Raw genomic sequence first — 120065 nt, forward strand, 5'->3', positions numbered from 1 at the left:
GTAGTCAGAGTGTGTACAGCAAACAAGGATATTATAGTCACATACTACGCATTCAGTTCCCAACTGTCTTTATTACTTGTGACACCTTCTTACAAGTGTCCTTCTATCCTTTCATGCCTTCACCTTGGCCTTCACTCGGAAGTTTTCAGCCATCGAGTCACGCCAGTGTTGTGAGATGACAGGAGGACGCGGGCAGGGAAGAACCGTCCATTCAGGTAAGTCTCGTACATTGTTCACAACGTCTTTGAAGACGACCAACACACTTAATACACAGGGGCTAATAGTTTCAGTGTGACCTTTTCCATAGATTATAGAGGGGAAGAATCTATGCCTTTTCCTTCTCCGCAAATAATGTTGCTTTCCGTAAAACAAAGAAAAACGGTAAGTTCACAAAACATGAAAAATTTTCTAAGTCAGAAGTGCGTCCAAAAAAAAAATTCGCCCGGGGCGATCTGTCACGCTGCAAGTGGTCCCCCGCCGCAAGTGGTCCGGCCGGACCAACTACCGCGCCTCAAGTAGTCCGGCCGGACCATGTAAAGTTGCTGCCGATGGTCCACCCTGCTGCAGATGGTCCCCCCAAAGAAATCTTCACTATCAGCTTCCCAGTCAGTGCTAGCTCAACGTCTTGATCAAAACGCACTGCCCTCCACGGAATACGAGTCCTGAAGCAGTGAAGCGAATTTGAGTAATGCATGACCTATTCTTAAACAAATAATTCTGAACATTGCATTGTTTTGCATTTGCACGTGGTTCTTAATTTGTATAACGCCTTGTGGGCACCAATGTCCCTTTTGATCCCCCTTTCAAAAATACTGACAAAACATACATACTCTAATAGAGCAGTCAGTCAAATCATGGTCAAATAGAACAGTCACCACTATGACATAGCTTATGGTGTCATGTAGTCATCCACATACAGTTGTCAACAGTATGTGACAGGATAACACTAAGATGCATCTCCAGAAGAGGCTACAAATAAAGCTTTTGGGAATCTTCACCACTTCGGAGTAACTTGTAATACTCAATTTACCATCTCCACTCTCCAGAGGCCATGACACACCACCCGAACAGTTGGCTATAGTTTTCCCAGTTCTATAATAAAACATGAATTAATCTCTATACTGTAATTTAGGCTGGAATATGGGTTAGACAGCTGTTCTACCAATGGTGATAATCATTAATTTACTTGGATATAGGCTTGGACAGTGATCAGGAACTACCAGCTGACAACCCTTGTACTTTTCATTTTTTATGCCCATGTATAGTAGATGTTCCAAAACACCCCGCCCCCTTTAATGTAACTCTTTAAGTATATGTAATGTGTTTTTTATAAGCAATGTAATACGGTAAGTATAATTTTTTGATTTTTAATGGCCGGTAGCCTTGAGCTAGCAGACCATCAGTGCTGTACCCTAAAGATTTTATTAATTGTACATCTCTTATTCTATACTTGTATGCAGTAGCTATACTGTAAAGTAATAATCAATCAATCAAGCTGCATGTTTCACGCCTCATACGCAGCTTCAATAGTTATAGACAATAATTTTTTGAACATGTCAATATGTACTAAAATGTCAGTTTCGTCGAAAATGCTATATACAGGCAGGCTATAGCTGAAGAGTTCTATTCTAGTCTTAGTGTGTAAACCGTACACTCTTCATTAATGATACTAGAACTGCATGCAGTTTGGCGACCTTAAGTGGTTCTTACAAGCCAATAAGTTAGTAAACTTAGAGTGTGACACGTAATAGTTTAACTGAATCACCACACACAATGGTTTTATTGTTCTATACTGGCCATACCATATATCTTATTTACTTGGTTAAAAACTGCAACATTTATTACCTCAGTTTCAAAAATCATTGTAGTGGCTATTCAAACTTGACCACCTCTTGATGTTCTAAAACAATGTTTAAATTTTGAACACCGTAGGCTGGATTTTGAGCACTGCTCAAAAGCATAATAGGCTATTTTCAAAGCATAATTGTATGAAAATTTACCCATATATATGTGTGAACTTGAAGCATCAGTGTTATGACCAGACCACCCTCACTGTTGGCCAGTGCTATGATATAGGTTAGAATGACTACCAATCAAGTTAAATAATTGCCAAATCTGAAAGATTCACTTGATGTCCATGCAACTATATAAGTTACTGTATATTTCATCATTTTACACCGGGTCGTGGGTGTCACATAGTTATATAGAAAAGGTTTCACCATGTTCACAACAACACTTCACAAAAGCACTGATACACAATTCATCACGAAGATTGTACAGACCACTCAAAGTTGCAGGACTCAAAAAGAGTATACATGCAATATAAAATAACTATTTAAGTGTGAGTAAGTTAGTTATTGATCACATGATCTTTACAAACAATTATTGTTGACAACAATATCTGGTATCTCTGATCTATTACTTGATATTATGACATTCTCTTCTTGTGCATTATGCTCCTTGACTGTGCAGGATATGGTCAGTAGCTGTAAAGAGCTCAAGTACTTTAATTATAGATGGTGAAATTGCAGTTCCAGTTTACAACTGCAACATAGCTATTGATTCAGATGGAACTGATCTTCCTGGAGACTTAATGACTACAATATAAGCTCATCGTGGACTGCATTATAGTGTTGTGCATGATATCAGTGAAGGCATATATTACTGCACTTGTATGAAAATCCAGCTCCCAATTTAATCATGCCTCATGTCAACGACATAAGATTACCTTTCCAAGAACCTATTAAAATTGCATTTACGTGATGTGTATTATACTTTTCATCATCATTTAGATAGCACTATAGCTATAATGCATTGATGTGGGTACATTATATGCTCAGGCATCACAGCCGATAACCTCCAGTAGCCTCTTGCTCTGCCAGTGGATTGTGCCAGTCAACTTCAATACTATGAACACTAATAGTTAGCTACTAATAATAGTAAAACTAATAATAGTATCAGCTAACGTTTTGGTGCTATGTCATTTTATCTTGTCGGCATTAAGCTGCAAGTTTAATTGTACAGTGGAACCTCTCTATTAAGGACATTGTGAGACCTAGAATTTTTGGCCACTTTTTGCTGTAATATAGAGGTTTTCCTTTTTCAGAGGTAAAATGTATTGACCAGATCAGTTAGGGCCAAAATTTTTGTCCTTATTATGGAGGTTTACTCTATTGTGTCCTTAATTCAGGGAGTTTATTAAGAGAGGTTCCACTGTATGTACTAGCTAGCTATAGTGTTTTTACCCTAATGTTTACAGAAGCTGATCCAGGGTTTATCAAAGGGGGTGAACCAGTATATGGAGTAGGGATCTGTGCCCCCCAGAAGCTAAAGCTTTTTGCAGGACAAAACATCTTGAATGGTTTAGATCATATTGCTTTTATGTGGACTACACTAATCAAGAGTTGTATAGAGTGACAATCATGCCAGCAGATTGTTATTATAGACCTAAAGAATGGCATACACTGCAAGATCGCATGCATTTCATTTGCAAGATATCCTTAGCAGGCTAAATGTACCAATGCAACTGTATAGATTTTAGGTGACTATTCTATTAGAGTATTGACTGACTGCTCTATTAGAGTATCTCGATCTTGTATAACACGTACGTATACTAGTAATTATAAGGCCACCTCGGAGGCCGCAATGGAACGGGAAGCTAGGTCGGCACAGTGGGGCACTTTGTACCTAGCCCTACGGCCTTCTCAAAGATCTCTATGATCGAGTATATGATAAAGCCAGTGGGGGACCACTTATGGCAGAGGGGGACCAACTGTGGCGGCGTAAGTTGTCCGGGGGGGACAAGTTGCAGTGCTGCAAGTAGTCCGGGGGGACCAAGTGTGGTTGCTGCAACTGGTCCGGGGGGACCGATTTTGGGGGGACCGGTTGTAGCATGACAGATCACGTATACAATACTACAAGCAACTGCCATTTTTGCACTAAAGATGGTTTATTGATGCAGAAGAGGACTCAATGACTCATGCAAGTAGTCTCCCCTCCTTTAAAACACGAGATGATGTTATTATTACAAAAGATCGAGATACTCTAATAGAGCAGTCAGCTGGCCACTCTATAGAACAGTCTCATATTCTGTCTCTTAACTGCCCGGCGCTGACTGCCAGTAGCTTGTTAATGTATTTTTAATAACAAGGTAAAGTCTTAGTGCTTTCAAATTAAAAAAAAAATCTTGCTGGGTGGGAATCATGCTCCCAGAATGCATGTCACCCATATCATTGTCTTCCCTTTTGTAGCTGTATATGCTTTACTCCATGTATGACCTTCATTGCTATAAGTTTACCCAGACTCTTTGACTTGCTACACTGATTTTATTCTACCGAGTTATTGTTACTCTTGTTGTGTAGACAGTTGCTAGCTGAGATCCAGACGGTGCGTGCACTTGCACAGTTAGGTATTGCATGTCAGTTTATAAATTCAATAAATATTTGGAGTTTGTACAGCTAGAAATTTTCTTTGTGAGTTGAAATAAAAGTTTCTTAAATTATCAGACTGATTTTGATTGATTTGATTTATAAATTACCCTCTGGGTCTCTGACAATTGGCAATTACCATCCTTCCTTGCCAGAGCAGCATACGATACAGACAAAATTAATGAACATAGCTAGCTAACAAGTACAAAACTTAACACATGCATGACAAAAAAATATATACGTGGATACAAAATTACAAATGCAACAATCAAATTATAAAAATGACTGAACAAACAGACACAACAGAGATTGGTCTGAAGTTGCCAGGATTGCCCAAAGCACCATGCACCTTTATGAACTGGAGTATATGTGAGCACTTCCTGTCTGAAGGAACAATTCCACAAAAGAACGTTAACAGTATAAGGTAGCCAATGGAGCAGCAGTGGGGGATCCAGGATGGGGCATTTGGGGCAAATGCCCCCCCCCCCCCCCCCCTTCAAGAAATTGCATACAAGATCGATATACTCTAATAGAGCAGTCAATTACTCTAATAAAGCAGTCACAATGTTCATGAGGCAGTGTAGCTTACCTATGAAGCTACAAATAGGATTTTATTTTACATAACAGACGTGATATAGTAGGTAAGGATAACTAGCTATTATTGTTGTGACCTTTTTTTTTTTTTTTTTTTGGTCTTCAACTGGTTTTCAGCAAGTTTTTTTGGTCTTCAACTGTTTTTCAGAAAGGTGCCCCCCTCTTTCAAAACTCTGGATCCGCCCCTGAGCAGCCTATCTCTTTCAGGAACCTAAGACAAGCCATCTGCATGGACCTGTGGACTTCCTAGGATCCAGAGAGATCAGATGAGAGAGGACCAAAGATTCAGAAATCTCGCGGCAAAAGTGAATGGATTAGTGTCACATGAAGTCAGGGGCGTAGCCAGGATTATTTTGAAGGGGGTTCGGATTTAAAGTAACTGGAATGTATTAAGGGGAAGGCCTGGGTGCTTCCCCTAGACCACGATGTTTGAACGAAAATAATGCATACACAAAAATTTAATGTAGCTACCCTTAGGCAGTAACATTAAAAGGTGTTTGTGCATCTAACTAGCTAAAACCTACATACTGCTGTTTATGCAGCTTATAGAAACTATAAACCTATTGTAAAACTCACTTCCAGACTATGGGGTGCCATTTGTCTCAAACTGAAAACCCCAAAAATTGAGATCTAAACTAAATATCGTCGATATTTACTAAACATCGACGACATTTGCTAAATATCGACGACATTTAGCTAAACATCGACGACATTTGCTAAATATCGACGACATTTAGCTAAACATCGACGACATTATTTTGCTAAATATCGACGACTTATGCTAAACATCGATGATATTTACTAAACATCGACGATATTTACTAAACATCGACGACATTTACTAAACATCGACGACATTTACTAAACATTGATGACATTTGCTAAACATCGACGATATTTAACAATTCACCTGCTTTTGCGTTTTAATTTTCTGCGAATCCTTCAGTATAATAATATTATAGGCGCTTATGCTTGTAAATACTAATTGCTGATTAGCTGCTTGTGACTGTAGATGAACCATCTGTGGTGCTATGCGTGACTCATTAGGCTTGTTTTCATTCGGATAAGTCCATGACCTTTAATGGAAATAATTGCTGCGCGTTTATTAAGATCAATGTTGCTGTCATTGGCGACGAGAGGAACTGATCTCATCTGTAACTAAGGATGTGAGGTATGAAGTTACCTTTTCAGTTGTAAATGTGACAATTTGTAAACTGCAAATTGTCACATTGATCATTGCAATTTGTGTTTCATCCCTGGGTGCCAATACTCTCAGTGACAGCATTATTGAATATAATGCTGTCCGCTGTCACTGAGAGTATAATTCGGCTGAGTATAATTATTTAGTTGCATGAATCAAGTAGTGTTTTATTTAGTTGTTTATTAATACTTTACAGGACTGTAATGCACCTATCAATGTAATTCCCGACTACCACTGATACGGGCTAAGGGTAGGGGATGGTGGGGGAATTGATCGCTACATTTCTCCGACATAGTGGGGATCTATCTTCACTAAAGAAATTCACTCAGACAGCACTGAAAGCTGTGTGCTTTCAGGTTAATTAGGAAGGAGTGTCTCGGGTGCTAGCTACTACGTTCGTACTAGAATCCACTCGAACTAACTCATCACTAGACCAATGCCACACAACCGTACAAATCCCCTCCTAGCCCCAGTATTCCCGGGGGTTACAAGTCTGATCTTTCAGGCAGGCCTGTGTCAACTAATTGATGTACCGACCCACAAGCAAGGAAACATTCTAGATCTACTTCTTACTAATTTAGAGGATAAAATCGAAGATTTACAAGTACATCCTGACCCTCATTTACATTCCGATCACCACAATATCACTTTTTCAGTCAACACCAGTATGAATGGTCTATCAAAATTTGCCCCTTACTTTACATTCAACTTTTTAAAAGGAGACTATCAAGGTCTTTGTGATCACATGCTTCATTCAGATTTCATGCCCTGCTATCTAACTCAGGACAGTGAGCACATATGGCATATCATTGAACAGAAATTATTTGAAGGTATGCAATTGTTTATTCCTCAGTACAAGGTCCATTCTAACCAAGACCCAATATGGTATAACTCTGAGATAAGGCATTGTATCAATCATCTAAGAACACTTCGTCGTAGGTACAAACGCCATCCCACTCATCATGTCTCAAGCATCATTGCTTCTACTGAAGACACTCTCATGGGCAAAATTAAGGCAGCTAAACAGAGCTTTGAATCACACCTCATCAATTCCTATGCTTCATCTAATAACAACAAGATATTTAAGTATCTTAAATCTATCACTAAATCCAACAAAATTCCTTCAGTCATGAACCTTGACTCACTGAATGCTAATACTGATTCCAGTAAAGCTAACTTATTTAATCAACACTTTCATTCTATTTTTCACAACTCAACCTCACTCCCCAACATTGAAGATCTTCCTACGATGCATGACTCTTTACATTCAATTACTATTACCATTTCAGAAGTCTATGAAGCCTTAATTTCACTAGATGTTGAAAAATCTGCTGGAATCGATAACATCTCTCCCAGAGTATTGCAAAGTTGCGCTACAGCGATATGTGAACCACTCCATCATTTATTTTCACAATCATTACGTCATGCTACATTACCATCATGTTGGAAAATTCATAAAATCGTGCCTATCTTTAAAGCAGGTGACGCCAACAGTGTTAAGAACTATCGTCCTATTTCATTGTTATCCATTGTATCAAAAGTTCTTGAAAGGTTAATCTTCAGTAAGATCATTACTCACATCAACAAATCCATTAGTCCATCTCAGTTTGGCTTCACAAAGGGTTGTTCCACACTTCAACAGATGTTAATTCTAACTGACTTCATCACTAACACTTCTTTGCAAACTGATGTTATCTACCTTGACATCAGCAAGGCCTTTGACACAGTATCACACGTGATTTTACTTCAAAAGCTATGGTCAATTGGAATAACAGGCCCATTATGGTCCTGGTTCAAGATCTACCTGACTATCCGTTATCAAAGAGTCTCTATTAATAATGTCTACTCTGACTTGTTACCAGTAGTTTCAGGTGTTCCACAGGGGAGCATCCTCGGTCCGTTATTGTTTCTAGTATATATCAATGATATGTCTGCATATATCCATCAATGCCAGCTTCTAAAGTTTGCAGACGATGCCAAATGTTTTAATCACATTAAATCGGTTTCTGACAAGGAAGACCTTCAAGATAACATTACTGCTCTTTTCGCCTGGTCACAGGACAATGACTTAAATTTCAATATAAAGAAATTTATTCACTTATCATTCAAACGCAAATTCCACACAACATACTCAATGTCTGATTCCATTATACCTCATGTAGATTCTCACAAGGATCTTGGCGTGATACTATCTGAAGACCTGAGCTGGGAGAAACATCATAAAACCATCATTGCCCGTGCTTACAGAACACTTGGTCTAATTCGACGGACATTTGTCTGCAATCATTCACCTACTACCTTGGTTAGATTGTACGTATCCTTGGTAAGATCGCAATTACTTTACTGTACTCAGATCTGGCGACCACATTTGATGAAAGACATTGTTAACCTTGAGAGAATCCAACGCCGAGCCACTAAACACATCCTTAATGACTACACCAGCTGCTACAAAGATCGTCTAATTAACCTGAAACTCCTTCCCCTCATATACATATTTGAACTGCAGGACATACTGTTTGCTATCAAGTCACTAAAGTCACCAACCTACCAGTTCAACATCAACAACTTTATCAGTTTCAACTCTTCTACTACTAGGGCTGGAGCAAGCAATAAACTCTTGATACCTCAACACCTTAACAACACAGCTCGACATTCTTATTTCCATCGGTTACCATCTTTGTGGAATGCCATGCCAATAATGGATATAAACACATCATATTCCACTCTCAAATCTAAGCTTAAATCATTCCTATGGAATCACTTTCTAACGAATTTTGACGAGAGCAACAACTGTACCTTTCACTTCCTTTGTCCTTGCAGAACCTGTCATCAATCCAGACCTCCAGTCACAAACTTCAAACATTTATAATTAATCAACATAACATTGTATAATTGTAGATAATTTTGTATTTAGGCAGGCTGATGGTGCAAGTTACCATCAGACCTTTGGTGTCACTTTTCACCATAAAGCATTAAATAAATAAATAAATAAATAAAAGTCGAGACTTGGTCGTGGTTTGCATTGCCAGTACGTCCCCAGTAGGTGGGGAATTGTAATTTTCAGTGATGCAAATCTCCACCTTCCCCCACCTCAGCCTGTATTAGTGGTAGTCGGGGATTGCATTGACAGGTGCATAACAGATCAGTACACAAAATTAAACTAGTAAAATAGCTTGTTGTAATATTTATATGAATCTCAGCAGGCCACAATTTGAGTGCTCTTGTCAGACTGGTACTTTTTATTTAGTCAAATTTCCCAACCAAACAATATAATATGGACTTGCCTGCAAAGATGAAATTCTGAAATCATTTCAACTTGTCGACTAGCTACACACAAGGGTAGTTCTAGAAATTTGCTGCCTGGTCTCCCAATTCAAAGGTAGAGCAACTTGTTAAGCTTGATTGTCAGTTGTGCATTATTGGTTGCATGCTTTTAATTCACCCTCAAGGAATTTTAATATTGGTAACTTAGATCAAGATACTCTAGTAGAGCAGTCAATACTAAATTACTCTGATAGAATCATCAACATTATAGAGAGGCAACAAGGATAATTGAAGAATTTTATTTGCTAGAGTCATCCATGCAATTTATTTTATAGCAGGTACAGTGGAACCTCTCTTATCCAGGTAGTCTGGTATACTGTCCTTATCTCAGAAATATCCGTAACTGGTAAAGTTAACTGTTCTGCAATGTTACTATTGCTACTATACATTTTAGTGGGCAGAAGGGGAAGTCACTACAGAGCATTCGTGATCACTCCTCTGGGTTGTAAATTTTTTTATCACCTAGCAACCAAGTGGTAGTTAGAATCAACAAGCCACCTAACATGTAAACATCTTATTGTCAATAGACTACAGGCCACATGCTTGTGACTAATTTGGACTGTCTGGGCCTGGATAAAAGAGGTCCAAATAAGGGAGATTTCAAAGTTATTTCACAGGTCCCTTAGTCCTGTAGAGGAATGTGTGAGTCAGAGGCTGTACAGTTGAATTACAAAGTGCAAAATGAATAAATGATTCCAGTTTGTGTCAATGAACGCCTATCTACTGTATCAGTGTGAAAAGTTTAAAGTGAATGAGAATTTTTAATTAATACTTGGAAAGTACTGCTTCTACCTTTTGCTACCCTGTCAGTACTCAGCAGCAGGCTGCTACAATTTTCAAAGTCAATGGCAATAAATCATCACAGTTTTTTCCCAGTTTTAAGAGTAAACAATTTTCAAACATGAGACATATTGTGTGTAAAATCAACAGCTGTAATTTCAAACAGCTATAGTGCATTTTTTTACATCTGTACAGCAAACTGAAAAACACACATGTGCTTTGTATGATGTCACTAAAGTCTAGCCTCACTATATTATGTTTTTTTTGTTTTCTTTCCTTTTTAGTTGTCTCCTGGTATACACTCACAAACTTGATGTGGACATTCTGACAAATCACAAAAGAAACCCAAAACAGTACATTTCTGAGCTCTGATTGTGGATCATCCATAGCGAGTTGATGAGCAACTGCATACTAGGTAGACCTACATACGAAGCAAATACAGTGGAGTAGAATCTTACACTGACACTGCACCATTTAGTAATATGCTTAATTCTTTGTTCCACTACTTGAGAAACTTTGGCAATGGTGAAATTGATTGTCACCAAAGATCTGCTGTAGTGATTTCAATGGTTGCATACTTCATACTATTTTAATTAATAAAAGATTAAACATGTTAATGTTTAATATCAGTACAAAATACATAAGTACTGTACACATGTGTAACTCAGTAGTTTCCAAGCACAGATAAGATGTGCTTTATTACAAAAGGCCATCTAAGAATAGATGTAGGGGTGCTCGAACAATTTCTTTTTACTGTGTAGTAACTACAATAGGAAGGTACTGCTATAAGCTACAGGTGCACTTGTATTTTATAAACGCTAATATCTTTTAAAAATTAATGTGCTTGTGCCAATTATGTTGGCATGATTGTATATTAACAGGCTAGCAAAAGCATCAAGTATTATGCCAGCATATAATACAAGATTTTAAAGCAATGTGAATGTAAGAAATACGTGCAGCAAAACATGAACACACTATGCATAATGCTGCATTTGATATCAAATGTACAGTACTCTTATTTTTACAGTTTTTAGCTGATTTGATATTTGATATACTCTAATAGAGCAGTCACAAAATATATTCTAATAAAACTGTCAGCTCTCAAGCACATTATTTAATTGCATGTGATGGGGCATTTAGAATGTAACAATATCCTCTCAACCAGTCAGTTTGGCTTCCACCAAAAACATTCTGCTGATCTTCAACTACTATTAACTGTCCATGACTTAGCATCCAGTTTAAATGACAAAGCACAAACTGATTACATACTGCTGGATTTCAGCAAGGCATTCGACAAGGTTTCCCATAAACTCTTACTGTTAAAGTTAAGGTACTATGGAATTACCAGAGAGACAATTAACTGTATTTGGTCTTTTTTAACCAACCATAAATAGTAAGTTTTTTGTGATGGTTCTATTTCAGAAGCTGTCAACGTTACCAGTGGAGTACCTCAGTGCTCTGTATTGGGCCCCTTACTGTTCTTGTTTTTATAAATGATTTTCCCAGCTGTATTAAATCTACTTGTCGCCTAATTTGCAGATGACTGTCTGTTGTATCGTATTAAGACATGTACAGATAGGTATCTTTGGAATAAGAAGGTCAATAGCTAGCTAGCATTCACAGTACATTAGTCATCTTGCATACCGTACGCAAGGAAATTTTGACAATAGAAAAATTTAACAAAATTGACGAATCAATTAAATTCATCAAACTTAAGTTCGTCAAATGTCTTTAAAAATACAGGTTTTGTCTACAATTTTTTGATTTCGTCAACATTTTATTCATCAAATCTGCTGAAATGTGAATTCATCAAATTTTTCTTGTGTCAAAATTTCCTTGCGTATGGTACAGCAGTGTAGGTAAAGTATACGAAGTGATGCATACACATTTTTAAAATGCTGTATTGATGTCCATATGAAGATAGGCTTGTGTATATATAAGACTGATTTTGTCACAAATATTTATTATAGTATGATAATAGTACATCACTGCACTAACAGGAAACAAATCTAGGTTGGCATATAAAAGTGTAAAAACAAAATACAAGAATGGGGTATGGTATCAATGAGACAGCAACTCATTTGCAGCCATATACATATAGTGCATTTTTGAGCTAGGTTTTGAAAATATGTTAGGTGGTTATTCACATGGGACAGTCAAGCCCATGAAACAACTAATTTAAATTGCCACGTAATAACACTACATGTAAATGGGTAGTGTCAAGACCAGTATAAACCAAGATTTGAACTGTACTAGATCCCTTCTTCTCCCTACCCAATTGGTCTGGCCACACAAGGCAACCCAACATACACCACGCATGCACAAATTAAAGTATGTAGCTGTCATTGTACACAAATCCTGTATGCTATAGAGTCTCTAGACCCTCGTTCACGTGAGAGTCTGCCTCTAGCGATCTGCCAGACTGAGTTCTGTCACTAGAGCATTGAAAAGCGAAAAACGTGCAGTGTACATGCTGTCACATTTACAGCTTTAGAGGCTAACCCCATACTTCGTATCCTCACAGATGAGTTCCTTCCTCTCAGTCCAACTCATCGCCAACACAGCAACATTGACCTTAATAGATGCGCAGCATTAAAGGAGGTACGAATGCCTAATGAGTCACGTAGTACCACAGATGATTCATGTACAGTCGAAAGCAGCTAATCAGCAACTCGATCAGCAATTATTAGTATTGTACGCGCCTATAATATTATTATAGTAAAGGATCTGCAGAAAATTAAAACGCGAAAGCAGCTGAGTTGCTGAATATCGTCGATGTTTAGCAAATGTCGTTGATGTTTAGTAAATGTCATCGATGTTTAGTAAATGTCATCGATGTTTAGCAAATATCGTCGATGTTTAGGCCAATGAAACTTGATTACCAGTTTCTCGCTCAGATTTTTGAAAATTTGATGCGGGCGGGCGGTTATTATTCATTATTTTTCCAAAAGCACAACACACATCCAAACATGAAGATTTCTGCCAAAAAACAGTGAGATCTACACTGATTATTCTTGCATTAAATAGCTAAAGTACACTACTAATCTATAACAAGTGATTTTCCATTAGAGTATAGCTGATTGCTCTATTAGAGTAAAAGTGACTGTTCTATTAGAGTATTTCGATCTGAAATACCAATAATGAAATTCCATGCGGGTGTATCAAAAGCATGCGGGCGATGACGCGAAACTGCTAATCAAGTTTCATTGGCCTTAGTAAATGCCGTCGATATTTAGCTAAATGTCGTCGATGTTTAGTAAATATCGACGATATTTGGTTTAGATCTCAATTTTTGGGTTTTTGAGACAAATGGCACCCCATACCAGACAGCATACTGACACTGAGTCAACTTCAATTTCCTAGCACACGGAGGCCCTCCACACTCGAGTTCCTTAGTTGGCAATACTTCTTTCCAGCTATATACATTATTCTCGGCCGGTCCTCCTGTTGATTTCAGACTTGGCTTGTACTCCAATATGTTCGAGACATCACGTGACCACAACATGTAATAAATAAACAAACAATTCATCAGGTAAATATACATCAACAAGACACAAACCTGACACATGTATAACACGACCACTCAAGTTTAGCAGCTGCTGCCTTAAGCTTGTAACATGTCTCAACCAATCACTGAACAGTCCTACGCCATTAATCACGTGCGCAAGTGATCACGTGATGCAATAGATATGATTTGCAGGGTTCAGCATTAATGTGATATGACCCTCAAGAGTAGTACAGAGGAGCGCCAGTTGGAAAGTAGCTACTGGAGAGCTCCAGGGCTGTAAGATTTGGTGTGATTCTTAATTTAAAAAAAATTCTGCTTCTGAAAGGGGGGTTCGTCCGAACCATCCGAACCCCCCCTGCCTACGCCCTTGGAAGTAGCAGGTATTGCAAAGTTGTCAGCTAGCAGATTGATGTGATGAAGTGACACATCACTGCTACAGTTTTGAAATGTTTATTAAGAGAGTCTGAAGTAAATGAATCATTCAATGCTGCATTTATGCATGGTATGTTATTAACGCATGACTACATATAAGAAGCTTTTTGTGGACAATTCTTGCTCTGCAACACTGATGACTGAAAATGATCTATCTTGGCTTGGTGTAGCTACCATGACTTTGAGGACAAATTTCCATTCCTATACCATCTAATAATTATATTATCTAAAAGAGATTTCTGATAGTTACATTCTTGGTCCTTTTCTTAAATAAAATAACATGTATCATTAATTGTCTATATATACATTGGCCATATCTCTGGAATGCTTCAAGGTATCAAGTTAATATTTAACACAAGATATAGATAAATATTCAGTGCCTTATATTTTAGCTACAAAAGAGAAAAATTGACCATAGAGCCAAATTGAAAAAGGATGCATGCACCTAAAAAATCATGAGTAGTGAATACTGTGGCAAATAGTGAACTTCACTACAATTCTTAGTGATGCTCACTATTTGCCATGGTAGCTATTCACTACTACTCATTTTTAATGTTTGGCCCGGTTTTCCAAAGTTGGGTCACATTAATGATGTCAATTCATCAGGATGGATTTCATGAAGAATAAGATGTTGCCAGGCAAATGTATTAAATACAGTATGGCCATGCACCATTAAGTCAGTGGAACAAGGCATAGCATGAGAAAGACAACAGTGAGTCTGACAATACTAATGGATTGTACTTATAGAATATAGTGTTCACATCGGCATGCATCACTTCAGGGACTGTGCATGGGGACAGAACTCAAAATGAGAATTTTTCCCAGGATAAATTTTGGTTTAGTAGAACAATTAGCTCCTGCTAGCTAAGTAGCAAAGCAGGTCAAAGAGTCTTATAGCAATGAAAGTCACACAGGTGGAGCAGGTCAAAGAGTCTTATAGCAATGAAAGTCACACATGGAGTTTGAAGCATATACAGCTACAAAATGCAAACAGTGATGGGTGACTTTCTGGGAGCATGATTCCCACCCAGCATAATTTTTTTTTTAAGTTGCTCTAAGACTATACTTTTAGACTAGTTATTACAAATAAATTAACAAGCTACTGGTAGCCAAGAGACAGAATATAATATTATGAGACTGTTCTATAAGAGTGGCTGACTGCTCTATTAGAGTATCTCGAAATTTTGGAAAAGTATTACAATTCCCTAGCTTATAGCTAGTTCGTATATCTCATGTCTGGAAGGAAGGGAGACTACTTGCATGAGTCCTCTTCTGCATCAATAAACCATCTTTAGTGCAAAAATGACAGTTGCTTGTAGTATTGTGTACGTGATCTCCCAGCTCCCGGTTTTACCATAGATACTAGAATACATAATGGGTTGGAAACGCAATACATTTTACGGTTATGGGCTCGATACGATCACGTGATGACATTTACGGGGCACAGCAGCATTTTCAATAGGCACAATACATTTTTGTCGAATTTTCCCAGAGTTTTCTCGAAAACAGGTGGCTTGTTCAATTCGTTCATACTTTTTTTAGCACTCTCGAAGGTATGAACTTTTCTTTAGTATAGCATGTATCGCTAGACTAGTTTTCACAAAGCCAGGAAAACCCCCACAGCCACTACCGTCATGTAGCCATTCTTTCGCTTCGCTTACGGAAAGTAACTGCTGTACAGTGCTAAAAATAATTATTTTGTATTCATTACTATGTGGCGAAACTGTTCAGCACTTCTAAAACTTCGTATGTAATACGTCCTATGCACTAAAACCCCCACACTAGTTTTTGAACACAAATTTCACGTTCCTTCCTTCACACCATCGGTTGTACGAAACGACTAACCTTCAGTCACAAACCAACAAATAGCTGAATCCTTTAGCAATGATTTAACGCTTTATAAAACCTGTAATAGTAGTCTCAGTGTTAAGAACAACTGCAGTTTGTAACGTTGCCATAAACGGACCCGACACTCACACAACTTTAAACTTATTCTAGTACCTTACCAACCAAGATGTATATAAATATTCCTTCCTCCCAAGAACTGTACCAGAATGGAATAGATTAGATGCTGAGATTATTGAGACTGACTGTGTTGAAGAATTTAAGCAAAAATTAGCCCCTTTTATGTATATAGTTAAGTAACTTATCGTAATTGTATATATTTTTCGAGATATTTTTATAGTTTATTATTGTAATTGTACATATGTATATAATTAAGTAACTTGTCGTAATTGTACATACTTATATAGTTAGGCCACTACAATGAGATAACTTGTTTCTCATCAACTTCTCATAGAGTAACACATGCGGGCGGGCGGGTTATCTCATTATCTCATTATTGCACAAGCCATAGCATATTTGTACAAAACCAGTATAATAATCCTTTATTTTAGGCTATTGGCAGGATGCACACCAAGCACTGGTGTACACTGAGGGTAAAATTCCAAGTGCACATAAACTTCAACTTCAGTAACAAAGCATTCAAGTCCTTTACAAAAGTTCCACCAGTCTTGGAGTCATGTACCATGCAGCAGCAGTGTTAGCACATGTAGGCTGGTCAGTCTTATTAGGGGGAGGGGCTGTGTAAGCTTGTGGCAGAAGTAGCAACACTAAAGCTACTATGTCTCTTAGATATGATGGCCCTGCACATAGGGCATGCAGGTCACGATACCAATGCTAGTGTATGGTCTAATGTACACTGTATAGCACTCACTGTTGATGCCTTGGTGGTTGTTGATGCTCCAGAAAGCTCTCTAATCAACACAGAAGTAAAAAACACTCATAAATGGTGTCTGTATCTCAATGGGATTGCAGTTTTTCATGGAAATAGTGCTTTTCTACATGATAAACCCACTACCACAACACTCAAAAAAGCCATGCTGCCATCTTGTGCAATAATGAGTGCGCATGGGCAAAAGAAAATTTTGGTGCGGGCGGTTGATGAGAAACAAGTAATCTCATTGTAGTGGCCTTAAGTAACTAATTGAAATTGTACACATGTAATTGCACATCAGCATTATACCCCTGGAGGGTCCTGCTGATTAACAATAAATAAATAAATCACGTGACCATATCGAGCCCATAACCCATTATTCTTTTTTTTAACCCGGGCTAGTATCTATGGTTTTACCAAGAAATGTCCCGCTCCCGCTCCCCCTCCCCTCCCGGTTTTATCAATATATACCGCCTCAGCGAACTCCAGTTTAGTATTGCGACTATTGAGGGTCACGTGAAATACCAAAGAAAAGAATGCAATTACGAGCAATATATTTAAGTAGCGTGTCCAACTTCCTCTGAACTTGTAGTATCATGTTACTGTAAAGGGACCACGTGAAATATTCGTCACGTGTTATGTACAAGGTCCTTAACGACAGCACCAACGAGAATGAGGTAAAGTAATAGAGGGTCATTTTGTGTCTGTGTTCATCATATATCACAGGTATTTGATCATAATCGTTATCTGGATTTGCCTTGATATTGTCAATACTGAGCGTGTTGAGACACTTGATGAAGAATTAAAGGATCTTCAATCAGGCTCAGTGCTATCGTTAAATGATTCGGTATTGTACAACGTGACTGAATTCCACTATATCGCTAATCGAGCCAATGTAACTATAAATGGACCCGCCATTATTACGTGTGTAGAAGGGGTGGGGCTAGTGTTCATCAACATCACTAGACTCACTCTTAATGACGTTATCATCCAAGAGTGTGGACTGACTGGTGATAATCTGACCATTGTCGATAATATAATTCACAGTGAGGTTGCGGACACATCCTACCAGTTTAGATCAGGGATTAAAGTTGCAGTTTTTGTAATAGGATCCACTGACTTAACACTTCACAATGTTACAGTGACTAAAACACAAGGAATTGGTATGGTATGTATTAATGTTCTCGGTATGGTTACATTTAGTGACGTGATGTTCCAGAGTAATAGACCTGCTAGCATGGATGAATGTTACAAGTGCCTCTTTCCATTTGTATATGATGTTGATCAATGTTTATTTAACCCGTTATCAGTCAGTGGTTCCTTGTTACTATTGTATGCAAACACCCATGATGGATATCCTAGACGTGATACTAATGTAACTATTACTCACGGTACTTTTGTTGACAATCTTTCATGTTCTTTGGCTAATCTAGTAAATAATATAGCAGCGTTATTCCCTTCACTGTCTCAAGCACATCGCAATGCATCCGCTTCTGCTGGTATCAAAATTGTACTATCTCAGAATCAGGATAATTATCGTGTGAATGCCCATATTGCTTCTTCATTGTTTAAAAATGATCTAGACATTATTGGGTCTGCTGTAAGCATTGAGATATTTCACGACGCGTTTTCAAGTAATGTGTCAATTGAAAACAGTACTTTTTCAGAAAATGGTATGATTTTTGAAAATGGTTTGGATTTTCAGAATGTTTCAACATTTGGGGGCAGCATCAGTTTATTTAACAATATCCAGCCATTTGAGCCTGAGCCTCTTCGACCCGAAACAAAGCACTTTCTACATATAAAGGACTGTTATTTTAATGGCAACACTGCTACAAATGGTGGTGCAGTTTTTATTGGAAATGCTCTACCAACCAATTTTCGTGCTTACATATCAGGGTGTCATTTTGAAAACAACTCAGGAGTATTTGGCAATTGTATTTTCATTGACAGCCTCTTTCAAGGCAATTCTGTTATGATGACATTAGAAGAAAGCTCTTTTACTAATAATTTTGTGCTAGCAAATTTTTCTTTTGATAATTCTGCTGAAGGCTCTTTCGGTGCTATATATTTAGATGAGGTGAATACTAAGATCAGTAATGCTGTGTTTAAAAACAACACTGGTTCAGCAATCAATCTTATTTCATCAATACTAATACTAAAGGGTGATGTGATATTTCAGTCCAACAAAGCATTTGAAGGAGGTGCTTTGTATTTTCAGCCTGGTTCCTCACTTGTTGCATCTAATAACTCTAACATTACGTTTGTCAATAACCGAGCTCTCTTTTCAGGTGGAGCCATTCAGTTCAGTTTTAATCATGGTCCACAGTGCTTAGTTTACTTTGATACATTTGATCCTTATTGCTTGTTAACAAAAACTTGCTACTCTGATGACATGAATGTCTCAATTTCATTCATCAACAACAGTGCAGTTTTAGGATCTGCAATATATGGACAGGTTTTTAGGTGTCCCTGGTTGTTTCAAGCAGGATTGAATATGGATTATGATATCCTTAAGTTTATTGATGAAAATTTTAATGATACGCTGATTTTTAATCCTAACATCGTGGAAGATAATACTGTCTCCTCTGGTAGTAGCAAAATTAATACAAATATTTCCAACTTATCTGTGCAACCAGGCCAGATTGCCACACTACCGATGAATTCAACTGATGTTTATGGTAGAAGTACTGTTGGTGTTATTAGTGCTACTTCATTTTCACAAGATTTTTTTGTAAATGACAATCTTTCAGCTTTCATAGGGAGTTCGGGATTTCAGTTACTGCAGAAAGGGTTTACAACTCCCACTGCCATTCGACTTAATGGTTCACAAAATGCTACAGGTGATTTTATAGTCTATTCATCTTTTTCTAGAGCACAAGTTACCCTTTCAGTAAAGTTTAATGAATGTCCTCCCTTTGGCTTCATTTACAATGACACTTATCATGCATGTGTGTGCGACCCAGTATTAGAGAGTCATGGTGTAACTTGTAACTACACTGATATCCAGCTGAATAAACCCAAGAATAAGTGGATAGGGAGAGTAAATGATGAATCGGTATTAATGACGTGTATACATAATTACTGCACTGATAATAGGTCTGCCAGTCCATTGGATTTAGATGATCAGTGTTCTGAAAATCGTGGTGGGGTGTTGTGTGGTGGATGCCGAGAAGGTTACTATGCTACAACTGACTTTGCTGGCTGTCACAGTAGTAAGAGGTGTAATGGATTTCCAAATGTATTTGTCTGGCTCCTATTTGTAATGATGTTTGGACTGTGGGTAGTAATATCAACAGCTTTGCTACATCTTTATGTGTCGGATGGTTTTCTGTATGGATTGATCTTTTATTTTAATATTCTGTATATATTTAGAAACTCCTTCTTTCGTGAGTCTCAAAGCCTAATACATTATGTATCAGCAAGCAATTCCCCTTCTTTAGTTGACGTCTGTTTGTTTGAAGGAATGTCATTTCTAGTTGCTAGTGCATTACAATTTGTTCTACCATTATACATTTTCTTGTTGATGGGAATAACAACAATTATAGTAAGAAGGTGCAGTTGTGTGAACAGAAGATTCACATTTTCCTTCACTAAGCTATTTAGTACACTTTTGTACATCACATACAGTTGGTTGCTAAATGCTAGTTTTACAATTTTGGTGTCCATAAGGATAAAAACTTCATCAGAAACTTATGTTCGCTGGAGGATTGATCCTAATGTTCATTACTTTCAAGGCTGGCACGGTGCTTTAGGAGCTCTGTCAATTGTGACTTTACTGATATTGCTGCTGATAGCTCTGATATTATTATTTCCTGGAGTGGCGTATCGATTTAAATGGGTACAAAGGATGAAACCATTATTAGATGCTTTTCAAGCTCCATTTAAACTACGTTATTACTTTTGGATTGGCTTGCTGCTGCTCATCAGAATCGTCATGGTGATCATTGTCAGTATTGTAGCTGAACGCTACCAGCTCTACTGTGCTGGACTGATTATTGTTGTGTTGCTCTATGCTCATACAGTATTCCTGCCATATAAGAAATGCAAGAATTCTTGGGATTTAAGGAATTATTTAGACAGCCTTTTCTATTTGCTTTTGCTAGTACACATAATAGAAGCATCATCAACTGACACATTAGTGGTATCTACATTTTGCTACTTTTCTTCATTTGCAGCTTATATTAGCATTGTAATTTACCACATTGTTAATCGCTTTCCAAGGCTAAAAAATTTGCTGTTAACAGTGTTCAGGAGACTCTATAATAAGGAAGAAGTCACTGCTGATGTTAAATATGTCTCTAACATAAATGATGGTGACACAAATGATGATGGTAAGGGAACTAATGAATTCTACAGGTCAATAAGGACAGATTATCCCGATGTGCTAACCAGCAGTGTCAACTTTGATCAAGAGATTCCAGAGGCCACAAACTATGTTGAACTAAGAGAGTCTTTACTGGAAAATGATTACTCATAGATATATAGTGTTACATGCTTACTGCATACAAATATTGTTGTTCACTAATAGCAAAGAGTATACTATTGCCATAGATATTATAGTACCATAATATCTATGCTATTGCTAATAGCTATTGAATTTATAATGCCAAGCTTTATGTTTTTGCAGTGTTCTATTGTTATTCTTTTTACTGTCCATAGCTACGTTGGGTTTTGTGACAAATCATGAAAATACAGTGGAAATTTAGCTACAAATTATGCGCATTTTTAATATGGTCACGTGCATCTCAGAACTGGTAGTGTGACGTCATAAATTACTACTGTCGAGGTCGTGCTTTATAGCTTAAAGGTTAGTTTGTATTGTGTACTGGTATTGTGTATAGATTACGTACTCGAGAGATTATCAGCGATCCGTGCTTCTTTTTTCAGGTAGGAAGACGTACGTGACATCATTTCATAAAACAATGAGACTTCAGTCGAGCCTTCATCACCTGATATCACGATCAGTATTAATACTTTGTGCAACAGTGTTTGCAAGTGACGGTTTTTCTAAAAATGATTGTGTAAACAGCAGCACCAACTTAAGCCACAAACTGTCTAATCTTACAGACAACTCGATCTTGTGCTTCAACGACAGCTCATTGTATACCTTGGAGAACTCTAGTTTTGTCGCCAACCTGACAAATGTGAGTATTAAAGGGGTAGCATCTAAACCAGCTGTCATTAACTGTAGTCAGGGGGCGGGGCTTGTATTTTATAACATGACCAATCTCACAATAGAACACGTGATCATCCAGCATTGTGGATCAGTGGTAGATGATGACCACCCAATAGACTTGATCATTCCAAATACAGATTACCACTTCCATAATATAACCATCGGTGTTCTTGTTGCATTGTCTCATGATGTGACATTTCGGATGGTTAGCATCACTAAAACAGTTGGAATTGGCATGGTATGTGTTAATGCTGTTGGATATGTTACATTAAGTAACATGATGTTCAGTGACAATGGACCATCTAGCATTGAAGAATGTGAGATGTGTCTCTTCCCATATAAAAGCAACGTAAACTGTATTTATGACCCCAATTCCATCAGTGGTGCACTACTACTTCTGTACATTGACTCCAATAATGATATTGATACATATGTGAATGTCACTGGTGCAACCTTCGTTGACAATTTCTCATGCTCTCTGGCAGCCCTATCTAGCGCCCAACTTGATTATCATGCCAATGATGGCATCCTTTCCATGACTGGTGGTTTGGGAATAATGATGACTCAAAGTGAATATTCTGTCAATGCTGAAATAACCTCGTCCATGTTTAAGAATAACACAGGCCTTGTCGGATCTGGTCTTAATATTGAAATATTTGAGAGTGCCCTTGTTTGTAGGGTAATGATTGATAACTGTATTTTTGCTGACAATGGACATCTTAAATGGACAACTGGAATACCCAGCTACGGTGGTGCATTTAGCATGATTCCTTACCTGGCATCAACAACTCATGCAGTCAATGCTAACCATTCTCTCAACATTTCATATTCTGTGTTTAAAAATAACTTTGCAACAATTGGGGGAGCAATTTTTATTCCAAACACACATGCAAGGTTTAGTGAGCTGGCTAATCTGTTGACTACTATTACAAAGTGTAGCTTTTTAGATAATCACGGAGTTCTGGGTCATGTAATATATACTAATGGCTTGGACTTTTCCTTAAGTTTGCATTCTGTTATCATAGAACACTCTGTCTTCCATGGCAATGTAGTAGAAGACTTATACGACAGTTTATCTAGCCCACAGTCATTTGGTGTGATATATTTCTCCCAAATCAATGCTGTTGTCTCCAACAGTAAATTTGTTAACAATGTAGGTAGTGCAATCAATCTTGTTTACTCAACTTTGTTATTAAAAGAGAACGTCACTTTTCAGGACAACAGGGCAATCAGTGGCGGTGGTATATATCTGCAATATTACTCCAATCTTGTGTTTCTTAATGATTCTCAAGTAAAATTCATGAACAACAGTGCTTCGCTTGTAGGAGGGGCCATCTATTATGAATACAAATTCAACCCAGCAGGTAACATTTTCACTAACTGTTTCATGTACTTCAACTCACTCGACCCGTACTGTGTGCTAAAGGGCACATGTTATTCTACAGAAATGAACATCACAATCAGCTTCATTGACAATATTGCAGAATATGGATCAGCAATATACGGGTCTGGTCTTTACTGTCCATGGCTATTACAACAAACCAGACAAAACTATTCAACAATAGATGTACCAGAAGCACTAAGCCAGAACTTTAGTGAAGTGTTGCAATTTTCTCCTAATGTGACTCATGATTATGTCATTGCAACAACTAGTAAAACCATACAGGCTAACATTACTGAAGTGAACATAATGCCAGGTCAAATAACAACAGTGTATTTAAATGCAACTGATCATTATGGGAGGCATGCTGTCGATACAGTGGCAACCAATCTGTTTTCACGTCAGTTTAAAGTAATAAGAAAATTTTCATCCACAGTGTCACAATCGGGATATCAGCTAATTCAGGGTGTATCCCTCACCGCCACTGACATTCAGATAAATGGTACAGAAAACAAAAACACCACATTAGTAATTTACTCACTAACTTCTTCTGCACAAAAACGAATCCCAGTGTACATCTCAAGCTGTGTCTTTGGTTTCACATACAGTGTAACTCACCATGCATGTCTATGTGATCAATACTTAGAAGACAATGGTGTAAAGTGCGACTACTATACTGGACACTTGATTAAACCTAAACACCACTGGATTGGAGTGCTAGATAATAAAACTGTTGTCTTGCCATGTGTGTATGACTATTGTTCAGGTAACAGATCTGTGAGCTCCAAGGACTTTGATGGACAATGTAGAGACAATCGTGGTGGTACATTATGTGGAGGGTGCAAACCAGGTTATGGTGCTAAAACTGGACACACCGGATGTGAAAAATGTGATGGTATAGATCATCTATTGATATTTATACTGTTTCTTCTTTTCACAGGAATATGGATTTTCTTTGTGACCTCGTTCCTACGTATCTATGTTTCTGATGGCCATTCTTACCCCATATACTTTTATGTGAATATTTTGTTTTTGTTCAGAAATGCCATCTTTCCAACTTTTTATGAACACCTACGACCAAAAGAATACTTTTATGCTATCTTGAATATACGTGGAGTATATAGCTTTTGTGTTCACAGTAATATTGGACCTTTAGCTCTGGCTGGTTTGGATTTTACATTTCCTTTGTATTTACTGTTAATTGTTATCTTCATAACTTTGTATGCCAGACTACGAGGTCCTTACAACAGAAGATTTGGACATTCTACAACAAAAGTATTTGCTACTGTACTTTACATATGTTTCTCTCTATTGCTGGATTACAGTTTTTCAATACTGAGCTTTGTGATAATATCAACTCCTTTGGGTAAACAAGTTCGCTGGCGGTTGGACCCAAATGTGCACTACTTTAAAGGATGGCACGGTGTTCTGGGTGGAGTATCTCTGTTCATAATGTTAATGTTGTTCACTGTAGCAATTGTACTGCTGTTTCCTAGACAAGCTTATCGCTTTAAAAAAGTACAAAGGTTAAAGCCATTAATAGACGCCTTTCAGGCACCATTCAAGCTCAAATACTCTTTTTGGATTGGGCTGCAGCTTGTTCTCCGAGTGTGTCTCCACATTATCGCGTTTACAGTACCTGTTGAGTACCAACTATATGTTGCTGGTACTATTCTGTGTACATTACTGTATGTGCAGACATTGTGCTCACCTTACAAAGATGACAAGATAAACGCTTTGGACAATTTTTTCCTGGTCATGCTTATAGTGCAGTTCATTGAATCTCTGGCTACCACGAAAATAGCAGTAGTTGTCACCACCTGTGAAGTTGTTTTTGCCATCTTGTACTTTCTGTTTGTGGCAATACACGTTGTCCGACGATTCCCTGTAATTAAACAATACACATTACTTGCTTGGAATAAACTGAGAGGTTTGTTTAGCTATAAAAGTACTCGTGGCCAATACACTGAAATAGATAGCTTTGTTGAGGATAAAAATGAGTCGGTTACTCCAACGGAACCGTTTGTTACCTCCATAAGAACAGACTATGCTTCAGTACCAAGTACCACAATACCTGATATTCCATCAGAAGCTATCAATTACTCACAACTGCGAGAACCTATATTGGAACTAGACGATGGTAACTGATGGTATCCACCTATTTTTGTGTTGTGTTCTTAGTTTGTACATTAATACATTGTGTGTTTATTTACAATTAAAACATATTGTCAGACACTTGTTTTCTCTTGCTGCGTTCTTTTCTAACTTTTCCACTGCCTCCTTGTGGAGGTGGTTTGTGTCTCATTTTTTGTTTCTTTGTGAGAGTTTTCTTTACTTGCTTTCTCACAACTGACAGGTCAGGTACCACAGCTTTCTTCACTACTATACTTGACGGTTGAGTGGTATCTCTGTGAGGTCGGTATAGATGATTTTGGGGACCAAATTGTTCCATCTCATCTGATACAGAGTCACTATCAGTTTCTACATCTGAAGTAGGCTGTGTGGTATCAATAGGTTCTGGGTTACCAAATAGATTTTTTGTTAGTTCAGTTTTGTCACCAGCAATGCTATGATCAATGTCAGAATCTTGATCTAAAGCAGGATCTTGATCTAGGTCAGAATCTTGATCTAAACTAGGATTTTGATTAAGGTGAGCATCTTGATCCACTACTGGTTCGGAGTCACTATCACTCGCATCACAAGTGTGGAACTGTACAAACAACAAGTATAAGGCCATCATAATTAAACTGGTTTTCAATCCAAAGGTACAGAAACACATGCAAACAATTATACACTCAGTACATGACTATTCAAGTATCCCAATCTTGACAGGTGCAAGGGCAATGCACCCTATGAAGTAGCGCTAGTGCTGAAGTGATTATTCAGATATTCAACTATGACATCATTAACACACTATTTGAATATTTGTTAGCACAGTAGTAAGCTGCGATCAGATGGATGAAGCCAACCTTTAGGAGGTTGTGAACAAAGTGACATAAAAACTTCATTGTAGAGATAGAAATAGGTCACATACTTTACCTTACTGCCCAAAAAAAAACTTACTTCCCACTTAATGAATAATCGGTCATTTTGTTCACAACTATCACATATAGTAAAATTTGCCATTGTTTCAGAACTACTATGAAGCAAAAGTGGTGGGGTTCCCCAATCCCCTAAATTGTTTTGCTGTGTTTATGTACACAGTCAATGCATTTATCTCTCACTAAAAATAGTGTGCTCATGTGATCCACATGAAATCAATAATTGATGTTTAGCAAGTCTACCAAAAATCAATGCAATCAGTGAAAACATGTAGCTGCCAGTACTGGATACTTTAATAGAGCAGTAACATAAAATTACTTGCATAAAACTAAATTTTGTTCACTGTAAAACCAAAATTTTAATCATGAAATTTTTTTGCATGAAAATAAAGTGAATTACGGTGTTTGTACTGACCTCCTTCTGTAGATCTTGCTCCATGTCTTTGGTGAACCCACTGGCGAACACTTCAATGTCCAATGATGCTATCTTCCTAAATAATGCACATATCAACACATACATATGATGGGATACTAATGAGATACTTTATTTCATCAAATGTTGGACATGATGCTCCAATAAAGTCAAACCGTCTCTTGAAAAAGTCTCTAACACATTGTACATCATGATCAAAGTACCTAAATTACGAATCAGAACATAACTACAAGCCACTACTCTGACAGCTCACGATTTAGCATTATAGTGTGACGTTGAGACCATCTGAGGGAAGTCTATTAGAGTCACCTGATCCTTCTCATTCAGGATAATATTAAACTCATTGAAGTCACAATGTATCAGGCCATGGTTAGCCAAATGTACTACTAACTCCATCAGACTAGAGTAGAGTAGTGAAGGATCTGCAACACTTTTAACCTGACACCTAACACAAATGTGATAATATTGTGAGTGACCGACCATGTCACTCACAGTGGATAACCATCAATGAGCTCCATGATAACACAGTGACGATTGAAGTCCACCGGCTTAGGAACAGGAAAGCCTCTATCTCTTAGAACCTTGAGTAAAAAAAAAAACTTGATTAGTTTTCAGCAACTAGTATATTGATACAGCAAACCTTCACTTACATAGTAACCTTTCGACCACTCCAATTGGCAATTATGTCTCTGGTTCTATGAAGTTCAGGTTTAGGTGGAAATACAACATTGCAACAATGAGATGACTGCTCAATTAGAGTAAGTTGTTTGACTGTTCTATTGGAGTATATTACATATTTCTTACAGTTATTTACTAATACAGGACAACTCACAACACCCAGAATACTTTATGAAATTTTGGAATGCTGGCTACTTGTCATGTACTTCTAAACTGCAGTTTAGAATAGAGATGTGAGCAGTGGACCAGAAACATAATAACCAGTTAGAGTTAGTCTCGCCCGCCAGCCAGCCAATATTTTCTCTTGTTGGCAAGAGTTAAGTCAAAGTGGGATTAACAAGACCACTTGCCTTGTCAAACATAGCAAAGAGCAGTAAGGTGTAACTTCATGACAACTTCATTCAGTTGCCACGTCAAATATACCCAAAAATAACATTATTGGCACCACTGGTAGGCCTCTAAAATGAATCTCTGCTTTTGAGCAGCGCCCACTGGTGTATAAGTTCCTTAGAGGGATATACAACCCTCACAGCCAAGATACTCAACTACATGGGATGTTGAAATAATGGTCATATTCTGGGCAACAATGAGGCCTTGCCCCTGAAGCTGTAAAGCCAGAAGCTTACATTACCAATGGCCTTAGTAGAATTCATGAGCTCTAAATATTGGATCTGAGGCTTCACTGTACCTTCATAAACGCAAATTCTTTGGTAGCAGCAAGTCGTGAAAGGTATAGCCAAGATGTGTGTTTCCTATGTTGATGGTAGTCTCTTTTCTGCTTCAGTCGACGAAATGAAGTCCTTCCTAACCTAGAGGTGCACACACACACACGCAGTTCAGTGAAACAAACAATATCACATTTGTATTACCGATGTAATTTTAATGCAAACTGGCATCCTGAGGCATCAGCAACAATGTATAAATCTGTTTAAAGAGATGATAAATTCATGCCTCACTGTGGACATCTAGTACCTGATTCTTTCCCAACTCCAATCTGATTGCCTACAGAACATATCACATCACGATCAGCAAAACACTTCAATGCCAAGTAATCATATCCAGTGAAGGTCAGCCTGTAGCCTTCAGCTGTAGATATAATATTACATCAGCATATTTCGTGATCCATACACACCCTTGTGATGTTCATAACATAAGAGGTTGTGCTTTACTAAGTTTCTGAGTATCTTGTGTGATCCACCATGCTTTAGACCGGCTATTGACGCCACCAAGCTAGCTGGAACTATGTCATGGTTTTTCATACCAACCTCCACCTATCACGTGATCTTGAAACACACGTGACTTTACCAATCAGTTCAACTCACAGCGGTCAATACGCGGAAGTCTTCTCGTGACAAATAGCGCAACAGAGCGACATTTAGCTTTCCCATTCTGGTGAAGTTTTACCTATACCACACCCTCGTCACACAGTATACGGAATCACATAAAATTCCGCATTCGTTAGTTCACCTTAGCGTTTGTTTATTTCTGACTTCCGTATTCTAGGTTTTTTTTTTAACACCGTACCCTAATGAACAGGTATTAAGATGTGAATTAGATCGATGGCTTTTACGCTAAGAAGAAGGCTGCTCAGCTGTCCCCTACGAGCGATTTTTCTCCTTGTGATCGTCTCACTGACGCTAGCCAGCACATATTTCTCAGCAGCAAAAGATCCTAATATAGAACCTAAGAATTACAGAGTTGAAATAAGTTACAGGAGCAGACGGCTACTGAATATTGTCAATAATACAGATTTGGAAAACCGTACAAATGGAACAACAAGTAAAGACAGAGAATTCCCTAATGATATATTTTCACTGGAGCAGAAGAGACGTGGTGCTGTTGTTCTACACATAGTGGGTGTCCTGTACATGTTTGTAGCACTGGCAATAGTTTGTGATGAGTTCTTTATACCGGCACTAGAAATTGTTGCTCAACGACTCAAACTGTCGAACGATGTTGCAGGGGCCACATTCATGGCTGCTGGTGGGAGTGCTCCAGAATTTTTCACATCTGTGGCTGGTGTGTTCTTTGCCAAGGATGCTGTAGGGTTTGGTACAATTGTTGGGTCAGCAGTTTTCAATATCTTATTTGTCATATCAATGTGCTCCCTGCTGGCAAAAGGAGTTCTTGCATTGACTTGGTGGCCATTGTTCCGTGATGCTGTCTTCTATTCCATAGCACTTTCAATTTTGATTGTCTTTTACCGTGATGGTAAAATAGAGTGGTATGAATCACTTGTTCTATTTGTACTCTACATCATTTATGCCTTTTTTATGGGGTTCAATTCCAAGATAGAATTCTTTGTTAAAGATAAGTTGAGCTACGTGAAGTTACCTTGCTGCAGGATCAAAGCTGCAGTACAACAAATTACTAACCAGTCAATGGTTGTTGACAATGACAGTACTGATCAAGGAGCTCGAAGTGAATTAATAGAGCTGGAACAATATTTCATAGAAAGTAAACCTTCCTCCATTGTAGCAGACAAGGAAAATATGGTAAGGTGTTTACAATTACTTAATCAAACTATTGTATTGGCAGGTGTGAATTTCTATCATTTAATTTGCATAATTTGGTTAACCATAGTGATAATTGTGGTATTGTGAGCACTTGACCACCTGCATATTAATCAATGTGTGTACATTCTTTTTGTTAGTTGTTGATGAATGGCCACACCAATTTTGACAACCATCCCCTGGCTCCCCAGCACACACCTAGACCTTACAGAAAAATGTCATCCAATTTCTCTGTGGACATCAATGGAGATGTACATGAGAATCATTCTAGAGACTTACTCAGTCCATCCTACAATAGGAATAGGATGGACTCACCTTATTATAATGAAGATCAGTTGTCTAATACAGATTCTGGTATTAGAAGTAATTCTTTCTATGAAAAGACATCCATACCGGATTCTGCAATAGTCGGTGTGTGTGATTGTGAGGAACGGGAATCCAGCCCTGAGTCTGGAATACGGTTGGTGCCTCCAAGACATGAACGTGTGAACAGTGTGAGAAATTCTGCCAATTCCACCACTAGTTCTCACCATCCACTAATGAACTCTCTTTCTAGCTCTAGTCTCCATCAAGCTCGCAAAGTTTCAACTCCATCCGGTGCAAATCCAGTTATGATATCTTCACTAAGTCAAGACTGTAGCAGTGGTGTTGCCGCTGCTAATCGTAACCATCGTTTATCTGTACCCTGCTATCCATCATCTTCCCGTCGGAATTCAACATGGGAAGCTCCATCATCTTCTTCACAAATTATCAGCAATTCAACTGTAATTATCGTGACTCACTCTCGCAGTGAAACAAGTACTCACTCTGGGAAGAGTACTAGAACAAATTCAAAGTCACAGCTAATGTCTGATAGTAGCCCACAGATCATATCAGTGCAGCCAATTAAAACAGACAATGAAGACCAAGATGACAGCGCTGATAATAGTAATAATAATAAGGACGACGATGATGATGAAGATATTGGGTTTAGTGGTGAGACAAGATTTGTGAACATCATTTGGCCTAAAGGCTGTAAGAGACGTATTGCCTACTTCTTATTGTTTCCACTGATCGTACTCCTCTACTTCACTTTACCTGATGTCAACAAACCAGTGAGTAGGCAAAATGTATCAATAGCGTGGGTGATATTTAGGAGATCATTTATGTATCCACAATAACGTCTTTTTCTTTTGTAGTTTTGGAAACTTTTCTTTCCTTGGACATTTATTGGCAGTATTGGTTGGATCATGGTGTTCTCCTACTTGATGGTGTGGTGGTCTACTGAAATTGGTGACACATTTTCCATATCACCAGCTGTAAGTTTGAGCATCTATCTCACTAAACTGTTGTTACCAGCCATGTTTTTTTAGATTATGGGGTTAACATTTCTAGCTGCTGGCACAAGCATCCCTGATCTAATCAGTAGTGTTATTGTAGCTAGAAAAGGCCTTGGTGATATGGCTCTGTCAAGCTCTATTGGCAGTAATATGTTTGACGTGACTGTCGGGTAAGCCTACACACAGCCATAACAACTTCCTTATGTTGTTTTGCTCTTACAGCTTGCCTATTCCCTGGCTTCTCTACAGTGCCATAAACGGTGGGGAAGCTGTGGACGTTGCCAGCAGTGGTCTGTTCTGTTCCATCGTCTTACTGGTGTTGATGTTGTGCGTAACCATCGTATCTATCGCTGTATTGAGGTGGCAGCTTAATAAAATACTTGGAGTTGAATTTCTAATTTGTTATTGTGTATTTCTAACCCTAAGTCTCTTACTGGAGTTGGATAAAATCGACTGTCCAGCTGGCAATTAAAATCACTTTTAAGACCCACCAAATCACTTTAATTTATTGTACATATGATGTATGGCAGTCAGTCATTTATTTAGTTATACAATTATTGCAGTTTGTATGTTGTAAAAAAATTCTCAGTTCTTGTTAAAATGAATCAGCGACTTCTGCTGGGTTTCCCATAACCACTGCAAAGTGGTTGGCAGGTTCTTCAGCTTTGTGTGAGTTAAGTTTGGTAGTTGCAGTGACTTCATATTCACGACCAAATGGTGTCCTGTTTTGGCACAAAATGTTGAGTAATAATACACAAATAGTAGATCACTAACTTGTGGCCAAATTCTTCTAGAGCTGCTAAGTGCTGGTTAGTCTTACAGTGGTTAACAAATAATTTCTTGTTCACCTAACAAACAATGAAGGAATAACCACACACAAAAATCACTGATGAAACAGGATATGTCAACAAGGTGAACAGTTATTTTCGTGAGAATGACACATTATATAAATCATGTTAGCTAATTGCCATGTAGTTTGTAGCAATCTTGCATGACCAGATTGCTTTTCTCTTTGTGATTTGGTAAGAGAAATTCTCCCTACCCAATAACAAAGGGAAAACACAGTCTGGCTATGCGAGACTATGTAATATAACTCACAGGAACTGGCTCTCCTTCTGTTTCCAATCTTTCATTAGGGTCAAAACAGAGAAACCTCCTGTTGGGAAACAGTTACTATTTCATATGAAACACATTCACAGGTTTACCATGCCACATCGTAGGTTATGGTGTCCATTAGTAAGACTTCCTGTTGTCGAGAATGTTTGGCACACTTCATGAATGTTGCTGTGGCACTGTGCAAGTAGAGTCCACCACCTACACCATCAGCTAAAGTGGATAATGTTACCTTCTCCCCATATCTGACCACATCACCAACATTAACTTGTTTATCATAACTACACAGGAAGACATTAATTAAAGTCTTAAAAGCTGTCTGAAACACTACGGACCTGTTAACAACAAATATATTTCTAGTACAAGGTACTAGTGACTGTGAAGAAGCTACTGGTGATGATGGTTGAAGGCATGTTGCTTCATGAGCAGCAAAGGTGGACATGTATGCTGACACAAGTGATTTGGTGGGTACATGATGGATGCACACTTTATCACCAAATCGTAGGTTGCCATCTGGAGAATCAGGCAGTGGCAAAGGCTTTAATATGGTCTGAAGCAGGTTGTGTGTCTTCTGAACCATCAGTTCTCCATTATCTTTCTTTGCAAGGAAATCCTTTACAATGTCCTAAAAGATTTGCAGTGTTACTCTAATTAATACACACCAGATTCTATTCTTTTAGACCAAATAGTGATTTTAATACGTTCTATACCTCTTCAAGGGCAATGTCTTCATTCCAATTTCCCACCCGAACAGAAGGATTGTATGTACGAACGCTCATCTGCTAGTTATAATCGTTAACTTCGTTCGTGTTACTCGTTGTGTTGTTATTTTAGGTTGCCTTAGCAACTAATTTGTGTGCGCGAAAATGTCAGAATCATCATTGAAGAAGGCTGCAGCAGAAAGCACAGGACAAAGGCTAGTTAAGAAAAGGATTGTTAGTTCTACAGCAGCTACAAGAACCAAGCCACTACCTAAGCCCGCTAGTTTAATAGAACTCGAAGAAGTTGACAGGAGCTCCGCTAAAGATAGCTCAAAGTCTGCAACTGTCCACAAATTGGAGAGAGAAGTACAGGTAATGTTGAACTAGCTAGATACTCAACTGAATGCGTATTGTACTAGGAACTAAGAAAGGAGAACGCTTCTTTAAAGAAAGAGCTGACAGAAGTCCGGTACGTGACCCAGTCTGCTGTACGTTCTATTAGAGTATTTTGATGGAATTTCAGAGCAATTTATGATCAGCTTGTACTAGAGCAGCCATCAGAATGTTTTAACGAGAGAAGAGTCCTCATGCTTAAATCTCAAATCATACAATTGGAAAGACAAGTATGTGAGATATATGCGGATAACAGATAAATGCTTACATTTCAGCTTTTACTGTTTACACATTCCCTTGAGAGTCGTTCTACAAGCTTGTTAGAGGCTAATAATAAATTAGACAACTTAATTGAGGAGTTGCAGTAAGCTTTAGTGTTGTCATTTCCAGTGATCAAACTTCACTTTTTGTAGGAGAAAAGCATCAACCCTCAAATTGAACATGACAAAAGAAGACATTACACATCAGCTAGACCTGCTAAATGATTTGAAGAAAACACTCAACAGACCCACACAGGTGATACAGATTTTTTTTTTTTTTTTTTTAGTTTCTCTCTTTACTTGTTTTCATGGGATTGATAGTTATCAGTGGATAAGTTAGCCCAGCCATTAATGTTTTTGAACTCTTTTGTAAACCCTCGTGTTGAAGATGGTGGCCAGCACACACTGTTAGATATTTGCTGTGGGAAGATGGACCTAATCAATCTACGACAAGTGGTAAGTAAGTGTAGCACTAGAAAATAATCTTCCTATTGTGGTCCAGTTTCACGAAACACTCTATTAGAACATACACTTATGAAACATTTGTTTCTGTAGGCTCGGCTGGAATCAAAACTAGCACATCTCTATCAGAACTTAGTGGGACTACAATCATCAATTAATGTGTTACTACACTGTCATGGCGTAGATGTGGTAGCTGATGAGAGTAAGACACACATGATGGAAAGACTTTATCTAGCTAAATCAGACCTCCAGCAATGTTGTTGTGACTTATTACAGCTCTCACTGCTGATGCCATCTGCTCCATGGGTAAGCACTGAATAAACAAGAAGAAAGATTTGTTTTTTCTGCTCAACTTTAGCCTAGTTTAAAGAGTTCACAAGATGAATTTGGGTTTACCGTTGACTCCATTATCACAAGCCTTCCACCATTTGTTAGGGACAAGAAGGAGGTGAACAGCCGTTGGTAAATAGATAATTATAAATAGTTTTTACTACAGGGAAGAGATGTGATACATGGTGCTGTTAAGGCATTCACTTATGCTAATAATATGTTACAGTCTAAAGTAAGCAATGCTAGTTGGTTGGAGTGTCAACTACAACAAATACTGTTGCAGTGTAATTCTCTCACTAAAGAGCTATCTTTTTATGAATCTGTTTATAAGCTACAAATTGACCATATCAGCTCATTCTATCAGTCAGTAATGTGAGTGAATGCCTATTCTTTACTAAACTGTAAATGTATCCCTTGTAGTACTGCATATGACAAGTTTGCTGAAGAAGTGCGTCAATGTATTTCCAAACCACTTAATGGTAAGTAAACAATAATACTGCTTTAATTTAGTGGTGTTTACATTTTCTATTACATAGCCATCTTAGTGGCTTATGATGAGTTAAGCCAATTTGCTACTGATGAGGCACTACGGCATTTACTATCTGTATTTCATGAACATCATGACAAGGTGAAGAGTAATGGTTCACCATCTTACTAAATTTCAGTCTTTACTGCCATCAGCTGAGAGAAGTTGTAAGTCAGTTAGATGGTCATAAAAGCCAAGGTATTAGCCATAAGTGGTACATTAATGTGTCAATAGTAAATTTGGTTGTGTTGTTAGGTGTGGAAGTATTAACACAATTTGGTAAAAGTTTCTTTGATGCATTGATCACACTGGAGCAACAACACTCAGGAAGAAAATAATCAATGTATACAGAAAGCAGTCTTTCAAAAATGTATATATATTTATTTTTGAAGCAACCTGACTATGAAATACTCTAATAGAATACACATTGTTTCTTTCTTAATTGTGTTGACTACATCAAGCAGGTTTGTACTGCATGGAATATATGGGGTAAATCTATCCATCCATTTCTACTGACACTTTGCATGTATGGTACTTCCATGCATACATACAAGTTCCATTTACTGAGCAGTTGTCATCATATTTGGTGTACTGGTCTTGCCTGCATCCTCACCAGGTGGTGGTAAGAAGTGCTAAAGTCCTACCTTTACAGGTGGGCTTTTTAGTCTGGCTGATTCTTTGTTGAATGAACACCACTATCTTCACCCACCAGGTAGGTTTTCATTTCCTCCTTCTGGATGAGGCATGCATAGCTAAACTGACTGACATCTCTGACAGTGAGGCATCTTAGTAATGTTTCTCTCTCTGCAGCTGCATTTCTAATCAGTCTCTTTGCCATGTCAAAGTTACAAGTTTGCTAGAAGTCTCATGTCCACAAGTCAAAGGTGCCAATTGTGCCTTCATTTATAGCCTGTAACCTTTCTCTTGTCTGCAAAGTGAGGAGATACGCTGGCAGTTACATTGTGCATGTCTCTGCTACATTCACAGAAAATTTTCATACTGGTATAGCTCATTCCATATAACTAGGCACTTTAGACATAATAGATTCCAACATTTCTATAATATCTGATGTTCACAATATTATTATTATTATGACTCTTGATAATACAATCAGTTCCTGGTAAATTGTTTTCCATGACATATAGACATATATAGTACAAGAGGAACATGGGAACTATAGGTGGGTTAGAGACCCTTTATATTTACAGATCAAGATACTCTTGAACTGTCATATACTCTAATAAAACAGTCAAGAGTATAGTATAATTATAACCTTCAATAAACATTTTCAACAAAATTGCCACCAAATTTGATCTTGGAAGAATTCTGTTTGAAAAGTATAGCCTAAACCTTATACAACTAATTCTGTCTCAGCTCAGTAGGAACTCTTGGTAACAGTGTATGCATTAGTGCTTCCAGTGTTGAAAATTTCAGTCAGCTAAGATGCAATATTATACTTCTATTGCTTTAGCAGGGGTGGATCTAGGATTTTGCTGGGGGGACACTGGTAGAAGTGACTGCACACAAAGCACAAAATGTGAAACATGAGCTTTCTAAGGTCTGAGGCCAATCCCCAGTTCAACACTGGAAGTACGTGAATGCTATATATAAATGTAATACTCTACTGAGCAAACTACTATTAGAATCACTCTTATTATAGCTCAGCATCAGAAGAAGAGAGTACAACACACTATTATTGCTTATTTTATACTAACAGTCACAAAGGTTAAGGTTACAATGTCAGGCTGGAAATAACAGGTTTACAATAACAGATACAAGTTTATTACAACGATTTAAAATTCAGGCTATTACATATATATACATAGTAATTTAATTCAATTTGTGTCACGGATATGATTTCAGGGAGAAATATACATGCATATATGGTGCCTATGTAGTGCATAACAACAAATAGTCTGCTAGTTAACCCTGCATGATCCCAACCAGAGTAACCTTCAGTGCTGCAAACTATTTCTTTTGGCCATAATTAAAGAACTTCATACTTGACTTCATGCATATCAGTTACTTCTTATTTAATACGCTACTGAGCTAAAACATATGAAAATACACTTGAGTCAACTGCTAACAAGTAGAGTACTCTTGGTAGCTAGCTAGCTACTACAAAATTTAATACAAAATGTCAGTCAGTGAGTAGCTATGATACAAATAGCTAGAATAGAGAATTTCATTATAAAAGAATATTTCACGAAATAACTAGAGGCATACCAGCACATTCGGATCACAGGATCAGTACAGCAGCACTTACTCAGCAATCGTGTGACTGGGCTATGGCAGCAGGAAGCACTCTTGGCAAGTTCCTCCTTGATTCAAACTGGCAAATGGAAGTGCCTCGTATATTTCAGGTTTTAAAGCCTTCGCAGAGTGTACTTGTCGCGGGCTGTGGCGGTGGATACGATATCACAAGTGGGCTACCCTTGTACTTTAACTTGACGAAACAAGGGAAACAGGTACACCTCGCAAACTTGTCCTTCTCTGATATAGATGGTCTCACTAGCACATTTTACTGCTCCAATTGTGTAAAGGTGGATTCCCATCTGAAGATAAAACGTCAAAATCCATCATATTTCCCTGAATATTACCTGAGTCGGTGGTTCAAGGAAAAATGGAATGAAGAAGTACCGATTTATGCCTTTGCTAGAGAAATTGGAGTGAAGGAGCTGACAAAGGCATACAACAAGATCGTTGCTGAGCACAAGATTGATGCAATAGTTTTGGTAGATGGTGGTACGGACAGTGTAACATTTGGTAATGAGCAGTTAATGGGTACCCCAGCAGAGGACCATTGTAGCATGGCTGCTGTACACGGTGCTAGCAATGTTCCAGTCAAACTCTTGGCATGCCTAGGATTTGGGGTGGATTCATTTCATGGTGTATCTCATGGTCTTTTCCTAGAGAATACTGCCAAATTGGAGCAGACAGGTGGGTATCTTGGATGCTTTTCTATATCCAAGAGTTCTCCTGAGTGCAAGTTGTACATGGAGGCTTACAATGCAATTGCAGCTAACATGCAAGCATCTATTGTCTGCACATCCATCATCAGTGCCCTACAGGGTCACTTTGGTGATCACCATACCACTAGAAGGACTGGCTCCTCTGAGCTATTCATCAATCCACTGATGGGCATTTATTGGACTTATCAGCTTGACAAAGTAATGGAACAGATTCCCTATACACCTAAACTAGCTGATACCAAATCAATGAATGACGTTGGTAAAACTATTGCAGACCACCACTCCAAACAAGAACACCGAAAACGGATTCAACTACCAATGTAGAGTTTTTACAATTGCAAAACTAAATATGTAATATATGCGTAATATTTTTCTACTATTAGAAATGAAAATATGGAAGGTCACAAATCATGCTTGTTTCTTCCCCTTCAGTGCTTCATAGTAAGAATGACTCCAATACCAGACGATGAAAGGTATACCGATAGTTGGGCTGGCCATCAATGCAAATGCTAACCAATCAACCTGTTAAAAAAAAATAGGCACATCAATCAATCAATTGACATATACAAGGTAACTTACCACATGTGAAACATGCTCTCTTGAAAACTCATTGTACTTGAGTACTCGAATATATCCTGGAGCACTAGTATAGCCCACCTGATGTTATAATAGACAGCTTCATAAGAGAACGAGCAAAAAGCAAGGACGCTACTCACATAATTGGACTCTTCATCAGAATACTTCACTTGAGCATAAGACATGTTATAGATATTAGAAAACTTGGGTCTTACAATGACAGTGTGAGTAACATTGTTGTTACTGGTGGTAGTTAAGAAATACACACATTATACACTGACCAATACTTGTATAGTGAAGGATACGCAGGAATCTTGTCCCAAGTGACAGACAACAGGCCATTAACTATCTCAAAGTCTCCTTCATAGAATGAATCGTCCCTCAATGATACTGACTGTGCTGTGCTATAAGAAAATAGAAATGGTTACCTTCACTTAAGCACTAGTAGTGCTGGATATATGGAAGGGATCTGTTTACAAATCATTACAATGGTAGACATTACCAGACACCAGTCATTGAGCCACATAAGAAAGCAAACTACACATGATTAAGAAAAATGTCTAGTTAATATTTAATAGGAGCAGTCTTACACAAGCATAAGAGATTGGGACACTGAGTGTCAAGTGCTGACAACACAATAATTCCTGGTGGTATAAAGTACTGTGGTAAATTTGGTACCATCAATGGTTTAATATACAGAAGTTCATCAATGTGACACACATGATTAGTGTACATAAATTATCCAGCAACTTTTAACTGCCACCATCACACATGGGTCATTGGAGCATTCTACTGGCTGACATCATCACTGAACAGAACTACTGTATAGCTAGAAAGTTTGGCGGGAGGAAACAATTGCTGTGATAAGATTTGTGAGAAAAAAGTTTGGCAAATTTGTTAGTAAGTAGTTAACATTGGACAAATGATTTCGCAGATTTTAGTTTGGCAAAACACTGCTCACTCACCAAATTTGCCAAACCCTGTGGGTATACAGTATTGTTAACTAGTAGTATCAGGGAATGCTGGGACTGAAGCTAAATACAGAGTAATCTCTGCTTGTGCTATCAGCAAACAGCAGTGTCAGGGCCTGTAATGTTTCTAGAGGGCCTATGTTTCTAAATACTGGGAGTGAAACACTATTCCAACAGTCCTTTGAATGCTTTCGCTGCTTTATTGGCTCGGTGTGGTTCAAACTTGGCAAGCACGTCAAACACAGTTCCACAAATCCTAAAACAGTACATTCTTACCTTGACCCAATATTGTAGATGGAGTACACAACTGTTAAGTCTTTCTCTTCTACCAGAAATTCGTTGAGGATGATCTTGGAAGCGAGTAGTTTGGCGTTCCCTTGCGCTTGGTGAAACAAGAATACGCTCAGCAATAGAATAAATAACTGTAACTAGAATAAGACGATCATCGCAAGTTATGTCAACGCAAATGCTCACCTTGAAGACAATGGCCATTTCTTCAACAAGTGCTTCTAATTGTTTAATTCTAACCACGTGGTCAAGGGATTTGCTGTCTCGTGCTTCGCGTCCGGTATACGCGCAGTCGCGCAAGCGCCAATACAAAACCGAAAGTTGGTGATATTTCCCGAGATATTTCCTTGATATTTCGGACCATGGCTACTCCAGACGTTCCTGAAGATCGTACTGTGCTCCTTAAGAAATGTAGTGAACTGAAGGAAGCGCTAAGATTCGAGAAGAGTCGCTTAGCGGACACTCACTGTAAGTTGAAACTAGTTTATACAGTTTCTCACAGCTAGCCACTAGTATCAGAAGCTGCTGCTGACGTTGAAGAAATAGTCATGGATTGTCCACTGGTAGCTATGAAGCAGCGAAAATTGCTTAAAGGCCACCGTCGAAAAGTGTTACATTTTGATTGGTGTCCAGATAGTCGCCATTTACTCAGTGGAGCACAGGTAGGTCAGTTGTAATCACCACATAACACATATTGTGCTGGTTTCTAGGATTCGTTTGCTTACGTGTGGGATGGCTTTATGAGTCAGAAGGTTTGTATGGATGAGTGATATATTTGTGACATAATAATAATAATATACCCTTCGGACACCATTTATCTGAAGGGCTGTTGTTCTATCCATGTTTGCATTAATATGTGACTGCCAAGACTTTGACGGTAGGATAGCTCCAAGGTAATAATGGCACCTATGAATTCTTCAGATTCTAGTAGTAACCTGCAAACTAAGTTGTAACTGTGCACATTTGAAATCATTGGAAATGTCCACAGGTGTCTGCATGTACTTATTCTCAATTACCAGCCTTCATACGTGTGTATTAGATGGCATAATGCCTTTAGTGTTTTGCTGTTGCTGAACATGTGTATGACTTTAACTTATGGTTGCAAATGTAGTCTACATTGTGCTCCAATGTTATAGCACTGTGGTAACCTCACAAGTGTTGCATTTATCCCATATCCTGGTGGTGGTAGTCAGATTATAATTGAGATTCCATATGTTAGTTAGTAAATGTACCATCAGACACATAATGTATTGATTGAGTTGGGTGACATAAAGACCGTAAACAAAGAAGAAGTGTATGCGTTGTTGAACTAGTAGTAGGAGCTAGTCAGCATGGTAAACCTTGTCCCGTTTTAGTAGTAGACATTTTTGTACATTGCAGCACACTTTGAAGGATTTATTGTGATGCACTATAGGTGCGTTTGCTCCATCTGGAGATTAACAACCATCCAGCCTCTCCTGAAATGCCGGGTAGTGTAAAAGAAGTTGGCCTGCCAGCACTAATGGATGGTGTTGACCAAATGTCTGTCAGCGGGTTGTTGTGGTTTGGTAGCAGTATTGGGTACATGGACAGTAGTGCAGGGTACCATGGCTGAGACTTCCTAACTGGGGCTATTAGAAGAATTATTGACCCCTCTTCTCAGACCTTTTTGAAACCTTGTTGATCAGGACAAATAGTGGAAAGGCTCCACCTGGTCCATGTTATCTGTACAGAATCTAAGGCAAAGTGCGCCATGACCACAACTGAGTAGCTAGACTGTTCAGCTGGGGGGAATAAGTCCTGGCTAACTGTTGGTTGTCTAACTTCAGGTGATGTGGGTGCTGTCCTTGTTCCGAGAGAGAGCCCTTACCACAAACATAGTAGCAATCAGTTCGAGGCAGTTATTGTGAGACAACCTCTCCACGGGGGCCATAGTCCCCCCTGTACAGACATCTTTGCACACTGCACCCTACCCCAGTAGAGAAGCATCAGATTATAATGAGATGGCCTAAAACCTCAATAGTGCGGCCATAGAGGAAAGTGGCCTCATTATTGAGGTTTTCAACAAGCAATAGTTAGTTGCTGTAACATTTGATCATTTTGAACTATATATACTGTAGCTAAACATAATAGCTACTTAAGTTGATCGTACATATGTAGATCAGGACTTTATTGTCCTGCACTGCATGCACATGGGTTAGTAGAGTTGTACCTTGGTGAAAAGTACATAGCATAACGGTGTCAAAAATTGAATAAATAAGATGGTTTAAGAACTGAGCATATAATGCAGTGCAGTTTTGGTGGCTAAATTACACTAAGTATGCTATATTGTGTTAAAATTAAAATACTCTAATAGAACAGTCACTTATAGCAAATCAAGACATGGTAGTGTGTCGTGCGGCCCAAGAAGCCAGCGCGCAACACCTGTGAGTATATTGACAGGAAGAACGAAAATGCAATTTTCGCACCTCCGTAGCTCTGTGCTGCCTTGATGAAACAAGACGATTTTTGCTGTGGACACGCCCACCAACTTCAGTACTCCACATACCAAATTTGAGCAAAATCGCTTCAAGCGTTCCCGAGATATGCGACTTCAAAAATTGACTTAGTTTCTTAGTTTTTTTCTTATTTTTCTTCCTCTTACAAAAACTGCTATAAAACGTGAACGCCTTATCTGATTGCCTTGAAATTTGGTACACAGAAGGGGGGGGGGGGTAGGGGTATAAAGGCACATCTCGGTACCAACTTTGGCTGGAATACGATAAACAGGCAGAGTTATTAGCAATTATTCACAAAAAATAATACCAATATGTTGTCACACATACAGGGTAAACCGCTTATGGGAAGGAGCTGAAAATCAGCGGGTGAATAGGTTAACTATTGAACCTCAAACCTTTTGTGGTTTGAAAGAAATCGAGCTAAAAACCAGGAAGATACAACGAAAAAACCAACAGTGTGTAACAATTATGCAATTGAGATTAGCTAATAAAAAACAACTACTTGCCAGGCCTACCAGAAAAACCGTTTGGGGTAATGCTTTGAAAATCGCTGTACAGATGGAGTAATCATCTTAGAAAGGCTCTTCAATTGTGTAGAAGAATCAGACTTAAAGCCACGGAATTATAACACGAAATCCAACTTGATGTAGCAAGTACGAGATCGAGATACTCTAATAGAGCAGTCATCCTAATAGAGCAGTCACCCTGAAGAGAATCCAAGAGATCAGCTAGATACAAGTAACCTGTATAAAGATCAGCTACAAACAAATCACCCTGTAGAGAGTTCAGCTACAAACAATTCACCCTGTACAGAGATCAAGTTTTACCTTATAGAGAGTTCAGCTACAAACAAATCACCCTGTAGAAAAGATAAGTTAGAAGAAGTCACCTTGTAGAAAGTTCAGTTACAAAGAAACCACCATGTAGGGAGTTTAGCTAAACTAGTGACCCTGTAGAGACATCAGCTAGAAGAAGTTACCTTGTAGAGAGTTCAGCTACAAAGAAACCATCATGTAGAGAAACAAGTGACGCTGAAGAAGTTACCTTGTAGAGAGTTCAGCTGCAAACAAATCACCCTGTAGAGAGATCAGCTGGAAGAAGTCACCTTTTAGAGAGTTCCCATTAACCTACCATCACAGCCATTTCTTGGCCACCATCTTGGATTTCTTTTTTCACCATAACCTTTTTGAGGGCTGCACTCTTTTTTACAGCTTGGCTGTTTTAGATTAGATTATTATTCTGTGAGATTTGCTGCATATGTTTTTTCTCTATTACTGCATATATGGTACAACAGTTGGTACAGTAGCTCTAAGATTAAAGAAAAATATGCAACTAATAAAAGGAAAATAGTCCCATATCTGGTTGTACATGTGGGTCCATCCTTATGAGCTGTTCCTTTACCTAGTTTGCAAGCCTCACACATTGGAGATGGCTTTCAGGGAGTTGGTTAATATGGCCTCCTTTCTGCATCCAACAGCACCGACTGAAATGGTGTTTGAAGAAGACTACTGGTAGCTTCCATGTTCCTGGAAGTTTCAGTTTCACACATCTTTAATAGGCATGATTTAGGGCTTGAAAGTACTAGAATAGTTACATGGTTCTATGTACTATGTGTTTATAGAAAAAGCAAATTACATAACTGAAATGTGATTAACTGTTACCATAATCTTGTGTTTCAGAAATTTCAACTTCAACTACAAGAAGACACATGGGTCACTACTTGTGCATATGCTCCATCAGAAACTGTAATAGCATTAGGGTAAGTCCCTACATAATGGGTTGGTGATGATAAGCATTTACTTTAGGGGTATGCACAGTAAGTGTGTAGTGTATCGTGTTGACAGTCAGGACACAATAAAAGCAACACAAACAAGACACACAGTTGCAACACACAATGGTTTTATCACATCGTGCGCTTTCTTAAAGTCAGATCAGCAGGTAAGCCTTTGATTTCATTACATTTTTTGTAATATTTATTTTCGTGCAGTTATTGACTGCAAGTTCTGACAAAACATGTGCTCTTTGGGATGTCGAGAGATTAGAGCCAGTCTTGGTGTTTAAAGGGCACACCAAGAATGTGCTTGAATTAGATACTTGCCCTAAGGATACATTCAATCTGTTTGCATCAGCGGTATGTTATAGTAGGAAGTGTAGGGTGTGTGTGGTATGGTAATTTATGTTAAAGAGTTGTGATCACACTGCTCGGATATGGGATATACGTACTGGCAAATGTGTGGTGAAATTTGATGGACATGACAGTGACGTCAATGCTGTACGCTTTTATCCCACCAGTGAGTCAATTGGTACAGCATCCAATGATGGAACGGTGAGTTTTGAGTCAACTGGAATCTGTTAACTAACACTTGTCTGTCTATCTGCCTGTAGTGTCGCTTATTTGACCTAAGAGCTGATCAAGAAATTAGTATATATACCACTGCAAGTATATTATTTGGTGCATCATCTTTAGATTTCTCAAAGAGTGGTGAGTGTAGTACACTTTCACACCATTAAATGTTTTAGCACATGTTGTTAAAGGGAGAGTGTTATTTGCTGGATATAACGACCACACTCTGAGAGCCTGGGACACACTTAAGGTAGCAGTCAAAAACTACACATGTATAGTGAGTGACATCAGTTATCTTTCTAGGAAACTCAACTGGCTGTGTGGATTGGCCATCAAGATAGGCTTTCACATGTTCAAGTATCTCCAGATGGCATGGCTTTGTGTACAAGCAGTTGGGATGGGACACTAGCTGTGAGTTAACATTGTCACCACTATTATATTATTTCCATTACAGATATGGGCGTGATGTGGAAATTAATTCAGCTAACACAGTTCACATAGTTTATTTTTTCATTTCATATATTTTCTGAAGTTGTAAATATAATTTTTGTGTATGGACATAATTTATTTTTGTGTACGTTTTTGTATTTGTGTGTAACACGTACTATAAAATAATGCACAGTCTGGATTGTTGGCTGCTACTCCTGCTGGTTGCTGGGGATGAAGTAGTGGCTGGTGATGTAGCAATACGCTGTTGATTAGAACTGGAGCTGTTGGTTCTTGTGACATTTTTTGCAGCAGCATTTTTGTTTTTACGTGCCTCATGTTCCTGTCTGGCAGTAGGACTGATGGCCAGGCTGCCCTCCTGCACGACTTGGGGCACACGTGGTGTTAATAGTCTTCTGCGATAAGGTGTTCTGGGTGGACGACCTGATGTTCTCTGCTTAGAAGAAGTTCTGTGTTGTTGGGATGCATGTCTGCTGAAGATACTTGCTCCAAGTTCATCATTACCACTATCAGAGTCAGTCTGTTCATTAGAATCTGTAGAAAATACTTTGTAATTATCATCTGTGTAAGTATTCATATAATCATTCAACAATTGTTGTTCATAGTCCTCATTGTATGCCTCAAGTCTTGAGGAAGATGATGGCATCTGTTTGGCTGTGCTATGTCTGGTAGGAGCAGTGCTAGGTGGTGTAGGAGTGTTCTTGGAAAAAGCTGGAGTATTTCTGGCAGCAGCAGGGGTATAAGCAGTTGAGTTTGTATGAGATTTTCCATCTGTGCTAGTGCCGTACTGTAGTGATCTAATAGTCTGCTGAAGTTCCAAGTGAGATTGTACAGATTTTGTGTTACCATCAGCCACAGTAATGACTCTCGGTGGAGGCGTGGTCTGAGGGGTTGTGAGAGGTGGTAGTTGACGTTTCCTCTCCACATACATTGGCACCTGTGCAGATCTGAGACGACTGGAACCATTTCTCAAACTGGACCCATCAGGGCTGTCGTAGCTGCTCTCTACAACATTAGGAAGGATGGGTCTTGCTACTTGTAATCCAGTAGAATCAATGCCACCACTGCTTAAGCTCTTAGACATGTCAGTTGTTGGAGACAGTAAGTGGCTAGAATGGTCCATGGCAGAAGTTGGTCTGGTAGGATCACTCATACTGTGGTCCCTGTGTAGTGTCCGTTTACCATGATGGGATCCAACTGACTCTGCCAAGGCATTTTGAAATGCTATCATTTGCTGTTGTTCTGCTTCCACTACATTAGAAATTTCTTCCATTATTCTCTCTCTGGCGAGTCCCGTATCATATTTAATGTGTCTAAGTACACCAAGTGCATTATGATAATTTTCTTTTGCTATAGAGAACTTTTTCATTTGATAGTAAACAGAGCCCATTCCCTCTAGTGCTTGCAGTTGTAAGATATAATCCTCTATCAGCGTAGCCTTTTCAAGGGCACTGGTAAATGTCTCAATTGCTTTGGTGTAATCTTTTAATTGGGCATGTGCCACACCAAGGTTGCATAAAGATTTCACTTGAGCCTGGTAGTTTTCTAGTTGACCTAAACAATCAAAAACATCCTCTAAAAAAATTATTATCCACTTATTTGCAACATTCTTTAATCAACAAATCATAACAACGACTATTACCATGGATAGTTGATGCCTCTGTGTGGTAAACTATGGCATCTGCATACAAGCCCTTCTCGTTGTAAACAACTCCCATGTTCTGTAGTATAGTCCCCTCAAGCTGTTGTGACTGACAACTGCTCTTTACCAGTGGTAAAGCACGTTCAAAACTGGCTAGGGCTTCTTCGTAGAGCCCGAGGGCAGTATACACCAAGCCAAATTGAGCATACAGTTGACCTACAGAAAGAATGAAGAACAAAATGTATTATTCGCTATAGTAGTGACAATGATGCCTTACACCTTGTGTTCTAGGGTTGGTGCTTCTTAAGCACATCATCTTGGCAGTACACAATGTCTGCCGACACTCAGTGATCTTATTCCCTAATAAATAGGCCACCACAAGTTCACCATAAGCTAATGCTTCACCATCACAGTTCCCCAGATCATGGTACAGTTTCTGACTGCCTATCCATGCATCAATTTCTTTGTCTCTGTCTCCCAAATGTCGATAGCACTTGGCAAGATTAGTGCAAGCTTCACTAGCATACTCTTTGAGATTGTAGTCCAAGTATAGCTCCAGGCTGGTTCTAAAGTATGATACGGCTTTACTGAAGTCCTTCAGTTCCTGAGCAGCTATACCGGCATTGAAGTACACATCGGCGTGAATTGCCGCGGCCTCCTTGTCTAATTCCTTTCCCAATGTGTGAACGATGTCAATTGCTCTTTCTAACAACTGCAAGCCTTCTTTGCACCTCCCCAAAGACACCATACATGCGCCTGCGTTCAGCAGACACGTGTAATTCGTGTCGCGGTCGTCATCTCGCTCTGACTCTTCAACTGCGGACACGTAGTGTTCCAAAGCTTTATCATAATTACCTTTCTCTAATTGTTCCTGGGCAGCTTGATTTAGCCGCTGTACTACAGCAGACGTCGTAGAGTTTTCACCAGATCCCATTATAGTTTTCCATCACTTTGACCGATTTCGTTTACCGGTACTAACTACCTTGGAAACATACCGGGCGTTATATAGAATATACTGTACAATCGATAACATGAGCAGAAAGCAGTCACCCAGCGACTTCCTTAAGCAGATCATAGGAAGACCTGTGGTTGTTAAACTCAACTCTGGTGTCGATTATAGAGGTAAAAATTATTAAGTGTATGTTTGGCCTGCATGCAACTATCTGGACGTTCTATTAAATGCTTCCCCAGGTGTACTAGCATGCTTAGATGGATATATGAATATTGCTTTAGAACAGACTGAAGAGTATGTAAATGGACAGGTGAAACCAAGATATTACCTTTAATTTTAAAATGAAGTTATCTTTTCACAGTTGAAGAACAAGTACGGTGATGCATTCATAAGAGGCAATAATGGTACGTTGGTTGGATTTGCTATAAGCCACATTAACATTGTGTTATTTAATTGCAGTTCTCTACATCAGTACAGTGAGAAGACGATAGCAAGTCATCATTACTGAATAGTACATATACACATTGTGTACAATAATTTTGTATTGTGATGTCACGTTCTTGGATCAGACATAATCTCCACTGATTTCACTAGGCCGTTACCAATCACTTGAAAGTCAGTCAATATTGAATCAAGATCAACCACAACCTGTAACATGTACATCAAATAGACCTCACACACAGCTACGTAGTACTCACCTTTCTTTTAGCTGGTTTTCTACAATTAGCCTGGGATACCTATATGTACATATGAGATGAACAAGATTAAAATAATGGAGAAGTAGCCAGCCTCTCCATTATGTACTCTTGCTGATAGATGGTACCTTAAAGGAATGGGGTAAACATATGTTTGGTCTCCATACGACAGCAATGTAGTCTCCGCCATATTGATCGTAGAAGAATAAAGCAAATTCAGAGAAACTATTCTGTCAAGTTACCCATAATGTGTAAACCAGGAAAGGACACAAAGGCACTACCAACCTCTAGTTCCTTTAGGTATAACTTGACAGGATCAAAGTCAACTACAGGTAACTTGAGCATTTTTCTACTCATCACAGTGGAGTGACCATCCATGGTGGAGTCCACACTGCATTGAGTCTGGACTACATGTTTCTTGTGTAGATGAATCAGCACATGATAGTCTTGTAAAGGAGGTCGAAATATTTGCTAGGGAGACAAACATGTCAGCAGATACAGTGGGTGGTTGTACACACTTTGTAGTCAATTTCTGACTGGCTAGCCTGATCAAGTTGTGATGAAAGAAGCTGGTATCCCTCCTCTGATAGCTGTCTTATTCTAGCCTGTATCACTACTGGAGGGGATGAAAACATGGCTGCCAAATCCATTTGATCTACAAAGAGTTAAGCAGTTAGCAAACCTAACATCAAATGCTTCACTAACTGTCTTCTTCATGTGGTAACAGATTCTGGACAATATCATTGACCTTACTCCACTCAAACTTGCTCATCTTGCACAGGAAGCGCAGCAACACTGCCGAGGGAGAGCTACAAAGAATCATGTGAAGATAACATGTACTATTGTACATTTTCTAACCCAGGTGGTGACAAAGGAGCAGGAGATTGGAAGAGATCGGAAACGATCAACTCAATCACCTCCTCCCTAACATGACTGGAAAACAGTTGAGAGCACATCCATCGTTTACACAGCCGAGCTCCAATACTGAATGCTGGAAATTCTTGATGAATGCTGCAGAACCAAAGTTGTATGTACAATATAGTTGCTCATGTCATACCCTAATAAACATGAGCTAAGAGTTGGGAGTACAATTAGATCCCTCTCCATTTCTAAGCTGGCTTGCTTCTGTTGCTTTGTCTTCTGTGTTGCAGCATTCTTTCTGAGAGCTACCTCCCAGGGGTGAACAATTTTTACTCTAAACAGAAACCCCTCCTATGTACAGGAAAATAGAATTAACAGGTACATGTAGGTAAACTACCTTCAGCACATCCAAATAGCGGAAGGTGGGTGAGCACAATAGTGAATGGTCTTTGCTCAACAATTCTGACATCTTGACATAAAAGGCAGCCTTGATCTGCTGAATTGCTTTTACCTCATCTGGCCACTTGCCACTGGACTCCAACTGACATACCACTGCATTGTGATGTAAGTAGACTTAAGAGTTAGTAGGTCACAAACCTGATAATGCTTGGACGTAAGGTGGAGTGGCATGATCAAAATTAGGATACAAGCATTGTGATTGGCTGTCTTCTCTGGGGGAAACCACAGTAAGATGGGATCGGAATCGACCACTCCATGGTACAGGAGGGAACACCTTAAGGAGATGACATACAACACAGGATGACAGAACACATTGTACCTCAGTGTGCCGGAACACTGGACTGGTCCCAACAACGGACACCACTGCCAAAGGTAGTTGGTTCAAGCCACGCAGCTGTTTGTTGAGATCTTCAAACACCCTTGATACATCCTGAGATGTTTCCTCTCCAGTAGAAAATACTCCAATATCACTATTCTTGTTGTACTGTGGCAATGATATCACTTGATCAAGTTGACTCATTGTAGATGTCACATGGGAGCTGTCCACCTTGAAGTGCCTTGACAAAGATAACAACTCAAAAACATCAACTAGTATGTTCTGAAAACCTGCGAAGTAAGTGTTGGATGATTCTCTGAATGATCCCACGACGGTCAGCAGTACACGAGCTCTCCCAAACTACTGCTTCATTGATGGAAGTATCTTGGAAACGACGTAATTCAGACAGCTCTCCCCAAAATGATCGGAATGTTGAAGCCTAAACACCAATACAATATTTCAAGAGTAATTGAAGCACTGCATACCTCAGGGCTGTCTGCAGGTGGTCCAAGTTCTAACTCTGAATATGCTCTCTCAGTCAATAGCATAGCAAGAGTGACCGGGCCAACATCAGGGTCAGGAGGAGTCTTTGATATAAGCCACTAGTGAAGAAACATCACAGTTTCCCTACAATATGTACAGACATACCTCTTTACTAGGTTGAAGTTTGATAGCAACATTGGTAGCCCTGCTACCCAGGCCCTTTCTCAAGATAACACACATTTTTCTCAGGACAGCTGGAACAATGGAAACAGCCAAATCACAACGTGCAGCTTCCTCCTTCTGAGGATTCAGCGACTCATTTAGAACACTGGCTGGGTAAACACTATACGTACAGTCATCACACATATCATGTAGCTAATTACTAACTGGAAAAGTGTATCGAAGGCTTGAATAAAGGGTACAGGAGTCATAAACAAAGTCTCAAAACTTTCTGTACACTCTTTCTCTAAGAGTTTAAGTGCTACACTAGCTTCACGTTTTACTTGATGATAAGTAGTAGACAACATGTCCCCACACAAGTTGTAGTAACCTGAAGAGTCAACAAATACCACATCAAATGCTTCATGAAACTTCTCCAATGGCACCTAGAAATGCACACAATCACACACTAAACAATTAGCATAGAATACATACATCACTCTGTGTAGAAAGGGTAATCCCCTGGACTGTCCAGTCATTAGAAGCTGTGATCCATGCAAGTATAACTAACAATGTCTTGAGGAAGTGCTTACCTACCCAAGTGTTCTAAAGTGATGCGAAGTATTTGGTAACTTGTCATGAGTTTGTGGACTTTCCGATTATGAAGCAAGTAGACAATCAGCATACTAACCATAAATCCATTGAAACAGCCATAACCCTGTAACGTAGGTTTGTACTATTATAAGAGTCAATAGCAGATTAGGTATACTTTAAGTAATTCTCTCTGACGTAGCCACACTTTAAATAACATCACTGCATCCGTAAATGCTTCACAATCTTGAGAGGCTGTGTACATGTCATGCAAGTGATGTTGGTAATTGCCCATGTCCCGTAGTAGAGCATTATTGTAATGTGGAGTAGCTGGATTATCTGTGAACACCACATAACATATATATATATATGTGTGGTGGTAGAGTCTTTAAAATAACAACTACCTTGTCCATCTCCAGCCGAGGTGTCCCTGACATTGTTTCTGTCAGGACCTAACTTGCTGACCTTGAACACACCATCTGGTATACAGGGGTACAACTGGACAACATATTTAGAGACTTGGCCATTCAATATAGGATTTAGACGTATTATAGGAAGCAACGGGTCTGAATTCATGTAAGAAAACCTCAAATGAGTCAATAGTTGTTTTTCCTTCTTCAGTACAGCAGCAATGTGACACAAGTACAGAGCTCTTTTGTGAAAGTACCGGTAATTCAAATGATCCTTTGCTTGCAAGCACTCCTTATAAACAACATAGACATATAAGATACAGGTCACATTTAACATACTTACTTGTGGTATCTCCACTGCAACATCAACATTCAGTTCCGGCTTAGTGAGGTTCTGTAGTAAGTAGCTGCCCACCACCTTCACAGATTGTGGAGGGGCAAAATGATATTTTCCTTTTATGTTCGGACTGCACTTCAACTTCAGTGGATACTTCACTGGCTTTGGTACACTGGACACTCCATCACATAACTGAAAATAAGTCACTAAATAACGTTATGCAACTTTAAACTGATTCTCTTTAGTTGAGAATATATATTTAAAACGAATGCTCATAATGGTGCTTACATCCACTGGCTCAGTTGAAGGTATTGAAATAAGAACTGATCTCAATGCATGCAGGAATGCATCCATTGATGGTTTTTTCTTTGGCCTCACTTCAGCCAGCAGTTCAGTGACCTACCCAAGAGAGAAACACACAAGTCATCATGCCTAGCCAACTAGAGTTTCAATTTGGCCAATCAAGAGTTCTGCAAGGGATATGGCTATACGACCCAAAGATTGATGCATCACTATAATATAATATACCTGCAGCTTCAACAAGTTAGATTTGAACAGCATTTCTGTCTCCTTTAAATTCTGCAACTCCTCAAAAGTGGGTGGCTTGTACAAGCTCACTTTGGATGCCACATGTACAGTCTTTGGAGGTGTGGCTTGGTCTGACACTTCCTTCTCATCCACATCACATGCAGTAAGCCCATTGGGCTCCTCAGCTGGTGTGAGATCAGTCTGTGTTTGCCTCTTAGCTGCAGGTTCTTTTACCTGCAGCAAAATAATTTCAACACTTACTATAAAACATTTCATGATTACTGGAGATGACGCCTCTGAAATCTTTCGTTTCTTAACTTTAGGCATCGCTTCACAGCTCAATAATATTATTATTCTAAATAATGCTACTTATATATGACCACGTGGAAAATTTTTCTTTCTTTTTATCCAGACATCACGTGTGGTTCACTGAATCATGAAGTTGTTTGTCGTAGCAGCGCTTGCAATATTGACTGTCCTGGCTAGTGCAGATGACAGCGATGTGTTAGAATTCAACGAGGGTAATTTTGACACCGAAATAGCCAAACATGACATTATTCTGGTGGAATTCTTTGCTCCTTGGTACGTATTTTAAGACACATGGCGCTTGTATTTGTAATCCTACATTCTTTAATCAGGTGTGGACACTGTAAGAAATTGGCACCTGAGTATGAAAAGGCTGCTACTGAGTTGAAGAATGCTATGCCACCAGTGCCACTTGCGAAGGTCTTTAGTTACCCCTGTAAATGTTGAATCCATTAAAAATATTTGCTGTAACAGGTTGATTGTACTGCAAACTCTGCTGTCTGTTCAAAATTTGGGGTGTCCGGTTACCCTACACTGAAGATATTCAGAGGGGGAGAGCTAAGTGCTGACTATAGTGGCCCCAGGGAAGCAGGCAAGCAATGCAGAATATTCTAATATTTTTAGTATTAAATTTGTCATGCTGCAGGTGGCATTGTGAAATACATGAGCAAGCAAGCTGGACCCAGTGCTCAAGGTATCAGTCTATATAAAATAGAATGGAAATATGGCATGATCTTTTAGAGGTTAAAACTGTGGAGGCATTAGAGGCAATCAACAGCGGCACAGAACACACTATAGTTGGTAAGATTACATGTAATTTAGTGGTCTGAAATAGTGTGTATATCCCTTCAGGCTTTTTTGCTAGTGAAGACAGTGAGTTGAAAAAGGCATTCCTTTCTACGGCTGGTTCTCTCCGAGATTCCTTCAAGTTCATGCATACCAGCACTCCTGAAGTACTAGAGAAATATGGACACAAAGAGTAAGCTATCAGCTCAAGTGATTGTGGGTATCATCAGAATGAAGCTTGTCTCCTCTCAAGTTACCGTATATCACACTATACTGTATATTAGGAGGTTTGGGTTTTTCTGGCCAAAAATATCACCCAAGAACCAGCTTCACAATACCAGCAGTATTGGTTAGGTGTAACCAAGCCCAAAGTGCCTTCAGTATGATCCCAATAGATTGCTACAAAATTATGAAAATTTCTGCCTGCCTGCCGGACAAGTGTAATTTGATAATGGCTAAGGCTGCTGCAGGCTTGATATTTTCACTGTTTGACGTTGCTTCAGCCCGGTAGATGCCTTTTACATATTCCAGTACGTACAATGCACACATCATGGACTTACCTTTATCCTCCTTTGTGTCCCATTCCTTTTTGCTGACAGCCAAAGGTGCTGATACCCAGTAGCTCGATGGCTTTCATACAGTTGTAATGGGAATAGTCTGTATTTTTTGTGGTGACTGGATTGCAGAGGTGCTTCTACTATTCTTCGTTTGTAACACTGTGAAACAGGTTGAAAGTGAAACATATAAGCCACTTCACTTTCAAGTAAGTAATTGATAGTTGGGACATGTGTTCAGTCGAAAACGTTACCTCTGACACCATCCTTTCTTTTGATGTGGTATACACAGGTTCACCAATCATAGTAATGTTATAAAAAAGTAAACAAACAAGTATAAGAGAAATTTGATTAGGGATCAAAAAACGTAGGGAAGCAATGGAGGTTGCCTACACCTGCAGATATACCAGTGAGTATTAAACCCTGAAGTAGGGATTAGTATATCTGCAGGTATAGGCAACCTCCCTTGTTTCCCTTATTAAACCAGGCGCACACCCACATTTTCGGCTGTGGGTGCACGCCTGGTTTACTGAAGTTGTTTTCATAAAAGTGTGTGTGTGTGTACCCATCTACCTATGTTTGTACACACCCACGTGAGCAAAATGTTAAATAATGGTAAAAGCAGCTTTTAAGTAAGAAGTAAAAGCGAAATGAAGTCTGTATTAAACTTCTGCACAGGTGAATTTTGCTCTGAGGTGGTTTCTTTTCGGCGGACTGAAATATGGGTGTGGCGACTTTCCTCAGACTTTGTTAACTGCCTTCCCTTTGAGGTTTTCAGGCGTTTAACAATGAAAAACAACGGTGCAGGCCTCGTACACTACCAGGAATGGCCTATCACTTCGAGTTGAAAGGGGGCGTGTATCCCTTACGTACACAAACAAAAATGAAGAGCAGCTTTGAAGCTTTGTCCAGAGAATTTGTGGGAAAAAACACAATAGTCAAACTATAAAACAGTTTAGAAGATACTTCTGTGCATAATAGGTTCAAGCGCTTCCTTTGCAGTGCATAGCAACGTACCATATAAGCATAAATTTTGGCGAGCAGAATATTTGGCGTTTGCTTAATAATTTGTATTTGGCGAGAGTTTAATTTGACGAAATGCAACGTGGAGTCCCTCGTGCAAGCCTGCGTAGTAGCATACTGTATAGCTGGCTTCTCGTTTACAAACATGTATGTACGTTTACTTCGTTGGCCCGCATACTGGAGAGAGTTTCGTGTGAGACGGAGAATCCATGACAGTGTAGCAAAAGGAAACAAAGTGATTGGGAAAATTCTCCATGTCAAGTAGCTATAGTTACGATCTCCGCTGCGTGTCGAGGTGTATCTTCCTTGAGCGGTATCTTTGTTTGGCCAAATAGTATAGGACCTCCTTAATCTGTGATATTTACACAGACAATCGTAGAATTGTTTGATTAACCACAGGCTGACCTCCAGTATACATCGATCTAGATACACTGACCACCTTGCTTCTCACTGATCTTTTGCCGGTTCAACCGGTTTAAATATTAGAAACACTAATGATGAGATTTTAATTTGGCGATTTTGTAAGCGTCCGCCAATTTTAATTCCATGCCAAAATTTCTGCTCATATGGTAATTGAACGAATTACGAAAATAAGAGCTATATGTATGAAATATATTCATTTTGGAGATTTTATGTTTGCGGTATTACTTTCTACCGATGTAATACTGGCACATTCATTAAAACTTGACTGAAACCTTAAGTGGGTCATAAGGCATTAGGATGTGCTATAACATTCTTTATTGGGCTTGCATTGTCTCTCTCCTTGACTACTGTAACTAAATTCCCATTACCTTGTACCATACAATGTCAGTGGTCAATCGTTTATCCATTTTATATAAGTGCCATGTGAAAATGAACCACCTGTATATAATGTCTCTATATCTGCTGGTAAAACACCAAAACAAGGAAAATTATCTGAACCCATAGTGGTACAATTAACTCCATACCATAACTTTTTTGTATGGTTAAAAAGAATTCAATGTATTAACCCTTAAACCCACAAAGAACTTTTGGGAAATGCATGTTATACACAATTTGGGCATGCATGGCAACACTAGGTGGGGTAACTTAATTCTTATAGCCTTCAACTACACATTGATCAAAAGTCTGTTCACTGGGCTACTTGGAGAAGGTTAAATGAACACTGTAACCAAGAGTTAATGATAGAGGAGAGTGTCTAACACAATACAAAGCCTCTACAAATGATTTGGAGGGATTCAAAGGGATTCTCTCAGATGTGGTAACAAGTGCACATTGGCAGAAAAAAGAAATGTGATGATTAAAACAATCTTCACATATAGAATATACTAAAAATCACAAATATTTACAGAGGAATCCCTCCAATTCATTTGTAGTGGCTCTGTATTGAGTTAGACACTCTCTCTCCTCTCCACTATTATGAGTGGGTTGTGGATCATTTAATAAAGGTATGTAAAGAGTTTGCATGTTTCCTTACCGAAAAATTACTTATACAGCTAGTTTTGGCCTCACCGTTTAGTGTTAGGATAAAACCAAGAGTTCATAATATAAGTAAGGGAGAGAGTATCCAGCTTCCAATATTTCCTGTACAAAATCACTGTTAAGCTCAGTCAAGTTTACCTTTGATCAAATTAACACTTCTTCTGATAGAGAACTGTTGATTGGTGCTTATTGGTGTTGATAGGGTCAAGTCTTTATTCTGTGAACAGGCTTAATGTGTTACTTGAATCAGTGATTTTCCTGGATGTATTCCAGTTAGATACTCTCTCCCTTACTTACTTGTATTATGAGCTCTTGATAAAATCCTAAACGTTACTCCTTGTCACATCCCAAGTAGATCAAATGAAGTAAATTGCGTGGCCATAGGATGGACACTTCAAAAGTTACAGCGCTTTGTGCAAGGCACTCGTATTTACTAGTTTAAATCCAGTTTTCTGGACTATGGGTTTGGTTAAGTGTCCGGGTGCATGCAGTTAGCACATCTGCCATCCTTTGTGTTTATTATGCGAATCTCACTTAACAGCCACCTCTTAATTTGAGACCAGTGTCAAACAGATCTCAAACGTAACTAATGTGTACTTCAGTGGTCCAGAAGGGATCCATTGATGAGGTGCTAACTTGTTTCTGTTTTATTACTGTCAACTTTTCTATTGAGGAATATCATGTAACTTGTAACATACAGAAACTGTTGTATACCAAAGTGTCTAATTAGATGCTTGTCCATCTAACATGCCTTGTCATTAGCTGGAACTTTTGAGAATGTGTCAAGTGATATCCGATAATTTCATTTTCCTCATCTTACTACATTGAGTGGTACCACAGAACTGTTATGTTGTGTATGAGTGGTGGAAATGAAAAGTGAATTTAATAACATCTCCAAAGTGTGTTATTCTTTGTATCCATGGTAACCACATAATATTCACCAATCAACAACTATTCGTTTAATTATCACCAGAATGTTTACTAGAATCTGTCTTTGAGGTTGACTTTAACATAACTGCCAAAGCCTGCTATGTAAATATTTTCCATTTTAGCAGACTGACAGCTAGCAGACTAACAGGAAAGATGATTTCAGTTGCATAAATGAAACCTCCCCAGATTGAAACATGCTAATTTTTTTCTATGCCTTCCCTACCTCCATTAGTAATACCAAGTTTTATTGTGTGGTGAACTCCAGTGCTGAACGGTATTAGATGGTTTGATACTGTCTTGGCACTGTGATAAAACTATTGTGTATGCACTACAGTACACGCCTTGACTTGTGCATCAATGGTGTCTACACATGAATAAAGGTATAGATATTGCTGTGTCCATACTCAGAATTGTCACATGAATCATATCACATGTAACATACTTGACTAGGTATGTTACGGTGTATGGTTGAATATTTCAGTTTTAGTCATGTAGAAAAATTACATGTTTTGACAGTCACTTTCTATTCACTTCCTTAGTACTGAGAATGTAATTGTTTTAAATTCTCTCTCTATCAAGCAATGTGGTCATATTCCAACCTGGTAAACTCCAAACGAAACTAGAAGATGTACAGAAAGTTTATGAAGGGGAAGCAAAGTCTGCAAAGATCACAAGTTTTATCAAGGAGAACTTGTAAGATGGCAAATATGTGTGTGCACACATTGGTGTTACGACCTGTTCAATAGTATGGGGCTAGCTGGACTTCGTACTATGGACAACATGGCCTTCTTTGATGCTAAAAAGCCACTTGTGGTCGTCTACTATGAAGTAGATTATGAAAGAAATCCTAAAGGTGAATCTCACTTACCAATGAATTGTCATTACTTCTCTGTTTTCTCATGTTAGGATCTAACTATTGGAGAAATAGGTTTGAAATGTCAATCAAAAACAAGATTTTTTTAGTGATATTGTCGTGTCTGTAGGGTCATAAAAGTGGCCAAAGAGTTTGTGGGACAACTTTCATTTTCCGTTTCCAACAAGGGAGAGTTTAGTCACGAAATCAGTGAATTTGGTCCTGGATCTGATGCAGAGGTGTTTGCTGGTGCATTCAGCACTGATGGCAAGAAATATTCTTACGGCGAGAAGAAGTTCAGGTGACTCTACATCCTGTGTGTAGTCTGTGTAGTCTATGTACACCTGAAAGTGATTTCAATTGCTTCTGTCTGTGTATGTAGTCGTCACACTACCATACAACGCCAGTCCATACTTAGTGTATACAGTTACTCAACTAGGTGTTCAGTATTATTGGTGGGGCTATTGCCAGACCAGTAGAGTAGTAGGTGTAGTACTGTATGTGTGTGGCGAGCACAGTATTATTAACTAGCCATATAGAGTTTCATCACTAGGATATACATCCTCTGTGGGTATACACACTCAGTGGGTTTCATATGACTGCTTGTGTTACTTTGATGTAGTGTGGATGGCTTGAAGGAATTTGCTACACAATTTCTGAACGGTGAACTAACCCCATATGTGAAGTCGGAGCCTGTTCCAGAGGATAATGATGGGCCTGTGAAGGTAAAACACTGTCGCTGTATGGTTCTGTAGTAGAGGTACTTATAAGATGTGACCAGTAGAGGTACTTATAAGATGTGACCTAACTTTAGAGGATTTAGAAGCCTCTAATGAAGCTCATGTGTTGTGAACTAAAACAGGATATCATTTTTATGGTGATATATTCTGTTCCCACTTTATCCTATCTTTAGATCATTGTTGGGTCAAACTTTGATGAGATAGTAAATGATCCTACTAAGGATGTCTTGTTGGAGTTCTATGCTCCCTGGTGTGGACATTGTAAGGCACTGGCTCCCAAGTATGACCAGCTGGGAGAGAAACTGAAGGACGACCCCAACATTGTAATAGCCAAGATTGATGCCACAGCCAATGATTACCCATCAATCTATCAAGTCAGAGGGTTAGTGGGCAGTCACACTGCATGTATAAAATGTAATGTGTGTTAATAAAGACATTTATTTTAACCCAACTTTGATCACAGCTTCAAAGATAATGAGGTAATTGTGTCAAAGCATTGAAGCAAAAACTATTCCTATGTTGCAAAACACAAACACCAAAGTTTCCCACAATTGCAAGCTACACTGAATATGACAGGCTACACTGATTTCAGTATTTGTGGGGACGATTGGGAAGAATTTGAAAATGTTTATCGCACAATTGAAACTATCATATAATTCCCTGAAAGTACAGGTTCCCAGTTTGTTTGTTTTGCAATGCATGTTTATCAGGAAAGAAATGTGTAAACCTTTAATGGTTTAGTGGTGTTATGTTAATTGTTTCCCCTACAGATATCCTACTATCTTTTGGAAGCCAGCTGGCAAAGAAGACCAGCCTGAACCTTATCAGGTAGGAAGCCATACTGTCCAGCTCATGGTTTCTGTGAACAGCTCAATGTCACAGTGTAATTGATACATAAATAGACACCTTGTATAGTGTTGCTAAGTGAAGCCACAAACACATTAGAAGCACTAATGTTGTGGCTAGCTTATGTCATTTGATTGCATGGCCAAATGTGATTGGCTTTCCATTTGACCACCCTAGCAATTTAATGGGGACTTGTATACAACCCACACACATGCTTATTGTTACATTCATAATGCACTTCATACTGTACTTGGCAGTGGGTTAGTAATGGTAAAAGTACATCAATGGGTTGTACTGAACTGAACTCTGTATGTAAGCCACAAACTGTACTGAACTCCAGCCATACATATACCACAACAGTTGTTGAACTGTGGTAGTAGTAGACTACAAGGTTCATTTAACCATTCTGAATAGGGGCCTAGGGGTGAGTGACATGGGGCTCAAATATCTTTTATTTTGGCAAAAACAACTGTTTGCTTCTTGTGCACTACAGGGTGGACGAGAAGTAGCTGATTTTGTAGAGTTCATTAAGAAGAAGGCTACTAACCCACCTGTCCTTCCTGCTGAAGAGAAAAAATCTAAAAAGAAGAAGAGCGGCGATGACAAAGAGGAGCTATAGACTACATTGTAATGACACTTGAAACTAATAGGTGTTCTTTTTGTAGCAAAACTAGGATGATCTTGAATTATGAATTTACAAGTGATTATTATGGTTTTCAAAGAAGAAAATCTACCTATTACTTATTAACGTCTAAAAAAGTTTTGACAATTTCTTCCTTAGTTTGGTGCCCATCAATGACTACAACATTACACACATCCTGTATTGCAGGGATACTATAATTCCCTTACCTTTAACAGTCAGATCTTTCAATAAAGTTGTTTCTCTTTTCATATACATTGGCCAAACACAGCCATCAAAAAACCCTGGTGGATCGATGTAGTCTTTCCATCTTTGCCTATTGTATTAATAGTTAGCTGTTACTTTGAAATGTTGACTTACCTTCGTCTCCTTAGGCACTCATCATAGCTCAATGTTATAAATATTTTCGTGTGAAGTAATTCACTGAGTTTGCTGTTGTAGAGATTAGACCATAAATGGACATGGGTAACTTTTCAGTTGGGTGAAGTAAAAACATCTAATTATTACTACAAATGGTTAGGGAGTGTGTGTATCCTATGATAGTGTGTGGCTTCAGTGTGATGGAAGGTGTGAAGCAAAAGGAGTAGAGTGTTCTGCTTGGGAGAAGCAGTTAATTAAATATCACCTCACCCTATATCCAAAACCATTGTGCCTTCAATGTAAACAATGTGTTGATTGTTTTCTTCATTATCGTTGGCACTTAAGCAAGCTGGGCAGCTCTTTGATGGGTCCTGTATTAACGCTTTCACATCTTGTAGTAGTTTAACAGTATCAAGAGCCTCTATAGCTGAGAAAATGTAACACATTTTGGTGACTGGGTTGCAGTGCATTTAGTGGGAAAACAGGAATGGGAAAAAAATAATGAATATGATGACATCAATTTATAACAATGTCATCATTTCCACTCTCTACATGAAACCTGATAGGGTGACATCACACATTGCATAATTACATCATGTGCTTCCTGGTTGTCATGTGTGCATTTACATAGTAGGCAACAGTGATGAAATAGCATACCATCCCAGTTTTCCATCCCATCTGCAGTCTGTGGTGCTGCTGGCTGTAATGAGATGAATGATTCCACATCATTAAAAACAACTTCACTACTTTGTAATAATCATCTTGATGTACCATCAATGAGTGTGCATTGAATGATGCCAATTCCTTAACGACGGTAGACTTTCCACTGCATGAACATCTGTAGAACACAATTTACGGTCACCAGCATTAAGTCTCTGTGAACAAAACACTGTAGCTATGTGTGTTAATGACTAGCATTTGTGACTGATACATAACTGATAAATACTATTAGAAAGATCTTAGTGGTTTAATATATTTTTGAAGTGAAGCTGTAAAACGCATTACGTTTTTATTTACCCTGAGACAGCTATCAATAAAGTGTTTACAACTCCTGAACTTTGCATCATAAACTCTCACGGGTACTTTCTACCGATTGCACTCGAAAGTACTAGTGTACGTATGATGACGCAATTCGCGGTTAGAAGCCCGCGATATATAAACAGTCCTCAGCAATGTAGCTAGATACTTAGTTTCTGCTTAGGCCAGAGTGTAGTGTTCATCTGAGAGATAGAATGGAATTGGAGATTGCTAAGCATAGACTTTTTTCAGAGCCAGCCTCGACAATGCTTCCAATGATTCGTTACAGCCAAGGGGACAGCGATTCTGACGCTGGATACGTCACTCCAGTCAACGAATCGGCTAATGAGATAGAAAGCAGCCCCGGAGGATCTTCAGACACCGCTGAATCAAACACTAGTGGTTCTGAGTCCCAGCAAATCAACGAGGACCTAAAGCAAAAAGTACGGGCGCAAATTGAGTATTATTTTAGCGACGAGAACTTACTGAAAGATTCGTTTCTTCTCAAGCACATTAACAGAAACAGGCAGGGGTACGTCAGTTTGAAGTTGGTTGCCTCTTTGAGGAAAATTAAAAGTCTGACCAAGAGCTGGGAAGTCGTTTTAGAGGCGGTGAAGTGTTCGGATGTAATTGAGGTTAACCCGGAGAACACAAAAATTTGCCGGAAGACACCACCACCGCAAATTGATATGAGCCACGTCAGCAAGACACTGGTGGCAAGCAACTTACCAGAGGAAGATGTGACAGTCCCTCATCTAGAGCGAATCTTTGGTCGATATGGTGGCATCCAACACGTACGTATCCTTCATCCCGGCAAGGCTGTACCAATAGATGTTAAGAAATATAAATCATTTCATCCAAAGATCGGAAAAGAAGTGTGTGCCATCATAGAGTATGATACCGCTGAGGCAGCTAGTTCAGCTCAGCAGAAACTTGATACTTCTGATAGTTGGAGACAAGGAATGTTTGTTGAGCTACTAACTAAACAAGAAAAGCAAACTGCAGAAACCGATGACAAGAAGAAAGTCAAACTAACCTCACCCAAACGCGATGTAGAATCACGACTGCAGAAACCACCTGAGAAACCAAGCAAGAAAGGAGAAAGGAAGAAGTATTCACATACCCCAGATGCTCCACGCAAAATGTTACAGCCAGGAGAAGCCAAAGAGTATGCATCAGACTCAGGGTTGTCTCGTCACTCTAGTCCTAGTCCTGACCAACAGAGGGGTAGATATAGACCAGCGTTATTTACCAGAGCTGTCAAATCTGAATGCAGTACAAGGGTTATCAGACAACCACTTGGCCCAGATGGATCCAGGGGATTCAAATCACAAACATTATGATAGTATAGAACAGATGTATCATTGTAAATTTTTTAAGTGTTTGTCAGCTTATAAAGCATCATATTTTCTCAATGAATTTTTAATTATTTCTCAATAACTTTGAACTTCCGGTAGTGAATATTAGTCGTAAGCCGTGTACTCACGGATACTATGCAACTGTGGGACGATAGTGGCTGTGATATTGTTGGGTGATGCTCGGAGGATTCGATGAAGTATAAACAACGATATGGAGGCAGCACAAGTATCTGTAGTTGGTGAGCAAGCAGCAATGACATGTAGCTCCCGTTTTTCTATATAGTGCACATCATTGGTAACGTTAGACTTTATATAATCTTTATTATCAATGTAGTAATTGGAGCTCGTAATTTGCACAGCAAAAAACGAGGTAAGCCTATCGCTAGTGAAGTTAGTTCTTATAAACGCATCACAGAGACCTGCTTGGCCTCAGTGGTGTTTGGGATTGGCAATGACTTGTTTGGTACAGAAGTGGTTGACAGCAATGAACCAATTTGGAACCAAGAAGCAAACTTGTTAGTTGATATATATAAATTGCATGCTGTTGATATATTGTATGGTCATGTTGAAGCCCTTAGTTTACATTACTCAATGATGCAATAGTTTTCAAGTTATTGAACTTCCTGGTTGACTGGTAGTTGTGCATATATGGTTAATTTCCATCACATACAATGGCAGTATTTGGTTAAGCTTCATAAATCCTGCCTACACTTCTATTGTATCTTGGAATCAGTTGATACTCAGAAATTCAGTGTTTTATAACTGCTTTTTTCCCCATACAGTGATGTTAACAAGAAACCCCATGCTGTTATCAAATTCAAGATTCGGGATAAAGACACTACAATTGGGGCTATACATATTCCAATTGATGGCATGCCCACAATGCGTCCAGGTCAAATGTGGTATCCACTAGAACCTTACAAGAAGGTCACTGTAGTACAGGGAGAACTGTGTCTGGAGTGTTGGATTTCAAAGACACAGCAGATTTCTGGCAAAGGAAACAGCATGCCTTCTTCCCGGGAAACTTCCATTGAAGATTTCCAAAGTTATGTCACCTCACAAGTAAGCCACGTGACATCACAAGTGACGCATCTTCCTGGAAAAGTGATGGATTACTTACACCTCAACAAGCGTAGTCCAAGTCTCTCGAAGAGTCATCATGCCGGCAAAGGATCAGATTCACAGGCATCTACTCCATACTCTTCTAACCAGTCACTGAGGCAGTCTGCAGAAGAAGAAGAAACAACTAGTTCTCGAGGGAGCGGCGGTAGTGGTCTCAGACAGCAGACCTCTGACTCAAATCTGGTTGTTGGGCAAAAAACTGATAGTACCACTCCACCACTTGTTACAGCAGCCCCTCCTACTGAAGAGCCACCACAGAGTGATGACACTACCACTTTTGCCAAGATTCCCTTGAAGGAAGTTAAATTAGAACTTGATAAGGAAGAATTACCTGAAGTTAGTGGGGTATCCCCGAATGAAGGAAGCATTGAGGGTGGCACTAAAGTGACACTACGTGGCTCTAATCTGGGTACCGGACCGGAAGACATTGTACAGGTGTTGCTTGCTGGAGTTGATTGTACTGAAAATGTTGAGTACCTCTCAACAAGTTAGTGCATGTGAGTCTAGTAAATTTTATTGTGTTTGTTGTAGGTAAGCTTGTGGTGACCACACAACCTAGTAACGGTAAACCAACTGAAGGTCCTGTGACAATTGAGACACGCTCTGGTGGAGTCGGAGTGTCAACCATCAACTTCAAATTTGTAAAGGAAGAAGCCAAGTCTGATGCTCAACAGCATAGCCGTATTCCAAGTCTGTCAAGCCCTTTTACTAGCAGAAAGAAGGCTCAAGGTAATTAACTAATTGTAGAAATTTCAAAATATACTACTATTTATATAAATTCAGAGGAAACTGAATTACAGTCAGAATTAAAGCAAGTGAAGAATCAGTTAAGAGGTGAGTGGTTATTACAAGGATACATGCTCAGCATGTTTGTGTTACCCAGAACTTAAAGATGAAAATTTAAAATTGAAGGATGAAAATAAATCTCTACAAGAGTACATCGACAAACTATTGTTAATTGTAATGAACAGTTCTCCTGAGGTACTAGCAATTCAATAATGTAAATTTTGTTTTTTGGTAAATATTTGTAAAATAAAAGTCTTATATCAATTACATCGGTGTTAGTTTTACCATCACAACTCCATCTGGGTCCACCATAGCATGAAACATGTTCTGGAATGTCCCCAGCTCCTTGTGAGCAAAGAGATCTCTTGCATTAGCTGCAGTGCTGTTAATGCCCAACTGTTTCAGCTCCACAGAAATATTACGTGGGCCAGCAAAACTATGAGTGTTAAAGAGTACTGCAGCATAAGTGTTATTTTGAAGTGGCCTGGAAAAGACCTGGTAGTTGCTTCCCTGTGACAAATATAAAATACAGTGGGATTGATGTGAATTGACTGACATTTGCCACAAGCCTGCCTTGGACACCCATGGGGTCTTGATCAATGGCAATCACTTCTCTAACAATGCACCATACACCACGGTGAGCTTAACAAGGTCTAATGACTCACTGATTTTGTAAAATGCCGGCTGCATAATCGGGGTTGATTGACCGCAGGTCAGTGGACATCAACAATGGCTATAACAGTACATCAGTTATGTATGGTAGTTTCTAGTGGCCACTAACCGCTGCGAATATGGACCAAATTGCAAATTGAGACTTTGCCTGTTCCAAGCTTAAGGAAAAGTCCCCAATGATTAGCTACACACAAAATTAAACTTTTATTAGTTAATTTGATCTAGTTATACCATGTCAGGATCATTCCAGTTTCCTGGTCCAGCGACTGGCTGAAAGTCATCCTGGTGACTAGCATAGTAATTTATAATTCCCAACACTGAATCCCAAGAATCCTGTATATGTAAACAACACATGGAATTGGCCACAAGATTGGCAGAATCATTACAGAAATGTCATTGTAATTTCTCCATAGGTTACAGTTCGCAGCTATCAACTTGTAGTCCGGCTGTAACACAATCATCTGATATGTACATGAAACTACTGTATTGTACCTACCTTCAATCCTGATCCTCGTTCGTAATCTGGCCAACTACAAGAAAAGACGATTGGCCTACCAGTCTTGTTCAAATACTGTGTCATCTGAGGGTATCCTGTTTTCATATCCGTCACTTTGGAGTTGCACCCATCTAGCTTTAGCATGTCCACACCCCAGTCAGCAAATGTCTTGCATGTGAAGTATACACGATTGGATTTAGTTAACCGTTAACCAGACAGGGATGATTAGGATGTGTTAACATAAAATTTAATATTTGTAACCATCTCATCATTGTACATTTCTTGCAGCTGGGCATGACTTTCAAGACATCTTGAATGAGTATCTGAACACCTCAAGAGAAGGCTATAGCCCCTCAACAATTACCCACCCACCCTAAGTCTTGCATGGCTAAACCTTTTTTTCCTGTGGACCAAATGTGCTCCACACTAGACTATCATATAAAAACATGGCTATAGCCAATGTAAATCAAATCAAACCAATCATTGATTTCAGACCTGTAAATCTATGCATCTGATATAGAAATCTAGTAAAACACAAGACATTTATTCACACTGAAGGAAGCCATGTCCATGTTAGCTGTACACTCATAGCTCTGAACCAACAAGGATGGGCATGCAGGTATCAAACTATGAAGTGTTCACATTTTTAAGATGATTATATTGAACCATATGAAAGTTATCTATGTACATGGTATGGTGGCTACACATAATTGTGATATACCTGAGCATCCAGTTCCATATGGTCTATGCTTCCTGGGTATCCACCACAAGTATGGCTGCCATAGTCAGCATATATGCCAAGCTTAAGCCCCATAGAATGTAGCTACATCAATCATGACATACATGCATACTTTTTCGAGGACAACTAATTTAAATAAACATGAAAACAGAAGATTTTCACAAAACAAAAATTCTCAAATAGTGGAACAAACCACGCCAAACTACCTGGTCAGCTAATGACTTAATTCCATTAGGAAATCTAATCGGATCTGCTTGCAATTGATTGTTGCTGTCCCTATCTTTAGCTGCCCAGCAATCCTATAAGGAACACATCAAAGCTATATGGATTCACATGTGACCAAGCATAGCTACAGTCTAAGACATCAATGTACTATGATTGCATGCCGGATTATAAAACCCACTTACATCTATGTTAACAAATTCATATCCAACATCTTTGAACCCCAATTCGACTAGCTTTTTTCCCATATCCAAGAATAGGTGTTCACTGCATAAATGAGTGCATAGCTGATATAACATAATTATTTGTTAGTAGGAAATAATTATTATGGTTACAGATAGCTAGCCACACCCACCTGATACAGTTTTCCGGATCATTAGCACAGTCAGTATTGCAGGCAAATCTCTCCCAGGCCAGCCAGCCCACTATCAAAAATAAACACAATTATAAAATTAACGCGTGGCCGCCATCGCTGCATGTTTCCCCAGGCACGAGGTATATCCATAGATACTATAATATAACAACACGATCATGCTAACTTGGAGGTGTTCTTGCCACTCCATTATTTAAAGCTAACGCAGTACAGGCCATTACCATGAGAATTAACGAGACTACTAGTTTCATCTTGGCAGCACTACTGACTTTCAGACAACCAAAATCTCCAAGTCATATGATACAAACATTCACGTGATCCTCAGCGGCTGGGTATACTGTATTAAAAAAGTACTACAGTTTGCCCATAAAAGCTCTAATATTAAAAGCTTAAGATGACTGCTATGTGAGTCTTATAGACCATGGCCAGTCAACACATATTATGGGCTCTCTGGCCACTCCAAATAAATTCTCTGTTTCCCGTCCTGGACTCAAGCATATTTGCATGCGGGCGGGCGGTCCATTTCCATTATTTCATTATAAGATTGGCAGCTTTTCAAGCCATTACTTGCCTGGCACAACCATAAAAAGCAGCATAAAAACATGCTTAAGCTTGTTCCTTCCTTTTTAAGTTGCAAGAATAGCAGTTTGTACTGACTTGATAGTACTGCTGACACGTGAGCTGACACTGTTTCAAGATGGCCTTTACAGAGCCTGTCAGTATGCAAGAATAACCGGAAAATAATGGAAGAATACGGAATAATGGAGTTATTTAGAGCTGACACTGACAGTAACCAGATGCGGGCGGTGGACGGGAAACAGAGAATTTATTTGGAGTGGCCTTAGCTACATGGTATATAATTGTAACTAGTTACCTATGATGAGAAGCAAACAGATCAAGATTAAATATTTTCAGCAGACCCTATCAGTATAATGTAATTTAGCAATGAGAACATGTAATGAATCATCATGCATGCATGTGCATGATTTATCCTTTCCAAAAAATAACCAGTATTACCCTACCATGACACGACCCTATAGCTACAAATCAATTCATCAGGCAATATTTTATCAAGAGTTCATAATATAAAAATAGAGTAGCTATCTCGATCTTTTTACAAATTTAGGTAGTTGAAAAGTGGTTCTGGCCCTGTACTATATCAGTCTACCAAGCACAGTTGGAAACTCCCTTTAGTGACTATCCTATACGCTATGTCCCTATCAATGGCGGATCCAGGATGGGGCATTTGGGGCAAATGCCCCCCACCCCCTTCAAGAAATTGCATACAAGATCGAGATACTCTAATAGAGCAGTCAATTACTTTAATAAAGCAGTCACAATGTTAATGAGGCAGTGTAGCTTACCTATGAAGCTATATATAGGATTTTATTTTACATAACAGACGTGATATATTTGGTAAAGGATAACTAGCTATTACTGTTGTGACCTTTTTTTTTTTTTTTTTGGTCTTCAACTGTTTTTCAGCAAGGTGCCCCCCCTCTTTTCAAACTCTGGATCCGCCCCTGCCTATATATGTCTCTTTCTATGTAGCTAATACATAAAATCAAGAGTTCATAATATAAAGAGAGGACTCTTGGCTACTTGAATTACAAAAAGATCGAGATGCTCTAATAGAGCATTCATCATGCCGAATATACTCTAATAGAACTATCATCGAAATGATATAATAAAGCATTCTAAGAACATAGCCAATGTTAAAATTACTGACACTGTTTGAATCTGTTATTGTCTTCAAATTACTCAAAAGTTCCAGTGAGTCATCTGCATTAGGCTAAGTGGGTGCAGTAGCTATAGTATATCTATGGGCTAATTAATTGATCATGCATGACATGCATTAGCAATTATATAATCCCAATTCCCAATGGCTTCCATATCTCAAAAAAACTAATATAAGTTTTCACTGATTTTTTGTATCATGAAAGTAAAGTTAGTATTAATTGGTAAATTACCAGGATGTATCAGAGGCTTTGCATGTAAATAACAGATATCATGCAGAGCATCCATTTTCAAAGATGCCCCCCCTTAGCTTGGCATGCTGAGTATCACATGAAAGTAGTTAATCTGATTTAAAGCCAAAATTAGATCAATTAAAAAAAATTGTGTGCATATTAAACCACAAGCTCCATTGCAGTTTATGGATGGCTGGACCACTCATATAGTCCTGACTGATAGTGCAGAGTAACAGATGCATATGGGAGAACAACCCCATGGCCAGCTACTGACTGGCTTTTGAACATTAAAATTTACAGAGAAATTATTACACAGCTAGGTGGCATCTATAACAAAATGTCACTAAAATCAATTACATAATAATATATTATTATACATAAAATGGCAGAGCAAACAATCAGTAGCTATATACTTTACAACACAGAAATATTAAAAGCTATAGCTAACTACCAGTGCATGTATCACTATGTTCAGTGTTGTGTGCATGTCTTTAACTTTACAAAAAAACTCATGCATACTATAACTAAAGAGTGGTCAATATAGCTATACCACATTTGCACTGCATAACTGATCTTACATGTGTTTTTCTGTGCATGTGCTACCAATATACGTAGCTAGCTTCCCAATTTCAATACATGGGGGTTCCAGGAAACCACCCTCCCTACCGCAGGTGAGTACGTAGAGCTAGGGTTGTATGTAACTATATTTTAAGGACAATTAACATATATGTACCACTAAAAGCCTTTTTTCTGTTACACCTTATTCAGTCAGTAAGTTAAGTCACTAGGTCTAAGTCCTTGTAGGTTAGGTAATCCTAAGGCTGCAGCACATGTTGCTGTCAGACCTTCAGTGCTGGTCACTGTAAAGTGCTAATAATAAATACTTTAGGCTTAAGGAAGAAAATCCATCCCTCCTGGAGGAAGACTGAGTGTGGCCCCGACTAGACATTGGGTGACCTGCAGTTCGAATCCTGGGGTTGTAGGAGGGATTTTTTTCCTTACTTTGGCCCCTTTTCTGTTACACCTTATTCAGTCAGTAAGTTAAGTCACTAGGTCTAAGTCCTTGTAGGTTAGGTAATCCTAAGGCTGCAGCACGTGTTGCTGTCAGACCTTCAGTGCTGGTCACTGTAAAGTGCTAATAATAATAATAATCATAAAATTGAATACTACTACAACCACTACCCTGATACAATGTTAAAGTCTCTCAGCATTCATAGCAACTATGCCACTACAAAGACACTAATAAATAAATAAACTAATAACTATAGCTATGTGTACGTATCTTAGTATAGAAAAGTAGTAGAAGCCTCAACAGGTTTTCCATTCTCTTCATCCTTCAGACTTTCTTCCACTAATGGGTTAGTTGTACCTGTTGCTATTGGTTTCTTGGTAGGCTTAACCTAGAAAGATGTACATGCTATAATCAGTTAAGGTAACTGTGAAAGTTCAGTAGAGTGTGCACAACAAAGATTACAACTGTAATACACAACAAATTACCAATGGAGCTAGTGTTAGAAAAGCAGATGTGTGGGGTGTAATTGGATTATTCATGGTGAGGTTGAGTGTCTTTGATGACTAGTAGTAATATCGTGATACTATCGCTATTGTGATGCAAAAGTTACTATCAGTCATGAATAGTGATAGTTGTACTATCACTCAGCTGTAATAATGGTTATAAATCATGATGCATGCATGGCATATTACACCATTTAGTTGCACAAGCAATTTGAAATACTAAAGGAGAAATTAGAAATTTCACATTAGAGTAGCGGTTGATGAAAAGACACACCTCAGGCCTGAATGATGTTGAACAGTACAACCATAACCATAGTCAAATAATGCTTGGCTAAAGCCATCAGTATGTTAGCTAGTTAGTTAGTTAGCTTGTAGAGAATTATACAATACGATAGTCTGTAAAGTAGGGATCAGGGAGGTTTGGGCTTTCTTCCCCAAATATATCACTCAGAAAGCCAGCCAAATTTCATAACCACTTGGCAGTATTAGTTTAGTTAAGTATATAATGAAGTCCATTAATGTCTTCAGAACAACCCCAAACCTTCCATGAAGTTACTAAGAATTTTTGGGAAAGTTTTGTTTAACTGAATTTTGACTGATTGACTGATTGATGCCTCCAGCCAAGTATAACTTAACATGGATAAGGCTACGAGCTTGATTCCTTCACTGTTCAAGAAAGTTGCATTCCGAGTCATGTGAATTATCTATAGCTCTAAAAAATAAACTATAAAATAAACTAACTAAAAAATAAACTAAATCCAGCTGCCTGCATCGCTAGTTTGAGTATTGGTGGATGAAAAACAATTTAAATCCATAGAAACTTGTTGGAAGTACTTGAGGTTGCTCTGAATGCATGTTCGGGGCCTAACCATACTGCCAGGCTGGGGTGAAGGTAACTAGTATTTAGGTGATAATATTGGACAGGGAAACCCAAACTTCCATCTAAACGAAAAAACAGTAACGGCAGTTGAAAATTTGTCTCCATGCAGCATTCAACGAAGTAATAAATGCCTGGCTCACTTTTCGAGCCCAGTCCATAAGTCAGTCAATAGAATACATCATAGGCGTGCTGTTTAAAAGTAGTGCAAAATTAGGTAAACTCCAAATTGCCACATGATAAACATTACCTGTGCAAAAGGTCCAATGATGGACAGAATGACTGGCAAAACCACCAAGCCATTTATCATTCCAACCACAATGACAGTCATCAAAACTCCAAAATAATAGATTCGAATAAATCTCACAGGAATAAAATATATCATAATAATGCTAACAAATGTGGTTATTCCTCCATTAAAAATAGGGGTGAAGCGATGTTCCAGTGCCTTGTGCATTCTCTCATTACGACTGCCAAGCTCCCTCAGTATCCACCAATCACTAGATGCATGTTCACCACCTCCTGAAGTAGCCTTGAGGAAGTAAAACACTAACGGAGCAGTAAACTCTACACCAATAGCAATGCCAGCTAGATACACTGTTGCTGCAAAGTAGCTTAATGCTATATCAAAATGACCCATAAATCCAAGCACTTGGATGCCATTAGAAATTATAACAAGACCCATCAATACACCACTGTGTATATCCATCAGGAACACAGATGTAAAAACAAAACAAGCAATTACAATAAAACCAGCTGCCAATGCAATTTGTTGACGCAAATGAACAAGTGGAGAAAAGTTTATAAGAGCTTCTCCTACGTTGTACCCATCTATTCCATGTGAATCCAGAATATCTTCGATATCTGTAACATGATCAATTCCACTATCAGCTTTTAAGCCATGTACATAAAAGTTAGCTTGTGCATAGGCAAGAGGATTGGAGGGCCAAATGGTTGAAGGATCTGATGTATTAAAAGGTAGCGGTTCAGGGTTTAAGTTGGCTCCAAGTAGATTCATATTGACGGCATCCAAAAATGCCTATATAAAATAATATATGTATATAATACTGATTGGCACATAGTACACAAAATGTACATAATAATAACATATAATACTTGTTTTGCATGCAAGCTTCCAATAAGCTCTCAAAATCTGCATGACTTGTATTATTGGCAGGAGCGGATCCAGGAGCTGGCAAGGGGAGGGGCACAAACAGACTAAGTTGTTGGTGGTTGGGGAGAGCCAGATCTTTTTGTTAGTTGCTGCATTTTTGAAACAGCAAATAACCACCTCTTAGTAGTGTCTCACTGTTGATTTTTGCCATTTTTGGCCTTTGCAGATGGTTGTGAAGCCTTTAAAGTCTTCAAAAGCAACACTGTAATTATTTTTTAGAGACGCTTAGTACGTACGGAGGTGCTGGATGACAATTTCACATACTGATTTGCTTGGTTTTAGATGAATTTGTACTAATAAATACTAGTGAATTGCACATTATTTTCATGATGTATAAGTTGATTTAATATGGCCTGACATAAAGTTAAATATTTTAATCAAAAGAAGTAGCTAGCTATGGTTACTCCACAAGGGGTGTGTGTGCGGAGGGGGGGGGAGGGGCGATTTGCCCCAAATGCCCCATCCTGGATCCGTCATTGATTGGTGTGAGCATATGGATAACAATGAAAACTTAGTATTATTGGTAAATTTATAGGATAGAACAGCTTCCAAGCTGGACAAGTTAGAGGATAGAGAAAAGGTGTTGGATAAGAAATTAAAAAGCTTACTCTATTCACAAAATTCCAGACACTTTACTGCCTCCACAAGCAACAATGATATATGCAACTTCACTAGTTTTTTTACAAAGTTTTCATCATTCACAAAATTTACAGAAATTTTGTCCCTTAGATATACAGACAGTACTTTATCAACCATGCAGCTATGCATTGTGGAAATGCTATTTAGATATGTCAACATTGTGAATTTTAATTTGATCAATGCCAACAATTAGATTTTTCCTATGGAGCTGTAGTAAGTATATAGTCAGTAAAAAATTCAACAAAATAATATTTTTAGATGTCTCCAGAGTTTGCCAGGTCTGAGATAGCCAAACCATCTCTCATTTCATAAGTATAAACTCACCCAAAATGTAAGATAGTGGTAAAATTTATCAGGAGGGATAATTTGCCAGCTCCTTCCTCTATACTCTGCAGTAGTGAGTAACTGATAACTACACAAACACGCTCGATTAAACGGAAAAGAAGCACAAGATGACTCAGTTGCAAAATGTACAGGATCAACAGCTGAAATGAATAAAGTTACAAGATGTGGAATGACAGTGTTATTTGTAAAACACACTCCTAACTGAAGATTATTGAAGTATTTAATCATTACTCTTAGCCAAAACTGGTTACTGGCTGTGGGGGTCAGGACATTACTGAGATTGCGAATGCTTTCATCCATTCGTAACAAGTTGGGCTGTAAATTAGGATAGTTTATTTCCTTTGTAACAATGACAAATGCTAATGTTCGAACATATTCTTGGTTTATCTCAGCATATTCAATGATTGGTGAACCATCTTTGCCAAAATCAGATCCCTCTGGAGTCAGTTTAATTTTCGTTACACCCCAACAGCAAATTCCTATTATAATACAGTATACAATCAAGACGATAACTTTTATAACATAGTTCTGAAGCACTGGAGAGTAGTATTGAACAACAAACCAGGTCAAGACAGAGTTATATTCTTCATTAGCTTGAGACATCCACGAATTAACAACATTCATGAAACCAGATTTACCAGATTCTTCCTTCTTCTCATCAACTTCTTTATTGGCACCATCTTCATCTTTATGCCACCAAACAGGAATACAACACAAAACATCCATTAGTTTACCATGGGACCTGTAGTAGTCTATTATAAGATAACAAGGCATGCCTACAACAAGTGCTATGTAGTTAAAAGCAATAGCAACAGCAATCTGTAAAACAAGACATTATTAATGTGAATACACAATCCAGTCACATACCTCAATTACAAACAATCGGAAAACTGGTATAGGAATGACATAACATAGCAAAAATCCAACAAAGTTAGTAACAGAAGTAAGTGTAATACTGGGTCCCACAGCAACCATTGTCTCCTTGATCAGATCTTTGATTGGAGCATTCCTACCTTTTTTCTGTTCAATCTCCAGGAATGTGCCAACAATGACAAACATGTCATCAACACCAAGTCCCAACAACAAAAATGGATAAATCTGTTAATAAATAATGACAAGAGTAATTTTTATCAAATGGTACGGTCATACTGTTTCAGTAGGGATCATGGTGAATGTTTTGCGCGCCGCCCAAAATTCCGCCTTTAAAAATCATCCTACAGACATTTTACGCAGTGAAAATCACCTTTAGGGAATAGTACTAGTCCATATAATACATAAAACAGCATTAAATTCAACAAAACACTTACAGGTGGCCAGATATAAATTTTTAAAAATTGCCAAAAACTCCAATTTTAGTCTCACTGCCTCACTGCCTGACCACAGTCGCAAGCCTAGAGCCCAAACGAAGCAGCGCATGGTCACCACTTTATGCCACAACAACAAACTCACCGGTGGAATGTGCCTTTTGGGGTTCCGACAAGTGTATGCCCTGTCCGCTGTAACATATATTAGGATACACGCATGCGCATATGTAACACGTGATATATGTGACCGGATTTGCGAAAAGGTACCTTTTCCACACATTTTACATTTGAGCAAACAAAACAATGTACATTTTGACTGCTTATACAGATCAACTTGCTCTTAGTTTCAAACTGTAGCTAGATAATTTAGCTGCACTCATGGAAAATTTCAGGCAATTTTATGGAATGACTAAAAAGTTATGAAGCTTCAAAGATCAAAAAATGGGTCAAATTTTGTGTGTGAAAAAGGTACCTTTTCGCAAATCCGGTCACATATATTATTGTATTCGAAGTCTTTCGTGTAGCAACTATCAGAATGGATAAGCTCACTCCTCCAGATCCGTTAGACTTACACAGCAGCAACGTTTCTGATGCATGGAGAAAGTGGAGACAACGTTTCGAACTTTTTTCACTGGCAAGCAGCCTCAGCTCAAAAGGCGAAGGAATCCAAGCAGCGACACTGTTATACGTGGTCGGGCCGGATGCACTAGAAGTCTACAACACGTTCTCATTGGAAGATGCAGATGACAAAAGTAAAGTAGCGAAAATCCTGGAGAAGTTTGAAGCATATTGTGTGCCACGGAAAAATATCACGTGGGAAAGACACGTGTTCAATACTCACAACTAACGCGACGGCGAACCATTGACCAGTATGTCACAGACCTAAAGACCAAAGCTCAAACATGTGAGTTCAAAGACCTGAAGGACAGCTTAATAAGAGACAGAATAGTGTGTGGCATACACTGTGACAAAACGCGCAGTAGGCTCCTCAGAGAACCCGATCTAACACTACATAAGGCTATTGACATATGCAGGGCAAATGAAACAACATCGTCCCAAATGAAGTCATTCACCAATGATCAAACCAATGACCTACCAGTCATCCATGGAATACGCTCACAGAACAAACAAGTTCAGAAACTGTACTGTGACCGTTGTGGCAATTGGCACACCAAGCAACAAGTCTGTCCTGCACTCGGAGCCGAATGTCGAAAATGTGGCCGAAGAAACCACTTTGCCAAAGTGTGTCACACAAGAGCAACCCAATCGCAACCACTATACCACTACAGTATCCAAAAAGAGGCACCAGACAATGATGACTTGTTCATTGGGACACTTGGACAAACTCACAAAGTAAAGGACTGGTCAGTCACTATTCTAATGAACCACCAGAGGACCACCTTCAAGATTGACACTGGTGCTCAATGCAATGTGATACCTCAGTGGTTATACCACCAAGTGTGCAAAGATCCACTGCAACCATCTTCAGCCAGCCTGGTAGCATTTGGCGGTCATAAGTTACGTACCTGTGGTAGAGCCAAAATACCGTGCCAACACAAAGACGACCATTACCTTATTGAATTTGAAGTCATAGACCACGACGTTCCAAACATTCTAGGACTTGTTACATGCATTAAAATGAACCTTGTACAACGCATAGACACAGTTTCCAAAGATCATGTAACCTGTTTGAACAATACTATGATGTGTTTGAGGGCCTGGGCTGTATTACAGATGTACACTACCACATAAGAACTGATCCAACCAAAACACCCGTAGTCCATCCACCCTGCTGTGTACCCATTACTCTCTGTCCAAAGATCCAGGAAGAGCTTGCACGCATGGAAAGCCTTGATGTAATAGAAAAGGTCACTGGGCCTACCAGCTGGGTGAACAGCATGGTGACAATCACCAAACCTAATGGCTCTCTACATATCTGCATTGACCCCCGCAATCTGAATGAAGCTATTCAACGGGAGCACTATCCCATGCAAACCATTGAAGAAGTAACAACACGAATGCCAGAGGTAACTTACTTCTCAGTTCTGGACGCCAGCTCAAGATACTGGCAAATCAGCCTCGACCAAGAAAGTGCCAAACTCTGCACATTCAACAGCCCGTTTAGTCGCTACATGTTCAAACGCCTTCCGTTTGGCTTATCATCTGTGCAAGAAATCTTTCAAACAGTGATGACAGAAATGTTTGAAGACATTGAAGGTGTAGAAGTTGTAGTTGATGACATTTTGGTATGGGGAACAAACGAGGCCGAACATGATTCTAGACCAATTCTTGACAGAGCTCGCCTACGAAACCTGAAATTGAACAAAACTAAGTGCCAATTTAAGAAACAAGAAATCGCTTACCTGGGACATGTCCTGACTAAAGACGGATTGAAACCAGATCCCAAGAAAACACAAGCAATTAGTGAAATTACACCTCCAATGAGCAGAGAGGCTCTACAACGTTTCCTTGGCATGCTCACATATCTTGCAAAATTCATTCCCAACCTCTCCCAGACTGCAGCACCTCTCAGAGCATTGCTAGAAAAGGATGCAGAATGGCAGTGGCACCAAGAACATCTGCAAAGTTTTCCAACATTAAAACATTTAGCCAGCAGTGCTCCTGTCCTTGCTTACTTCAATCCCAGCCAGCCAGTCAAACTCTCAGTCGATGCCAGCTCCAAGGGTCTGGGTGCCGTCCTTCTCCAAAACAACCAACCTATAGCATATGCTTCAAGAGCCCTTACAGACACTCAACAATGATACGCTCAGATTGAGAAAGAAATGCTCGTTGTAGTATTCGGATGCACAAAATTCCACGACTACATTTATGGCATGCCTAATGTTGAGGTAGAAAATGACCACAAACCTCTTGAAGCAATTCTAAAGAAACCTCTTCACCAAGCGCCACTAAGACTGCAGAAAATGATAATGACCACACAAATATACTCACTCAATGTCACCTACCAGCTAGGCAAAGAACTTGTTTTAGCTGATACACTATCAAGAGCATACCTACCAGAGTGTGAAGAATCAATAGAAGAGGAATTTGACATCAACATTTTACAAACTCTGCCAATTTCCAATACAAAGTTACACCAACTGAAAGAAGAAACCAAAAAAGACCCACATCTACAAAAACTAGCATCAGTGATCGTCACAGGTTGGCCAGAGACAAAGAAAGAGGTACCAGAAAAATGCTTACCTTACTGGAACTATCGTGACGAATTATCGGTCTGCAATGACATCATATTCAAAGGTGAAAAGGTTATAATTCCCAACAGCATGCAGCAAGAAATACTACGCAACATTCACAGCTCACACTTAGGGGTGGAAAAATGCAAAAGAAGAGCCAGAGATGTAATGTTTTGGCCCAGGATGGCTGCCCAAATTCAAGACACCGTTGCAAACTGCCATATCTGCAGTACTCACCAACGAAACAATACAAAGGAACTAATGATAGCACATGAAATCCCAACCAGACCATGGTCTCAAGTTGGTGCAGACCTGTTTGAAATCAACAACCAGAAGTATCTAGTTATGGTTGATTATTACTCAGGCTTTATTGAAATCAACTTGCTCCAAAACGGCACCACTAGCAAGCAAATTGTTGCACATTGCAAATCGCAGTTCTCCAGACATGGAGTCCCAGACAAATTGATAACAGACAACGGTCCACAATTTTCTAGTACAATGTTCAAACAGTTCTCACGAGAATATGGATTCGAGCACCAAACAGCAAGTCCACAGTCCAATGGCATGTCAGAGAAAGCAGTCCAAACAGCAAAAAACCTGATTAAGAAAGCCATTCTAGACAATCGGGACCCATACTTAGCTCTACTTGAATATCGAAATTTGCCCATCTCAGACACATTAGGATCACCCGCACAAAGGCTCATGGGCCGAAGGACAAATACCCTGCTTCCAACCACAACTAAACTATTGCAACCAAAACTCATCAACCCACAGGCTGTACATAAGGAACTCAGACAAAGGAAAACACAGCAAAAATATTATTACGACCGCCACACGGCAACTCTAAGACCATTAGCGGTGGGAGACAGAGTGATGATGAGGGAAATGGAAACCAGCAACAGTTATTGCCATCAGCCAAGGTGGGCCTCACTCATACATAGTTAATACTCCAGGAGGACAAAGTTACTGACGAAACCGACGGCATCTAAAACCAACACCTGAATGCAAAACGGCACTACCAAGCTGATCACAGCTGTGATGACTGGCTAGAGGTTAGTAATGAAGCTGACACCACTGAGACTGAAATGCCAGCAGGACAAAACAGTGTACCTTCACCCCCTTTACAACTCCGCAGATCACAGAGAACAATTCGGAAGCCAGCAAGGTACACTGACACAAACTATTGAACTCTGACATGCACACACATTTATTGTAACTGTCTGATTGCATACTCAAACAACAAGGGAGATGTGACATATATTAGGATACACGCATGCGCATATGTAACACGTGATATATATTATTGTATTCGAAGTCTTTCGTGTAGCAACTATCACATGCGCCTTGTCTTTTCTTTTATCTTCAATCAGGCTGCTTGTCTTCTTCATCCAATGAAACCATATCGAGGCGTTAATTTTCCGTATCAACACTTTCTTTAAGCAGCATAATAGATGCCACAAAATTATTTAAGGTGCTTAGACTACGCTACTGTATGGAGGTACCAGTGCTCCACGATAGGTCACAAGATCATGCCCATTCTTTATGCTACGTATGTCAATCTATCGATTGAGACCATGATGACCACGTCCCTTTTACGCTAGCTGTATTTGTGACCACACACCTTCAAGTTGGTAGGCTGATTCAAGATACTCTAGTCTAACATAATCAATCAAAACCACGATGACCACACCCTTTTTGGGCAAGCAAACATCTTTGCAGGCTGACTCAAGATACTCTAATACAGCAGTCACCCTAATAGAACAGTCGCATGTTTATAGTTAGCTGTATGCTTTAACAGAAAAACTAAACAAACTAGTATATTAAAAATTATGAATTTAAAAATGAAGTAGGGACCCAAGCGATAAAAAGTAGTGAAACAAGAGATGAACAATGGTAGCATAGCTCAGTGGGAAATCCCTACTTTGGCATGGTATAACAATTATTTTGTGTTCAGTGCCAAAGTAGGGATTTCCCACTGAGCTATGCTGTAATAACTACCATTGTTCATCTCTTGTTTCACTACTTTTTATCGCTTGGATCCCTACTTCATTTTTAAATTCATAATTTTTAATATACTAGTCATTTACTCTTGATAATGACCATACATCAGTAGGGATCATAGAAGTAATTCACAGTGACCCGGCCGACATAATCAAGCCCAAACATGTCATGCAGCTCTTTCAAAATGATCAGAAACTCCTTCAAAGTGACCAGAAACACTTTTGACGAGTTTCTACGGAATTTATCTTTTAATCAATTGGTTGACTGACATGCCTTCAGGCAAATGTAACTCAATAATGGCTACTTAGCACTAACCTATGCACTAGACTTCTTTGTTGTTTGACATATGACATTGTTTCATGTCTTTTTGCAAACCACAGCAGCCTGCATCATAGACTTAGTGCAAAGGTGCTCATTTATGGGTAATACATCAATGAATCCTACAGATAGATTCTTCGCCTTTTTGTATTAGTATGTGTAGCAGGACAAAATAGAAAATCATCTCACTAGGGATCCTTAAAAGCCTGTACAGCCAGGAGTTGGAAACTTGACACTTATCGACTGCAAAAAAAACTCAGTCCAAGTGATTTGATTCAGTGGCAATCCAGGTACATGTCTAAAACCACATAGCCTGAGACCTGGAATTAATTCTCCCTCAATTCAACCCCTACTTACTAATAACAAGTATAAGAAAAAATTAGGAATTTTAAATTAGAGTAGGGACAGTGTATAGTGCTGCAATAAAAAGTACTGAAACAAGCTGGATCGGAGTAGTACGTAATGTCCAAATACTGTAAAACAATAAGAAGTGAATATCCCTACTGTGCATTGAGTGTAGCACAGTAGAGATATTCACTTCTTATTGTTTTATAGTATTTGGGCATTACGTACTACTCCGATCCAGCTTGTTTCAGTACTTTTTATTGCAGCACTATACACTGTCCCTACTCTAATTTAAAATTCCTAATTTTTTCTTATACTTGTTTGTGAAGTTTTTTTGCAAGCTCATGACCACTAAATAACCTGCTTTTCACAAAACCAATCGCAATATTTTAAGAGTTAATCACAACACTATTGTACTAGATTATGACTCATACAATAACAACTGATCAGTGGGCGTGGCTCTACAAAAGCCTGCAGACAACAATGTATGTGGATTCATGCATACTTACAGACTGATAAATGGGCGTGGCTACCACATGTCTACAGACAGTAATTTATGTAAGTGGGCATGGCTCACGAAAGAAGCAGGGCTATGCAGGGCTACGTGTAGGGCTCACGAAAGAAGCAGGGCTACGTGTAGTAACATGTCCACATTTTAGAGTGTTCAGCTGTGTCTTCCCGGGATTTTTCCAAATGTTTATAGTAGCATGCTCTAGAATGGTCGGCTGTATTTTTACGAGATTTCTCCACATCTTTGTCATATGATGCTTTGGTGCTTTCAGCAGATTTCATACGTGAACCTGTCACATGTTTGTAATATTCATCAAGATGGTGCTGTGATCTGTCTTCACTGCTGTAGTTTTCCTTTTATTTAAGAGTATGTCATCTCTGTGAGCTTCATAATAGACCTTATTTTTACTTTTCCTTCTATTCCTCCATTTCGCTTCCTTTGAAGGCATTATTGCTCCGAATATTACCTCAGAAAAAACACACAAAGCAATTATGACCTTCAATTGTATTTTTTCACACACAATTATGTAACAACAGGGTTTAGCAATACTAATACTGTAATAGCGAAGAATGTGTTAGTCGCAAAGAAATGCATTTAGAAATGCAAGCAGTTAAACCTATCCGCTCAACTTTGCTAACAACAAACACACTAATACTAAACAAGATGTCTTACGCATGTATTTTGTTGACGACGTACGATAGGTCCCGTATAAACCAAACGTCAAAATCACAAACATATTTTAAAAGTTTGGTGCGATAGCACGTGTATTCCAATATATTACTGCGTAATGTACCGGTATGATTATGGGAGCCCTACTGATGACTGATGAGCGATGGCCATGATAAAGAAGGATCAAAGGAAAATCAGTAAGACAATAGTGCATACATTGTAGGATATTTAAAATACTAAAGGTTTCATCTCAATGAAATTCTAAGCATTTTCATGAAAGAAGTAAGGCTGTAGCTGTAGCCAATTTTCCGCTACGCTTGACTGAATGCATCAGGCAGGTAGTACGTAGAAAATTCGCAAAAATAATTATTTAAAAAAAATTTCGTAGCACCTGGTCGAAAATGCTTCAGGTTGTTTTGAAGACATGTTTGGGCTTGATTATACCTGACCAATACTGTCAAGTGGCTGTGAAGGATTTGTGAAGATGATTTTGGCTTGATTTATTTTCGTGGACCACACCTTCGTCAACCCTACTATACAGTACTATCGTACTGTATAATAACAGCAACACTTCTTGCAGAGATCCTTTACACCCTCACTGGGATAGGAATCTCCGCATACTTGCTGTACTTTATGCTCAGACCATCTGCACCATTAATTAATTGGTGTTGACAGGGTGGAGAAAAGTTGAGTTATCTCGTGTTGTTTTCTATAGTAATCTTGATCTGTACTGCAAATAGGGCGAAAACGCGATTGTGGAGGCAAATAACAGTGACGAAACTCACCCAAGCAACTGAAACTTTGGCTAGCTGTAATTCCCAAATTGTTCATTGTATGAACGTAAAATTCAGTCCGTAAGTATAACTTGGGTCAAGTAATCAAACCAATGAAATCATTGGTCCATTTCTCCTTTGACAGTGTGTGTTCGAATCATACCGCTTGAACAATGTGGCAAACTCTGGCTAGCTCTACCTGCCTGAAATATTGTCTTCTTAGTTTGCAATTTGTTTTGTGTACTTACCTATCCTTCGTTAATTGAACTGATCGAAGTAAGTTCATTATCCCTACTGTCCACTGAACAGAGAAGTAATACATTAAAGTTGAGTTACTAATGTGTTACTTCAACAGATGTCTTTGTAGAAAGTGAAACATTTTCCACGCCTCTTAATTATCAATTTTTTAAAATTTTGAGCAAAATTGTGCATGCAAAAAAATTGTACTTGGTTGTATTTGCCCCAGGCCTAGTAATAATAATAATAACAATGCACAGCTTATTCTTCACTTCGTCACTACAATTCCAGTACAGTTTTACTAAGTGTTTAATCAATTGTGCACTTATTCTAGCTCATTGTTGTTTGGCACACACTATCCCCAGTATGGTTTCCGGCAGTAGTGTGAACAAGCCAAGCTCAATAAACCGGGTTGACAGTAACAGTCTCTGGACAGTAGGAATTGGGTGCTAGAAAGCAATATGATCTAGATATTTTTACATAAAACTATACTGCTCTACATTGAAAATTTCAGTCCTGAAACATATAAAATACCATAACATAGAGCAGGGATCTGGGGGCATAGCTCTCTCCCATATGGTGCACTTCCCCTTACCATCTCTGGATCCGCCCCTGAGGAGCATATATTTGTCCCAAATTCCATGCTGGATCTGCCATAGGTCAGTCATAAAATCATGGGTGGTAACTAATCAGTTTTAAAAAAATGCTGTGATGCGGCTGTCACTATTAACATCATTTGCAGTCATTTCTTGACTGCCACCTTTGATGTCATGAATTTTAAACCCTGGATATCGAAGATCATGCCAGTTTGGCTGTTATTGCATTTATTGCATGAAGATTGATTACTGGCAAGTGAAGTGATCGTTTTGCTTCAAGTTTCAGCTATGTTCTGCCCATTATACAGTCTTAATTATTTTATTTCCTTTAACTGACATGGTACAAAAGGCACTGAAAATTATATATGATAATAAATTTTAATAATGGCTTTGTGCATATATTTCTTTTTAAAAGTAGTTGCACAACATTGGAATTAACAGCTTGTTCTCTCAATGAAAATAAATGGAACACAAAGAAGTCCATGATTGTGTGCATTGTATGTAATGCAGTATGCCAAAGGGCACCTGTCAGGCTAAAGCAATGTCTAACAGTAAAAAAAATCAAGCCTGTAGCCTTGGCTGCTGTTGAGTTACACTGCACAGTCATGAAGGCATTAGCTAGTTAGATAGTCAGTCAGTCAGTAGAAATTCCACTGAACAAAAAGAGATCCTTAAATTTTGTATTTATCTATTAGAAGCATTTTGAATTGCACTTGGGTTTGATTAAACCTAACTAATACTGCGAAGTCATATTGTGAAGCTGGTTTCTGTAAACCTCCAATGTACAGTATGCATGATGTACTCATTGAAGGCATCAGTAAGTCATTCAATAGAAAATTTCTTCAGAATTATTTCAGCCAAGCCGTCTATACTATCAAGTCATTGTGACAAAAAGTTGAGGCTGTTTTCTGGAGGATGCTGTTGTAGGAAAATTCCAGCCTTACTATTAATTTCTGTTGATAAATATTTTCTATATGGATCAAAATTAATATATACCTGGGCTGTAAGTACTGTAAATTCCACTCCACCAGCAGCAGTGATGCCTAAAGCAGCAGCTGTACTCAGCATAACAAGGAACACTCCAACCTAATAAAGCAATATATACTGTATTTCAGCAAAATCTATAACAATTATAAGTGGCTTCTTACCAGACCAACATTACTTCGAGACCGAGTTAGATCAAACTTGAAAAAAGCTGCAGCACAATACAGTATCATTAACACATAGCCAGTAATGATTAATGCTGGAGCAACAACAGAAAGTTCATCAGCAAGATTATCATAAAAGTTAGAAGTAATTCCATACATCCTGTCTCGTGAGTATCTCTCACTTTGTGGCTTAGCTCTTCCTTCATCATAGTCAATTATGTACTACACACAATATAACAGATTAGAACATGTTTAGTTATGGCATAATCAGTCAATACATCAAAACTGTTTATAAAGCTCTTCTGTAAATGAGTTCAACACTTAATATATACATTAAACAAATCAGTTGTACAAGTGTAGCGTTATAAACTGCAACACTATGGCATTTAATTTAAACATGGGTTGTTAATAGAACCACCTATTGGACCCACAATGAGTGACCCCATTAAGGAGGTGGTCTAGCTGAAAAGTGGCCACTAAATGAGGTTGCACTGTACCACAGCTGTGAAGAAGAGGAGGGTGGACATGCGTATGTAAGCGCATACATTTATATTAAAAGTATAACTAAGCCTTCAGCGAAGTTTAAATAAGTGTTATTTGAAAGTGTGCTTGACATTTAGTATATTTAGCCGGTCTGCCCCACTCTTCCCCGCACGTAAATCGCTTTTGAATTTATAGAGGATCACGAGTGCAGTAAGTTTGTCGGTGGAATCAATGTATTGCACTCTAGAGACACCTTATAAGCTTGTATTCGAGCCCAAAATCGTCTTAGATATACAATAAGCCTCCTATGCTCGCTCCCATGGAATTAAAGAAAGGAAAGCGGATGCCGCTAGCATGTCCTCGTGGAGAATCAAGCAGGAAATAAGACACCTTAGTACTCATTTTCTTCCGTTTGTCACAAGAAGCACAAGATAAATTAGTGTGGCTGTTGCTAAACAGTTTTAATCACTTCATTTTAGTCTTGGTATTAGAAATATTCAATTAACGGTAATAGTTTTCAGTAGCACTTATATCGTGTCCACCCTCCTCTGGCTGTGAAGATTTGGATAGCCAAAATGGCTGTAGGTAAGCACTTTCCACAAGTTTAGTCAGGATAGCAGTGTAACTTATTCTAATTCTGTTATCATGGCAAAAAGTAGCCCATACATTTGGGAACATAAGTCCTACAACTATAGGGATGTAATGTTGTGAATAGCAACACTCAAATCATCTACTGTATAGAGGGAAAACTTGATAAATTAATACAAGTTTAACCTGCCAACTAATTTTAGATGATACTTTTACAGCTGAAGGTTGTCAAAGTTTATTTCACCAAATGCAATTTAGCTGGCTATCTGCCAAAGTTTAAATTTTATCCCCACCAAAGTTTATCCATGCCAAAGTTTCCCTCTATCATTATGGTATATCAACTAACATCATAAATTCTATCTTTCCATCTAGTTAACAGTCCCAGAACTTCACTGTGACTCAAGTTGATGCCATTTGCTAGAAGATTATTCTGAACACTAACTGATCCACCCAATAGAAAAACAGTTCTCAACACACGTAACTGATCAGTTTGATTATTGTTCCCGCCATATCCTGTCATTATCTGGTATGGTGAAATAGCTCCATTATGTGCTCCTTTACATGTTTCAACATTACGAAATAGATTACTGTCTGGTACTATCACATTGGTCTACAGAAAGAAATAGGGTAACGTGATATGACATGTAGGTACACACATCATACATTCAGTAATAGTGGATGTGATTTACTGTCAAGTAACTTACTGGACATTCCTCGGGATGAGAAAAGCATTTCTTGTTAATATAGCCTTCATATCCTAAATCATTAAAACCCTGCACAAAAGTAGACATACAGTTGTTCTACGGCATAGTAGTACTGTATAGTGGGGATCATTACCAGCCTCGCCTTTCCTTCCTGACAATTTGGCAGGTTGGTTGAGCAAGGGGTGGATAGGGAAGGGTCTTTTTGGGTCTTGAGACCCCCTCAAGTTAAACCTCAAACAAAAAATCTAAGAGGGAAACTGCAAGGAGAAAAGCAATAGAACGCAAAAGATTGATATACTCTAATCAAGACACACGGTAGTGTGTCATGTGGCCCAAGAAGCCAGCACACCGCACCGTGAGTATATTTACAGGAAGAAAGAAAACGCGATTTTCACACCTTTGTAGCTCCATGATCCCTTATCTGATTGGAACTAGTTTCACTACAGAGGTGCCCGCCAGGTAGGCCACGCCACATACCAAATTTGAAGGAGATCTCCCTAGCCGTTTCTGAGATATGAGCGGCCAAAGTTTCGTTTTAATTTCTTCGCCATAGGGGACTACGGGGCTTCAATTTCTTTTCACACACTTTGCAAAAATTGCTATAAAACACAAACTTGTAACTCCATTGTATCAATATTTGGCACAAGTAAAGAGCGTATAAAGGTACATTCGCGTACCAAGTTTGCTATGAATCTGATAAATATCCAAGGAGTTATGAGCATTTATTCACATAAAAAAAGATGAAACTTTTGTCATGGCTACAGGGTAAACCAAGTAGAGGAATACCTTGAAAGTTCGTGTGTACATAGGCTGATCATCGTAGGAGTGTCTTTTGGTGGTTAGAACAGCAACAGACTTACAGCTACAAAATTATAAAGCAAAAACCGAGCAGGTGTAAAATCACGGGATTGAGATACTCTAATAAAACAGTCACTGGGGGGCAAAAAGGTGCATAAAAATGTCAAAAAAATGAACTAATCATGCCCAGAGTTCGAACCAAGGACCTCCATACCTAATGCCTGCATCCTTAACCACTGAACCACTGCTATCTCAGTTGATCACTTCACTTAATTTCTACCTTATAAATGAAAATTCTACCTTAATAAGTAAAACTGATCTACCAATAGAAAAAATCTAGATTGTTCTAGAACATTCTATGTGTGTTCTATTAGATGATTTCAGCGAAAGCAAAAACGTGCACTCTATTAGAGCATTAGCACCATATTATTGTTGCAACACTTTGAGGCTCAATCTAGTAGCTATTTCACCAAATCAGAGCCATTTTTGTATCGATCAGTGGTATATTAGTGGTATTAACTTAGTTTCACCTACAGGCGGTCTGTGAGCAGACTAGTATGACCGACTCGTGCCAATCATCATCATCATAATCATCATAATAAGTGCTATATGCTAGCAAAACTTGTGATACAACAGCCTAGAAATCATATCCCAGTAAAAAGGTGCAGGGTTTGGTTTTTGAAAATACAAAAAGAAGTGAAATCCACTCAAAAACAGCCGAGCTGTAAAAAAAGAGTGCAGCCCTCAAAAGCCTGGGTGAAAAAAGTTGTGAAATCAAAGGTGGCGGCCAAGAAATGGCTGCAATGATGTTAATGCTAAAAAATTTTAATAATGGCTGTGTGCATTGTTAAAATTTATTAGCATTAACACCATTGCAGCCATTTCTTGGCCGCCACCTTTGATTTCACAACTTTTTTCACCCAGGCTTTTGAGGGCCACACTCTTTTTTTACAGCTCGGCTGTTTTTGAGTGGATAGAGTAGTCACAAACTATTCTAATAAAATACAAGTACACCAAAAAATTTGGAATTTTAAACTAGAGTAGGGACCATAGCACATTGATAAAAAGTACTGAAACAAGTTGCAGTAGTCCATGATATTAAATCACAGTAAAACAATAATAAGTGTTATATCCCTACTGTGCTCAAGATACCATAACAGAAATGCACAGTAGGGATATAACACTTCTTATTGTTTTACTGTGATTTAATATCATGGACTACTGCAACTTGTTTCAGTACTTTTTATCGATGTGCTATGGTCCCTACTCTAGTTGAAAATTCCAATTTTTTTGGTGTACTTTTTTGTTAACTTTTTTGTAAATAATTTTATTATGACTGGTGAACCCACGCATACTGCATCTGAAATGGTGCTGTGCGCCCCAACTATATCGTCTGAAAAGTGAAGCATCCATTACGCTTGGTTGTCAGCTATGTTCAACCCATTACACAGCATTTCGAATCAAGAACTTTTCCGGAAGCACCTCTATAATCTGTGCATACCAAAAGAAATGGTGCCACGCCCAAATTTTATTAACTATCATCTGAAAAGTGAAGTGTCCATTGCGTTTCGCTGTCAGCTACGTATGTTCAACCCGTTACACAGCAATACGAATCAAGAACTGTTTGAAAAGCACCTCTGATATCAAAATAGCCACTATGAAAAATACGGACGATTTCCGTTTAGAAGGGAAGCCATCACGTGCTTGCGCCAAATTTACACCTTTCCCTGTCAGTAAAGATGAATGGGACACAAAGGAGGACACTGGTGAGTCCATGAAGAATGCATTGTACGTACTGCAGTATGCCAAAAGGCACCTGTTGGGCCGAAGCGACGTCGAACAGTGAAAAAATCAAGCCCGTAGCCTTAGCCGTTATCGAGTTACGCTTGTCTGAAGGCATCAGTCAGTTACTTACTTACTTACTCAGCCAGTAGAAAATTCCATCAAATAAAAATTTTTAAAAATTCCATAGCAACTTGTTGAAAGCGTTTCAAGTCGATCTGAAAGCTTGTCTGGGCTTAGTTTTACCTCACCATCATCGTCAGGGAAAATTGAGGCTGATTTTTGGGTGATGTTATTTCGTGGGCCACGCCTACTCCTTTGTGGTCCCTACTATACAGTTACTATCGTACTGTATGATATGTTGTTTAACATTCAGCAAATGGCAGAAGACACGTGCAGCTTACTGTGAGTGGAAAAGCTGGCAACTGCAAGGAAGCAATGGCATATATAGTCATTGATATTGGTGCGCAAGTACATCTGATTTGTAGAATCTTCTACATAAAGTAATGTTTTGTTGTCAGCAGTCTTCTTTTGTGGTAATACACCCGAAATTTGGTTTACATGATCACATAATGTCACTCCACTGTTAAGAAGACCTCTCAGAAACTCATCCAGAAGACACAGAATGAATTGAACTAATGATGGAATTACTTCAGTAGTTCTTCAACTCAGCGAGGAAGGAGTGTGATGAACAAGAGCTCCATCGTTTATAATACTGTATGCCAGGAAGTTGTGTATGTAGTAACAATAACACAGCATAGGTTTCTGTACAGCTACTTAGCTAGGTAAACACATTGTGCGTATTAAAGTCGCCTAAGAGCACATTTTATATATTTGAATGTTACAGCTGTAGGAAGTGCTGAGTTTCATATGTGAACTTTATGGGGATTACCCTTTACCCTGGATACACCCCTGCAAGCTGAAATGTTCATTTAGAGCAACCCCAATAGTCTTTTGATAATTGTCTGCAAAATTTTAATTGTGAGTGAATTTTCTACTTGGCAACTGACTGATTGATGCCTTCAACCAAGTACAACTTGACTATATATGTAATGCTACAGGCTTGATTTCTACACTGTTTAGCATCACTTAGTCTCGAGGTGTGCCTTTATGTATCATGGACTTATATACTGTGTCCTATTTTGTTCACATTGGTATTGATTCATTAACAGCTTTTTGTGCTGGCTACCATGCTTATAATGGGAATTGTCCCATTTGATGAGGGCCAGTACCCACTTTGACGTTGTTGCCACATCCAATGGAACTAACATATGTACCACTTAATAAGAATCCTTCCTTTTCTTTATAAGACCAAGCAACTTAACCCCCTCGCTGCCAAATTTGTAGAGGCCTCCAATCTACTGCTTCTAAACTGCTATAACTTACACACCACACACCATACCATATAATCCAATAAAACTATGTATCAATTTACTTGCTATAGAACAAGGAACTCAATTATTGAGTTGCAGTTTACACAAGAGCAACCACAAACCATTATGTAATTTAAAATGCAAAAATCGGCCTAAGAGAAAACAAACATGAAATGTCACTACTTTACAGGCTAGGACTGTTTATAATAACACAATAAACATCGCTAACCTGTTAACAGCTAAAGCGATGATCACCAAGTCTATTTTTTCCAGCATTTGAGCAACATGAGGTCACTGTTTCGAGATGTAAAAAAAAGTAGCGACACACCACTCCAACTTATATAATCCTTCTCCTTATTGTTTCTCTTCATTAGTAGTACCATTATCACTTTGAAGAATTGTCTACAATGCTTGTTATCGACAATCCAAAAGTAGGCAATTATATCATCTAACCGCGCGATAGTGCGCAAGAGACCAGTTATCCCTGTTCCCGTTCACTTAAGGGCATGGCCACTACAGGATAAGCGTAGGAGCTACTAAAATGCTCGACTGAAGTTACAGAGCACTTAGAATGTGATGCTATAAGCATTTATATATCAAAACCGCCCAATGAGAGGGTTAAAGATGACTCCTTCTAGCTTATACAACCTGTGTCATAGGTAGAGGTATACCAATAATTAGATTAGCTATTGGTTATCAGCTACATTAGCCTTGTTTTTGCATATCGGTATCAGATTGGAGCCCAAATAAGTGACCTGTTTGACTGGAACTTCAGTACCACTTATCTGCTTCTGAGTGGATATGGATGTAGAGATCTCCTCAGAACAGGTGGTACAGCTGTTACAAAGGGCCTTAGTGCTAATTGGGAGTGTCTTGGATGAAATCTCCAGACAGGTGCAAGATGCATGTAGCAGAATCAGCTGCAAACTCAAGAACTATTGCAACAGAAGACTTGACTGATCAAAATAATAAAATTGAAACAGAGAAAGCCATTAACAAAGTATCTGATGATGACCTTATCTAGAAAGAGGAGCTACTACAATTACAACCAGGATTTACATGGTTTTTTATCCAAAAATGATATTGTGAAACATGGGCAACATGAAGTTTTACTGCTCCAGTAGCTGACTTTGCACCTCGCAGAGTGGTTACTTCTCTTCAACTTCTCATGTGCCAAATCATCAAGCTGAGCAGCCTGCAATTTAGACTGGGGAGGAACTTCAACATGTGCAAGAACAAGTGAGTAATGAGGCTTAAAGATATCCCAAACATACACTTTAAAACATGCTGGTTCCAGTACAAAACCATTGGGAGTGAACACATGTGATATGACCATATTTGGTGGGACTCAGGTGAATGCGAACTGACTATATGTAACAATTTTTTTTGCCTTAAATACTCAATGACATCTTTGTACAGCGACTCATGACACAATGACATGGCATCCACTGCAACTGGTGGCATCACTCCTGGAATGGGCCATGGTGTCAATAATGTCAGTAGGAAGGGCATGTGCATCCATGATGGGTTTTCTGATCTGCTACCTGCAAAAATCCCACTAGGGGTGAAGCAAGTGTCCCCGTAGCCTACAGACATTATACTGAGGGTGAGGGGCAGAGGGACCCATGAGTTTGCAAAGCTCAACTTCTGCTGCAAAAGCTGCACTTTCTAGGTCTGATCCTGAACGATGTTATACATCTAAAGATTGCTGGATCCATCTTGTAGTCTTTGTTGATTTGACTCTGACATTACCACAAAATATGAAATAGTGCTTGATGTGAGTAAAAAAAGAAGGAAAAAAAACAGGTATTTAGGATTTGTGCTGGGATGGTAACTGCATTGTGGAACATTCCTATCATTTTTCTGTTTATGAAATGATATTGCATAGCTGCAAAGTGCTGCATGTGTATGGACTACAAGTGTTACATAAGCAAATCTCACTATACAAGTACACAAAAAAATTTGGAATTTTCAACTAGAGTAGGGACCATAGCACATCGATAAAAAGTACTGATATAAGTTGGAGTAGTCCATGATATTAAATCACAGTAAAACAATAAGAAGTGTTATATCCCTACTGTGCTCAATGTACCATAACGGAAATGCACAGTAGGGATATCACACCTCTTATTGTTTCACTGTGATTTAATATCATGGACTACTCCAACTTGTTTCAGTACTTTTTATCGATGTGCTATGGTCCCTATACTCTAGTTGAAAATTCCAAAATTTTTTGTGTACTTGTTTGTTAACTTTTTTGTGAATAATTATCATGACTGGTAAACCCACGCATACCGCATCTGAAATGGCACCGCACGCCCCAGCTATATCAATTATCGTCTGAAAAGTGAAGTATCCATTACACTTCGTTGTCAACTACGTTCAACCCATTACACAGCATTTCGAATCAAGAACTGCTCGAAAAGCTCCTCTGCAATCTCCCTGCATACCGAAAGAAACGGTGCCGCGCGTTCCGGTTATATCAATTATCGTCTGAAAAGTGAAGTATCAATTACGCTTCATTGCCGGCTATGTTCAACCTGTTACACAGCAGTACAAATCAAGAACTGTTCAAAAAAAGTACTTCTGCAAATAAAATAGCCACTATGAAAAATACAGACGATTTCCGTTACGAAGGGAAGCCATCACCTGCTAGCTACCACCAAATTGACACTTTTCACTGTCAGCAAAGATGAATGGGACACAAAGGAGGACACTGGTAAGTCAATGAAGAACGCATTGGATGTACTGCGGTATGCCAAAAGGCACCTCTCGGGCCGAAGTGATGTCGAACAGTGAAAAAATCAAGCCCATAGCCTTAGCCATTATCGAGTTATGCTTGTCTGAAGGCATCGGTTACTCAGTCAGTAGAAAATTCCATTAAATAATTTAAAAAAAAAAAAATTCTGTAGCAACTTGTTGAAAACGTTTCGGGTTGATCTGCTTGTTTGGGCTTAGTTTTACCTAACCAATACTGCCTCATCGTTGTCAAGGAAAATTGAGGCTGGTTTTTGAGTGGTATTATTTCGTGGGGCATGCCTACTCCTTTGTGGTCCCTACTATACAGCACTATCGCACTGTATGATACTTTTTGTACTATGCCTCCCTCATTGAAGTGGCACTATTCATGAGTCCATGTACTCTTCATACATCGCTGTTATTGGGAATGATTCACAGAGAGAAAATATTTGTGAATGGTCTATCCCAAGAACACATCAAATTTGTGAAGTAATTTAGGAAACAAACATATGCCTACACTTGGTCAGTCATGGGAGCACACTAGGCATGCTGTAGTGAAGTATTTTTCTTATTATCTCTAAGTAACACCAGTTTCCTTCCAATAGTACAAACTGGTTGACATTTGCATCTCTGTTCGAATTGAATGTTGTTGTGTGGCGTTGTGCTCAGCAGTTTAGCAAAACTTAATCTCCTATCTCATCACAGTAGATTACCACAGTGACTACTGGGAAATTGATGTTGCAGCAGACACTATTGTATCCATCACAAAAGCCCACTTTGCATGCTATGGAATCCTAATCACAGACAATGGTCCTCGGTTCTGGTCCAAAGCCTATGAAGACTTTGCCAAACAATAGGAGTTTGATCATGTAACCACCTCACCTTACCACAGCCAAAGTAATGGCAAAGCCAAAGCTGCAGTGAAAATAGCTAAGCGTATGTTGAAAAAAATCTCACAAGACAACACAGATATTCACTTAGCGGTCCTAGCATGGAGAAACATGCCAACTGAAGGAAGTCTACACAGTCCAGCTCAAAACTGCACTCACATAGAACACGAACTCGTTTGCCAACGGTATCAATGCTTCTCCCACCAGAGGTAGCAACAGGTGTAGAAGAGAGCATCATACAGTGGAGAGAAAATGCCAAGAAACAGTATGACAAACATGCCAAACCGCTTCTGAGAGCTACAAATAGGACAAATTGTTCGTATTCAACCCAATGGTCACCAGGACCAGTGGAAGGCTGCCACGGTCTTGAAGCAAGTGGGAGGTTGATCATATCTAGTCAACACACCTAATGGGCATGTTTACAGAAGAACTAGAAAACACTTGTGCAGCACAGAAGAAGCCAAGATATCCCAGAATTATGAGGATGGTGAGGATGAACTTTCAGTATCAGGCACAGCAGATCAGCATGCCAATGATCTGGCTTCATCAATCAGAGACCACGAAGAGCATTCAAGGCCAACAGAAACAATGCAAACTGTGACTAGATCAGGCAGAGTAATTAAACCATCCTCAAGGTATACTGATTTTATTAAACTTAGTATAGGAGCAATTTTTTTTGTAATTATTAGGCGTTGATTTTTTCTCTTGATTTTGGTAAGGAAACAAGATGTGAGGGATTTAGATTTTGTGTACTGTTACTCTCATAATTGTTGTAAAGGAAGGAGATGTTATAGGATGTATAGATAAGATATTGTACACATGCAGGGCCGTGTGTGTGTGTGTGTGTGTGTGTGTGTGTGTGTGTGTGTGTGTGTGTGTGTGTGTGTGTGTGTGTGTGTGTGTGTGTGCTTTAAGCAGGATAATCAAACATGTGCTCCTGAAACAGCGGTATAATGGTCAAAGTCATGGCTACATGCCCCACACAATTGTTGCACATTTTGAAAACTGCTGTAAGCCTCAGAATAATTATTCCCATCCACCATATGAATGTTGAACTAAGCGAAGAGTTGTGGTCAAGTGTGAATAAGAATATAGCATAATTGCATTAAGAGCCAATAAGCTACTTTTTAATGTAATATGATGGGGAAAAATCTGTAATTTCTGAGTGGTTTAATATCCCTATACTGTTCCTGCATGCTTGTTTGTACCCATGTAAGTCTAATACTACAAAAGCAGCTATAGAGACAAAATTAATATTATATTTGTAAGTGACATGCTATCATGACAGTTGCACCAGAAAGGGCTTATAAACTGATAGTTGGCCAGGTGAGATTAGCTACACAATAGTATGGTAGATGTGTTACCAGTGTAGTACTTGATAATGATGATGGTATATGAGTATATACTGATTACTAGTGCTACTTTGCTATATTGCATCATAAACTTAAATAGCTCCACAATGATGATCCTTTATTTGGATTACAAGAACATAATGTCTCCTAGCAACTAATGCCATTAAGATGAACAGTAAAAACTATAAATTATGTCTGACCACATCAACTATGGTTTGACATGTAGGCTACTGTGGTGGCAGACCAGATATCTGTCTCTGCATAATATTATGTGAAGCCAAACTTTTGTGTTTTACCAAACTTAAAAATGGCAACCAAGACACAGCCCATACTGAGTGTGGGATAGTGACAATTTCCCCACCTAAAGAGCTGCCAACAATGTTACTATGGAGACTGAATAAGTTGGGTTGCTGACTACAATCATGAACTAAGCAGTTTATAGTTACTCTTGTTCCATCATTGCTCCTTCTGGATTAGTGCATGGTGATCCAGTTACCAATTACAATCACAAATCTTGCAATTGTGATCATGATAAAGTACATGTTGGCTTTAAAAACCAAATCAGTTCATCATTCAAAGTAATACATGTTGTAAAACTTATAGTGACAAAACGTTCGCTTTACATCACTTGAAATACTGGGAGATTATATCGATTATGGGATTAATCGTGATTGTCCTTGAACATTGTGATGCTGATATGTGTTATAAATAACTGCGATGTTGTAACATCACATGCAAATGCATATTAGTTAATTCAAAATGGTGGTGCATACTGTTGTAGAAGAGCTTCATCCAGAAAACAAGCCTACACTTCTGATACAGTTCATTGAGTAAATAAATCTTACTACGCAGATTAAAGCTTACCTGTTAGAAACCATTGAATTCTAAGGATACTGTTATTTATTATACTGTTTGTATTTAACTATTACTGCCTACGGCCTTAACACAAGTTGTACACAATTTCACCTTGTATTAAATAATTCATACAAAGTTATGTATGCATGACAATGGTGGATCCAGGATGGCCCCAAATGCCCCCCCCCCCTCCACACAAACACACCCCTTGTGGAGTAACCATAGCTAGCTACTTCTTTTGATTAAAATATTTAACTTTATGTCAGGTCATATTAAATCAACTTATACATCATGAAAATATGCGCAATTCACTAGCATTTATTAGTACAAATTCACCTAAAACCAAGCGAATCAGTATGTGAAATAGTCAGCCAGCACCTCGTACGTACTAAGTGCCTCTAAAAATAATTACAGTGTTGCTGATTTTGAAGACTTTTAAGACTTCACAACCATCTGCAAAGACCAAAATGGCAAAAATCAACAGTGAGACACTACTAAGAGGTGGCTATTTGCTGTTTCAAAAATGCAGCAACTAACAAGAAGATCTGGCTCTCCCCAACCACCAACAACTTAGTCTGTTTGTGCCCCTCCCCTTGCCAGCTCCTGGATCCGCCCCTGCATGATGCTGATGTAACATCGTGATAGTTATCATAATCATAATATGTTGCATTCTACTATCGTGAAAGTAGCAAAATATGTCACAATCACTCAGCCCTACATGAGGGTGTGCTCATATAACATGAGGTGAATAAAAAGTGTGGCTGAAAGCCTGAAACCAAACTACACTCTAAATCACATTCCACCGAGACTTCTTATTATTATGTCTTATTATGCTTTGCAATGAAGCACAACTCTAGAGCTTTAATATGATAAAGCACAACAACAAAGCAACAAACATAATTAAAACTGATTACTACTACATCTACTATACGTACGTATATAGCTATTTGTGATCTGTTTGAACATTCAAAACAATACTTTACAACTTACCAAAATAACTTGTGGATTGTACATAGACTCCACTGGATGGGTTGCCAGACACTGTACAAACTGTGTGTAATCAAAATTTGACCAATTCAAATATTGAGGCATCTCAGGCTGACAATATGATGGTGATTCTACCACAACTGAGTCTAATGGATTTTGTATTATAGATCCCTCCCAGTAGCAATCCAGTGTGGTAAATATGGCACAGGTGTGTAGTCCATTTATCACTCTGTCAAAATCTGGTATGCCAGTTCTGATAAAGCCATATGTGCACAGATCTCGAAATGTGTAGTTCCTGTAGCAACAATATCAACATAGTTACATTTAGTGTGACGTTTACAGGTGGATTGTTACATACTACAGTGATATGAGAGAGTACATCGCAAGTGTGTTTCTAGCCATTATACTACCCAACATAATTATGTGTTTGTATGCATGTTGTAACAAATATCATCAAAAATTTCTGCTTTATGAAACAGATGACTTTTACCAGTCTGATGTGTGGTATTAATATATAAGCACATACATACATACACATACACACATACATACATACATACATACATACATACATACATACATACATACATACATACATACATACATACATACATACATACATACATACCACACACACATACATACATACGTATGATACCGCTCAAACGTAATGTCATCTTGCGAGAGTGCAAGTGATTAAAAAAACTCTATTAATCAAAGGGCGTGGCACCCATTTCGCTCGCAGCATTCAACCCGGAAAATGGGACGAATACTCACAAGCAAAATGGGTGCCGTGCCCTTTAATTGTTTGCACTCTCGTGAGACGATGTTGTATTTAAGCAGTACCGTACATACATACATACATACATACATACATACATACATACATACATACATACATACATACATACATACATACATACATACATACATACATACATATGTATGTACAAGCGTGCGTGCGTGCGCGCATACGTACGTACGTACATACATACACAGTCTAGTTCTTTCCTTTGATACTGTATATTGTACTAGAGAAATTTTTAACCTAGTATGGATCATTACAAATAAAAAGTATCAAAACAAAAGCAATCATCACCTGATGTGCAAATATAATCCCCAGAGAATAAAATTGCAGTGTATGTTTCCCCACTTTGGGAGGTGATCATGGAGGGATAACAGAGGTTTGGGTCAAGAAATTTTAGTTTTTCTATTAACTGACTGCCTGATGCCTCCAGCCAAGCATACCTTGACTATGGTTAAGGCTACAGGCTTGGTTTCTTCAGTGTTCAACATTACTTTTGGCCCAAGACATCTCTTTTGCCAACCACAGTAGTTATAATGTACGCATCATGGACTACCTCCTTTGTGTCTCATTTTTTTTCTCTACTACTGCATAGGTATTGATTTGAGATGGCAAGCCCTTAAAAATCCTGGGTGAAAAAACATTGTGAAATCAAAGGTGGCTGGCTGCAATGATGTTAATGCTAATGAATATTAAAAATGGCTGTTAAAATTTATGAGCATTAACATCATTGCAGTCATTTCTTAGCCACTACCTTTGATTTCACAACTTTTTTTCACCCAGGCTTTTAAGGTACACCATTTTTTCACAGCTTGGCTGCTTTTGTGTGGACTTTCATTACAGCAGAATGCTTAATGGAAATATAGGACAATTAGAATCAGGAGTGGAGAACAGTACTCTAACGTGGGGAGTCATACTGGGGTGGGTGTCATTTCTACATGTTTTAGTGTGCAAAGTATGCCAATATTAGGGGTTAGTGGGGGAACAGGAAATTTTTAAAATTTAAATGCATATGAGAGCATTTTCAGTAGTACATGTATACTTGAATATGCTTGTATGACAGCCTATCATATAAGCTTAGCAGAACCAACATTTATGGTTTTGCTGAATGTTCTATTAGAGTAGTTAGGTGACTGCTCTATTTGAGTATCTCCAATACCAAGAGTTAATAATTAACTCTTGCCGATACTGATTCAGGTTGTTGGGTGACCTGTGGCACTAAGAATTACAACAGCTGATGAACTTGGGCTTCTGAACATAAGAAATAGTGAGGGGGCACTGCCCCTTTTCTCTTCATAATTGAGGGGCAATTGGATCCTTTATTTCTCCACTCCTGGTTATGAAACCAAAATTCTTCCTTGCTAAAATTAATGAAATTCCGTAATACAGCAGTCTACTCTAATAAAGTAGTCAAGAATTTCATGAACTATACCCATCAACTTTTCAAAACATTTCTTGAAACTATAATCATTTAAATGGACTTAACCGACAAAGTATTCTAAATTCTAGCTAATTGACCGTGTCTATATAAGCTTGGGAAGCCGCAGCCTGAGGAATATAGACTAAGTCATACAATACAACATCCACCTTACCCTGTAGCTTTGACGAGGAAGCTAAACAAACAGTGAACAATCATGGAGGAAACACTACTCTATTTTGTGAGACTTCTAAAGTTAGGTCACCTTTTGTATTTGTCAATGTTTCTTTTTCATTTCTGTCCACATTTAACTTCAGAGTTGGCACGTACAGTGGCTTCATGTAATGCCAAAATGGTTTAAGGCAATATGCTGTGTGCTAAGAGGATGACATGGCATAACAATTATTGTGTTTTGCTTTTGCAGCAAAAAGACCTAGATACACCATGGACACGAATTAGGCAAAGTTTAACGTGAAACATGAATTTATAAGATCATCAACAAATAGCTCTATTTTGTTTACGATTATTACATCTATTTTAATTAATCAAGTCTCTTATACCAAATATTTATAAAACAACGTTATTGTTTTAGCAATATATTGTGCTGCTATTTTGGAAGTACATATTAATGTCATGACCTTCCATTAACTATCACAATATTATGTCTACATTAGTGGCATTAAAAGCTATTTGCTATTCAAGTTAGGCCAATAATTGGCTAAGAACACAGATTAAGCCCACCTATACCTGGATATTATCCCTGGAAAGAGAGGTGTGAATATCAAAGTATAATCACAAAGCATGTGTTACAGTAATTAATACTGTAAACAAGTAGTTTAGTGTACCTATTAAGACTTCTTGAGCAATACAATAAGTGGGATCAGCAACGATTGTAAGTATCATGAAAGTATTCAGTATCATAAAGAGTGGGTTTTATTATTGATCATGATACTAATGGCAGCATCACTCGGTCCCATATTGTACTGTTTTTGAGCTCCTATGTATTTAAACAACAAATTTATTCGTTTCAAGTGGAAATCTACTGCATTTGGTAGACTCTACATAATATTATATTGGTTTTAGTAGAGTATAGATGCTGATGGGGGGGGTAATATGGAGTTAAATCCTGCATGCAGATTTAGGTGGTTGTGCAGACGTTGGCGTATAATGACAAAAATTGTCTTTATGCCTAAAGACAAGATTTTATAATTAGCAATAAATCAGCATGGGATAAATTGTAGCAATCATTATTGTGGTAGACCCTTGTCTTGAGTGATTGTTATATTACAGGTTTTTGCAATTGAATTCAGCGACTTTGCAATTAAATTCGTCCCATTTGCAATTGAGTTTGTTGCTTTTGCAATTGAATTAGTCCCGTTTGCAATTGAATCCATCGGTTTTGCAACTGAATTCGTCCCGTTTGCAATTGAATTCGTCGGTTTTACAATAGAATTCGTCGTTTTTGCAGTTAAATAGTAAAATTCGTCCGTAACAAGAATGGCAGCTGGAGAAAACACGAAAACATGGTGTAGCACAAGAACTTGTTCAAGTACAACAGTAGTAAACAACTCTTTATAAGGCAATAATTCTTCCTCTACAGCCTATTCAGCAACATTACAAACTCTAGTACGCCATTCACGATGGGTGTGGTCACTCGCGAGCAAGCTAATTAACTTGTCAGACAGCTATCAGCTTCGCATACTACCAGCTCCAATTACCTTCTAGTGTCTTAAGTGTAACTCTCCATGGCGTAAATAATTCATCTCTTAATGAATGGTTGGTTTCTCGGAGCCGTTTTGTTTATGACGAATTATAATGCAAACGCGATGAATTCTATTACAAACCTGACAAACTCAACTGCAAAACCGACGAATTCAATTGCAAAACCGATGAATTCAATTGCAAACGGGATGAATTCATTTGTAAAACCGACGAATTCAATTGCAAACGGGACGAATTCAATTGCAAAGGTGACGAATTCAATTGCAAAAACTTGTATAACACAGAAACCTTATATAGTAATGGCAAATTAAAAACAAATGCTTCATTGCTTTTCAAGATGGCAGTGTATGTAAATGGGGTTGTAGATATAAATCATGAATTCTTTGAAAGAACCCAACATGGATCAATATTACAATACTGTAAAGCAATGAAGTAAAGTCATAATAAAGGATGATGGGCTGGCTGTTCTTTGTGAATAATGCTTGTGTACCAAGTATTGGATCCATTTTTTATCTAAAAGTGTTGGATTAGTAATGAAAAAGTGGTAATGGTGCATCACTGGTTGTAAAGAGTAGAGAATAAATATTCCTAACAGCTCAAATTAAGTAACTTTCACACATAGCCAGAACCCCCTTACACATTATACTGAATTCATTATAATAAGATAGCTTGCAACAGTTTCCACATGGCCTTGCCATGAAATTTACCATGTCTGAAGCAAGGAAATGATTGCCAGAAAGCACCTTGTACTGCCAGATTTCTACAACAAACGGCAGCTCTTGGGGGATGTGCATAGCATGAATTTTATGTTTAGCCCTTCAAACAAGTTGATGTTGTGCTACCAGGCTCCCCCATCACAGTTGGTCAAAGGCTGGCTGTTGGTACACACCTGGTTTAAAAAGAAGTTTTGCTTCATGCTTGGTTCAATGATATTGGATTTGCTGTTAAACACTATTATTACCTAATTGTCTACTGTTGTGTTTCTTATCACAGCTGTAGTTCAAATGGTAAAGATTTGAAGTGTTGACTTTCAATTTGTCGTTGTCACAAAGTGCAACTTTTTAAATAGAGTACTTCTTGCCCATCCAAAATATTACAGTTGCATATTGAAAACCAGCTAGCTCTTTGCCATTCTTGTGAGGCTTGAAAAATAGTGCACAATGATGGATATCTGCATTATGTAATATCACACTAGACAGAATCTTGTCATCACTTACCAAAGTACCAGTTGACCCAATAATAATTATATACGTAGTTACTACAGAGATTACTTAGCTGCCACTCCCTTTTAGATCACAACTTTTCACATGGAACATCTTGAAGGCTGCAATTGCACCTGTTTCATTGCTTGGATTAGATAACTGGTATAGGTGGAAGTCATGTGTTTACAATAGACAGTCTGAGTGGGTAGAGTACTTGTTACCAACAATACATTAGATAACTTCCTTTTTCTTGAGCCTCAACATCAGTTTTGTTATAGACAATATTGTAAATGGTTCAAGGTGGAAAGGTTTCGTGGATTTTGCATATAAGTTTCTTGCCAGCAAACTACACAAAACATTTACCATGAATATATAGTCAATGTATTTAAATTCTTTAAATCAGAAAAACTTAAAACTGCAAAAATTTTCTGGCGAATTACGGCAGCTTACCGTATCAGCTAAACTTCGAACAAATTTCACCAAACCAGCCATGCAACCTCACACTGTTATGTAGTGTACTATTATATGAACATTGGTTGTGTTACCTAGCTACATAAGTAATGCATGTTTCATGCCTTCCGTATGGCCACAGTATAAAATTAATGACACCAGTTGCTAGTATAGTGGGTGTGCAGCCTCCAAAAAATGTAGGATTTTTATTACTAAACCTACACGTTGGTATGACCCAAATCTATTGTACATGTCACGGTTGAAACCAGGTTGGGTCACCTGGATCATTCAGGTCAATTACCGGGTCTCAGGTCATCTGGATCTGACCTGCTTTATAGAATATCCGGGTCAGTGTGAAATGGATTAATTAGTTCTAGTCCTGGTACAGCTGTTACTGTCTGCAGGCATACGTGGAGCCTCATCCATTTATCAATGGGTGCATTGTAGACACACCAAATCCATGTCCATTGTTGTCCGCGGGCATACATGGAGCCACACCCACTAATCAATTGTTATTTTATAAGTTAAAGTCTAGTCTCGCATCTTTCATGAGCCATGCCCACTTATAGAGAATGTGTGATATATCTGTAGGCATACATGGTTAGGTAATCCTAAGCTGCAGCACATGTTGCTGTCAGACCTTCAGTGCTGGCCACTGTAAAGCTTTAATAATAATAATAAATACTTTGGTTTAAAGGAAGAAAATCCATCCCTCTTGAGTGCGGCACTTGACTTGACATCGGGTGGCCTGCAATTTGAACCCTGAGGTAGGAGGGATTTTTTTCCTTTCTTTGTCCCATTTATTGTTTCACTTTATTGTTAGTTAAGAAATGTTAAACGTCTCTAGTTCCTATTTGTTAGGTTACAGTAAAAGGCATACGGTAACCTCCTATCATTAGCTCAGTTGCTCAAAAACTTTGGGAACATCCATGCATATATGGATTGCAGCTCCTATGACACTCGCTAATTTATCAGTAAGGTGCATTGAAGTGTGCATGTATCCATGAAACCACACTCACTTATTGAAAATGTGTTTTACTATCTATGAACTTATGTGGAATCTCACTCACTCACTGATCCGTTAATTATAAAACATTCCTGTTTAGCTATCATATAGCAGAGCACTAGAAGTATAGCATTTGGTATAAACCTCATTTTTAGTTAATCCGGGTCTGCTATCCAGGTTAGTGAATCATATGGGTCAGCAATAGTGACTCAGTTTCAATGCTGGTGCATGCAACCTTCTTCCTTTTTTGGTGGAGACACTCTTATAATCTACTAGTATATTCTTTAAAAAAATTATTGTCAATGCCAAAAAAGGGATTTCTCACTGTGCTATGCTGTATACCATCATTCTCATTATCACTTAGATCTCTATTTTTAACATACTAGTTTGTTAAGTTTTTTTTGTTATAGCATACAGCTACACACATGTGACTGTTCTATTAGGGTGACTGCTGTATTAGAGTATCTAAAGTCAGCACTTAACACAAATACAATGACTACACCCCCCCTCATTGGTCTAGCTGTATTTAGAATGATAGGATGTTAAAAATATGGAATAGTGACTGTGCCTCTTATGAAAGAGGTGTGGTCTCTGCACTCACTTGCTATTGATCAACCAAGATCATTAGTGGGCGTGGTTTTGAACCTATTGTGACAGATATCTACAGGGTTTCCAGTATCTTTTACAGTAGCGGATGTGCTTTAAATGGTTTTTGCGGAATCTAAATATGCTACTCAAGGAAAGTGTTGATACTGAAAAGTAATGCCTCAATGTGGTTTCGTTGCATGAAGAAGATGATGACCAGCCTGATTGAAGATAAAAGGAAAGTCAAGGCACAAAGGGCACACACCCCCAAAAGGTGGTGAGTTTGCTATTGTGGTATAAAATGGTAGCCACATGCTGCCCCATTTGGCCTCCAGCATTGTAACCATGGTCAGGCTGGCTGGGCTGGGCTGGGCTGGCTGGCTGGCAGGCAGGCAGGCAAAAATTCAAGTTTGGGCAATTTATCTAGTTGCCTATAAGTACTAGTGTTTTCTTGTTTTTTTATGCTATAGATATAATAGTGATTTTCGTCACATAAGATGTCTCTATATATATACATAGGATGATTTTTAAAGGTGGCATTTTAGTCATTTTAGGGGTGATTCCTACTTGATGGTACCAAAGGCACAATGGCTAGCAAGCACTGTAGTTACCATACGGTCCCACCTTTGACATACTACACACAGCAAATAAGTAAAAGGCATAATCAGTACAATACAGCATCAATAACTATTGAAATCATATACACTGCATTAAAGTATCTAGCTACAATACTTTCACTTGTATATCACAGCAGTCATAGAATATCTTAGTTTTTGACACTCATCCTCAACTTTGCAAGATATTCTAATCCTGCTGTGATATAGCTATAACATACTGCAGTGTGGATGAATGGATGTAGCACCAATCATTCTCAGTAAAGAGCTTTTAATTTAATTATAATCACAGGTGAGGCACAATGACCATCATGAATACACATATAGCTAATGATAAACACCGCTATCCATGGCTTGATATTTAATAGTTATACCATGGCCACGAGGGATTTGCCTGATATATATTCCCGTGCCCTCGGGCCGCAGGTCCTACAGCCTGTTTAAAGTTGTTGCAAAAAGTATGTTTGAAAAAGGTGGAGAAAGGAGAAAAAATCCACGTCTGGTCCTGGGCAGCCTCGAACCTGCAGCCATCCGATTAACACTTGAACATTTACAGGCGGTCAGGATATATTCTCCATGTTAATTTCAAGTATATGTATCCATAGGAACCTTGGCATAGCCAAGCCCAAAAATGCCTTCAGAGTGATCCCAAACCCTTCTAACAAGTTGCTACGGAATTTTAAAAATCTTCTATTTAACAGAATTATATTCTGACTAACTAACTGATGCCTTCAGCCAAGCAAAATTCAATGGATAAGGCTACGGGCTTGATTTTTCCACTGTTCGACGTCGCTTTGTCCCGAGACGTGCTTTTTTTCCAACCACAGTACGTATAATGCATGTATCATGGATTTACCTTTGTCCTCCTTTGTGTTCCAGTTCTTTTCGCTGACAACGCAAAGTGTTGATTTACGATAGCGTGATACGGCTCCCCTCTGGCTGTGTCATGCTTTTCGCCCACATTTTTCGTAGCAACTGGAATCACTGCAGAGAAGTTTCTTGTACTGTTCTTCGTTTGTAATGCTGTGTAACGAGTGGAGCATAGTTACAAACGAAGCGTAATGGCCACCTCACTTTTCAGCACGTACTTGATTATTGGGGCACACGTTTAGAAACAAAAATTATTTCATGGAATGCCTGGCTGGCGTCATTCTTTCTTTTAATGTGGTACACGTGGATTCAGTAGTCATAATTGTGTTATAAAAAAGTAAACAAACAAATAGAAAGAATAATTATGAGGATTAGGGATCAAAAAACAAAAAAGCAGGGAAACAAGGGAACAGCTGAAAGTTATGAAACAAGGGAGGTTGCCTATACCTGCAGATATACTAGTGGACATGTAATCCCATGGTTAGACTGAAGAGTAGGGATTAGATATCCACTAGTATATCTGCAGGCATATCAGGAAGTTTAGCTCAAGAACGGAAGTTTGAGGCCAGCTGCAGGTGATAAGTCTAATTATAATCAAAGCAATTTAGCAGCTGCAATTATTTTTACTTGTTATATTTCATTGATTAAAGACTTTACTGTTGCTATTTTTCCACTTTTGTAGGTTTTGAGAGATTTCTACTTAAAGGAGTCATCACAGACTGTCTATGTTGCGTATAGTGTATTCATGACAGGTGTACTGGAACATTAGAACTTTAGTATGCATACAGAACTTCTTTAATAAAATCGTTTTAAAGCTCTGTATTAATTCTAAGGAGTTATTTATAGTTAAAGACTTGCTGTGCGTTACTACTCAGACCTAGCCAGACGGAGTCCATGCCAAATCGAAGCAATAATCTCGCTCAGAATCACGCACATATTTAACCTCCAACTTTGCCATTGTTTTGATGAGTGATGTTTACGCTATATGTGCTCACTATGGCTTGTTGGAATCGCTCAAGAATAAGCTAAAAGAATCTAGCAGCGAATCCGGGATAATCCAAGCATGTCATGAGATATGAATGAATTTATTAGAATAATCAAAATGCCCATTGGAAATGTATTGCAGATGATTGTATTCTTTTATTGTGAAAATGACGAGCGGAGTTTTCGTGTACTGAGCTTCACTTGATACCATCCTGTTCGTCAAGAGTTGCTCTTTCTCATGGTACTTGCGAATCTGAAATTTGTCTTTTGAGTGAAAAGATATGTGAGTACAAAGTGTCAGTACAATAGAAACTGTGCAACTTATAGTGAACAAATCGGTGCAGCTGGACCAAATCTCTGCAAACTTCTTGATATGAGGTATAGGCAACCTCCCTTAGTTATTTCACAACTTTCAGCTCAGAGCTTTCCCCAGAAAAATAAAGTAGAGTGGTAAAACTGTCAGTTTGCTACTAACATCAAAGTCAGTGCTGCACCACTCTAGGGAAGCCCCTGCAGCTGTTCCCTTGTTCCCCTGCTTTTTTGTTTTTTGATCCCTAATCCAGCCTAAAATTCCTAATTTTTCCTTCTACGTGTGAAAATAAGTCTAGCTTATGTTTTGAACTTTAGAACACTAGACAGATTTAAGCATAGTTATATGGAATGGCCTTCCGGCTGATATGATTTTGCAAGAAGTTTCTGGCAAAAAGACATTCAGAGTTTTGTGTGTAGCTAACATTTTTATTTGTATAAGTATGTATTGTGAGGTTTTGCTACAGTAAAAAAAAAAAAATGTGCAAGTTCCATCAATCAATGGATAATGGCATTAAATTATTATTATTAAATACAGAGAAAAAGGCATTAAGCCTGTGAGTCCTGCTCATTACAATTAACAATTACATGGTGACCGCCCGCCCGCAGTCTACATAATGAAAAACAGAAACACTGTACAAGCTTACCGTCCACTGTATGGAATGGGAAATTCAATAATCGATCTAACAAACTCAACATGGTCAAAAAGCGAATTAGTAAAGTTAGAATGGCTCAAGTTTCCCTCTGGACGAAACTGAATAACTGTTTCCAATGTACTGAGTTCCCCGCTTCGAAATAAATCAGTGTATTCGAGGTTTTCCTTGTCCTCGACGCTAATAAAGAGTTCGTCAACTGAGCTCTGTGAATTAGCTCTCACAAGTCCAGCGCAGAACGATCCAAAAACCACAATTACAACACCAAGCAAAATAATAGCCGCTGATGGAGTAATCGTATAGATTCTTGCAAGGGTCTCAAAGTATTTCTCCACAACAAGTCGACCATATAACGCTACTCCGTACGGACCAATCCCAACAGCATTTCCAGACTTGATTGCCTTAAGCGCATTAACTGCAACGTGTAAATACTCATCGTCTTCTTTTAGTTCATTTTCAACAGCAGGTTTCGCCATCTGACAACCAATCTGGCGAAGTTGCTGTATTTATTCAAGGGGGTGTAACTCAGGCTCTTGCTGTAGGTAGATCTGCGACCGCGGTCAAACTCTAAGTCAACGGTCAAGGCCACTAAAAATAGACTCTTTCCAAAACCACGCCTTCTCTGGGAAAACCATGGAAACTCAACGTCCGCCATTTTGAATGGGGCCAGTGCGTATACGACACACCACTAAACTAATAGCCAATTAATCATTGTTGTACTGTTTTATTATTACAAATACAATTCTATCAAACTCGAAAAGATGCCTCATAATTGCTGCGTTCCTGAGCGTCGTAAGAAGGGATATAGAACGATTGTTGTGGACGGAACAGAGGTTAAGGTTTCCTTTCATACCCTTCCTGACGAAACGAAAACCGATTTAAGGAAACAGTGGATTTCTGCTATTCGACGCGATGTTGGTAAGAAGCTAGCTAGCTACTAGTTAGGCTAAAAATCGATAATTTAACGTACGTAGCTAGTATATAGTAAGCTAAGTAACTATGCTAGCTACATATCTGATTTGCATACTGTAGGTCCGGACTTTCAGCCAGGAAAATAGACAAAAATATGTTCACTTCATTTTGAACCATCCGATTTTTATAACTACTGGAGCAATTACAGATCTCTAAGGGAGGACGCTGTGCCATCTATATTCTCATTCAAAGCGAAGCCAGTGAGTAGAAAAACAAGGGTTGCTCTTGGTCTGCACCGTCACGTTCCAAACCATGAGGCCACAGATAAATCATCCTTAACCAGTGAAGGTGCAAGCGGTAGTTTGGATCAGAGTATGACCAGTAATGCTGCAGACAGTACCACTCAGCAATTGCTGCAGTCTGATAATGGTGATGACCATGATGCTCAGGATGACATATGCACATGCATTTGCAGACAGGAGGTCCAACAGCTAGAGAAGGAAGCTATTGAAACAAGTGAAGAGATAAAAAAACTAAAGCAGCAGCTTAAAGAAGCACATGATGATATAGCTAGATTGACACAGCAGGTAAAGGATGTAAGCACAGAATCCAGCAGATACCAAAAGCTAGCTGAGGAGCGCAAGTTTTGTTTTTCTAACATAGAAGGGTCAGACAAGGATGTGCAGTTTTATACAGGATTGCCATCAGCAAGCATTTTTTATGAAGTGTTGGATTATGTAAGTCCAGGCAGAAAATGATCTAATATTGTTTATCGTGCTACAGCACAGCAGTGGGCAAATGATCAAGAAAGAGGATCAGAGCCATGTCAAGCTACATGGAGGAATTATGAAGTTAATGCAGGACGTCCAGCAAATCTAAGCCAAATTGATGAATTGTTTTTAACATTGGTTCGATTGCGGCTTAATTTGAAAGAGCAAGATTTGGCCAATCGTTTTGAAATTTCATTGTCATCTGTGTCCAGGATATTCACGACCTGGATAAACTTTTGTTACCTTCGCCTAGGTTCACTACCTTGCTGGCCAGACCGGTCAACAATTCGTAATACAATGCCAGCTTCATTTAAAGAGTTATATCCCAACACAACCGTGATATTGGATGCAACTGAAATTAGAGTGAACATTCCCTCCTCACTGCTATTGCAATCCCAAACTTACAGTAACTACAAGTCTGCAAATACATTGAAAGCACTAGTAGCTATTAGTCCAGCTGCATGGGCATGTTATCTTTGTTTCATCACTTTATCACTTTATATCTTTGTTTCATCACATATAAATTTTCAAAACCCTTTAATATCTTGTTAAGTACTTAAACTGTAAGTGTTTTTTCCCATGTGAATGTTTATTGTGATCTGTTTAAATTACAAATGATCTATAGTCAGAGGCGTAGCTAAGGGGGGGCATTTGCCCCCTCATCACTAAATGATTTTTTTTTAAACCTTCGTCACAAGTTTACCAGTATTAAACTGACACGCAAATGACTGTAAATTATGTACACTACTACGCGGTATCACCAGGGGCTGCTATAGTGAATGCGCGCACACAACATTCAACTCGCTCGCGAATCCATCGAACGAAAATATTAGACACATACTTCTATATTTTATAGCCTAGATTACTCGCGTGATAGAACATTATTAGACACATACTTCTATATTTTATAGCCTAGATTACTCGCGTGATAGAACATTTTTGAATCTAAAAAGAGCGACCCGCTTCTCCACGGCAGGAGTCACAACTCACAAGTGACAAAGGAGACCAGATGACGCTATGAACCTACTGTCTACGAGGTGATAAAGTGTTAGCTAAATAAATGTACCAAGTTTATTTTATCGAGTCGATCACACTGGACCTTTGTACGTACGGCAGTGCAGTCTGTTTTTACTTAGTCAGTCAGGTGGATCAGTCAAGCTTACAAGTTCTGCTAGCAAGACAGGTGGGATTTCGTGCAATACATGACATTTGAATTTCGCTGAGTGAAGTGAGTGAATACGTCATCCTGTCAGCAGTGTGCTAGGACTGCAGCACAGGCTGTGGCTAACGTAAAGTAACCTGTATTTGCACTAAAGTATTAGCTCTACCGGACTGTGGATGAATTTGTTGGAGTACAGTTGTGGCACGTGCGATGATGCTCGACAAATATTGCTACCTCATTGGAAGCAGTCTGTACTGAAATGGTTACGTAGCTAGTTATTTAAGCTGTAATAATACAACACCGTATGTTGGCTAGCCCACCATTGGGTCGTTAGCCTTTTTTGCAATTATGAATGATTTTGAGTGTTTCGTGGGGGCATGCTTGCCCCTCCATCACCTGGCTAGCTACGCCCCTGTCTATAGTTGTTCATATAATTTAGTTATAATGTTCAAACAAGCTGGTGAAATTATGACAAATTATAAATTATTATTGTACATAGAATACTAGCTAATAATGTTAGCCATGTCTGTCAGTTAAATTTCTTGTCTACTGCATGCATTAGGTAAGATGTAAGTAAAATAAAAGTCAGTTAACCCTGTTTGTGCTTTGTCCCAAAACTCATCATTAAATCTTATTCTTTCTACTGAGTGGTTTTTGAAAGTGTATATCATAAAATCACACCACTGTACTTTTGCCAAAGCCATTTGTCCTTGTACCTGATAGTAATGTTTGTGTTCGTGTTTTAAGGTAACCATACCATTGCACAACTCGGCAAAAAAGTTTGGATCACAAGCAGCTTCTTCCACTGTGGATAATCGGTAGGTGTATGGGCACTTAATCTCCAGCAGTCCAACTGAAGGCTCTGATATATCATATACCAAGGCATCTGGTGAAGCACCAAGCCATGGCAATGAAGGGTTGACAACCAATCCACAAGTTCTGACTGTAAAACCTGTCTGTGAAGCATAAATATTCCGAGCTTTTGCTTCATTGTGGAGACCATGACTAAGCTGGGCAGGTAAAGAGGCATAATCTTTAACTTCAAAGAAAGACTTGACAAATGGTTCAGTGGGAAGTGAATGTCTCAACAACACATCACCAAAGCGGGATGCTGTCACTCTACCTACTCTCGAAACCTGCCACTTAGCTGATGTTGACTGCTGTCGTGTGCTTTGCTCAAGAGTATGGGCTTCCTCCAATGTGACTCTTAACTTATCCAATACCAGCTGTTCCTGGTCATGACTAATTGTATACACACATGGTACATTATTTAGTATATCTAGTGGAAGACATGGTAATACAGTTTTAGCTGGTTCCAGTCTATCTCGTCGTGTAACTGGCTCATACTCTAAACTCTGGTATGATAAAATACTTCCTTTTGGAACAGCTCCAAATGGAGTTGTTATCAAATGTTCAGCAGAGCTGTTCATAAGAATCTGAGCAAATGCACAGGTTGGCTTGTTTAGAACTAAACCTTCTTTTAGCTTCAATTGTTGTTCATGGTTATACTCCTGTATTACACTGGCCCTTGCTTCATACAAGCTACAAACAGCTGGAGTCTTCTTGTTATCTATACCTTGCTTTGCCTTGCAAAATGTTACAGTCATCACTGGCTCTGCTTCAATGTGGACAGACCTAGGTTTATGCCATGTTTGTTGCATTTGTGTACAGCACAGATCATCTGGAACAGCCTTAAATTTCATCATGACATAATGAATGATTTGCTTCAATAAGCCAATGACATGACTGCACACTCCAGCTTTCCCAGCCACACATGAACAAACAGCATTGGTTACACAGCATGGATATTCACTTGTAATGGCAACTCTAACCTCATGCATTGCATCATGTTTCTTTTGGCTGTGGTAACAGCGGGCTTTTATCCAAGCAACTCCATCTTTCAAGCAAAACATTACATATCTCCCAGGAATATATCCCTCCATAAAATACTGATAGCCTCTCTGCAAAGTTGAATAATCAATATTCGTTGATTGGCTATTTGTCTTCTTTTTAGGTTTAAACTGTTTCCCGGAAGCTTGCAGATGTGTAAGAATGATGTCATCAGTAAGTAATGGAGGTAACACCCCTACTATCTGCTGTGTGTAGGGACCTTTTGGCCATGAACTTGACTCATCACTGGAATTGGATTGTGCAGACTGCAACTGGTAAGATTGCAAATCAGTTGGCACTGCAACAGCAGCTAGACGAGCTTGTGTATATTTCTTATCAGGATCAGGATCAACTATGTTCTTGTCCCACCCATTATGAATATAAGCTTTCACCCTGTAAAAATAGAGTTACAGCTATTGAAGGACACGAGTCTATACCATACAGCTATCAGTGCATATACACTCGAGTATAGGTAGCTATAGCTATACATTATGATGTGTAGCCTACTACAGCTAGCTATATACATGCACATGACATCAAGTAGCAGCCGGTATGGCTAGCTAGGAAGCTGTAACCTCGCTAAATGCTATGTGTATACGCACACTGCCATTCCTAAGCTAGCGTGAGTGCGTAACTATAGTTAGTAGCTAGCTAGCTACCAAGACAAACCGTTGCACGAAATCGATCTTAGTTTTTAACTTCGCCAGCCCACTGGCTCCGCGGCAACGTAACCAAAACTTCAATTCTGCTATCTTTAAAGCCTCTGGTGGTCGCTCCCCCAGTGATGCACCAGGTATGTCCGCTTCCGTCAACTGGAATTCCATCAACCGCACTCGTTATTCAAGTGGTAAATAAACTATTAATTATACCGTGGCCCCATTCAAAATGGCGGACGTTGAGTTTCCATGGTTTCCCCAGAGAAGGCGTGGTTTTGGAAAGAGTCTATAGCTCTTACAGTGGGTCAAGGGTCAAGACGATACGGAAGGTTCGAAACCCACAATCGAAAACTATACGTAGCTATTATCAAGTTTACGGGATTATACGTAACTCACAAGAGGTAAGGATCTCTAAGAAGATGTTTTAAAGCTCCAACAGGCATTTCGCCGTAATTATAATGATTTTTCTCTCCCAGCTGCTGGTAGCACGCACTAAGAAAATATTATACTAGGTTACAAGCGCAGGTGCGTATAGGAAAATAGAGAAATAAGTGTAGGTCAAAAGTTTGACAAGAAATGCTCAAGTCACAGGTCAAAGACGATAAATGCTGCAAGTCAAGGGTCAAGGTGAAATTTTTCCCCGGTCAAGACTTTGACCGCGGTCGCAGATCTACCTACAGCGTGAGCCGACGTGACACCCCCTTGTTTATTTGACACTGTCACGAATGTGTACAAATCAATCTCTTAAATCTCATTAAGACACACCCAGTTTGTGTCGTATATGACCACATGTGGTCAACTGTGTGCGCACGCCCTTGGCGCACGCTTAGCTAGGGGACATGCATGGTACAGCATTACACACTAACACAATGCAATGGCGGATCCCCAGAAATTGCATACAAGATCGAGATACTCTAATAGAGCAGTCAATTACTCTAATAAAGCAGTCACAATGTTCATGAGGCAGTGCAGCTTACTTATGAAGCTATAACTAGGATTTTATTTTACATAACATACGTGATATAATATATTTGGTAAAGGATAACTAGCTATTGTTGTTGTGACCTTTGTTTTTGTTTTTTCTTGCTCTTCAACTTTTTTTCAGCAAGGTGCCCCCCCCCCCCTCTTTCCAGACTCTGGATCCGCCCCTGCAATGAGTACCCTAGCTTTATCTACTATTTTATAGAAATGGAAAGAGCCACTAGATGATATCATCCTAGACGTTACATTCTTCCTACTTTATCCACCAACATTCCAGCAGAGTTTTTATTTCAGATCAATTTGTGATCGGAACGCTTTACCACCACATTGACCAATTTACTAATGAAATCCAGCAAATTTATAAGTCCTATAGCTAGCTTCTGTACTCATGTAATCATTGATTCATTGCAACTATGTTTGTAATTGTTCCTGAGCTAACCAGCACTGAGTGCTGTGTACTCAGCAATTTCGTGTGGTGAATGCATACACATGTGTGCTTTAATAAGCGATTTATCTGGTGAAACAATGGTGGTGGTCCTATACCCATAATGTGCTTCGACATGAAGTTTATCTGAGTGAAAGACAGGTTAGATTAGTGTTGTTTCTGTCCATTATTGCTATTAAATCAATACCAACTATTACATGTTAACTACTTTTAGTTCTGGCTTAAATTTTTTTTATTTCATTGAGCCAAAAAGTAGTGAGGCTTTGGCCTCACAATCGCACCTACTCTGACGCCCTTGCTTTAGACTACTGTATACACGACAAATTCCTAAACACTAACACTCTGTTGATATAGACTGTCACACATACCAGTGATGTTAACACTATATAACTAGGAAGTGGTTTTACCGAGGTTTTACTGTCTAGTCACGAGTCCGGCTTATTGAACCGACTTTCGGTTCAGTAACTACTGCCATATAACTATGTTAAATGGAAAGAAATCATTGATTTCTACTTTCGGGCTCGTACTTGTCTTGCATGCAAAGCTCAACTTAATGTGTTGTTAACAGAATATATGGACTAGCTATGTAGCTTTTTTTTTCCCGGGCTAGATGGAATGCCCTTGCCACCACCCCCAGCACTGGCTGTCAAGCGCTGGACAGCTGGATAACACCAGTGACAGTAAAATAAACTACACGAGGGCATCGGCATTGAGCCTGCCCTCGGAATAGGCCAGATCAATGCAAGCAGGTATGGGACGATGTACAGAAGATCGATGCCCCCTCAGGCACATGATGGCAGACCTTAACAGTGAGAAGCAAAGCCTACATCTCAACCAAAACAAACATTTACTATAGTTCATATCCCATTTGTAGCTGCCACTGAAGTGGCAAGTATCTACATAGAGTTCTAGTCTGTTATAGTATGTTCACGTTGAGCTGAATCCTGAAAAACAGCTAAAAATTAAAAGTGGATTTTTTCTCAACAGAGTTAACATTTCAGCCAACCAGAAGATTATTGGTAACAGCAAAGGTGTCAAAAACAGGCATGTACAGTTTGGCTCCATTACAAGTTCGGGAAAGGGCTGTAATGGACACTGTGCTTATATGGCTTCCCATAGGAAATGTATTGTGAAAATTTTGATTGGCCGTAAATATTATGTCAAACATTTGAACAAAAAGATTTTGAAATATTTTTAGCGGGTCAAGCAGTACTACAAATGAGCCAAATTTCAAGATCATGTGTAATTGAGTCTAGGAGTTATTAAATGTTTTTGAGGATTCAGCTCAATGTGAACATAATATAGTGCATGCCCCTTTGTATGTCTTCCTCTCTGTGCATGCAAAATAATAAGTGTTGTGGCTGGACTTGCATGGACTACGCACACGAAAAGAAACAATTAAGTATATAGTTGTTCAGTGCATTATAAAAAAAAAACACCCTACATATATACCATGACTTGCTAGGTAGGAAATTAAATGCAGCTATATTGTTCATTTTATAGTTTGAACAACAACATTTTATAGTTTTATATTCATCCCCATAACTGCAAGACAAATTCAGCCAACCACTTGTAAAATACTGTAGCCTTGCAATCATATAAATATCAAACTAACCTAGTCAACGAAAATGAAAAGACAAATCACAAGAATTTCTGGAAATACATAAAGAATATTTGTAAAGACCAACATGGTATTCCTCCTTTAAATAAAAACGGTAATACTGCCAACAACTCTAAAGAAAAAGCTACAGTTCTAAACAACAAATTTCAGTCTGTAATACCACTGACATACCAAACTGCAACAGCACTCCATATCCTACAATGCCAGATATTGTAGTTTCATGTGATGGTGTACAAAATCTCTAGATCCAAGTAAGGCATCTGGTCCTGACAACATTCCTACCAGGATTCTAAAATTTTGTGCAAAAGAGATTGCTCCAATTCTAACTGTTATCTTTATCCAGTCCCTAACATCTAGACATATACCAAATTACTGGCTAAAAGCAAACATAACACCTGTGTTTAAAAGGGGGGATAGAAGCAACACCAACAATAATTATTACTGGCCAATTTTGCTAACTTCAGTTTGTTGCAAGATATTAGAACATATTATGTATCACCACATTGCAGAGCACCTGAACACCAACAACATATTGACGAGCAATTTGATTTTAGAGCAGGTCATTTGTGTGAAGCTCAGCTCATATCAGTTGTTGAAGACATACAATTGGCCATGGATAATACTTCCAAAGTAGATATATGATTTTCATTGACTTTAGGAAACATACAGTTCCGCATTGTAGACCCTTAAACAAGCTTTCTCACTATGGGATTCAAGGTACAACTTATGATTGGATAAAGATTTGGCTGACTCAGTGAACACAGCGTGTTGTTGTGAATGGATACACTGCTTAAAGGTGCTTAGTTTGCTAATTTGTTAAGCTGCTTTACTGTAGTTGTACCCATAGTAAAGTGTCAGTAACTTTAAGTATATGGAACATAATTGTTTTACTAAGTTTTAAACTCTCAGTAAAACATCAGTGAATGCAGGTTTACTGAAAAACTACTAAAATACCAAACAATTAACTGTTCCATATACTGGGGATATACCACTCTAGTAAACAATGAAGTTTCAAGCAGTGATATGATTCAAATTTTGTGCAAGTTCAGTCAGGTGTTCCCTAAGGACTGTTCTCGGCCCATCGATGTTTTTGCTCTACATTAATGACATCAAGTGTGGCATCTCATCCCATTTGAAACTTTATGCAGATGATTACAAATTATATAATTGAACCATCAATAGTCAGCAAGATCAATTATTATTACAATATGACCTCAACCTTATAATAAAGTGGACTGAAACTTGGTTAATGGAATTAAACACTCCCAAGTGTGTGGTACTTACTTGTGGTAGACTAACATCTTCCTCTACTTTCAACTGTATACTATCAGAAATCACTTTTTATAGCGAGTTACTCAACACCCTTATTTAGGAATTCTCTTTGACTCAAAAATGTCATTTTCACCACATATCTATCAATCATGTTATCTCTAAGGCAACAAGGATGCTAAACTTTGTTAAACGTACCCTTTACAGATGTTCTGCAGAAACTAAATGTTTAGCTTACACGTACCAGTATAGTGAGACCACTGTTGGAGTATGGATCGGCAATATGGGATCCCTACTTACAGAAGGACATGCAAAGTATAGAAATGGTACAACGACATGCTGCTCATTGGGTCAAGTCAGACTACCAATATAATAACAGTGTTACATCTATGTTAGCAGATCTACAATGGCCATCACTTCAACACCGACGATACGTGACTAAATTAAAACTCTTCTACAACATTGTTTACTCCTCATCAGTCTTAACAGTCCCAAATTACTTCACTAACATCACATATCTCACCCGCCACCACCACCCCTTCCATTTTGAGATTTCATTTGCTAGAACAGATCATTATAAATTTAGCTATTACCCCAAATCTATCCGCGACTGGAACAATTTACCCACTGACTCTATTGAATCCCAATCTCTACAAGTATTTTTAGATAAATTATAACTGACTCTTATCTATGTGATTTGTAATGTTTTCCTTACCTGAACATATCAGTTTGTAACTGTGTTTTCAGTAATCATAATCATACCACCAGATGAAGACAATGTTTGATAGATGACAGAGAAGCTAAATGCAGTAAGAGGATACATTTGGATAAAAAGCCCTAATATCAAAAAGGCATCCGTGAGCCATCCAGAAACCCCTCACTTTGACATTAGCACAACAACATCAACACTGTGTGGTGAGACTGAGAAATTCTAACCATTCAAAGGCTTGCAAACTGGATTTAATGGAAAGAAATGACAAACTTCAGAGGCAGTGAGATCATAAAATATTAATATCATTGTGACATATAGTTGGAAACCTTCCTGTTGGACATATCATAGCATGATCATCTGAAAAGATATTTCCACAACGGCAGTGTCAAGGAACACTTCGAGAAAAAGGGTCAGAGATATCTACAGTTCAAAAAACATAATTCCATTGACCGCGCAGACCAATTCCAAATGTGCATATTGTAAATACATGACTCTTTTTTCTTATTGTAACTATATGTGCCATGATATACAAAGTGGTTTACACCTATGAGTTATGTAATAACTTGCAGCAGTCCCTTTCAGAGTAGATGTTTGAGTGCAATATAACTTCATCAGAATACTGTCAACTCAAACTTTGTGACATGATCATTGATGTAAATAAGGAGTAACAGAAACAGTTCCTTGGAAGACCATGCAGTATGTATCAGGATGATGCCTCTCTTTATTATTACTGAAGGAGCTGTAGCTTGACTACTGAAAG

At 38.7% G+C, this 120065-nt stretch overlaps 18 protein-coding genes across 21 annotated transcripts; 10 read left to right on the forward strand and 8 right to left on the reverse strand.

The window, feature by feature from the left end:
- The first annotated feature begins 17523 nt into the window (after nucleotides 1-17523).
- Nucleotides 17524-21582, forward strand: LOC136259984 (uncharacterized). Its single transcript, XM_066053576.1, has 2 exons — nucleotides 17524-17659; nucleotides 17709-21582. Exons 1-2 carry the CDS (start codon nucleotides 17655-17657, stop codon nucleotides 21460-21462), a joined length of 3759 nt encoding a protein of 1252 aa, XP_065909648.1. The 5' UTR covers nucleotides 17524-17654; the 3' UTR covers nucleotides 21463-21582.
- A 151-nt stretch (nucleotides 21583-21733) lies between these two features.
- On the forward strand, nucleotides 21734-25859 carry LOC136259983 (uncharacterized). 2 transcript variants are annotated; one of them, XM_066053575.1, is made up of 3 exons: nucleotides 21734-21792; nucleotides 21873-24431; nucleotides 24483-24617. In XM_066053575.1, coding segments are annotated over exons 2-3 (2526 nt in total). In that variant the 5' UTR covers nucleotides 21734-21792; nucleotides 21873-21907; the 3' UTR covers nucleotides 24485-24617. The 2 variants fall into 2 exon arrangements, with proteins under 2 accessions (XP_065909647.1, XP_065909645.1); XM_066053573.1 differs by having other exon boundaries at nucleotides 21873-25859.
- Nucleotides 25732-29174, reverse strand: LOC136259991 (uncharacterized). 2 transcript variants are annotated; one of them, XM_066053583.1, is made up of 11 exons: nucleotides 29017-29174; nucleotides 28827-28965; nucleotides 28667-28780; nucleotides 28564-28618; nucleotides 28383-28503; nucleotides 27667-27711; nucleotides 27509-27597; nucleotides 27270-27461; nucleotides 27127-27219; nucleotides 26999-27074; nucleotides 25732-26252 (listed from the first exon to the last, which is right to left on the reverse strand). In XM_066053583.1, exons 1-11 carry the CDS (start codon nucleotides 29080-29082, stop codon nucleotides 25758-25760), a joined length of 1485 nt encoding a protein of 494 aa, XP_065909655.1. In that variant the 5' UTR covers nucleotides 29083-29174; the 3' UTR covers nucleotides 25732-25757. The 2 variants fall into 2 exon arrangements, with proteins under 2 accessions (XP_065909655.1, XP_065909656.1); XM_066053584.1 differs by lacking the exon at nucleotides 27667-27711.
- A 53-nt stretch (nucleotides 29175-29227) lies between these two features.
- Nucleotides 29228-32127, forward strand: LOC136259988 (sodium/potassium/calcium exchanger 2-like). The gene is made up of 5 exons (XM_066053580.1): nucleotides 29228-30189; nucleotides 30348-31301; nucleotides 31386-31505; nucleotides 31560-31696; nucleotides 31749-32127. Exons 1-5 carry the CDS (start codon nucleotides 29254-29256, stop codon nucleotides 31996-31998), a joined length of 2397 nt encoding a protein of 798 aa, XP_065909652.1. The 5' UTR covers nucleotides 29228-29253; the 3' UTR covers nucleotides 31999-32127.
- On the reverse strand, nucleotides 32026-33484 carry LOC136259999 (cilia- and flagella-associated protein 161-like). Its single transcript, XM_066053593.1, has 6 exons — nucleotides 33350-33484; nucleotides 32975-33264; nucleotides 32732-32920; nucleotides 32625-32682; nucleotides 32301-32374; nucleotides 32026-32248 (listed from the first exon to the last, which is right to left on the reverse strand). The coding sequence occupies exons 1-6, from the start codon at nucleotides 33416-33418 to the stop codon at nucleotides 32122-32124; spliced, it is 807 nt and encodes a 268-aa protein (XP_065909665.1). The 5' UTR covers nucleotides 33419-33484; the 3' UTR covers nucleotides 32026-32121.
- Nucleotides 32537-35771, forward strand: LOC136259992 (putative leucine-rich repeat-containing protein DDB_G0290503). Of its 2 annotated transcripts, XM_066053586.1 has the most exons (15): nucleotides 32537-33712; nucleotides 33760-33809; nucleotides 33864-33963; nucleotides 34009-34097; nucleotides 34147-34249; nucleotides 34315-34449; nucleotides 34549-34657; nucleotides 34700-34761; nucleotides 34814-34903; nucleotides 34952-35017; nucleotides 35069-35157; nucleotides 35206-35264; nucleotides 35322-35413; nucleotides 35467-35509; nucleotides 35567-35771. In XM_066053586.1, the coding sequence occupies exons 1-15, from the start codon at nucleotides 33506-33508 to the stop codon at nucleotides 35647-35649; spliced, it is 1377 nt and encodes a 458-aa protein (XP_065909658.1). In that variant the 5' UTR covers nucleotides 32537-33505; the 3' UTR covers nucleotides 35650-35771. The 2 variants fall into 2 exon arrangements, with proteins under 2 accessions (XP_065909658.1, XP_065909657.1); XM_066053585.1 differs by having other exon boundaries at nucleotides 32552-33712; nucleotides 34549-34761.
- A 1738-nt stretch (nucleotides 35772-37509) lies between these two features.
- Nucleotides 37510-38737, forward strand: LOC136259998 (uncharacterized). Its single transcript, XM_066053592.1, has one exon. The coding sequence runs from the start codon at nucleotides 37600-37602 to the stop codon at nucleotides 38605-38607; it is 1008 nt and encodes a 335-aa protein (XP_065909664.1). The 5' UTR covers nucleotides 37510-37599; the 3' UTR covers nucleotides 38608-38737.
- LOC136260001 (translocon-associated protein subunit beta-like) lies at nucleotides 38591-40392 on the reverse strand. Its single transcript, XM_066053595.1, has 6 exons — nucleotides 40305-40392; nucleotides 40107-40258; nucleotides 39165-39263; nucleotides 39000-39102; nucleotides 38863-38940; nucleotides 38591-38805 (listed from the first exon to the last, which is right to left on the reverse strand). Exons 1-6 carry the CDS (start codon nucleotides 40320-40322, stop codon nucleotides 38692-38694), a joined length of 564 nt encoding a protein of 187 aa, XP_065909667.1. The 5' UTR covers nucleotides 40323-40392; the 3' UTR covers nucleotides 38591-38691.
- A 4-nt stretch (nucleotides 40393-40396) lies between these two features.
- Nucleotides 40397-45565, forward strand: LOC136259997 (guanine nucleotide-binding protein subunit beta-5-like). The gene is made up of 11 exons (XM_066053591.1): nucleotides 40397-40586; nucleotides 40632-40780; nucleotides 40829-40870; nucleotides 44275-44354; nucleotides 44401-44533; nucleotides 44583-44726; nucleotides 44781-44921; nucleotides 44981-45077; nucleotides 45131-45189; nucleotides 45243-45350; nucleotides 45394-45565. The coding sequence occupies exons 1-11, from the start codon at nucleotides 40481-40483 to the stop codon at nucleotides 45403-45405; spliced, it is 1071 nt and encodes a 356-aa protein (XP_065909663.1). The 5' UTR covers nucleotides 40397-40480; the 3' UTR covers nucleotides 45406-45565.
- On the reverse strand, nucleotides 45441-48058 carry LOC136259989 (uncharacterized). The gene is made up of 3 exons (XM_066053581.1): nucleotides 47308-48058; nucleotides 47029-47244; nucleotides 45441-46940 (listed from the first exon to the last, which is right to left on the reverse strand). The coding sequence occupies exons 1-3, from the start codon at nucleotides 47960-47962 to the stop codon at nucleotides 45544-45546; spliced, it is 2268 nt and encodes a 755-aa protein (XP_065909653.1). The 5' UTR covers nucleotides 47963-48058; the 3' UTR covers nucleotides 45441-45543.
- LOC136260002 (U6 snRNA-associated Sm-like protein LSm6) lies at nucleotides 47980-48570 on the forward strand. Its single transcript, XM_066053596.1, has 4 exons — nucleotides 47980-48150; nucleotides 48220-48290; nucleotides 48342-48384; nucleotides 48440-48570. The coding sequence occupies exons 1-4, from the start codon at nucleotides 48060-48062 to the stop codon at nucleotides 48469-48471; spliced, it is 237 nt and encodes a 78-aa protein (XP_065909668.1). The 5' UTR covers nucleotides 47980-48059; the 3' UTR covers nucleotides 48472-48570.
- LOC136259987 (nucleolar protein 6-like) lies at nucleotides 48453-54769 on the reverse strand. The gene is made up of 23 exons (XM_066053579.1): nucleotides 53102-54769; nucleotides 52820-53053; nucleotides 52580-52690; nucleotides 52298-52483; nucleotides 51949-52246; nucleotides 51723-51883; nucleotides 51551-51671; nucleotides 51449-51498; nucleotides 51182-51399; nucleotides 50960-51137; nucleotides 50797-50913; nucleotides 50602-50750; nucleotides 50315-50552; nucleotides 50134-50269; nucleotides 49934-50088; nucleotides 49733-49887; nucleotides 49534-49686; nucleotides 49381-49484; nucleotides 49194-49330; nucleotides 48961-49146; nucleotides 48804-48905; nucleotides 48679-48717; nucleotides 48453-48628 (listed from the first exon to the last, which is right to left on the reverse strand). The coding sequence occupies exons 1-23, from the start codon at nucleotides 53144-53146 to the stop codon at nucleotides 48533-48535; spliced, it is 3369 nt and encodes a 1122-aa protein (XP_065909651.1). The 5' UTR covers nucleotides 53147-54769; the 3' UTR covers nucleotides 48453-48532.
- On the forward strand, nucleotides 53209-61066 carry LOC136259990 (protein disulfide-isomerase A3-like). Its single transcript, XM_066053582.1, has 14 exons — nucleotides 53209-53401; nucleotides 53458-53545; nucleotides 53600-53717; nucleotides 53772-53819; nucleotides 53867-53926; nucleotides 53978-54104; nucleotides 58459-58572; nucleotides 58626-58732; nucleotides 58786-58807; nucleotides 58863-59033; nucleotides 59355-59457; nucleotides 59646-59854; nucleotides 60243-60300; nucleotides 60812-61066. Exons 1-14 carry the CDS (start codon nucleotides 53256-53258, stop codon nucleotides 60935-60937), a joined length of 1497 nt encoding a protein of 498 aa, XP_065909654.1. The 5' UTR covers nucleotides 53209-53255; the 3' UTR covers nucleotides 60938-61066.
- Nucleotides 61005-63137, reverse strand: LOC136260000 (nicotinamide riboside kinase 2-like). Its single transcript, XM_066053594.1, has 7 exons — nucleotides 62336-63137; nucleotides 62066-62156; nucleotides 61976-62018; nucleotides 61589-61745; nucleotides 61319-61390; nucleotides 61168-61274; nucleotides 61005-61117 (listed from the first exon to the last, which is right to left on the reverse strand). Exons 1-7 carry the CDS (start codon nucleotides 62383-62385, stop codon nucleotides 61056-61058), a joined length of 582 nt encoding a protein of 193 aa, XP_065909666.1. The 5' UTR covers nucleotides 62386-63137; the 3' UTR covers nucleotides 61005-61055.
- On the forward strand, nucleotides 62483-63782 carry LOC136259996 (la-related protein 6-like). The gene has a single exon (XM_066053590.1). It carries the CDS (start codon nucleotides 62551-62553, stop codon nucleotides 63676-63678), a length of 1128 nt encoding a protein of 375 aa, XP_065909662.1. The 5' UTR covers nucleotides 62483-62550; the 3' UTR covers nucleotides 63679-63782.
- LOC136259994 (uncharacterized) lies at nucleotides 63773-65868 on the forward strand. The gene is made up of 7 exons (XM_066053587.1): nucleotides 63773-63932; nucleotides 64028-64063; nucleotides 64109-64208; nucleotides 64476-65302; nucleotides 65347-65544; nucleotides 65599-65649; nucleotides 65699-65868. The coding sequence occupies exons 1-7, from the start codon at nucleotides 63905-63907 to the stop codon at nucleotides 65812-65814; spliced, it is 1356 nt and encodes a 451-aa protein (XP_065909659.1). The 5' UTR covers nucleotides 63773-63904; the 3' UTR covers nucleotides 65815-65868.
- On the reverse strand, nucleotides 65798-68461 carry LOC136259995 (alpha-N-acetylgalactosaminidase-like). Its single transcript, XM_066053588.1, has 12 exons — nucleotides 68270-68461; nucleotides 68086-68155; nucleotides 67916-67997; nucleotides 67715-67807; nucleotides 67491-67592; nucleotides 66770-66937; nucleotides 66660-66719; nucleotides 66505-66606; nucleotides 66383-66457; nucleotides 66267-66334; nucleotides 66158-66215; nucleotides 65798-66111 (listed from the first exon to the last, which is right to left on the reverse strand). Exons 1-12 carry the CDS (start codon nucleotides 68352-68354, stop codon nucleotides 65866-65868), a joined length of 1209 nt encoding a protein of 402 aa, XP_065909660.1. The 5' UTR covers nucleotides 68355-68461; the 3' UTR covers nucleotides 65798-65865.
- A 2740-nt stretch (nucleotides 68462-71201) lies between these two features.
- Nucleotides 71202-109493, reverse strand: LOC136259986 (protein patched homolog 1-like). Its single transcript, XM_066053578.1, has 10 exons — nucleotides 108882-109493; nucleotides 98274-98565; nucleotides 87495-87563; nucleotides 87137-87400; nucleotides 85720-85941; nucleotides 85568-85657; nucleotides 75491-75721; nucleotides 74603-75442; nucleotides 72716-73504; nucleotides 71202-71473 (listed from the first exon to the last, which is right to left on the reverse strand). The coding sequence occupies exons 1-10, from the start codon at nucleotides 109361-109363 to the stop codon at nucleotides 71357-71359; spliced, it is 3396 nt and encodes a 1131-aa protein (XP_065909650.1). The 5' UTR covers nucleotides 109364-109493; the 3' UTR covers nucleotides 71202-71356.
- Between the last annotated feature and the right edge of the window lie 10572 nt (nucleotides 109494-120065).

This window comes from Dysidea avara, chromosome 7 (genome assembly GCF_963678975.1).
Source record: "Dysidea avara chromosome 7, odDysAvar1.4, whole genome shotgun sequence".
NCBI classification, from domain to species: Eukaryota; Metazoa; Porifera; class Demospongiae; order Dictyoceratida; family Dysideidae; genus Dysidea; species Dysidea avara.

Excerpts from the sequence above, each read along its gene's own strand:
- LOC136259986 (XM_066053578.1), bottom strand. The coding sequence starts at position 109,363 with ATGGCGAAACCTGCTGTTGAAAATGAACTAAAAGAAGACGATGAGTAT. Across the intron at positions 87,564-98,273 it reads ACAATCCACAAGTTATTTTG|GGTTTTAATGATTTAGGATA; the intron begins GTAAGTTGTAAA and ends ACTTTTGTGCAG. Across the intron at positions 85,658-85,719 it reads CTCGAAGTAATGTTGGTCTG|GTTGGAGTGTTCCTTGTTAT; the intron begins GTAAGAAGCCAC and ends TTGCTTTATTAG.
- LOC136259998 (XM_066053592.1), top strand. The coding sequence starts at position 37,600 with ATGGCAGCAGGAAGCACTCTTGGCAAGTTCCTCCTTGATTCAAACTGG.
- LOC136260001 (XM_066053595.1), bottom strand. Across the intron at positions 38,941-38,999 it reads CTGATGAAGAGTCCAATTAT|GTGGGCTATACTAGTGCTCC; the intron begins GTGAGTAGCGTC and ends TTATAACATCAG. Across the intron at positions 38,806-38,862 it reads GAGAGCATGTTTCACATGTG|GTTGATTGGTTAGCATTTGC; the intron begins GTAAGTTACCTT and ends TTTTTTTAACAG.
- LOC136259995 (XM_066053588.1), bottom strand. The coding sequence starts at position 68,354 with ATGAAACTAGTAGTCTCGTTAATTCTCATGGTAATGGCCTGTACTGCG. Across the intron at positions 67,808-67,915 it reads ATGAATTTGTTAACATAGAT|GATTGCTGGGCAGCTAAAGA; the intron begins GTAAGTGGGTTT and ends TGTTCCTTATAG. Across the intron at positions 67,593-67,714 it reads TTAAGTCATTAGCTGACCAG|CTACATTCTATGGGGCTTAA; the intron begins GTAGTTTGGCGT and ends TGATTGATGTAG.
- LOC136259987 (XM_066053579.1), bottom strand. The coding sequence starts at position 53,146 with ATGCCTAAAGTTAAGAAACGAAAGATTTCAGAGGCGTCATCTCCA. Across the intron at positions 52,484-52,579 it reads CTTCAACTGAGCCAGTGGAT|TTATGTGATGGAGTGTCCAG; the intron begins GTAAGCACCATT and ends ACTTATTTTCAG. Across the intron at positions 50,089-50,133 it reads TTACGTCCAAGCATTATCAG|TGGTATGTCAGTTGGAGTCC; the intron begins GTTTGTGACCTA and ends ATCACAATGCAG.
- LOC136259983 (XM_066053573.1), top strand. The coding sequence starts at position 21,908 with ATGAGACTTCAGTCGAGCCTTCATCACCTGATATCACGATCAGTATTA.
- LOC136260002 (XM_066053596.1), top strand. The coding sequence starts at position 48,060 with ATGAGCAGAAAGCAGTCACCCAGCGACTTCCTTAAGCAGATCATAGGA. Across the intron at positions 48,151-48,219 it reads CTCTGGTGTCGATTATAGAG|GTGTACTAGCATGCTTAGAT; the intron begins GTAAAAATTATT and ends ATGCTTCCCCAG. Across the intron at positions 48,385-48,439 it reads ATTCATAAGAGGCAATAATG|TTCTCTACATCAGTACAGTG; the intron begins GTACGTTGGTTG and ends ATTTAATTGCAG.
- LOC136259990 (XM_066053582.1), top strand. The coding sequence starts at position 53,256 with ATGAAGTTGTTTGTCGTAGCAGCGCTTGCAATATTGACTGTCCTGGCT. Across the intron at positions 53,718-53,771 it reads TAGTGGCCCCAGGGAAGCAG|GTGGCATTGTGAAATACATG; the intron begins GCAAGCAATGCA and ends GTCATGCTGCAG. Across the intron at positions 54,105-58,458 it reads GAGAAATATGGACACAAAGA|CAATGTGGTCATATTCCAAC; the intron begins GTAAGCTATCAG and ends CTCTCTATCAAG.
- LOC136259994 (XM_066053587.1), top strand. The coding sequence starts at position 63,905 with ATGGAGGCAGCACAAGTATCTGTAGTTG. Across the intron at positions 64,209-64,475 it reads TGGAACCAAGAAGCAAACTT|TGATGTTAACAAGAAACCCC; the intron begins GTTAGTTGATAT and ends TTCCCCATACAG. Across the intron at positions 65,303-65,346 it reads TGTTGAGTACCTCTCAACAA|GTAAGCTTGTGGTGACCACA; the intron begins GTTAGTGCATGT and ends TGTTTGTTGTAG.
- LOC136259992 (XM_066053585.1), top strand. The coding sequence starts at position 33,506 with ATGTCAGAATCATCATTGAAGAAGGCTGCAGCAGAAAGCACAGGACAA. Across the intron at positions 34,904-34,951 it reads TTGTTAGGGACAAGAAGGAG|GGAAGAGATGTGATACATGG; the intron begins GTGAACAGCCGT and ends TTTTTACTACAG. Across the intron at positions 35,158-35,205 it reads TCATTCTATCAGTCAGTAAT|TACTGCATATGACAAGTTTG; the intron begins GTGAGTGAATGC and ends TATCCCTTGTAG.
- LOC136259988 (XM_066053580.1), top strand. The coding sequence starts at position 29,254 with ATGGCTTTTACGCTAAGAAGAAGGCTGCTCAGCTGTCCCCTACGAGCG. Across the intron at positions 30,190-30,347 it reads TAGCAGACAAGGAAAATATG|TTGTTGATGAATGGCCACAC; the intron begins GTAAGGTGTTTA and ends TCTTTTTGTTAG. Across the intron at positions 31,302-31,385 it reads TACCTGATGTCAACAAACCA|TTTTGGAAACTTTTCTTTCC; the intron begins GTGAGTAGGCAA and ends TTTCTTTTGTAG.
- LOC136259989 (XM_066053581.1), bottom strand. The coding sequence starts at position 47,962 with ATGGGATCTGGTGAAAACTCTACGACGTCTGCTGTAGTACAGCGGCTA. Across the intron at positions 47,245-47,307 it reads CACCAACCCTAGAACACAAG|GTCAACTGTATGCTCAATTT; the intron begins GTGTAAGGCATC and ends TTCTTTCTGTAG. Across the intron at positions 46,941-47,028 it reads AGAGGCATCAACTATCCATG|GTCAACTAGAAAACTACCAG; the intron begins GTAATAGTCGTT and ends TTGATTGTTTAG.
- LOC136259991 (XM_066053583.1), bottom strand. The coding sequence starts at position 29,082 with ATGGGAAAGCTAAATGTCGCTCTGTTGCGCTATTTGTCACGAGAAGAC. Across the intron at positions 28,619-28,666 it reads TGGAGTTGGGAAAGAATCAG|ATTTATACATTGTTGCTGAT; the intron begins GTACTAGATGTC and ends CTCTTTAAACAG. Across the intron at positions 27,712-28,382 it reads AAGAATTTGCGTTTATGAAG|AACCAGAGACATAATTGCCA; the intron begins GTACAGTGAAGC and ends TGAACTTCATAG.
- LOC136259999 (XM_066053593.1), bottom strand. The coding sequence starts at position 33,418 with ATGAGCGTTCGTACATACAATCCTTCTGTTCGGGTGGGAAATTGGAAT. Across the intron at positions 33,265-33,349 it reads AAGACATTGCCCTTGAAGAG|GACATTGTAAAGGATTTCCT; the intron begins GTATAGAACGTA and ends CAAATCTTTTAG. Across the intron at positions 32,921-32,974 it reads AATATATTTGTTGTTAACAG|TTATGATAAACAAGTTAATG; the intron begins GTCCGTAGTGTT and ends CTTCCTGTGTAG.
- LOC136259997 (XM_066053591.1), top strand. The coding sequence starts at position 40,481 with ATGGCTACTCCAGACGTTCCTGAAGATCGTACTGTGCTCCTTAAGAAA. Across the intron at positions 44,355-44,400 it reads GAAACTGTAATAGCATTAGG|GGGTATGCACAGTAAGTGTG; the intron begins GTAAGTCCCTAC and ends CATTTACTTTAG. Across the intron at positions 45,190-45,242 it reads GAGCCTGGGACACACTTAAG|GAAACTCAACTGGCTGTGTG; the intron begins GTAGCAGTCAAA and ends TTATCTTTCTAG.
- LOC136259996 (XM_066053590.1), top strand. The coding sequence starts at position 62,551 with ATGGAATTGGAGATTGCTAAGCATAGACTTTTTTCAGAGCCAGCCTCG.
- LOC136260000 (XM_066053594.1), bottom strand. The coding sequence starts at position 62,385 with ATGATGCAAAGTTCAGGAGTTGTAAACACTTTATTGATAGCTGTCTCA. Across the intron at positions 62,157-62,335 it reads TTATTGATAGCTGTCTCAGG|ATGTTCATGCAGTGGAAAGT; the intron begins GTAAATAAAAAC and ends TGTGTTCTACAG. Across the intron at positions 61,275-61,318 it reads GAGTGCCTAAGGAGACGAAG|GCAAAGATGGAAAGACTACA; the intron begins GTAAGTCAACAT and ends TTAATACAATAG.